Raw genomic sequence first — 144,179 nt, 5'->3', positions numbered from 1 at the left:
TAGAGAGAGAGGGGGGAGAGATAGAGAGACAGAGAGGAGAGAAACACAGAGAATGAGAGACACAGTGAGAGAATGTGACAAAAAGTGAGATAGACAGAGAGAGATAGAGAGAGAGGGGGGAGAGAAAGCGAGAGAGAGAGAGAGAGAGAGAGAGAGAGAGAGAGAGAGAGAGAGAGAGAGAGAGAGAGAGAGAGAGAGAGAGAGAGAGAGAGAGAGAGAGAGGGGGGGGCAGAGAGAGGGGGTCGGGAGAGGGGGCAGAGAGAGAGGGGGGAGACAGAGAGATAGAGAGAGAGGGGGGAGAGAGAGAGGGGGGAGAGATAGAGAGACAGAGAGAGGAGAGAGAGACACAGAGAAAGAGAGACACAGTGAGAGAATGTGACAAAACGTGAGCTAGACAGAGAGAGAGACAACACATGAACAGTTCCCTTTCACTCTCATTCATATTGTATTTATTCTTCTAGGTCAAAGAAGAGCACATTCTAAATTACAATAACAAGAAAGAGCTACATTTTAAAAGAAGCGTGACAATCTGATACAGGATGACAATAGCATACTGTAACCCTGTTGTCCCGGCTTCGATTCTGCATGAAGGAAACTACGGATGGCAGATTGTGCACCACTGCCCTGCTCATATTATACTAGCAGGTAGTAGGGATGGGTACCGTTCACATTTGAACCGATACGGTACCGGTACCGGTACCTAGTGTGAATCGATACCGGTACCCAACGGTACCTTTTTTCGGTACTTTAGTCTCTAAAAATGTAACCTCAGTTGTAAAAAATAAAATCCAAACTTCAAATAACCACACTTTCGACCGTTTTCGGCTTGCCATTGCCCCGACTGCTTTGTTGTTGAATCAAGTCAAATCCTAGGTAAGCGTATATTGTGCGTGTGAACGTTTATTTAAAAAAAAAATTGTATCTCACGTGAATCGATACTCTGTAGTACCGACGTGTTTCGGTAAGTACCTTTAAAAGTACCGAATTCGGTACCCATCCCTAGCAGGTAGGTCCAATAGGCGAAGCAAGACACTTAGCCAGCATTCACATAACTGGGGTTATATAATACATAACCTTTGTTCGCATTGGCGTGGCAATATTTAAGATAGCAAATGTTCTAATTATGTACTGTATATTTTCACACATTAATACCTACATGTGAGCTAAGCAAGACAATCTTCATGCTGTTTCATTCCAGATAAGTAATGTGATCTTGTAACTCTTCCGTGGATTATCATCGACGGGAAGGTGTAACGTCATAAATACATCATGCATCCAAGTGTAGCCAAACGTGAGCCTGCGGTCTCTCTCTCTCTCTCTCTCTCTCTCTCTCTCTCTCTCTCTCTCTCTCTCTCTCTCTCACTCTCAAAGTGGTATTGACTGTACTAAGCCGCAGTGATAACAAAAGAAAAACATGATTATTTTTGTCTGCGGTGATGAGATTCAGTCTGGAAACAAGTGGTGATAGAGGGGTTCAGTCATTACAACACAGCCCATAATCATGTTCTAATCTCAACTCAAGTAAGACTTCACTTTAACAATCTTAATTGTTTTACTGTATGGAATTGGAAGCAGAACTTTAAATGGCCGTGAAAACTGTAATTTTTAAATCCAAACACGGCTAAGTGATGGATGATGTACTGTGTAGCACAAGAGGAAAGCGCAGTTCAACTTCAGATTCAAATCCTGAAAGTACCACCGGGCGGCTACGTGGTGCAGTGGGCAAGGCGCTCACCACGAATACTGGAGACGCTGGGATCGCCTGTTCGAGCCCAGCGCTCCACATTGCTTTCAGTTTAGCTGGTCGTCCGTACTAATACACATTGGCAGTATTAGGGGGTGGGAAACTGATGGGTGGGGATCGGGCGTTGTGGACAGCGACTCCTACAGGTCGGTTGGTGCGCCTGCACAGTAGAATCAGGAAGCGATGGGGGGCGGCGCCCCTCCAAAGCGCAGACCCCTGACGCTGAAAGATCGAGCCGCGCAGGTGAAAAGATGCGACTGCTGTTACCTCGAGTATCGGAGGGGACTCGTGCTATGTATGACTTAGTCCACATTGCAGCCGGCTTGTGGGAGGCAAGAAACAGCGTTCGAGACAGGGGAGGGTCGAATTGGATGATACGAAATTGGGATGGGAGAAAAATAGAAAATGGGAGAAAAAGTGGATAAAAAAAAATCCTGAAAGTACCGTTGCTGCATATGAACATCATTCTAGCTCCGCTGAGAGCAGTGGTGGGATAATAATAATAATAATACAAATAATAATAGTAATAAACTTTATTTGTAATGTATAGCACCTTTCATACAAGAATTACAGCTTCAAGTGCTTCACAGCAGTAAAATAGATATACCGGTAAATGGAATGAGCATAGAATTGTCTAAATAAAAGCGATGCATAAAATGCAGACATAAGATTAGTGTGAAATAGACAATAATCACGTTTAGCATAAAATAGACAATGTGCATTCATATATTATCACAATTGACCTGTGCTACATGTCTATCAATCGATCGATAATGCTCTATGAATCAACAAGTTGTTCAAGTTCAAGTTAAGTTTCAAGTTAATACTGTATCCCTTGGCTGTATCTGGCTATCATCTTGTAAGAAGTACACAGTTCCTTTACCTAAGTAAAAGCAGAAATATCCAGCTAAAAAGTAGATTAACGTAAAAGTCCTTCATTCACAATCCTACTTGAGTAAAAGTAGAGAAGTATGTGATATTGAATGTAAAGAAGTAAAAGAAAGTACACATACTACATTGACCTCTAAAGGTTGTGGTAAAGTGCCAGGTTGTCCAGTTATGTTGACTCTGATTATGTCCTCTAGATAGAATTTGGCAGGCTTAACATTTGAAAGTAAATGTTTGATGTATTGCAAAAGATTTATCTTTTTTTTATCCACTTTTTCTCCTTATTTTCAATTTTTCTCCCATCCCAATTTCGTGATTCCAATTCTCCCCTCCCCTGTCTTGAACGTTGCTCGCATATGCCCCCAACTGGTCGGTTGTATGGAGGATAGAAGTCTTGCATCACATGTCCCCTCCGGTACACGAGGAGGCAGCCTGTCACATCTTTTCACCTGCCAGCGCGGACTCTCATTGGCAAGGTGTAACGTGTGGGAGGCTCACACTACCCCCGCCATTTCCTGTCTCTGCTGTGCAGGCGTCCCCCAACCAACCTGTAGGAGTCGCTGTCCACAACGTCCAGATTACCACCCATCGACTTCCACCCGCTGACTCTGCCAATTGAGCCAGTATGACGGGCGGCCCAAGCTGGAGGCAATGCCGACACCCGGATTCGAGACCGGAGTCTCATGCATTGGTGACGAGCGCAATTTCCGCTGCGCCACCCAGCCGCTTTCGTAAAAGAAATTATCTTCAAAGCAACTAGTAACTGATGGGTTTCGATGAATGTAGTGAAGTAAAAAAGTACAACGTGTACTTTTGAAAAGCACAAAGTTCCCTAAAATGAAAATACTCAAGTGAAATACAAGTACCTCGAAATTGTACTTAACCCTTTCACTACCACGCTACCAAATGGTTAACCCTTTCACTGCGACAATACAGTAGGTTAAAGGAACACGTCAACGTTATGGGAAAGTCTCCTCCAGAGTCAGTCTGTGCGTTCAGTAGAATTTGCGCACCTTTCTTTTTTTTTTTTTTTTTTTAACGTTTTAGTTTAGTTAGACATTAGAGTTGTCAGTTGTCCCCAAGAATATCTTTCCACTATGAATAGGCTGAAATGAGGCAAATTCTAATGAAATTGAAATATCAATTATAGAATATAAATATTATTACCACATCATAGCAGGTGTAAAATGTTTGAGATTAACACACTAATTGTGTGCTGTATTTGCTATTATGGGTATAGCGCTGATAGGAAACAGTCCCCAGGCACCGGGCTGTGCTCTGTTGTAACACCCTTTTATTTTCTTTGCTCTTACAGGCGACATTTTTCCCCAACATCACAAAAAAATGGACAAGAACCAATGATGCATTTTCAATTCACCTCATATGAATAATAATGTTTTTTTTTGTTTTGTTTTTTTACATTCAATTCAAGTTTTGAAATTCATACTTATTCAGCAGGTAGAAACATCACAGAGCGGTGATCATCAGAATGTTCATACGGTTGCCGTTGACAACACATACTGTAGCATAATACTGTACAAAGCAATGGGGCTCAGTGCCAGGACTGGCTACCCAGTGAGGCTATGTTGAGGCTATGTCCCTCATATGGCCCAGAATATGTCCGGCTAAATATAGACCACTTTTATGAGTTTAATTAATTATGACAATAAGTTACACAACTGAAGTCCATATATTGTGCTAAGATAATTTCAATTTCTCGATGTCCAGCTATATCAAGGCTAGATAATAGCCCCCTTCTATAGCCCAAACATGATTACTTATTTATTATCACCAAAACAACGTTAAATGTCGAGAGATGCACAATATAAAAATATGAAATAAAATGAATTGATTGGTTTAAAAGTGGGCTATAGTTAGCCGGACATATTCTCTGCTTATTAATGAGAGATAAAACGTGCCATGCCGATTCAATTAGGCTTGACGACGGCGCTGGTTTCAGATTTTAATTTTAATTTTACCTTTATTTTACCAGGTAGTCACTTGAGATCAAAGATCTCTTTTTCGAGCAAGACCTGGCCAAAATGGCAGCAAAAACAAAAAACAAACATACAAAAATACACAAAACACAGACAAAGACATAAAAGGCAAAGTGGGGCAAGGGGATACATTTGAGCTGCAGCAAATCAGATTGAATGGGATCGGGGGAGATTGGAGGGCAGGGTAAAAAGGTAGAAAGAGGATGGAAGGTGAGGCCCTGCAGGAGGTTGCTGGGGAGAGAAAGTCAGGTTAAAAACATAAAATATAACAGCACATTATGCAGTGAAGCAGCGACATTCTCCCATCTCATTCTTTAAAATGCCCTTAATTTGAACTTTAAAATCAGATATGGTAGTGAGGGCCTGCAGTTTCAAAGTTTTTTGAAGTCCATTCCAGGCAGAGGGAGCAGAGAACATGAAGGCCCTTTTCCCAAACTCTGTGCGGGTTCTGGTGAATGGGACTCTGACTTTATGAGGCCATAACATTTTTGGTGCGTGAGCTCTTACACTCAAATGAGGTTTTAATTCTGGTTCAGACCTTCTAGCAGTGCCAGAATATAAACCTCATTTGTGTGTAAAGAAGAGCTCACACAAACATGTGATGGCCTCGTAAAATCAGAGCCCCATTCATTGTCAATGGAGCAGCCCCCAGATTTTACATCCCAGTCACATCCCAGATTGGAAGCTTCTCTCTCTGGTCTCTAGCTTTAGGAGAGAGCGGTTCACAAACACTGACTGAACTGTCCTGGAGGCGTGTAGCTTTTCTCCAACGCGACCATGTTTCCGGGTTCCCGTTTTGCGCTCTGATTGGCCAGGTCATGTGACATGTGCGCCAATCGTGGGACGGCAAGTTCTGCGCCTATTTCCGGGTCGAACAGCCTGCAAACTACCTAATGCCTAGTTTATCACTGGTTAAGCTTAGGCGACTCTTTCGAAGTTGGTTAAGGTTAGAGTTTGGAATCAGGGCAGGCGTTCTATCGCCATGCTCTAAGACAAACTCTAACCTTAACCAACTTCGAAAGAGCGCCTAAGCTTAACCAGTGTAGAAACTTGCGGTCCCACGATTGGGCGTACATGTCACATGACCTGGCCAATCAGAGACGCGGAAACACGAACGCGTTGGAGAAAGGCTTCAAGCGTCCTGGAGCACAGCAGGAAGAACATTGTATACAGTACCTTACCTACTCATACTAGTTACGCTGCTGGCCAGTATGACATACATACTTACATACATACATACTGTACATATAGTGATTAGCACTATCACTCAGTAGTACTAATTTATATATCTTACACCCAGTTTAATCACCGGTACATTGTACTGTATATTGTACTTTACTGCTACATTTGCACACTGGTTGGATTCCAAACTTCTTTTCGTTGTACTGTACCTATGCTGCTGTATGATGATGATGATGATGATGATGATGATGATGATGATGATGATGATGACAATACATTTTAATCTAATCGGATCTAAACATTGATGAATTCTTAAAATGTGTGGTATTCCCCCTTTAATGTGGAAGAGGGGAAACTGCTAAAGGGGGAAATAAAACAATGATCAGGATCACTGTGACTTGATGTGATGGTGATGATGACCAGTTGATCCCTCCAGCCTCCACTCATCCCACTCGGCCTGCTCTCCCTCCACTCATCCCACTGGGCCTGCTCTCCCTCCACTCATCCCACTCGGCCTGCTCTCCCTCCACTCATCCCACTCGGCCTGCTCTCCCTCCACTCATCCCACTGGGCCTGCTCTCCCTCCACTCATCCCACTCGGCCTGCTCTCCCTCCACTCATCCCACTCGGCCTGCTCTCCCTCCACTCATCCCACTCTGCCTGCTCTCCCTCCACTCATCCCACTCGGCCTGCTCTCCCTCCACTCATCCCACTCGGCCTGCTCTCCCTCCACTCATCCCACTCTGCCTGCTCTCCCTCCACTCATCCCACTCGGCCCCTGCTCTCCCTCCACTCATCCCACTCGGCCCCTGCTCTCCCTCCACTCATCCCACTCGGCCTGCTCTCCCTCCACCGGACGTAGGGCACATTTGAGTTTTGAATGGAAAGGCGTGGAAATGAGATCCCATCTCGTTTTGTCGGAAGACGGTTGCTGCTCACTTCCTGCTCTGACTGCAGTAAAACGCGGAGACTCGAAGAATGTCCAACTTTCCTGTTGCCCGAGAGACCCCCCCCCCCCCCATTCACTAGCGTTTCCTCCCCCAAGTCAGGACACACCTGCAGGAGGCCCCGCCGGCGAATCAAGCGGCTCGGGGTCGAGGTCGGCTACTGTTGTCGGGGAGTGAATCATTTCCGGGGGTCTTACTACGCTCCAGACTTCACTACACCATTGTCCGGGATTAAACATGTAAAGGACATATTAGGTCATCGTAGTAAGAAAGGGAGGCAGGTTGCCTAGATGGCAAGGGGGCTGACCAGAAAACGGAAGGCCGCTGGTTCGATCCCCGCAACCGACGGGAGGGTGAATTCCAGCTGTGAGCTGGCGACTGGTACTAGATCTATACGGTGTCCACCATCTCTGCCTAAGTGCCCTTGAGCAAGGCACTGCACCAGGGGCACTGCACTGCAAGCAACCACCCTACACTCTGATCTCTCTGAAGACAATACACAGACAGTGTGTGTGTGTGTGTGTGTGTGTGTGTGCGTGCGTGCGTGCGTGCGTGCGTGCGTACGTGCGTGCGTGCGTGCGTGCGTGTGTGTGTAACTAGGAGGGATATGTGAAAAGACACATTTCTATTGTCTCACTCTCATGTACACCAACAACAATCAGGTAATCCTCAAGCTAAGTCCTCTTCTTCTGCCTCATTGGAAGGAGGACTCTGCGGTGAGGTGGTGTAACGTCTGTCTGCCCCGCAGCACAGCGCCACACCCTCAGAGTGAAAGGAGCGAGGCTGAGATTCAGCCCGGATCAGCACATATACATGGTGTCTCCTACTTGTTTTGGCAACAAAGCCAGAAAGGACAGAGGCTCAGACTTGGACAAATAAAGTAGAAAATAAATCCCTCTTCTTGGCCAACAGGAGATAACAGTGTTCAGACGGACTTTCTTCACTGCCAGTCAACTAACAAGCGCTGTCCTCCTGAGGGAGAGGCGGTCAGGGAAGGCTCTCGGTGAGCTTAAAGGTGCTGCAAGTGGTATCTTTTGCTTAAAATAAGTGGTCTAGACTACGTGTTAAAATATTAGCTCTACATTCCGACAGCCATCACTAGTATAGTGTTTGGTTAGAAACACGGGTCTCCCAGTCTCTCCGCTCTGCAGTAAACAGAAAATACATTTTCTGGTATCCCGTTTCCACTTTATCCAATCAGGAGAGAGAACTCCACACTGACAAAAATAAGAAATAAAAACTCGTTTTGGGCAAATTTGTCCTTGTAAGCCAATTTGGTTTGGTAAGATTTATTGAAATAAATATCTAGGGTTCTCACTCCTGATTGGATAAAGTGGGAACGGGATACCAGAACATTTTTTTTTATGTTTACTGCAGAGCGGAGGGACTGGGAGACCCGTGTTACTGACCAAACACTCTGTATCTGTGATGGCTGTCACAATGTAGAGTTATTTAATACTTATTTTACCTAAATAAATACCACTTACAGCTCCTTTAAAAAATATTTACTTGTTTTTGTTTTGTTTTTCCCTCGTGAATTCAGACGGTTCGTTGACCTAAGACTAGAGTAGCTTATGGCCCAGGAATTGAAATGTATGATTGCTGGTTCTCAACATGGGGTCAGGGGGACCCCCAGGGGTCTCTGCAAGAGGGTTCATGGGGGTTTCCAGAAAAATGTGGAATCATTTTAATTTCACTATTTCACTGTTCTGAATGATCATATATTATAGCTTACACTTTCTCCACTGATATCTCCTCAAATATAGTTGTGAAATTCTGGACTAAATCCCATCTAACAACAAAGTCTTCTCGGATTGGGGTTCCCTGAGACTCAATCTAATCAAATGGGGGTTTTCAGCCTAATGTGTGTCAATTTGAGGTTCCTGTTGTTGACACAAAAAAGGTTGAGCATCACTGCTATAGTACAATTCAGGATCGGGTCGTGTTAACCCTTTCACTGCCACACGACAGAAGGGTAACCCTTTACTGTCTATCACACAACCGACGGTCGCCGGCTGTTGTGTGGCAGTGAAAGGGTTAACCTTCTGTGTATTGTCGCAGTGAAAGGGTTAACCGTTTGGTAGTGTGGCAGTGAAAGGGTTACATCCACAATTGCTTTTTATGCCTAAAGTGGATGATTTTCTTTAATTGCCCCTATGATGACTCCCATTAATTTAGAACTTGTGGTGGCTATACGTTTTGCCTATTGTATAGTAATTACCAGACAGCCAGTACATTTACATTTACATTTAGTCATTTAGCTGACACTTTTATCCAAAGCGACTTACAAGTTCTGTACAACAAGTCAGCAGGAAGGGCACAACTAAGGGTCAGTAAGATTGTTCGTCAAACAGTGTCAAACATGAATGCTACAGTCTTGAGTGCATAGTAGTAGTAGAGACATATTAGCACAGTAGCAAAGTGCATAATAGTAAAAGACTGTATCAGGTAAGTTGTTTTTTCGTACTGTATGTTTAATCTGTGCCACAGACCAGTGGTTCCCAAACCTCTTCACGTCAAGAACCCCTGAATAGACATGAATGAGACCATGGATACCCAATATAGTACGATACGATTTTTGCTTTTCAATTCGTTTTATTTTTATTTTTTTATATTGTAGATGAGGAGATGCTTAGAGGAGAGAGTAAACCCTGGGCCCAGAATAGTCATTCATTCTGTCATTGTGTTCCTTGTGAATTAAATTATAGTGAAATATTATTATTGCTAGGGACCCCCTGGGACCCCTCCAACGACCCCTGGAGGTCCTCGGACCCCACTTTGAGAACCACTGCCAGCCATAGACCACTCTCAGGTCAAATAAAAAAAACATATGATGCAAAAAAAAGAGATGGTAACTATCATTTAAAACTAGGCTATGTTACCATGGTTATCAGTCTTGGTGGCATATTCTGACGTTTAAAAAGAGGCTACAATGAGAAACAAAAATTATACTAGTAAATACTGACTGGGCGACTTATTCTCAAAACACTATGAAACTGTTTCTAGCAGTGTGTATTATTGTGGACATTTTGGGTTTTTTAAACCGAAGCATTATAAGCTATAGGAAAGTAGGTTGCATGTAAAGCTGTCAGTTTAAGTATGAGTTTAATACATTGCTTGAAAGAGTGACTGCCAAAGCCGATGTTGCCTGACATAACTGGATTATTCTTCCCTGGAAGACACAATCATGTAGGTAGAACCTGCACTTGTTTCAAATCCCGTGGGGGGAAATAAAAATAACAAACAGGTGTTTCGACTTCAAATCCCTCCAGTGTCCGGTGTGCAAAGCAATCATGCGCTCCTCAACACAAATAATTTATTATTCCACCTTTTAGGTCACGGGCTATACTAGAATCACCTCACTGTTAAAGGGTGAGTCCGGTGTTCAACTTGTACAATAACAACAACAACAACACATAATCACAAAACAATAACCAGGACAATTCGAGAGAGAGAGAGAGAGAGAGAGAGAGAGAGAGAGAGAGAGAGAGAGAGAGAGAGAGAGAGAGAGAGAGAGAGAGAGAGAGAGAGAGAGAGAGAGAGAGAGAGAGCGAGAAAGGGATAAAATAAGAAAGTATAAAGAAAATGCTTGATCCTACCTGACAACCACCAAAGACAGGTAAATGACAGCAGGGTAAGTTTCCTGGAAGTAATGGTGTCCATCGTGGTTGTCTCTCTGTGCCGCTCGGTCTACTACTATATAATGTATACAGTCTGTTATATTATATATAATAATAATATTATAAGCAGCCGCGCTTGAAGTCTTTTGAAGTGCGCTCGGGTAGCTTCCTCCACAGCAGCAAAAAAGAACCTATCATGCTATTTGGGTTGATCGGAGCTCGTCGCGCGTAAAAGGGAACCGTTTCTCCAGGAGCGCAGAAATGCAAATAGAGGTCCTCCGCTCCGCCCGACTCTTCTTCTTCCGTTTAGGCTTGGATGCATTTGTAGTTTAATTGTCGGTGGTGGTGGTGGTGGTGGTGGCCACACGGCGAGACAAAAACTAATAAGTTGACATCCTGCGTCCAGAGAGAGAGAGAGAGAGAGAGAGAGAGAGAGAGAGAGAGAGAGAGAGAGAGAGAGAGAGAGAGAGAGCACTGCCACCTCAGAAAGCGACACCTGTCTGCTGATTCCCAGACGCGCCTCCTTGTGCGCGTCTGCAGGTGGGGATCGAGCGCATGTACAGTAGTGTATGATGAATGATGATGACGAGCCGCCTTGTTATTAAATAATGCAGTCTATAATGTGCTGATGATGATAGTGATTATTTAGGACTCAAAATGACATGCGAGGCAGGAACTCCATTATTTGCACCTCGCCAATTCCAAAATGCAACGTATCAAGGTTCCCCTTTCAAGTCTCAACAACAACTAATTAAGTTTCAAGTTCCAAAAATTAACAAAACACACAAAACGTCCTTATTTTTTTCTGCCCCCTCACACTTAATAATAAAAAAAAAAAAAACGCATGATGTTCTGGCACTGAACCTCTGGGATGGGTGCACAAAAAATGGCATGGGCTAAAAAGAAAAGGCAGAATGAACAAAAAAGTGTTTTCCAGGTCACGGCGTTAAGAGTTGGGTTGCCCCAGCAACGAGGCTGAAGGTAATTCAGGCGGACTGTTCAATTATGAGAGGTGAGCAAAGGTTCGTCCAGTGATTAAATCCAGGGGAACAGGGCCACGTCCCTGTGGATAACTGTTTGCCTGTTGTTTTCAAATTGCATTTTGCCTTCCAGCTGAAATCTACTGTTTTCAGACAAAGGCTTTGTGCACACAGACGTGTTTGTATTCATTGTGTTAATCTCACTCTCTTTGGTTTAGGAGAGTGACCGGTCCAATCCCCTTAGTAATTTTTCTTTGAGACAGTAGGGAGACAGAGTAGAGAAGGTTCTTTATTGAGACAGTAGGGAGGCTGAGATGGAGACAGAGTAGAGAAGGTTCTTTATTGAGACAGTGGAAAGGCTGAGATGGAGACAGAGTAGAGAAGGTTCTTTATTGAGACAGTAGGAAGGCTGAGCGAGACAGAGTAGGGGAGACACAGGCGAGAAGGCTGTTTATTGAGACAGTAGGAAGGTTGAGATGGAGACAGAGTAGAGAAGGTTCTTTATTGAGACAGTAGAAAGGCTGAGATGGAGACAGAGGAGAGAAGGTTCTTTATTGAGAGTAGGAAGGCTGAGATGGAGACAGAGGAGAGAAGGTTCTTTATTGAGACAGTAGGAAGGTTGAGATGGAGACAGAGTAGAGAAGGTTCTTTATTGAGACAGTAGGAAGGCTGAGCGAGACAGAGTAGGGGAGACACAGGCGAGAAGGTTATTTATTGAGACAGTAGGAAGGCTGAGAGGGAGACAGAGTAGAGGAGACACATGAGAGAAGGTTATTTATTGAGACAGTAGGAAGGCTGAGAGGGAGACAGAGTAGAGGAGACACAGGCGAGATGGTTCTTTATTGAGACAGTAAAAAGACTGAGAGGGGGACAGAGGAGATAATGTTATTTATTGAGACAGTAAGAAGGCTAATAGGGACACAGAATGTTCTTTGTTGAGACATTAGGAAGGTTGGGAGGGAGACAGAGTAGGTTCTTTATTGAGAGAGTAAGGCTGAGAGGGAGACAGAGTAGAGGAGAGACACAGGAGAGAAGGTTCTGGTGGGATGTCATTTTGACTTGTCACCATCACCAGAGATTGTCCCTACATGTCTTTAATCAATTGTGTGTACATAATATGTGTATAAATTATATGTTTTGGTAGATCTCAGCCTACCTTCCACTGATGACATTGATGTTGAAAAGGGGTGAAAAAATACTCCATGAAAGGTGAAAGTCTCTAGGCATATAGGCCAGGCATCCAATTGACCACTGGTGCAAGATACAAACTATGATATCTAAATGTATTTGGAACAACAAACGTCCAAGAATCAAAAGAACCACCACTCAACGTAGGAAACAGGATGGGGGTTTAGCAATCCCAGATTTTAAATTATACTTCTGGTCCTTCTCACTCAGACACCTGATTGCTGGTTTGATCCTGAAATTGCTGTGTCGTGGCGTACCTTAGAGGAAGCAGCAGTCTTACCGCAAAGATTACAAGATATAGTATACTCCAACACCCCTATATCAAAATGTCAATTACAATATGGTCCTATCGTCTCCCATGTGATTCAAACATGGCGCACCGTACAGAGGTCTTGTGCTGTCAAGTGCCCATGGCACCTCGACTCCAATATTTCATAACCAACAACTACTTGTTGGGCATAAACCCATTAACAACACTCAGTGGGAAAGGAAAAGAGTTCACACTCTGGGGGATGTATATGATAAAACCGGCCTTCGTGTGTTTCAGGACCTAAGAGAATTGTATGATCTCCCCGGCGTGTCCTTTTTCCTCTTGTAGGATAATAATAGTATTCAAATAGGAATAGAGTGAAATGACTTGCTCACTCAGAGGGTCCAGTTAACAAGATTTATTAACCAGATCAATCAAATCATTGCAACAATAGAGAATATGGCTGGAGATCTTACCCAAGCAGACCAGCTCCGTCAGTCAGGTAAAAAGATCCTGCTCCCCAGTTGGGGGAGCAGTTAAGTACCAGGTGAAACAATGGGGGGGGGGGGCGTAGTTTATACATAGGTTAAGAGGTATTGGCAATATATTCCACACTCTACAACTAAGGTCGGCACTTAAGGTGCATGGGGTTCCGTGGGCTCACACACTACATCCACACCCTTTTATTAAGCTTATCAGAGACAGAACAACATCAAGAGGGTTTGTCTCAGATTTCTATACACTCTTTTTTATTGATCTTTTTCCCCCTCCTTTTTCCTCCGATTTTCTCCCATCCCAATGTTAGTCGTTATGCCAATTCCCAATCCCCTTCCTGGTCGCTGCGCACTTATACCGCCCACAGTCGGTCTGGGAGAGTGGAGGCTATCACGACGTGCTTCCTCCGACACACGTCTAGCCAATGAACCGCTTCTTTTCACCTGGCAGCGCGGATTCTCACTGAGAGGGCGTAGCGTGTGGAAGGATCACACTATCCCACTCAGATCCTATCCGTGCTTAGCAGGCGCCCTGACCGAACTGTAGGAGTCGCTGTTTACAACGACCCGGACCCACCCCGCCAGCTTCTCCCACCCTCTAATACTGCCAATTGTATTAGTGTGAACGGCCAGCCAAGCTGGTGACAACGCCGGAGCTGTGAGCTGGATTCGAACAGGCGAATCCAGCGTCTCCGGGGTTGGTGACGAACACAATCTCCGTTACGCCACCTGACCGCCTGATTTCTATACACTCTTAATCAAATCCACATATAAAAACCTATCATTAGATATAGTCTGATTGATTGATTGATTGATTGATTGATTGATTGATTGATTGATTGATTGATTGAAAACTTTATTAACAGATTGCAGAATGGGTACAATACAGTACATCTCAATACATACAATTGTTAAGGGGATGCAGACCAGAGAAAGACTTTCGTCTTGTTTACATCAGGGTCCCCCATTGGCGAGGGGACATCCCAGAATTAGATTCTGAGTTTGACTGGGATGATATTTGGACTAATGTTACATTAGCTTCCTGCAACCCTAATCACCAGCAAATATATTTAAATTATATTCATAAGACATATCTCACACCTAGGAAACTGTGCGCTATGGGGTTGGTGGCTGACTCTCTGTGCACTTTGTGCGCTCTGGGGACCACTGGCACCTATATGCACATGTTTTGGAAATGCCCACCAGTAGCTCGTATTTGGAAATCCATAACAACTATACTTTCAAACATAATGTAACCTGACAATTCCACTTACGGCAGCAACACTACTCCTAAATTATATATCACTACTGCCGGCCTCCATACAGCAAAAAATAATCATACTGGCGGGCGTTACAGCAGCCAAGAAACTGATAGCCATGAGGTGGAAACTCACAATGATCAATTGGTCTCTGACACTTTTGGATGTCATTTATATGGAGATCTCTGCTCAGGGGTGTAGCTCCAGATTCTGGGCCCCATGAAAGAATGTATTTGTAGGCCCCCAGTGAATGCGAGCGCGCGTAAGCGCGAGGGGATTTTTTTTTGGCCATTTTTTATTGATGAAAACGCATAATATGGTTTTTACCTATACATTCGGATCAGCAGTTCAGCACCTGCACTGTTGGTGGGTGAGCCTAGTAAAGGATGTCGCATTGCGTTCATCTTCAATGAATGGACCAATGCAATAGTCTACCAAAGCCCCCCCTCTCTCTCTATATATCTCACACACACACACACACACACACACACACACACACACACACACACACACACACACACACACACACACACACACACACACACACACACACACACACACACACACTTCAGAAACAAACATAGTATCAATGAGAGCATCAATAATACACCTGAGTGATGTCTAGTAAAAAAAAAAAAAAAAATTTGGGGGCCCCCCCCAGTGCTGGGCCCTTGGAATCATCCTAAGCTACCCCCCCCCCCCCCCCCCAGCTACGCCCCTGTCTCTGCTGCCCGGGTAATCGGGGTTGGGCAGTTTGAACTATGAACTATGGGCCTCAGCGGCCGCGAAAATAAAGGCCATGATCTAGCGGCGAGGCGGGATTGAGGTGCTGGTCCTGAGGGGTTCTGGGGTCCTGGGGTCCTGGGGGAGTGGGGGAAGAAATATTGTTTTGTGAAATGTCTTTTGTAATGTCTGCGTTAATGTAATTTTATAGTTTTATAATCTGTTTTTATTATTTTCATTATTTGTATTGTCATTATTGTTGTTATGATTATTGTTGCTATGGTATTGTGAAGTCTTGTTTATTATAATAATTATTATTACTGTATTGTGTTTGTCTTGTTTTATGTATAAAAGGAAAACATTTATAAAAACATTAGATCAAAAGAATAAAAATGTGCACATCAACCAGGAGCACCTGGGAATTAATAACAAGCACACCGAGCCAACTGAATGCGGCAGTTCAATGTGTGCGGCTTGTAGTAGAGCGTGAGCGAAAGTAAAACGGCACAGCACCTGCGCGACTTTCAATCAAGTTTCAAGGAGTATTTTCCACCCCTTTCAACATCAACGGCAGTGTGCATTTAGTATGGTAGTCTGAGATTTATGAAAACCTGGAGTCAATTGAGGAGGACCCCCATTTTCAATGACATCGAGTTTACACGAGTTTACATGATGGCATCAACAAATCCAAACACAATGTAAAAAAACAACAACTAATAAACTGTTAAAAAATTAAGTTTTCCCACTGTTAGTACAATCAGGATGTTACTAATATCGCTGCTGTCGGGACAAAACCTCATAACTCCATTTTTTTTTATATAAATCAACTCTGTAGATCATCCTCCATATGTGTGCGTGGGTTTTACAAAGTTTAAACAATGGGAAAGCATTAAACCGATCATCTGTCTAAACCTCCTAACTCTATTCACCCTCAAATCTGTGTTCGTTTTTTTCATCTGCTGAAAAGTTGGGTTTTTGGAGTTATGAGGTTTTGTCCCGACAGCAGCGCTATGTTGTTTCATAGTATGTATCAGTGTATTCTTCTCTGCACTCAAAAATTGTTGTTCCATTACTATCTCACATTTCACTTATAAATATATATATATGTAACGGATGGTATCGTGAAGCGCAGTCAAGAAGGGCTGGGGGGAGTAGCGGTGCTATGGGTTAAACTCACTCTCACATCCTCAAAAAGACGCATAGACACGGTACAAAGAAGTGAATTCACCTCTTGGTATAGTGGTCTGTGTTGTTGCCCGCGGCGTGAGAGACCCGGGTTTGAATCTCCCTCGGGGCATCGAAGTTTGAGGTGACGTTGTCACAACCGTTACATATATATGTAACAGATGGTATCGTGAAGCACAGTCAAGAAGGGCTGGGGTGAGTAGCGGTGCTATGGGTTAAACTCACTCTCACTCTCACATCCTCAAAGACAGATAGACACGTTGCGAAGTAGGGAATTCACCTCTTGGTATAGCGGTCTGTGTTGTTGCCTGCGGCGTGGGAGACCGGGGTTCGACTCCCACTCGGGGCATCGAAGTGCCTTGGGTGGAGTGGAGTGAGTTTGAGAGGGTGAGTGTAACGGATGGTATCGTGAAGCGCAGTCAAGAAGGGCTGGGGTGAGTAGCGGTGCTATGGGTTAAACTCACTCTCACATCCTCAAAGACAGATAGACACGTTGCAAAGTAGTGGATTCACCTCTTGGTATAGCGGTCTGTGTTGTTGCCTGCGACGTGGGAGACCGGGGTTCGACTCCCACTCGGGGCATCGAAGTTTAAGGTGACGTTGTCACAACCGTTACATATATATTAAAAAAAAAGTTAGTTATAGTTATTTCCAGTTATATTTTCTATAGTATTTCTTTCCAGTTTAGCAGCAGGTGACACATAGAAGGGAATTGAGATCAGATAAATTCTTCACATGGCAGCTTCCTGCATGCGCTGGCATAACACTAACATACTTAACATGGAACATGGCTATGCAAGACTACATGGCGGTTAATTCACCATCAATACACAAGTGAGTCAAACCCCCCCCCCCCCCCCCCAACCACCTCCAATGTACAGTTCCCCCACCCACCCCACCTACCCAACCTCCTCCAATGTACAGTTGGAGGACCCTGATGTAAACAAGACGAAAGCCTTTCTCTGGTCTGTATCCCCTTAACAATTGTGTGTATTGAGCTGTATGTATTGTACCCATTCTGCAATCTGTTAATAAAATGTCCAATCAATCAATCAAGTCAATATATCTTCTCTGACAACAATGCAAAAGTTGTTTTATTTTCTGTTTTCACCAATGAAATATCTTTGTTTTAAATGCTCATTTGCAAGATCCAAATGTTCTTTTTGTCCTACATAGCCAATCATTGCAGTATTATAACAGTATTGGTGTATATGTAGTGTTTTGTGAGTGTAGGCTACTGTCTATCATATATCCATCTATTAATTATTGCAGTATTATATAGTATAATATAACAGTATTAGTGTATATAGTTTTTTGTGTAAGTGTCTCCTATCTATTGCATGGTTATTTACATGTACAACGTGTAGTTCTTTAGTCCTTGTACTAGAGCTACTACTAATGATCATTTAAGCAATCAATTCATCTAATGATTATTTTATTGATTCATCAGTGCATCTAAACTATCGATTTTCATCAAAAAAAACACAGACAATTGAATATTTACTTGTGTTTTATTTGTCCCATGAATGCACACACTTTAATGCGGTCATAAATGTCTAGATGTAGCAGTACTGTCTATCTGTATGTCATATTTATGTTATGATGAGTTGAAAATGGGGGACCCTGATGTAAACTAGACTAAAGTCTTTCTCTGGTCTGCATCCCCTTAACAATTGTGTATATTGAGCTGTACTGTACTGTACCCATTCTGCAATCTGTTAATAAAATGTTCAATCAATCAATCAAACCAGCCTGCCAACCTGACTGGTTCTTTTAATAAAACATCAACCAGGTCGCTGGAACACAACATTCACCGCTTGACTCACATCTCGTGTCAATGCGGTACATTTCTCCCATCCCGTTCCTCTATCAAGCAAGATAGAAACGCCATTAATCTCAAATTAATCGATGACATTTAATAGAAATTACCGTCACGGTTACCGATTTTTGAAGGTCAGAGGTCGATTTAAAAAACACTCATTTCTCACAAGTCATCTTTAGGTGATGGGAATCGCAACGTGCCAGCGGCCTAAATTACTTCTGCTGTGTGTCTTAGAGAATAAAACGGATAACATCAGTGACTCGCTAAGAAGGTCTCAAATGGGTTATTCTTTATTCTCCCAAACTCAGGGAAGATTACAAAGTAATTGCAATAGGGCTCATGCTCATCTTGTATTTTCAGGAACGGCTATCTACTGCCATCTCATGGCCAGACTGGGTCATGGCATATTTCCCTTCTAATATAATCTCTAATAGGTCCTGGCTTCTCCAACATACATGGTTGTGAGACTAAAGATATTTGATACAATATTTGACTTTGATATATTATATAAACAAAATGATGCAGCTAAGATCAATCATCATAGCTTTCTATTAAAAGTAGGAATGCACCGATATGAAATTTGTTTGGCCAATACCGATAACCCATATTAACATTTCTGTTATGGCCGGTAACCGATATTACCAATGTTGATATGATCTGTATAATAAATTAAACATGTTTTAATCGATAATAGAATTATGTACATACTGAAACAATATTAGCCCATAATCCTGTGCTGCATCATTGTCACATGCAAGTAACATTAGCCAAACAAACTCTGCATGGCCAAAAATAAAAAGAACACACACACACACACAACGGCAGCCAGACAGATAAATAATCATCAGTTGTTTACATCGGACCAGTTTTTCTCAGAAGACTGATGCACTCAATAAAAAATCACTATCACCAGCCCATATGTGTTTGCCGATATATATCTGCCCAGTTTTGCTCATCGGACCAATACTGAAGAAATCATCAGCCGATATGGTCAACGATATATCATGCATTTACATTTTGTCATTTAGCTGACGCTTTTAACCAAAGCGACTTACTTACAAGTTTTGTACAAGTCAGCAGGAAGAGTACAACTCCATCAGCTGAGTAACAATGTTCATCAAAGTGTTGAGTGCTACAATGTGATTGATTGATTGAAAACTTTATTAACAGATTGCAGAATGGGTACAATACAGTACGGCTCAATACACACAATTGTTAACAGGGATGCAGACCAGAGAAAGACTTTCGTCTTGTTTACATCAGGGTCCCCCATTTTCAATTCATCATAACATTTATGACATACACGACATACAGATAACCAGTACTGTTACATCCAGACATTTATGACATACAAGATATACAAATATACAGTATCTACTGTTTAAGAGACAGTTTCTAAAAGAGAGTATATACATTTGAGGGGGAAGAAACTGTACATTGGGTGGGGGGGTTGCACATTTACAGGGGCCAGTTTTGAATTGCAGCCTCCCGTAGGTGCTCTTTGAGAGCGGTTTTGAAGGTGGGTAGGTATTCACATTATTTTACAGCTGTGGGTAGGGCGTTCCACATTGTTGTTGCATAATTGCGAAACGTGTTTAGTCCCTTGTTTGAGCCGAATCTGGGTTTAACATGATTTGTGGAGTTCCCTCTGGTGTTGTGTGTGGTATTCACTGACCTTTGGGAAGTATTTTGACATGTACATGGGTACCTTAGTGGTGTAGTGTATCTTGTAGACCAGGCCCATTGCAAGTTGCTGTACTCTGTTGTCTACTCTAAGCCATCCTAGGTTGTCAAAGTGGGCAGGGGTGAGGTAGGTTCTAGTAGTAAGGTCAAGCAGTAGTTTGACCAGTTTGTAGTGATGTTTGTAATTTAGTTTTTAGCGCCTCTGAGGTGCTTTGGTACCATGAGGTGCAAGCATAGTCGTAGTACCCTTGAATGAGTGCTCCTGCTAGAGTCTTCAGGGTATTCTTGTTTACCAGAGAGGAGATCCGGTACAAGAATCTAGTTCGTTGGTTGACTTTTTTTATTACATTGGATGCCATTTTGTCACAGGAAAGATTTGCCTCTAGGATGGAACCCAGGTATGTAATTTCATCTTTACTTGTGACAATATTGTCACCCACTGCAACTGAGAAGCCGTCGGTCTTGCTGAGTTCGTTTTTTGAACCGAAGAGAATGGACTCTGTTTTACCCAGGTGTAATGATAGTTTGTTATCAGCGAGCCAGGTGCAGATTCTGCCGAGTTCCGAGCTGAGGGTTTTTTCAACCTGTAACTTGTTCCTGTCAGAGACCAGCAGGGCTGAGTCGTCTGCGAACAGGAACAAGTTGCAGTCACAAGCTGATGACATGTAATTTGCATAAATTAGGAACAGTAACGGTCCTAGTATGCTTCCTTGTGGAACACCACAGCTCACTGGGAGGGGGGGGGGGGGTAGGGTACCGTTTACCTCCACCATCTGTTCTCTCCCCTCCAGGTAGGATTGCATCCAGCTCACTGATAGACTCTTTTAGCTTGTCAATCAGAGTGGAGTGATTGACAGTGTCGAAGGCCTTTTGTAGGTCCAGCATGATGACCATGCCGCAGTATTTGCCCGCATCCACCTCGTTTGATGTGGTCGTTCAAATAGAGAAGGCATGTGTCAGTGCAGTGGAGAAACCTTAGAAGGGCCGTTCAAGGGGGGATCTCCCTTCTTAGATGTCAGTGATAGTAGTGTTGCAATAAAACAGGCGAAACAGTTGGTAAGCATGCACACATATGTGTAATGAAACACAGATAAGTGCATGCAATAGCAACTGAACATTTTGAAAGATTGAAAAATAGAGCTGATGGCAGATCTATTTGAGGCATGGGGGCGGCGCAGAGAGGGTCGCATCCTCCCGGTCATCATCACGGGACGTCCACCACTCTGGTCATCACCACGAGACATCCACTCAGAGAGATGGGACAGGCGTTAGACAGTTTGCGTGATTGTGATGGGCGGACATAGCAATATACATGTGGGAAGCATATATGTGAATAGAATAGATATATGTAGTAAGCATATTATGTGAATAGAATAGAAGTACTTAAAAGAAATAGATTGTAGGTTGAAGAAATAACAAAGATTTGCCTTGATCCTGATTTAAAGAATAATGAGACACTTACTTGGAGACTACTGAGTGCCTTTTTAAAGCTCTCCATTGACTTCCATTGATAAAACTGGACAGGAAATTGCACCTATTTGTACTTATAGTAACAGGTAGATGATGATTTGTATTTCCCCTCGGAGACTGGACAACACAACACTTAGAAGTCAACTACAAACCCCATATTGTGTATTCTGATGGGAGTCCACCGTTTACACCTAAACCCGAATACATCCCATTCAAATGTACTGAAGGCTGTCTGCTTTGTTAGCAGGAAAGACTAAACAATTTCACGAATGACCGCTTAAGTCAGACTCCAGGCAGAAATTGATCGCAAAGAATTTGCAGTTTTTGTGATCTCACGCACACAAAACACAGCGAGGCCAGTCACTGACTGAATATCTCACTTTACTTCACTACCTCACATGTGCAGTTGAATGTGAATTGAATGTCAATGTGAATTAAGATCTGGACTCTCTCAACGCTCTAAGGTTCTGTTCCAGACGGCATTGTAGTTCATTGAGCTAAATAGAAAGGCTCCACAGCTCCTTGATGCTGCTGGTGCAGAGAACAGTCAATGTGCAGTCTCTTGACTGAGCAGGAGACATTATTTATCACGGCTCCCTTTCCCTTCTGAAGCTGGCATCAGAATACTAATTCCTTTCAGGTTACCATTACCACGCCCCCTTTGGGGAAAGAAAATAAATAAACAAAAATGTATTATAAAAAAAAAATATATATTAACCTTCAGTTCGTACTCTTTTACTATTATGCACAGGGAATTTGCATTTATTTTAAATTTGTTGGACCTTATGGTGTTCTTGTTCTGTTCTTGACTTATTGTTATGTTTTCTTCTTGACTTGTTTAAAGAAGACATGTACGGCCCTTGGGGACATTAACGTGTGTTGTCGGGCCTTATAAATAAATTTGATTTTGATAAACAGGGATTAGATGTTTGTTTATAAACTACAACTTTAGAACAAAACAGGTATAAATCACACTGAAGACCATCAAGTCATTACTTCTTAGTTTTAAGTAACTTGTAGATTCATAATACGTTAATATTAAATGTCCAGGTAGGGAAATTAGGAAATAAGCCTGAAAATGGATCAAACGAACCTAACTTCTTTTAACAACGGTGAGAACGCTCAGTGGTGGCCAGTGTTGGAAAGTAATTACTTGAGTTAACATGATGCACTAACAAAACAAACCTTTCAAACAATGTAAGTTCTGCCGACAAATACAATGGCTGTCAATAAAAACTGTGTTTTCTCCCCAAAAAGGCGGGGGGGAAAAGCCAAAGTACTCGGATGCGCAGGTCTGATGTCAGACTACACCTCCCTATTCCAGGATACCACACACTACCTCCTGAGCCACTGTCGCCCCGCCCCAATGTATTCCGTTGATGCCCAGTTTGTGATCATTGTTTGATCCATGGAAGTCAATGAGAATCGGGAAAAGATAAAAGCACTTTCATTTGAAACATTTTCATGTTGTTCTATTGTTACACAGAATAGATATAGATAACAAACAATATTGTTTTCAGCTATGCAACATATTAAAGTTATGTTGTTTTATCAAGCTATTTTTTAAGCAGCCAACTTTTATGCATTCGCTCAGCGACTTCAATGTTATAGAAGTGAAAGTGACATCACACTGACAATTTCTTGCAGACAAGTGAAAACAAAAATTTTCTGGCAAGGTGTTTCAGTTATAAAGACGTTTATATTCACATCAAATGAAAACAAGAATTACAACCAAATATCTAAGGAACTAAATACTGAAAATGTTTTATTTATTTATCACATGTAATTAATTACAATTAAATTGGGAGATGTCATTATTGGAGATTTAATTACACCAAATTATGGAGTAATTTCTTTCTGGAGTAATATGGAGTAACACAAAGAAATGGAGTTGATTATGTATTATTCTCAAATCGATTCCAACCAAAATATTTTCAACTGGACCACGAACGAGACGTTTCTCTGGGCTCCTGAGGGGGGCTGTAGCTCTCGCTGCCTGGTGTGAGAGACCTGAGGGCTGTCAGCCTGAACTGTAGCTCTCCCTGCTCCAATTCAAGCCACGGTGGAAATCACACGACCACATGGTCACTGTGTGGCTGCTCTAACCTGTTAACATGGTCACTGTGTGGCTGCTCTAACCTGTTAACATGGTCACTGTGTGGCTGCTCTAACCTGTTAACATGGTCACTGTGTGGCTGCTCTAACCTGTTAACATGGTCACTGTGTAGCTGCTCTAACCTGTTAACATGGTCACTGTGTAGCTGCTCTAACCTGTTAACATGGTCACTGTGTGGCTGCTCTAACCTGTTAACATGGTCACTGTGTGGCTGCTCTAACCTGTTAACATGGTCACTGTGTAGCTGCTCTAACCTGTTAACATGGTCACTGTGTAGCTGCTCTAACCTGTTAACATGGTCACTGTGTAGCTGCTCTAACCTGTTAACATGGTCACTGTGTAGCTGCTCTAACCTGTTAACATGGTCACTGTGTGGCTGCTCTAACCTGTTAACATGGTCACTGTGTGGCTGCTCTAACCTGTTAACATGGTCACTGTGTGGCTGCTCTAACCTGTTAACATGGTCACTGTGTGGCTGCTCTAACCTGTTAACATGGTCACTGTGTAGCTGTTCTAACCTGTTAACATGGTCACTGTGTAGCTGCTCTAACCTGTTAACATGGTCACTGTGTGGCTGCTCTAACCTGTTAACATGGTCACTGTGTGGCTGCTCTAACCTGTTAACATGGTCACTGTGTGGCTGCTCTAACCTGTTAACATGGTCACTGTGTAGCTGTTCTAACCTGTTAACATGGTCACTGTGTAGCTGCTCTAACCTGTTAACATGGTCACTGTGTGGCTGCTCTAACCTGTTAACATGGTCACTGTGTGGCTGCTCTAACCTGTTAACATGGTCACTGTGTAGCTGCTCTAACCTGTTAACATGGTCACTGTGTGGCTGCTCTAACCTGTTAACATGGTCACTGTGTAGCTGTTAACATGGCCACTGTCTGGCTGCTCTAAACACGGGCTGCGTGTGGCTGCTCTAACCTGTTAACATGGGCTGTGTGGCTGTTCTAACCGGTTAACAAGGGCGCCGAAATGAAAAGCAAGACACCCCACAGTGCACTCGCACACTGCCGAGATAACCAGCGTGTTGACCAAGCTTTACATTAAAGCCAGGAGAGGCTAGAGTGTCGTGGTCCAAATGACGAGATGTTGGTTGGAATTCATCGTTACGATGCCTAGATAGTATAAAAATAGAGTCGAAGCTGAAAATAAGCAGAGTGGGTCCTGTAAAGACATCTGACCGAGGCCCCACACGGGAGGCCAGAGAACGTACAGCGTGTGAACGTCGTCCACATAGACGAGCAACAACCAACAAGTATCGGAGAACTACCACACTGGCCTCTCAGGTGTAGCGTGTCACACGAGGAGAACTACCACACTGGCCTCTCAGGTGTAGCGTGTCACACGAGGAGAACTACCACACTGGCCTCTCAGGTGTAGCGTGTCACACGCGAGATAAGACTGTTGAGAACTGAACATTCTAACCACCATGTAACAACGGCTACTGGATTCTAGAATCCCAAGTTAGAATACCACCAGGAAACGTTCCGAAAACCTTTACACCCGAAAGGGGCTGGAGAATTGCACCGACGCCGACGTCAGGACCGACGGCGAGCTGAAATACAGGCGCTTGGCCTTTAGTGAATAGGGTTCTTTAATCAAAGCGAGCACTAAATACCGTCGGAAAAGACGGGAACATTTCTCCAATACTAAAAATCTGTTCCCGTGTTTTAAGGACTTGGTTTTTGTGCCCTTTTCTTTTTCTAAACGCGTAGAAAAAAGGTGGGATCTCAGTCCGATGCACCACTCACTAAAACCCAATGGATCGGATGGGTTCTTGGGCATCAGTCGGCGCACTCGGAATCGGCGTCAGCGGTGGTACCGGTGTACGTCCCTACACCGCGCACTGTACACCTGTAACCACCAGGGGGCGGGGAGGGGAGAACCACCACGCCGCCAGATGCAGACCGCGCACCAGCGTGTCCCGCTCACTGATCTCCTGCAACCTTCGCTTTTTTCTTATTCTTCTTCTGTGGTGGTTTGCCGGCAGGCTGCGTCTTGGCCTTCTTGGCGGGACTGGGCTGTGATGTGGCCTCTCCTCCTCCGCCACCCGGTTGTTGTTGTTTCCTCTTCTTCTTGTTCTTCTTCTTCTTGGCCGCTCCCTCCTCGCCTCCCTCCGGTTTGAGCGGCATCAAGTTTGGGTTATGACCCTGGGCGACCGCCGCTTCCACATGCCCAGGGATCCCCTTCTTGGGACGGTTCTTCCTCTTCTTGGTCTCTGGCAGGAAGCCTTTCTCCTTCTTCTTGAGGACGTTTTGTTGCTCCGGTTCCTTGTCGGCCTTGTTTCTCTTCACCGTTTTGGGTTTACTGTTGAAAACGGGCAGAGAAACATACATGTTCACACGATGACACACAACATACATGTTCACACGATGACACACAACATACATGTTCACACGATGACACGCAACATACATGTTCACACGATGACACACAACATACATGTTCACATGATGCCACACAACAACATACATGTTCACACGATGACACGCAACATACATGTTCACATGATGTCACACAACATACATGTTCACATGATGCCACACGACAACATACATGTTCACACGATGACACACAACATACATGTTCACATGATGCCACACGACAACATACATGTTCACACGATGACACACAGCATACATGTTCACACGATGACACACAACATACATGTTCACATGATGCCACACAACATACATGTTCACATGATGCCACACGACAACATACATGTTCACACGATGACACACAACATACATGTTCACATGACACAACATACATGTTCACACGATGACAGGCAACATACATGTTCACACGATGACACGCAACATACATGTTCACACGATGACACACAACATACATGTTCACATGATGCCACACGACAACATACATGTTCACACGATGACACACAACATACATGTTCACACGATGACACACGACAACATACATGTTCACACGATGCCACACGACAACATACATGTTCACACGATGACACACAACATACATGTTCACACGATGACACACAACATACATGTTCACACGATGACACACAACATACATGTTCACACGATGACACGCAACATACATGTTCACACGATGACACGCAACATACATGTTCACATGATGACACACAACATACATGTTCACACGATGACACACAACATACATGTTCACACGATGACACACAACATACATGTTCACACGATGCCACACGACAACATACATGTTCACACGATGACACAACATGCATGTTCACACGATGACACACAACATACATGTTCACACGATGACACACAACATACATGTTCACACGATGACACACAACATACATGTTCACACGATGACACACAACATACATGTTCACACGATGACACACAAACCCATTGGAATATAATCCAAAGACTCCACATCTATTGAAGGACTCGACAGTAGAACAAATCAGGAATACAAATGAATAAAAACTAAACAAATTTAATGTATCCACAATTCTATTCACATCTAAATACATAACAAAGGACAATAAAATCCAGCATGTGGGCAACTCACATGACTCCAAAGAGTTTCATGACGGCCCAGTATCTGTCCTCCAGCTGCCCGGTCTTGTTGAGGCACAGTCCCGGCTGCAGGACCTTCTGAAGTGGCACCAGATCCATCGACAATTTCTACAAGACACAGCGAGAGTCAAGAAACTTAAGTCTGTGTTCCCATAATATGTGCATTAAAAACCTTGCTGCCTGTAATGTTCAGCCCAAAGTGCCATAGCTGGAGACAACGTCACAATGAGTGAGAACCGAACAAAACGCAACACAGTCTGAAAATATTTATTAAAATATATACTGCTGCTAGCACAATACAACACAGTCTGAAAACATTTATTAAAATATATATTGCTGCTAGCACAATACAAAACTGTCTGAAAAAATTTATTAAAATATATATTGCTGCTAGCACAATACAAAACTGTCTGAAAACATTTATTAAAATATATATTGCTGCTAGCACAATACAAAACTGTCTGAAAACATTTATTAAAATATATATTGCTGCTAGCACAATACAAAACACAGTCTGAAAACATTTATTAAAATATATATTGCTGCTAGCACAATACAAAACTGTCTGAAAACATTTATTAAAATATATATTGCTGCTAGCACAATACAAAACAGTCTGAAAACATGTATTAAAATATATACTGCTGCTAGCACAATACAAAACACAGTCTGAAAACATTTATTAAAATATATATTGCTGCTAGCACAATACAAAACACAGTCTGAAAACATTTATTAAAAAAATATATACAATATAGACAACAAAGTGTACAGTACTGCGATAACAGTACTTTTGACAATCTTAAAAACATTTATGATATGTGTTTATTGTTTTCACTTTCTCATCTCGTCTGTGGCTGTGTGAGTGTCCTTTCTCTTTGTCTCTCTTCCCTCATCTATAAGTTGAATAAAAGCCCTTGAGTACATCAGAGGAAAGTCTGTGCACACTGCACACTAAGGGCTAGATCCACAAAGAATGGATTGCACGGTGCTAATTGCACCCTTACTTACAATTCATTATGAATTGAAAATGGGGGACCCTGATGTAAACAAGACAAAAGTTTTTCTCTGGTCTGCATCACCTTAACAATTGTGTGTATTGAGCCGTACTGTATTGTACCCATTCTGCAATCTGTTAATACAATTTTCATTCAATCAATCAAGAATTTCATCTTGTTTACATCAGGGTCCTCCATTTTCAATTCATAATGAATTGTAAGTAGGGATGTCCGATATTATCGGCCGATATCGGCAGTAAAATGTGATATCGGAAAATATCTGTATCGGTTTAAAAAATAAAAAAAACAATAACAATATTGCATCCAGTGAAATGATTAGTTACCTGAAATTATTCAGTTTTTTTGGGTGGGAAACCCTGCATGTATCGGTTGATATCGGTATCGGAAATTAAGAGTTGGACAATATCGGAATATCGGTATCGGTAAAAAAGCCAATATCGAGCATCCCTAATTGTAAGTAAGGGTGCAATTAGCACCGTGCAATCCATTCTTTGTGGATCTAGCCCTAAGGGTGTATCTGAACTCAGGGTGTATCTGAACTCAGGGTGTATCTGAACTCAGGGTGTATCTGAACTCAGGGTGTATCTGAACTCAGGGTGTATCTGAACTCAGGGTGTATCTGAACTAAGGGTGTATCTGAACTAAGGGTGTATCTTAACTAAGGGTTTATCTGAACTCAGGGTGTATCTGAACTCAGGGTGTATCTGAACTCAGGGTTTATCTGAACTAAGGGTGTATCTGAACTCAGGGTTTATCTGAACTAAGGGTGTATCTGAACTCAGGGTGTATCTGAACTAAGGATGTATCTGAACTCAGGGTGTATCTGAACTAAGGGTTGTATCTGAACTAAGGGTTGTATCTGAACTCAGGGTGTATCTGAACTAAGGGTTTATCTGAACTCAGGGTGTATCTGAACTAAGGGTGTATCTGAACTAAGGGTGTATCTTAACTAAGGGTTTATCTGAACTCAGGGTGTATCTGAACTCAGGGTGTATCTGAACTCAGGGTGTATCTGAACTCAGGGTTTATCTGAACTAAGGGTGTATCTGAACTCAGGGTTTATCTGAACTAAGGGTGTATCTGAACTCAGGGTGTATCTGAACTAAGGATGTATCTGAACTCAGGGTGTATCTGAACTAAGGGTTGTATCTGAACTAAGGGTTGTATCTGAACTCAGGGTGTATCTGAACTAAGGGTTTATCTGAACTCAGGGTGTATCTGAACTCAGGGTGTATCTGAACTAAGGGTTTATCTGAACTAAGGTTGTATCTGAACTCAGGGTGTATCTCTGAACTAAGGGTGTATCTGAACTAAGGGTGTATCTGAACTCAGGGTGTATCTGAACTAAGGTTGTATCTGAACTCAGGGTGTATCTCTGAACTAAGGGTGTATCTGAACCTCCCACCCCAGGTACCTTCTGCTGGATGGTCTTCACCAGGAAATGACTGAGCTCCAGGGCTTTGAGCATCTTCTCCTGGACCACTTTGGACTCACTCTGGACCACTTTGGACTCACTCGGGACCACTTTGGACACTTTGGACTCACTCTGGACCATATTGGGCTCACTCAGGACCACTTTGGGCTCACTCGGGACCACTTTGGGCTCACTCGGAACCACCTGTTTCAGACTCTGGGATTAGAAACACACACTAGTATTAACCAACTGTGTACTGAACAAAACGCCTGCCTGCCGGACAGGGGAGAGAACACACACCATGGACACAAACAAGTCATTCGTTTGTACAAGGACTACCTGTTGTGTTGTATCATAGTGATTAACTAACGTTATCAACACCCGTCCTTGAATATGAATAGGCTGATATGAGGCACATTTTTATGACATTTGAATATCAACGATACAATTTATATATTACCACAAAGCAGGTGTAAAATGCTTACAATTAACAGGTTCTGTCTGTTATGTTACTATAATGAATAGCATCGTTAGGACATTTGGCATTGGGCCATGCTTTGTAACACCCATTTATTGGCTTGCATTACAGGCACATTTTTCCCAAATCATGAAAAAGAGACAAGAACCAGTGATTAATTTTACGTTTTACATTCAACAGGCAGTTTGCTATTCAAATTCATATATATTTTTCTAAATTTGAATATTGAATTTCATATATTATATTATATAAATCCCACCTAATCAACCCACTGTCCACATAAGCCATTATATAAAACCTACCCAATCAACCCACTGTCCACATAAGCCATTATATAAAACCTACCTAATCAACCCAACATCCACATTAAATAAAACCAACCTAATGGACCAGCATTTTATTTAGTGTTGGGAGTGTTTTGTGGTCAGTTAAATACTTACCAAGGCCAGCTGGCCCACAGCCTTGTGACACATCTCTGTCCATGCAGTACCAGGCATCAGACGCTGAACTTCCCTGCTCTGTAGACCCCTCAATACCAGCACACATGCCTGGCCCTGGAGCACACGGAGAGACACAAATACATACATGAGACAAATACACACACACACACACGAGACAAATAAACACACATGATGAGACAAATAGACACACATGAGACAAATACACACACATGAGACAAATAAACATATATGTAGGCTAGGGCTGACCCCTATTAGTCAATTACCGTAGTCGACTAATCGGTCGAAAGGAGCCGTAGTCGACCAGCCAACCTCTTAGTCGAATACAAAAAAATATATACCGTACTTTTCGGACTATAAGCCGCGGCTTTTTCCCAGATTTTTCGACCCTGCGGCTTATATAACGGTGCGGCTTATATGTGACTCGACGTGACCAAACCCGAAAATGTAAAAATCAAAATATTGCTTTTTTGACTGCATTGAAATGTTATTTATCTGTTCCCTTATTTGCTAAACTTAATACAACTTGTAAATTAGTTAATTCTTGTTATTTGTCCGACAGTATTGTGTCCCAATGCTAATTACATATGGTAATTAAACATTAAAACACCTGCGGCTTATAGTCCAGTGCGGCTTATATATGTACACATCATTCAATTTAGCTGCTGCGGCTTATAGTCAGGTGCGGCTTATAGTGCGAAAAGTACGGTATATATTTTTTTTGTATCATTCTTTCCAAAAGAAAAGAGGCCTAGAAGCGTGGCTAACGCTAATGGCACGCATACCAGAGGCTAACTGCCTAAGAAAACAGGCACAGAAAGAGGATTTCACCTCTAATGAACACACTAGACTAGACAAATATCAAGATGTATCCATCAGTGGACCAATTGCATGCTTTTGCAGAGGACAAGAAGCCTTCAGTCGACTCCCTCAGACATTAAGCACCCCCACAGCCCAAATGGAATGATAAACATTTTTTTTTTAATTAAATTACAAATATTATAATTTTTTTTTGTCGACTAACGGCAAATTTTGGCCAATCACAGTCGATCATCCAAATCCTTAGTCGGGGACAGCCCTAATGTAGGCAAGTAAACACATATGAGATGAATAAACACATATGTAGGCAAGCACACAGAAATAGATAGAAACACACACACAGCTTGATGTAGAGCTGGGCGATATGGTCTAAATATGATATCACAATATTTTCTGACCTTTCGGCGATACACGATACACATCACAATGTTTTTCTTTTTTTACCCAAACAATTCATTATGAGGCTTACCAAGACAGTATTTGAGTTTGCAAGCTAACATTAAAGACAAAATAAAATACCCATGCATTTAGCTTTTTTATATTATATATTAGATTTAGATTATTAGATTATATATTGCATATATTTAGCAATGAGATATTATATGATTTAGATATGAAATATGATTAATTGAAAATGGGGGACCCTGATGTAAACAAGACGAAAGTCTTTCTCTGGTCTGCATCCCCTTAACAATTGTATGTATTGAGCTGTACTGTACCCATTCTGCAATATGTTAATACAGTTTTAAATCAATCAATCAATCAATAGCATTTTAATGAAACTACTGTATATTTGTATGTCTCTAAATGTTTTGATGAATTGAAAATGGAGGACCCTTATGTAAAAAAGCCGAAAGTCTTTTTCTGGTCTTCATCCTCCAGTCAGTCCACTATTGTTGTATTGAGCTGTACTGTATTGTACCCATTCTGCAATCGTTAATAACGTTTTCATTCATTCAATCATTCAGCCGGCAACAGAATAATTTTGATTGACAGTCGAGTCTGCCAATTACGTCACACCCGCCCTGCTGTTCTTAGCACCAATCGGCAAGCGCTATGCGTTTTTTACTTTCCGCTCTGTCCGCCATTGATTTTGACGAGAGCTCAGCTCAACGACAACAACAACAGCTCCCCGCGGCCGACGAGTGATTACCAGCGCAGCATGACTAAACGATGCATAATGATTTTACTGCAACGAATGTTATAATAAAAGCCTTTCCATACATCTGTCTGATTGAAAACTTTATTAACAGACCGCAGAATGGGCACGCACAACTCAGCACGGGCTGAGATATGAACAGTAATGCTTGCTATCTATGTCGTCATCGGACGTTGCTATGTTTGGGTAAATACGCTGATGTTATTGAACGTGTAACTATATAACGTTAATGCCACAAAACGAATGCCTTTGTTAATAATAACTTAAGTAGTAACTTTGATGCAGTAGTGTGTGTGTGGGGGCGGCGTTGTTCAAAAGTTTGAACGGGTGTGGACCAGATTGAGGCGACACAATCCTCTTGGGCAAAACATCACGATATCCACGATACGTTAAAAAAGTGTATCGTTAATGAACTGTACCCGATATTTATATAATATCGTCATATCGCCCAGCCCTAGCTTGATGTACAGATGTGTTTAACTCAGTTAAAGAGCGATGACTAGACTAGACAGACCAGGGATTCTTGCATGTTTTTGGATGGTCATGTTAAAAACACAGCATGGTCAGGGTATAGTATGTATTATACTAAGGTGTATGTTTTACAATATCGTCATCAATGATATACATATATGTAATTTAATCCAATGTACATAGGAATTGCACATTGCACTGAATGAAGCATCACCATGGCAACTGTTACAGGAACATTTAACACAGATTTTTACTGGGATAACCAAATACTGTCAAATATTGTTTTACTTATGAGTGCATGCTTACCAACTGTTTAGCCTGTTTTATTGCAACACTAATATCACCGACATCTAACGGCCCTTCTAAGGTTTCTCTCCTCCACATTGCCTGTGGTGCATTTTTCCCTATTGCTAGGTTTTAGTGAGTTTTTCCTTACCTTAGCGTGGGGTATGTCTGGGAGTGTTGCATTCATTTATTTTATTTATTCTACATCTTTTGGACTTTATGGTGTTTTTGTTTTGTTCTTGATTTATTGTGATGTTTCTTCTTGACTTGTTTAAAGAAGACGTGTCCGGCCCATGGGGACATTAACGTGTGTTGTCGGGCCTTACAAATAAATTGTATTCGATTATTTCAAAGATATATATATATATTATCCATATAGCCCCTCCCTAATCATATCTATTTAAGAGTGGACTATGGTTACCTGTTGGTGGTCTATGACTAACCAGTCATATCTAGTTAAGAGTGTTCTCTAACTCAGGGGTTCCAAAACTTTTCAGGCCGGGACCCAGAAAATAAGGCGTCAGAGAGCCGCGGCCCAATGCACATCGTCAGGCTTTTTTTTTTCTTTTTTTTTTGCCAGGCGACCGATTTTTTAAGCCAAATATCACTTCAATCCTATTAAGTTAGTTCAAGTTAGTTATTCATTTATATGTGCTATTTATGAGAGGGCTAACTTGTTGCAAAATAATAATGATAATAATAATAGCCTCATTAAAATACTATTGTTGCTTCTGTTGTTTTCAGCGTTTTATGTGCATAATCTGTTATTTAGTTTGAAATGTTCGTTGAAATAAGTAGATTTTTCGTTTTTGTTTATTTATTAAGTTAATATAAAACCATATAGTCACATTTTAGAATACAATAGAATAGAATTTTAGAATACAACTAGAAACACTGTCCTGGCCTGCTTCTAAGTTCAGTGGCAAACACATTTTTTTTTCTTCTCTGGAAATCATCTCGCGGCCCTCCCGTGGCTGCTCGCGGCCCACCTTTGGGTCGCGACCCCGACTTTGGGAACCACTGCTCTAACTAACCAGTCATATGTAGTTAAGAGTGTTCTCTAACTAACCAGTCATTTAAGAGTGTTCTCTAACTAACCAGTCATATGTAGTTAAGAGTGTTCTCTAACTAACCAGTCATATCTAGTTAAGAGTGTTCTCTAACTAACCAGTCATATGCAGTTAAGAGTGTTCTCTAACTAACCAGTCATATCTAGTTAAGAGTGTTCTCTAACTAACCAGTCATATGTAGTTAAGAGTGTTCTCTAACTAACCAGTCATATCTAGTTAAGAGTGTTCTCTAACTAACCAGTCATATGTAGTTAAGACTAGAGTGTTCTCTAACTAACCAGTCATATCTAGTTAAGCGTGTTCTCTAACTAACCAGTCATATGTAGTTAAGAGTGTTCTCTAACTAACCAGTCATATGTAGTTAAGAGTGTTCTCTAACTAACCAGTCATATGTAGTTAAGACTAGAGTGTTCTCTAACTAACCAGTCATATCTAGTTAAGAGTGTTCTCTAACTAACCAGTCATATGTAGTTAAGAGTGTTCTCTAACTAACCAGTCATATGTAGTTAAGAGTGTTCTCTAACTCAGGGGTTCCCAAACTTTTCAGGCCGGGGCCCAGAAAATAAGGCGTCAGAGAGCCGCGGCCCAATGCACATCGTCTGTTTTTTTTTTTTTTTTTTTTTTGTCAGGTGACCGATTTTTTAAGCCAAATATCACTTCAATCCTATTAAGTTAGTTCAAGTTAGTTATTCATTTATATGTGCTATTTATGAGAGGGCTAACTTGTTGCAAAATAATAATGATAATAATAATAGCCTCATTAAAATACTATTGTTGCTTCGGTTGTTTTCAGCGTTTTATGTGCATAATCTGTTATTTAGTTTGAAATGTTCGTTGAAATAAGTAGATTTTTCGTTTTTGTTTATTTATTAAGTTAATATAAAACCATATAGTCACATTTTAGAATACAATAGAATAGAATTTTAGAATACAACTAGAAACACGGTCCTGGCCTGCTTCTAAGTTCAGTGGCCTGACAAAAAAAATTTAAATAAAAAAATAAAAAATATATATTTTTTTATTTTTTTTTAAATCATCTCGCGGCCCAAACGTGGCTGCTCGCGGCCCACCTTTGGGTCGCGACCCCGACTTTGGGAACCACTGCTCTAACTAACCAGTCATATGTAGTTAAGAGTGTTCAAGTTTCAAGTTTCTTTAATAGTTGTCATACAGAAGTACAGAATACTTTTATACAAAATGCTTCTTACTGTTACGCTCCAGAGACTGTGCAAGACAAGATAAGTATGAAATAAAATAACATAGTATAGTATGTAAATTAGAAGTAAAAAAATGAGGTCACAGTGTTCAGTATAGACATATGTACAATGTTCTCTAACTAACCAGTCATATGTAGTTAAGAGTGTTCTCTAACTAACCAGTCATATGTAGTTAAGAGTGTTCTGCGGTTAGGTTACCTGCTGGTGCTCTCTGACTCCAGCGGTGATGTTCTCCACTGCGGTCTCCAGCAGGTTAACACACAGCACCTGGAATGGAAAACACAAGGAAAGTGAAATATGACTGATATGCTATATGCTATAACACCATTATATACCAGGATGCACCGATATTCTTACTGGCGATGCCAATTCTTCCTAAACCTTTAGCATCGGCCAATACAGCAGTATTGATCACTTTTACTGAACAGCATTGACTTCAGACCAGATCAGTTTGAGATATAATGCATTTTCTCCCCCAAATCAAGTCACTTCGCTGTGATTTATGACATGTTAGATGTTACACGTGGTTCTTGGCATCAAGATATTAGTTTTGGGTTTCTAAGTAATTGATCCAAACTGCTGTATTGTGTTACAGCACTAACAACATGGAGCATGCCGTCCTTACAGGGAATCTGACGAAGAGGTCGTTGAACATCTGTCCGGTCAGCGGGCTCTTCCTCCTGCTCATGAAGAAGCTCAGAGCGCTTTTAAAGATGGCCGTCACCCGATCCACGTCCACATTCCCCATGAACTTCAACTGAAACATAACAGAGAGATCACATTATTCAACTGAAACATAACAGAGAGATGACATTATTCAACTGAAACATAACAGAGAGATGACATTATTAAACTGAAACATAACAGAAAGATTACATTATTCAACTGAAACATAACAGAGGTATCACATTATTCAACTGAAACATAACAGAGAGATGACATTATTAAACTGAAACATAACAGAGACCACATTATTCTACTGAAACATAACAGAGATCACATCATTCTACTGAAACATAACAGAGAGATCACATTATTCAACTGAAACATAACAGAGATCACATTATTCAACTGAAACATAACAGAGAGATCACATTATTCAACTGAAACATAACAGATGTCATTATTAAACTGAAACATAACAGAGATGACATTATTAAACTGAAACATAACAGAGACCACATTATTCTACTGAAACATAACAGAAATATCACATTATTCTACTGAAACATAACAGAGATCACATTATTCAACTGAAACATAACAGAGAGATGACATTATTAAACTGAAACATAACAGAGACCACATTATTCTACTGAAACATAACAGAAAGATCACATTATTCAACTGAAATATAACAGAAAGATCACATTATTCAACTGAAACATAACAGAGGTATCACATTATTCAACTGAAACATAACAGAGGTATCACATTATTAAACTGAAACATAACAGAAAGATCACATTATTCAACTGAAACATAACAGAAAGATCACATTATTAAACTGAAATATAACAGGTATCACATTATTCAACTGAAATATTACAGAGATATCACATTATTAAACTGAAACATAACGAGATAATATTCAACAGAGACTTAACATATATCACATTATTCAACTAAAACATAACAGAGAAATCACATTATTCAACTGAAACATAACAGAGATATCACACATTATTCACACGGTAGGGATCCACATTTCTAAGACATTTGCCACATCGTAGCACGGCGCGTCTATGTGGGGCTTTGTGTTTGTCTGGAAGGACATCAGGTCTGAGACTTGAGTAACTAAAATGGTTAATAAATTGTTTAACATCATCTAATTCCTAGGTACTGAATCATTATTACTGTGCCCCCTTTGAGTGACACGTTAGTGAAGGAAGGTATGAAGACTCACATCCACTGCAGCAGCCGTCTCTTGCGTCTTGCCGTCTTTGGTCTCCGCTGTGGGAACACGTCCCCTCAGGATCTTCACCAGATATAGACATGCACTGGAAGAGGACAGAGTGGTCACATTAACCTCATAGCGGGCACCGGGACGTATACGTCTCTGCGCGCACTTGCTCACAAGTCACAGCACTTTGCGAGCGTCTAGCGGCTCGGGCTGCATTTTCCGCCAAACATATAATATACCGTTCGAAAGATCCGTGCCTCAGTTCTCGAGTTACATGACGATCTGTCAGGCGAGCGTCTTTTTTTACGGGCAGCGTGTCATGATGACCATTGCCTGACATAACGTCATGTAACTCGAGAACCGAGGCACGGATTTGGTCGAGTGAGGTGGTGTTCGAACAGCAACAAATAGATCTTTCGAATGGTATATTATATGTTCACAAAGTGCTGTGACTTGCGTGCGTTCCGCGCACGGGCACATCGGCCCGTGCACGGTACCCCACCTGTTAAGAGGTTTTAAACCCCTGGACTCTTGTCTATCATTCTGCCTTCAGATTTATTACTGGTGATAGGTATGACACCCACCACTGTGTCCTTTATGAAAAGGTTGGATGGCCTTGTCTGGTTGAAAGGCGTAACTATCATTGCCATTTGTTTATTTCTAAAGACCTTCTTGGTAAGCTCAACACTGTTGCTGCCGATAACTGTGTCTTTGTTTTGTAAGCTTATCGTCACTGTAAATGAGGGTAACCTCAGTGGTCTCACAAGTTGAAATAAAGGTTTGAAATTAAATGGAAATGAAATAGTCCTAATCAATTCATGGACTATTAATCGACTAAGAACTTCTTGAGCGGAGGATAGCCCTGGATTATTTTAATACGTTAAGTTTAATAAGTTCTTCCATATTGCCCAGTCCTCATGCAGATTTTGCACTTCAGACTCTTGCAAGAAGAAGAAACAAACAAACAAACAAACAAATAAATAAATCTAACACTAACCTGAAGAAGTAGAGGGAGACCGAGGAGTCGGGCTGTTTCTGGGCTTTGGTCATCAGTTTCTCCAGCAGGTCGTGGAGCTCTGCCTGCCTGTCGTCTACAGTCCTACAGTACAGCTTCGCCCTGCACAGCTGGTTACTGGGAGAGGACAGACGTGGATGTTATGGTACATATAATTCATATATATATTAGTCAATGAATATTCTACATTAAAAAAATCAATAAAAATAAACATACACTCTGCCTAAATGCGCTGCATGACGGACAAGAGACACGCGTCGTCACTTTCATTTAGCAGAGTGAAAATGAAATGTAGGTCTAATCCTTGAGCTGAAAAATGTGCCAATAATTAATTGACAATCTTGACAGCCCTAAGGAATATTTGAACACATACATTACATTGTTGACGCTAGCTAGTGTTAGCGTAAAAAGAAAAGAATGGCAGTCGAGCTGTAGCTTACATAGCTTACATACAACTTCTGAGATTGTCTCGAGATTCCACAAGTTTGCCTTCTAGTGTATTTCCAAACTGGGCTTTTTAAACTGCCGAGTGCAAATCACTCTCTTCATGGCCGCGTCTGCCATCATGCCATGCAGTTGTTGTTGAATTTGTGTACCTTTTACACATATGTAACCACATACATATATACATATATTCAATATATGTATATGTGTAAAAGGCATGACTGTGCAGAAAGACTACCTTTGTAGAATAACAACATGAAATAAAATGGAAATGGAATTCCCCTTTGAACTTAAAAAGGTTTACTGTGACCACTGGAAGTGCAGTTATTTATGAATAAAGAATGTTATCTTTTCCAAACAAACTCCTGGGTGAGAACAAAAATGAAGTGAAACAGGATAGAACAGGATAGAACATGATATTGTACTTAAACCTAAATATTATGTGTAATGCCGTCTTTGGGATTTCATATCTGGTGCCTCGGGGGTTGAGGGTCTACTGTAGTGTATGGATTGGACGGAAATTTGTCATGTGAGAAAAACAATATCCTGGTTCAAAGTCACCCAAACAACTGCCCCTTTGAACTGCTGCGGTCAGGCAAGCGATACCGGAGTCTCATGGCCGGCACAGAGAGACTCAGAAGGAGCTTCTATCCCCAGGCCATCAGGATGCTCAATGACAATAACACTATGTAACAAACCATCAAATGCACTCACAGCACACACATCCACACGCACACACTCACTTTAAATAAACACTCACCGTAGCACCTACTTTACTCACTTTAACACACTTTATATTTATTGGTAAAGAGATTTGCACTACAATTCATACCTCATTGCACCTTACCTAAGTTGTACCTCATCCCATTTCTGCATTGTACTGTATACTGTATTGTACTGTAACTAACCGTTACTCTTTTTTACTCTGTATTGTATATTGTACATATGTATATTGACTGAACACTTTTTGCTTACGTACTTTTGACTTTCTTTTTATCTAAGTATTTTTTATCTAGCACACTCCCAGGGGCTCATAACATAAAAAAGTATTCTGTATTTTTTTTATGACAACTAATAAAGAAACTTGAACTTCAAAGGGCATTCCCAGAGGGGCTAGGAGCTAAGAGTTGGGGGGCTAAGAGAGCAAGGACAGAGGGGACTAAAACTATGTGAATGGGGGTCCAGCCGGCGTGTCCTTACCTGAAGATGTCTGCGGTCTTGCGGAGAAATTGCTGCTCCTGCTGGTCGCTGTCGGAGCTCATTCCCCTCTCTATGACCGTGAGAAGAGGCTCCACCATGCCCAGCACCAGGGGGCTACTGCCCTGCTTAGCCAGGAACACCTCCACCAGGTCCAACACCTGCGAGTTACAATAGTTAATAATAACACCTCTAGTCACGCAGCCTTCGGAATGGTGATTAATACAGGGGGGAGAAGACATCAGTGCTCCACTTAGTCGACTAGTATTAGTCAAAGCACTTTGTCGACCAATCCATTAGTTCGAATGGAAGCGCCAAATTTGGAAAAGAGATTGGAATGAGGACCATAATACTCAAACACATACTGTACAAATAACTTGGAATAAGCACAAAAAAGAACAGAAAATCCAACATCAAACCACCTTTTTAGAGCATAATTGAATCATGATCAATCCAACGATACCGCTATTTTTGCTCGAGCTTTAAAACTGAGCCAGCTAGGAGCTGTGGAAGTGATGTCGTATCGAAGTGATGTCGTATCGCTGCTTCCATGAAACTGACCCGGAGCAGAACTCAACAGCTAATTACGAGTCAAAATAAATAGAAAGTAACTAATAGAAACGCGCTGCCGCCCCAGCAGGGCACCTTGATCTAAATAGAAACTGTAATGCTGCAAAAAATACCAATGTGTTTCACACAAATGGCTTAATAACGGAATCTGAATCTGAACTAATAGAAAAGCGCTCCAGTAGGGCACCTTGATCTAAATAGAAACAAATAGAAAAGCGCTGCAGCAGGGCACCTTGATCTAAATAGAAACCAATAGAAAAGCGCTGCAGCAGGGCACCTTGATCTAAATAGAAACGAATAGAAAAGCGCTCCAGCAGGGCACCTTGATCTAAATAGAAACCAATAGAAAAGCGCTGCAGCAGGGTACCTTGATCTTGAAGTCTCGGACCAGTGCCTTCTCTTTCTGGAGCCGCGTCTTCTCGTCCTTCTTGGCCTGCGTCTTCTTCTGCTGCTCGGAGAACAGAGCCGCCAGGCCGCTGTCCAGCTTCATCATGGCCTCGTCGTCCAGGTCTTCGTCATCGCTGGGGTCCTCCTCCGTGGCCTGGGAGGGCGGGTCCAGGCAGAGTTATTTGTTATTTTCACACAAACAATAATAATATATATTTAATGTGTCACAAAAGTGATGTGACGTTCGTGGTGTGTGTAAGAGTGTGCCCCCTCAAACAAGCGCCATTAAGCCTAATTGAATCAATATCGAATCAGGACCTTGTGAATGGAAATCAAAATACCGATCCCCAGCCCTAGTTTTATTTTGACAGGTGGATGTACGCATGGTGTTTTTGATACTGCCAGATCCATAGTTGAGTAAATGATGAGGAAGTCTGAGGAAGCGCCTTGTGCTAAAAGCTCTTTTTGTGCAGATCTCTCGGTTCAACTCTGCAAGGTATTGTTTTGATCCAGTACCTATTGGACGTTGACCATAATCACACAGCGGCCGTTTTGTGCTTATGCCGTGCTCAGGTTGGGTTCCTTTCCACCCTGTTCCCACCAAAGGAACCCAACCTGAGCACAACATAATGTAAGAGCATGAGCATCATTCTTATCATTTCTGTCTTTCTAATAATTTCTGTGTCTTTATAATTTCTGTGTCTTTATCAAATCAGTGTCTTTATCATTTCTGTGTCTTTATAATTTCTGTGTCTTTATCAAATCAGTGTCTTTATCATTTCTGTGTCTTTATCAAATCAGTGTCTTTATCATTTCTGTGTCTTTATCAAATCAGTGTCTTTATCATTTCTGTGTCTTTATCAAATCAGTGTCTTTATCATTTCTGTGTCTTCATCATGTCTGTGTGTCTTTATCAAATCCGTGTCTTTATCATTTCTGTGTGTCTTTATCAAATCTGTGTCTTTATCATGTCTGTGTCTTTATAAAATCTGTGTGTCTTTATAAAATCTGTGTCTTTATCATTTCTGTGTCTTTATCAAATCTGTGTGTCTTTATCATATCTGTGTCTTTATCAAATCTGTGTCTTTATCAATTCTGTGTGTCTTTATCATTTCTGTGTCTTGATCAAATATGTGTGTCTTTATCATTTCTGTTAGTCTTTCTTATTAAAATTGTAAAATATTATGTATTAAAAGTGTTATTGTGATTTGTTGTACACATGTATTTGTACTACTGTCATTGCTGTTATATGTTTTAGATGGTTTATGATTCCAGGTAAAATCTCTTGTGTGCCCATCCTTATGCCCAGTCTGCCAGTGCTGTAACCCTATGGAGATGTTTACATTCTTTGCAGGGCTATAACTTTTTAAATATTATTGCTATATCGACATTACTATGGCCCATTCAACATCGGGTATCTATCGTTCCGGATGTGGGAACGTTATATTTTTTCATTCATACATTGTCGTGTTAATACCGTCGAGAATATAAGTATGTTTTTAAGGTTTTCTGCAGTAATTCCTAAAACGTGAGTTATAGGCCCTGACGCATATGATAGATTATCGATTGGCGTTTCTTTCCTATACACGCTATATTAAAAAATTCAAATGTATATGATCGGTATACATTATGCTTCATCATGCGTGAAGGAAAGGGCACCGAGCGCCACTTCCGGTTTGGCTTGGAGTGTAACTCGCCCGACATCCACCAGGCAGCGGTATTGAGGCGTTGCAATATCAGACAGGGTCCAACTGCAGTTCCGGAGGCTTAATCATTTTAGGCAACCAGCTTGTGTCTAGCCACGCCCCTGCGGCAGCGGCAGAGCGGAGCCGCTCTGCCGCGGCATTATGCAGCCGTAATCCGCCCTCTTTTAACATCGACGGTTAGCTCAACTGGTTCGCCGCCTTGCTGTGGATCCTGCGGTGCGTTGGTGACAAGTTCGAATCCCTTCAATTTTTTTTTAACGTGCATTCTTTCGCCGGTTAAGTTTAGGCATTGTTTCGGAGTTGGTTAAGGTTAGGGTTAAGTTTAGGCATTGTTTCGGAGTTGGTTATGGTTAGGGTTAAGTTTAGGCGCTGTTTCGGAGTTGGTTAAGGTTAGAGTTTGTCTTAGAGCATGGCAATATTCTTTCGGAGTTGGTTAGGGTTAAGTTTAGGCGCTGTTTCGGAGTTGGTTAAGGTTAGAGTTTGTCTTAGAGCATGGCAATATTCTTTCGGAGTTGGTTAAGGTTAGGGTTAAGTTTAGGCGCTGTTTCGGAGTTGGTTAAGGTTAGAGTTTGTCGCAGAGCATGGCAATAGAATGCAGCCTATTTCCGCACTGCCGCTGTCTCGCGCTGCCGCGGTCACATGGGCGTCGTGGCCAATCAGAGAAATGCTGAACACAAGTTGGTTGCCTAAAATGTTGACGCGTCCCGGAGGGAGGCTGGATGAATTATGAATGCAATGGCGAAAAAATTAAATATTGATCCCAAAAACGAGTTAACTCGTTTCTGGCGCACAACGCATGGCGGGCAATAACGAGTATACTCGTTTTTGGTGTCCAATGTGTTAAGGAACAACGGATGGAGCTTTTGTTTTGTAATACATTGTTCTAATAAATTCACTGTCCCTTCGCAAATAAACATCAAATCAAATCATTTGTGTGTCTTTATCATTTCTGTGTGTCTATCGTTTCTCAAACAAACCTACCAAGGCGTTTTCTTTCTGTAGGACCTTAGACAGTTCCAGGCGGAACTTCTCATCCACCACCTCGTCATCGTCGTCGTCCTTCTCCATTGGCTCCTCTTCATCCGAGTCATCGTCCGAGCTGTCAGACTCCTCCTCCTCCTGGGAGAGCCAATCACAGGTAAGATTGAGATTAGCATACGACCTTATGGCAAAGATATGTTGTGAGGCCTCAGGCAGGCAGGACCAACTGTTTTGTAAGTTCAAACACAAAACTAAGTAGAAATCAAATACCGGTATGTATACACACCTCTGTATTGTAGACACATAAGACATGTACTGTATAAATTATAAATAAGTAATTCTCGGCTTTAGAGGGTTAATTAATTGTTGTTGTTGATAAGCAACGTTTATTTCCAATGTTTCGAAAGTATTTCAGTTCATTAAAAGGCGAGAATCAAAACCCAAGAACTGACCTCCATCTCTTCATCTTGGTCATCCTCTGCTTTCTTCGTCTTCTTCTCCTTCTTCTTCTTGGGTTTGTCGTCCTTGTCATCTGTGACCACCATGGCACCATCCTCGTCATCCTGGTCTGGGTCCAGAACCTACAAAACACAGCATTCATCAGATACACTTCAGACGTACACGTTTGGTGTCCATAGCTTATATGTTGTATTATGTTATGTTTGTTGTATCGTCTAATGTCCGTCTGTGTGCCGTCTTTGTGTGGTGATCAATAAAGCAGTCTTATAATCGAGGCCATTTCATATCCTGGCCAATACTGTGGATTGGATTAAACACAAAACTATACGCATTTATCGTTAACCTAGATGTTGCTAAAACAAGCAACCCACTGATATTCCCACAGTAATGTATTTGAAGGATCCTAGTAGTGTGACTTGCGTCCAAGGATAGTATTAAAAGCGGTAGTAATGTGTCACTTACATCCAGGATGGTATTAAGGGCCTTAGCAGTGTGTCACTTACGTCCAGGATGGCAGTGAGGGCCCTGGCCGTGACGTGAGGGCAGATGCTGGCGAACACCGTCTTGCAGACGTGGCGGATGTGGCGGCTCGGCTGCGCCAGCAGAGACAGCAGGATGTCGACCACCACCTCGGCCCAGTGGGGCTCCTCTGCGTCCTCTGTAGCTGTGGAGAGGAGGGGAGGTCGGAGGAGAGAAAACATCTAGATATTTCATACAAGCGCCAGAGCAAAGCAAATATAAATAAGAAGAGAACGGAAGAACAATAGAGACTCCTCAACACAGTGTGTTCACAGAAGAAGAGTGGATCTGTATTTACTAGGGATGTCCGATATTATCGGCCGATATTGGCATTAAAATGTAATATCGGAAATGATCGGTATCCAACAAATAATTTATTTATTTATATATATACCCCGCATATATCGGTATCGGTTGATATCGGTATCGGAAATTAAGAGTTGGACAATATCGGTATATTGGATATAGGTAGAAAAGCCAATATTGAACATCCCTAGTATTTACTGTAATATTGATATTGAGAATGAGTTTCATTTGATGTTTTATTGTCCATTATATTATGAGTTGCGTCAAAAGTAAGGCTGAGACCACATAATTATCGATTTTTTTGCATGTGTTTTTATTTTTTAATACTATATACTATACTAAAATACTAGGTCTTGTGGCATGTTTTAATTAAAACATCCCCATTTCATGTCAATTCAGTTGAATTGCAACTCTGCACTGTGCATTCAATATGCAGTGCACTCCGCCATCACATCCAGAGACCACAGAAGGATCATTGTGGTAGTTTTCAATGGGGAAATCTGTAACACTAAAGATGGCGGCAACGACACAGAATTGCTGCAAAATAAACATAAATTTGTCGTTTAAATAATAATAAAAAAAATATATATATATAAACATACTAATAAAAATATCGATGTTTATCGATAATTTTGTCCCGATTTATCGATCCTTCCAAATGGCATATCGTCTCAGCCTTAGTCAAAAGTTACTCGACAGGTGTAAAAACCTTGAGTTAATGTGGTTGAGTGATGCAGAAAGACTAAAATGGATTCTTGATCACAGGGTATTTGCACTTGCAGAATATTTAGAGAAAGCTTGGGATAAACGTACGAAAAGATATACAGTATGTGATGTATTTATTTGGTGTAGCTTACAAACCTTGGGAAGTGAACATTATATTCAATTATTGTTTTTGGCGACAACGGATGGGTCGTCGCCGGACATGACACGAAAAAAAAAATGTCATTCATTGATTCATTCACACACACACACAGTAACAAGAGCTTAGAGAATAAAAAGAATAAACGCCATCTCCTTAAAAGTTTGTGTTTTATCTTTACCATCTTGTTTCTTCTTCTTCTTCTTGGACTTCTCCATGGCTTTGTCCAGACAGTTCTGGAGGTCGTTCATCTGGACCAACAGCTCCTCTGGGGCCTTCGTGTTCAACATACAAAGTTATTTACGTTTAGTCATTTGTCCCTCAGTGTCTTGTGGAGGGGAAGCATGTAAATACTCATTACCAGTGTTAATTTTATTAAAGGTCCCATGCATTATAAATGGCCTTTTCCAGTGTTTAGCATTGTTTCCTAGCAATTGGGGATTATATCAGTGTCGTTAATTATCATATTGACTCATCAGTCTAGTCTCGAGTTCACGAGATCTTCCCTCACTCAACTAAGCTGTTCTGATTTGACGGTATTGCTGACGTGAATAAGGTACTGATTTGCAGTAACGCCCCCTCTATGGTTGTAGTGCATAGTGTAACCCGACACTTCCTCAAACGGGTTTTGACAGAGAGGAAGAGAACGAGCGAGCGAGAGGGAGAGAGAGAGATAGAGAGAGAGAGAGAGAGAGATAGAGAGGGAGAGAGAGAGGGGGACCGTCGGGACCGTGCAGAAGTGTGTGTAAAAACGTGTGTGCGCCATCTCTCTCCCTTGTCGGAGCATTTACACACAAACTTGACTGCATGTGTGTCGGGGGCGCATCTCTCCTCTCTCTCTCTCCCTCGTCGGAGCATTTACACACAAACTTGACTGCATGTGTGTCAGGGACGCATCTCTCCTCTCTCTCTCCCTCGTCGGAGCATTTACACACAAACACACATGACAACAAGCACACGACTTGTTGCGTGGTGGCGATGTCTCGCAGATAATACAACTGCAAGTATAATTATATAATATATATATTTTATTAAAAAAAAAATATATATATATATATATATATATATATATTTTTTTTTTAAACCAAAAACGATCGGTATCCGATCGGTATTGGCCGATATGGCTCAAGACGATCTGTGATCGGTATCGGTGGCAAAAAACGTGATCGGGGCATCCCTAATTAGAAATATAAAACAATGCATTTAAAAAAAATTCAAAAAAAACGTACAGATGTTCAGATTTTTTTTTGTTTGCCACATGGAATCATCATGTCTTCCATAGACTCACAGGAATTGTGTAAAGTTGCCCAAATTGTGCAAGGAATAGCAATGCATGTCCCCTTTAATTAATAAATTTTACTTTCTTTATTAATATCATTGTTTATTTATTATTATTATTTTTGTATCTATTAACCTTTTTAGTTGAGTTTAGTTTATTTGACAATTATTACAATACATTTTTACAACAAGTCATGGGTTCTAAAATGATCATATGAAGTTAGTTACATTTAAATAACTTGAGTTGTAATAAGGAAACATACCTGGAAGAGGTGGATGCCGGTCAACAGGAACAGCTGCTGGAAAGCGTGCATCTCCGTCGTGGGGCCTTTCTTGGCTTTCTTCATCAGATTGGCCACCGACTCCATCATACTGGAGGGACATGTGTACACTTTGTGTTAACTTAAAGGTAGAGTCTGCAATGCCGTCAAACAGCAACCTCTAGGCTGCTTACATTGTTTTAGTTTTGGTCTGATGTGTGGGTTGGAGTTAAGTGGGGATAGGAAAGTGGTTGTAAGAGACAAGCCAGTGGACTTTATATAATTGTTCTTTTTTACACTTTTTCATATCGAAGTATTATTGTGTTTGATATTTACTAGGGCTGACCCCTATTAATCGATTAGTCGACTAATCGGTCGAAAGGAGCCGTAGTCGACTGGCCAACCTCTTAGTCGAATATAATTTTTAAAAATATATATATATATTATTTTTTTTTATCATTCTTTCCAAAAGAAAAGAGGCCTAGAAGCGTGGCTAACGCTAATGGCACGCATACCAGAGGCTAACTGCCTACGAAAACAGGCACAGAGGCACTGAAAGAGGATTTCACCCATCTAATGAACACACTAGACTAGACAAATATCAAGATATATCCATCAGTGGACCAATTGCATGCTTTTGCAGAGGACAAGAAGCCTTCAGTCGACTCCTTCAGACATTAAGCACCCTCCACAGCCCAAATGGAATGATGATATTTATTTATATAAAAAAAAAATTTTAAAGTCGACCAATAGTCGACTAACGGCAAATTTTGGCCAATCCTAGTCGACCATCCAAATCCTTAGTCGGGGACAGCCCTAATATTTACATGCATGTGGAAAATTGGGCGGGTTTCAGCTGTCCACAGTCAGGACAGGCAAAACCTGCCCAATTTTCCGTCACTGACAATATATACAATACCTGTTTATATCTCCTCACTGTTAGATTGGAATCTATTCAACTTGATCGAATGACTGGATGGTTCTTAGGGTTCCTCAAATTTGTTCCGAGCTAGGGAAGTCAGCCTTTTCCTTTGATGCCTCTAACTCATGGAATGTCCTTCAACTCTTGCTGAAATTGGAGGTTCTCCCTTCCCTTGGAATGTTTAAACGTATGATTTCAGACCATTGTGTGACTACTAGGGCTGTCTTAAATACTTCGAAGCTTCGAAGCTTCGTTCGATGGCACAAGCTTCGAACATTAAAAAAAAATCGAAGTTTAAAAAAAAATTGTAATTTTTTTTTCAAACATTTTTTTTTCAGTTTTTTTTTTTTAACTTCGATTTGTGTGTGTGTGTGTGCGTGCGTGCGTGCGTGCGTGCGTGCGTGCGTGTGTGTGTGTGAGAACTACCCATCCCAGTTAGGACAGCCGAATCCCGTCCAATCTTTCGCCGTCGACTAAAGACTCACTTCTTCAACCATTATCTGAAATGATTTATAAAAAAAAGAAAAAAAAAAATCTAACCGTGACTAACCTTACTGTCATGCACTTTTCCTAATAAACTAACCTACACTGTAACACGCAACACTTTGATAAACATTGTTACTCAGCTGATAAAGTTGTACCCTTCTTGCCGTCTTGTCGTACAGAACTTGTAAGTCGCTTTGGATAAAAGCGTCAGCTAAATGACTAAATGTAAATGTGTGTGTGTGTGTGTGTGTGTGTGTGTGTGTGTGTGTGTGTGTGTGTGTGTGCGCATGAGGCCATTGGGTGGGGCCGGGGGACAAATACACTGGAGGAAATTAACCCAGCTCAGCACTGCCCAAATTATATCATCACTATTGCCTGTTTGAAGGATATCATCCTCAAATACATATACACCTACATGCCTTGTAGAATTCCACACATAAGAAAGAAAGATACTGGGTTGAATAAACAAAATAGGAAATAAAATTTAGATAAGGTGCTACTGAGATGTTTTGGTGAGTTCTTTGTTTTTTTGTGGAAGTTGCCCTTCTTAAAAATGCATGAACATTCACTGATAATTGGTCTGTAGTGGAGTCTACAAGGTCTACATTGCCGGACCATGTAGAATCCGGACCTTGTAGACTGACATAATTCTGTGCATAGTTTAGTCTACACAGGCCATATTTCAAATAATCAAAATCTTACTTCATTCATCTTAAACATTCTTGATTTGGGGGATTGGTAGTTCCCATGAAATCTGAAGTTGTTCAAACGACAACAGCGATCCACCTTGAATTAAATCACACAGCCGAGTGAAACCTTGTTGGCTCAGTCACGAAAGGGGCTACTTAATTAATTAATCCAACCCACTTTATTTATAGAGCACATTTAAAAACAACAAAGTTTATGAAAGTGCTGTACAAGTCCCACAACATATGATACAAAAAAAATCGAAGCTTCGAATTAAAATCGAAGCTCGGCCCCGAAGCTTCGATTGCCAAAAAAAGCTTCGAAGGTCAGCCCTAGTGACTACCTGTAACTGTTTTAGTTGATCTTTTTAAATTATTTTGAAACGTTTTTTATTTTTTTACTCTGGTGTTTAAATTTCTGTGAATATTGTTTTTATTATGTACTGTACAATCGTCGTTTCTGTAAATGAGGGAAACCTCAAATGCTCACGATTTTAAATAAAGGTTGAAATGAAATATCTGAAATGGAAAAATGAATAAATACTAACCTTTTACTGTATTTTACTAGTATGCACTCTGCTACTAAGGCATCTACCTTGCCTATATTATTACCTACTATGCTAATATAGTCTATACTACTATGCACTCAAGTTCAACACTGTTTGATAAACAATATCACTGGCAGAGGTGTACCTTTCCTGCTGAAGTGCGCCTCCTAGTGTCAACGTACAGCACTGTGCAGTAATCACACGGTCATTAGTCTTTTGTTGAACGTGCTGGAAGGAGGTCACTATTATCCGTTTGGTGCAATACAACTTTTTGACCGTACATAAATAAGCATTAAGCATAAAGTTCTAAATAAATAACGATGTTGAAATTGAGAAGTTTGGACACATTTTTTACAACTGAAAGTATTGGGTTGGGTACCGATACCGAATTCCAGGAACTGGTACCAGTATCGGTCAAATGTGAACGGTACCAAACCCTAGTCATTAAAAGCAAAAAAATTTAAGTAGAGACTGAAGTGACATATTGAAGTTTGGAAATTAAGAATCTCCCACTACAGGGGTTACTATTGCTGGTCTCACCTCAGGCTCTGCCAGCAGAGGTCTGGAGAAATGTAACCCTAATATGCAACTTACTTTACAAAACCTGCAAATTTCCCCCAGACGTGTTATAAACGTTTGCAAAAGGGAAGAAAAGCACAACTAAATGTCAGCTGCACAGGTAACTCCCGTCACTTGACGTTAAACGATGAGAGTTCACGAGATACTTTGAAAACACTCTGGTATTTCTACCTGTCCCAGGTCTGTCTCTGCTCGGGGCTGAGGGGCTTAGTCTGCTGGGCGAACGCCGGCTGGTTGAGCAGGGCGTCTGCGTACTGCACCACACAGTAGATCCACAGGGTGCCGTCGGCCGTCACTCCGTGGACGTGCCTCTGGTTGGGGGCCGTTTCCTCGGCTGGGTCTCCCAGTACAGGCATCAGGTGCATGTGCTGCAGGAGCCTGGAGGAGGTGGGGGTTAGATCAGCATGTAACCCTGAAGCCTAGTAAGCCGAATACCTCCCTTGGCCTGAAGCCTAGTAAGCCCAATATCTCTTAGCCTGAAGCCTAGTAAGCCCAATACCTCCCTTGGCCTGGTCTAATTGTCACAACCCACGACTACAAGTGGTGTAAGGCTTTTATACAACTGGCACATTCATCCAACCTTATTGCTATACAATAAACACACATTAATTGAAGATTTATTGAAAAAACCATCCGCCAGAAAAAGTAGTTCCCACAAAAAAAAAAGAGAAGTTGCCTCCATGTGGAAGCAGCTCGGAAGTGCATCCAACTGTTCTCAGTAGGACATCCAACAAACTAAGACATCCAACTGTCTCTCAACTAAGACATCCAACTGTCTTTCAACTAGGCATCCAACAAACTAAGACATCCAACTGTCTTTCACCTAGACATCCAACAAACTAACACATCCAACTTTTCTTTAGTTTTTAACCTACTTTCTATAGAACTTCATTCTTAGATGCTTCTATAGAAAGTAGGTAAAACAAATTTTAAAAAGTTCTCTTTGCCCTATAAGTTTTTTTTTTTTTTTTTTTTTTAACCTACTTTCTATAGAAGCAGCTGGGAGGTGCGCTGTTTTAAGTGAGCGTGGGTTATTGAATTGATTGATTGATTGATTGCTAATTTTATTACTGTCCGCCTTGTTTCCAACTGGTTAAGTTTAGGCCCTCTTTCGAATTTGGTTAAGGTTAGAGTTTGGAATCAGGGCTGGTGGTCTATCGCCCTGCTCTAAAGACAAACTCTAACCTTAACCAACTTCGAAAGAGGGCCTAAACTTAACCAGTTGGAAACAAGGCTGCTTCTATAGAAAGTAGGTAAAAAAAATATATAATATTTTTTTTGCAATTAATCAATCAATCAATCAATTCACGCAATTTTTATTTTGTTCCACAATGACTCATGACCCATCAATTGCATCATCCAACATTGTTTAAGCAACTAAGACATTCGCCGTGACAGAATCGTTTTTCATTTAGTCTTTATGACCCTATCACCATCATCCTTTCGTAACATTTACTGTCCGCCATCTTGCTTGCATTTCTAAAACCACGAACGCGCATTGATAGTGATGCAGTTGTGGGCGGGTCCTGGGACCAAGAGCGTGGGTTATGAAAAATACCCACGTGTAAGTTGACCGTTTCAGCCAATCAGAATCGAAAAATTTGCATGCCGTTGTATAAATATGCTAAACTCACCCAAAGAAGGAGCTGACGAGGACAGCCCTGGTCTTGTCATCCAGTGGTTCGGACAGCGTTCCCTCCGTCTCTGGGATGTCAGGTGTGGTCTTCCTAGCGTTGAAGAATGCATGGAAGAACACAAACCTGGAACAGCAACAAGAAACAAACAACCAAACAATAAACAAATAAGCAGTCGGGAATAATCTACTGTATGGAGTCACTGCTTCCTTACAAACAAAGGCCAGTAATTAAGGCATATATCTATTGAGTGTTATTCATATCCAAGATGCAGTATTAATGTGGTTAACTAACAATAAATACACAAGTATAGCTGTGATGGGAAGGTTTCTAATTTGCGTCATATTATTGAGACACATTCAGGGGTGTAGTGTAGTACCAGCCTAAATTCAGTTTAAACAAGACAGTTATAAACTAGAGTTTTAGCGCCGACTAGGGATTTAAGATTCAAGAGGTTTATTTGTCACATACATACTAGGGCATACAGTGAAATGCGGGTGGTCATTAGGGATGGGTACCGAATTCGGTTCTTTTGAGGTACTGAACCGAAACACGTCGGTACTACCGAGTATCGATTCAAGTGAGATACCGGAGGGGAGGGGAAAAAAATTATAAAAAAAAATTACCCTTTTTTTTTTTTATGTCAACGTTCACACGCACAATATATGCTTACCTAGGATTTGACTTGATTCAACAACAAAGCAGTTGGAGCAATGGCAAGCCGGAAACGGTCGAAATTGTAGTTATTTGAAGTTAGGATTTTCTTTTTTTACGACTGAGGTAGGTAAATACATTTTTTTTTTAGACTAAAGTACAGAAAAAAGGTACCGTTGGGTACCGGTATCGATGTACCGGTACCGTATCGGTTCAGATGTGAAAGGTACCCATCCCTAGTGGTCATGCCTGCATCGATTGTAACTGACCACAGTTATAAACTAGATTACTGTGCTGACCTGGCTACATCCATGACCAGATCCTCCTCCCTCTTGACCTGCTGGTTCTCCATGATGGAGGTGAGTCGAGGGACGATCCACTTCCTCAGGCGGAACACGCACTGCTCCTTCCTGAGGAGACACCATCAACACTGGCATCACATCACATCACATAGCTCATTTGGTAGACACACTTTTATCCACAGCGCTGGATAATCCATTTGCTAGTCCCATGTGGTTTATGCTAGAGACCCATGTGGTTCATTAGTCCCATGTGGTATTGGGGCAAAGCCATCCAGTTTGCATTCAGTACAAACAATACACGACAAACACAAGTGGATACGGACCACTAGCCTATAGCTTAAAACCCCCGGGAGAGGTGTTTTTGGCCAACAGCTAGGCTAGCTGGTCCGTATCCGCGTCCACTCATTTGTGCTCAGCATGTTCCTCTTTAACACGCAACCCCTTGTTTGTTTGTTTGTTTGTTTGTTTACACATATAAAAACAATTACATATATAATACAATATAATCCACAAGGGATGTGTAGGAGAATTGCCTAAAAACCCTCAAGGGGCTTGCATGTGGCATTCACCAGGAAGCAAAATTACATTATATCAAGATAAAATATAAAATCCCCCCCCCCCCCCCAAACAAACAAACACACACAAGCAGGCCTACATAGACACCGAAGAAGGCACCCATACCATACGATTTCTGGTATAGAGAAAACAATTAATGACAGGAAGAATATATAATAAAACGAAAATACAACAACAAAATACAACAAGCCATCAGACCACAGTTTGTAAAGGAAGTCCATATGGGAAATATTGGTGCTCTAGGAGATGAGATTTCAGTGCTCTTTTGAATTTCAGAAAAGAAAATTCCAAAATATGTGGAGGCAAAGAGTTCCACAACTTTGACCCTCGGTAGAGCAAACAAAATTGAGATTGGGAAGTGCGGGAAAAGGGTGGTCTAAGCAAACAGGAACTACGTGTGGGGTAATTATGAATTTGGTGATTGTGGGAAAACATGTCATGAAAGAAAGGGGGAAGGGCTCTGTTTAAAGAACTATGCACAAATAAACCAGTCTGAAGATGATTCACTTGATAAACACTGAGTATACCTAACTTATGGAATAGAGGCTGAGAAGAATGACTTCGTTGAACACAGCTGATTATTTTTAGAGCTCGTTTCTGCAGACGGTATATGGGCTCAAGTTTGGTCTGATGAGTACTACTCCAAACTAAATTACAGTAATTGATATATGGGTAAACCATAGAGTAATATAACATTGTGGCAACCTCGGTGCTCAGCAAGTGACGTGTTTTTCCAAGAATACCAATACTCTTGGCCATTTTTGTAGTTATGGCTGTGATATGAGGTTTCCATGATAGGGATTCATCAAGCAGAACACCAAGGAATCGTGTAGAACACACCCTAGCTATGGGGATGTCATTGATCACTACTTTAGATGAGGAGTTAAAATCACAGATTTGAGACCAAAAAAAATTAAATTCGTTTTTTTAATGTTTAGTGATAATTTGTTGCATTTAAACCAAATTGATAGTTTGTTAAGTTCTTCATTTATGACCCTAATGATTAACACTCAGCCCCTGAATCTGTGTAACCCTAGGCGCCTCTATAACGCTCAGCCCCTGAATCTGTGTAACCCCATGTTCCTCTTTAACACTCAGCCCCTGAATCTGTGTAACCCCATGTTCCTCTTTAACACTCAGCCCCTGAATCTGTGTAACCCTATGCGCCTCTATAACGCTCAGCCCCTGAATCTGTGTAACCCCATGTTCCTCTTTAACACTCAGCCCCTGAATCTGTGTAACCCCATGTTCCTCTTTAACACTCAGCCCCTGAATCTGTGTAACCCTATGCGCCTCTATAACGCTCAGCCCCTGAATCTGTGTAACCCCATGCGCCTCTTTAACACTCAGCCCCTGAATCTGTGTAACCCCATGCGCCTCTATAACACTCAGCCCCTGAATCTGTGTAACCCCATGCGCCTCTATAACACTCAGACTCACTGGACGGCCTTCTCTTGGCTCCCTGTCTGCTTGCGGGTGCTGAACTCCAGGCACTTGTCCAGCTGTGGCGCGAGGAACATGGCCTTCAGCCAGTCCACGTATCGCTGCACGGCCGCGGGCTGAAGGTGCTGCACCACGCGCCAGTTGGAGGGCACCACCGGCCAGCCGTGGTTGGTCACCAGGGTGAAGCGCACCATCACCGCCAGCTGCTTGTCGGGGTCCTCGCAGCCCTGCAGGAAGGCCCCCACGTACGTCTCCATCTCCGGGGCGAACTTGAAGCGGTCGGGGAGCTGGGAGGGGGACGGGAAGGTGAGGTTTTTTGCGCGTTACGTCACTCGTTGTTATTGTATTACTTAGCAGCCGATATTGAGACATGTTATGATGTCGTCACAAAGATGAGTGCGTGTATTGGCAACAAAGGTGATTCTTAGTTTTTTGTCACAAATAATAATAATCTTTATTTGTATAGCACCTTTCATATTTCACCTTTCAAATTGACATAAATGGAGACGTAGGCATAGAATGAGCATAAAAACAGACCATGTTGGAACAGGTGTGTTACTGCGGGCTGTTGGAGGGAGACTAACCTGAGCAGAGAGCATGTGCTGTTGGAGGGAGACTAACCTGAGCAGAGAGCATGTGCTGTTGGAGGGAGACTAACCTGAGCAGAGAGCATGTGCTGTTGGAGGGAGACTAACCTGAGCAGAGAGCATGTGCTGTTGGAGGGAGACTAACCTGAGCAGAGAGCATGTGCTGTTGGAGGGAGACTAACCTGAGCAGAGAGCATGTGCTGTTGGAGGGAGACTAACCTGAGCAGAGAGCATGTGCTGTTGGAGGGAGACTAACCTGAGCAGAGAGCATGTGCTGTTGGAGGGAGACTAACCTGAGCAGAGAGCATGTGCTGTTGGAGGGAGACTAACCTGAGCAGAGAGCATGTGCTGTTGGAGGGAGACTAACCTGAGCAGAGAGCATGATGTGCTGTTGGAGGGAGACTAACCTGAGCAGAGAGCATGTGCTCCCCGTAGTGCTTCATCACCTCTCCAGTCAGAACAGCGTTCAGCTGCGCCAGAGACAGCAGGGGCAGGGAGCTACCCAGCAGGCGGTAGGCCAGGAAACTAGTAAAAACAGGACACACAGGAAACTAGTAACCAACAGGACACACAGGAAACTAGTAACCAACCTCAGGAAGCTAGTGAACAACAGGACAATACACACAGGAAACTAGTAAACAACCTCAGGAAGCTAGTGAACAACAGGACAATACACACAGGAAACTAGTAAACAACCTCAGGAAGCTAGTGAACAACAGGACACTCAGGAAACTAGTAAACAACCTCAGGAAAATAGTAAACAGGACAATACACACAGGAAACTAGTAAACAACCTCAGGAAACTAGTAAAAACAGGACACTCAGGAAACTAGTAGGGATGCACGATATTGATTTTTTGACACCGATACCGATAACTTTATGCTCCTCAAGCCGATACTTATTGTATTATAATATTTTTTTTTTTAGTATTTATAAGCTCTGACGTCATCGGTACTGCTATCGGTACTCGAGAAATTAGAGTTTTTTTTTGAGGAATTTAAACGTCGCAAACTAATCTTGTTGGCAGTTGTCTATATCTCTCCTGCCTCTGTGTCTCTGCCTGCGCGGGGAGCTCTGTGCTCTCTGCCTGCTGTGCTCTCTCCTCTCTTCTTCCCCCACACACACACACACACACACACACACACACACACACACACACACACACACACACACACACACACACACACACACACACACACACACACACACACACACACACACACACACACACACACACACACACACACACACACACACACACACACACACACACACACACACACACACACACACACACACACACACACACACACACACACACAGCGCTGCCGAGTAGACAGCTCTGCTCTCATAATGGCGGACAGAACGAAATGTTCAAAAGTCTGGGTCTATTTTACTAAAGTCGATGCTGACAACGCTCGTTGCCACAAGTGCAACAAGACATTTGCCAGTAATGTATAAGCGCTGGTACTTGTCAATGTGGCTGGCGGGGAGATAACGTTAGCTCCGAGTAGAGTAATGGCTGACAATCCGGAGGTAAATAAACGAACGAGAGCTTCTGATTGGTGGTAAGAAGAAGAGGTGGGTGCAAGCCGTGGGACGTAATTGGCAGATCGACTGTCTGTCTCCGAATGTAACGTGACTACGTCACAGCCAAGAAAGGGAGCGCTGGATTTGTGAAAAACTCCCTGTTCCTAAACCACACGCTATCAGTTTTACCACAGTACTGGCAAAACGGGAGGAGGCTATAATAAAAACAAGCGCCCTTCATCCAAATCCACCCACACCGGATTTCTTTTAACCAAAAAATGTATTATATGTTATCGGAGCTATCAATAACGTTATCGAGTTTATCGGGATGACGTCATAATTGCATAATGATTATTATCGTGCATCCCTAGAAACTAGTAAACAACAGGACACACAGGAAACTAGTAAAAACAGGACACAGGAAACTAGTAAACAACAGGACACACAGGAAACTAGTAAACAACAGGACACACAGGAAACTAGTAAAAACAGGACACACAGGAAACTAGTAAACAACAGGACACACAGGAAACTAGTAAAAACAGGACACACAGGAAACTAGTAAAAACAGGACACACAGGAAACTAGTAAAAACAGGACACACAGGAAACTAGTAAAAACAGGACACACGGGAAACTAGTAAAAACAGGACACACAGGAAACTAGTAAAAACAGGACACACAGGAAACTAGTAAAAACAAGACACACGGGAAACTAGTAAAAACAGGACACACGGGAAACTAGTAAAAACAGGACACACAGGAAACTAGTAAAAACAGGACACACAGGAAACTAGTAAAAACAAGACACACAGGAAACTAGTAAAAACAGGACACACAGGAAACTAGTAAAAACAAGACACAGGAAACTAGTAAAAACAGGACACACAGGAAACTAGTAAAAACAAGACACACAGGAAACTAGTAAAAACAGGACACTCAGGAAACTAGTAAAAACAGGACACACAGGAAACTAGTAAACAACCTCAGGAAACTAGTAAACAACAGGACACTCAGGAAATAGTAAAAACAGGACACAGGAAATAGTAAAAACAGGACACAGGAAACTAGTAAAAACAGGACACACAGGAAACTAGTAAACAACCTCATGAAACTAGTAAACAACCTCAGAAAACTACAGGACAATACACACAGGAAACTAGTAAACAACAGGACACACAGGAAACTAGTAAACAACCTCAGGAAACTAGTAAACTAGTAAGACTACTTACTGTGTGGGGCCAGGTAGGTCCTAGAGACTACTTACTGTGTGGGGCCAGGTAGGTACTAGTTTAGAGACGACTTACTGTGTGGGGCCAGGTAGGTCCTAGAGACTACTTACTGTGTGGGGCCAGGTAGGTCCTAGAGACTACTTACTGTGTGGGGCCAGGTAGGTCCTAGAGACTGCTTACTGTGTGGGGCCAGGTAGGTCCTAGAGACTACTTACTGTGTGGGGCCAGGTAGGTCCTCGAGACTGCTTACTGTGTGGGGCCAGGTAGGTCCTAGAGACTACTTACTGTGTGGGGCCAGGTAGGTACTAGTTTAGAGACTACTTACTGTGTGGGGCCAGGTAGGTCCTAGAGACTACTTACTGTGTGGGGCCAGGTAGGTCCTAGAGACTACTTACTGTGTGGGGCCAGGTAGGTCCTAGAGACTGCTTACTGTGTGGGGCCAGGTAGGTCCTAGTTTAGAGACTACTTACTGTGTGGGGCCAGGTAGGTACTAGTTTAGAGACTACTTACTGTGTGGGGCCAGGTAGGTCCTAGAGACTACTTACTGTGTGGGGCCAGGTAGGTACTAGAGACTGCTTACTGTGTGGGGCCAGGTAGGTACTAGTTTAGAGACTACTTACTGTGTGGGGCCAGGTAGGTCCTAGAGACTAGAGACTACTTACTGTGTGGGGCCAGGTAGGTCCTAGAGACTACTTACTGTGTGGGGCCAGGTAGGTCCTAGAGACTACTTACTGTGTGGGGCCAGGTAGGTCCTAGAGACTACTTACTGTGTGGGGCCAGGTAGGTCCTAGAGACTACTTACTGTGTGGGGCCAGGTAGGTCCTAGAGACTACTTACTGTGTGGGGCCAGGTAGGTCCTAGAGACTACTTACTGTGTGGGGCCAGGTAGGTCCTAGAGACTACTTACTGTGTGGGGCCAGGTAGGTACTAGAGACTACTTACTGTGTGGGGCCAGGTAGGTCCTAGAGACTACTTACTGTGTGGGGCCAGGTAGGTACTAGAGACTACTTACTGTGTGGGGCCAGGTAGGTCCTAGAGACTACTTACTGTGTGGGGCCAGGTAGGTCCTAGAGACTACTTACTGTGTGGGGCCAGGTAGGTCCTAGAGACTACTTACTGTGTGGGGCCAGGTAGGTACTAGAGACTACTTACTGTGTGGGGCCAGGTAGGTACTAGAGACTACTTACTGTGTGGGGCCAGGTAGGTCCTAGAGACTACTTACTGTGTGGGGCCAGGTTGATCTTTGAACATTCCTTTAATGATGGCCTCATTCCAGAAGAGGTCGAAGCTGTCCTCCTTCAGAGCCACCTTGAGCAGGTCCAGGGCCACTCCCGGTAAGACCTGGTCCTTCTTCACCGAGCGCGCCGCCGTCCTCAGCACCTCCGTCAGCCTATCGGAGAGGAGGGAATCACACTAGCGTGAGTGTTCCTGCTTAAAGTGCCAATATCGAAGATCTTCATTTAAATAATTGTCTGTTAAGACAAGTCACTATATGTTGCTGAATGAGGAAACACAAATGGTGAATGAGCCTGTGGCCCACTGGCGAAAGCCCTATGCAGCCGCAGGCCGCAGCGTTACCAAGTATTATGAACTGGGTATCTGTGGCGACATTCGCAGGAAGAATATAGTTACTGCATCAGAAGACATCATTCCCTTCCATGTGTTACTACTGGTGGTTACCCTGGTTACTACAGGTCACTCGGGTTATTACCGATTACCCAGGTTACAACTGGTTACCCTGGTTATTACTGGTTACCTTGATTACCCAGGCAGCGCAAACTGTCAACTGACTTCAAAGTGAACTCTGGGAGTTGAGTTTCAAAAACACACCTGCAACTACCGCTTATCACCACAGGTGGCGCCAAAGACAATGGAATGGAGATCTTGGAGCGTTGCCGCATGAGTTGCATAGTCGTATAGTAATACAATTCAAACTCGCTCACTGTGTACATAACCTTATTTCTACCTGTAGACATCAGTGACTTCTGTAGATACAGTACATGTATGAAAATGGGAGTTTAAAGGGGCTATATATAAAAAATGTATGTAGAGTAATCATTAAAAAAAAAGAGAGCTTTTAGAACGGTGCAGAATAAAAGTATTGCTTTTCCCCCCAGAAAATATTCATTAATGAATTTATCATTTACTAAAACTTTTGCAGGTCCAAAATTAATGTTGTTGTTTACATGCATGCATGTATCCCCTCCCTACTTCCCATTTCCCCCACGTGGAATGCACCCGATTGGCTAAATGACACGCTGGTGCTCTAGTGCAACATCTAGTGGCTGAATGTTATCACCTTTAACTTGTGTCCCCACCGCTTGTATTTTAATTAGGGCTGTCAAAATGTATGCTTTAACTCTGGAGATTAATTTAAATTCTTTAAAGCGTTTAAAAAAAATTATCTAGATTAATCTATGGAGTGAACATTTTTCAATATAATATAAGAAAGCGGTCTAGCTGAGTCAATGTTGATGGTTTTGTTGAACATTTGTATTTCACAGGAGAGAAACTGTATTCAAAGAAAGCTATTAAAATAGTATTTTAATCTAAATAAGCTTTCTTTGTGTTGATTTTACATTAATTCTATGATTTTACTCAAGTAAATATCTGTTACAAGCTTCGGTCTTAAGTAGAAAATTTGTATTTTTATCTAGATTAATTACAGAAAATTGTGAGATTAATTAGTACATTTCTTTTTCAATCTATTGACAGCACTAATTTTAATATTATATTTTTCTTTCCTTTGTGAATTCTCTTCCATCTATTCCTAGTTCTGTTGGCAACAACCCCACAGGGATAATGAAGTCTCACTTGGGGATGTTGTCGGCTGTGATGACGGTGGAGGTCCCCAGTAGTTTCTTGAGTTTCTTGGGCTTGAGGACGTGGGGGAAGCGCTCCATGGCCACCAGGAGGAGCTGCAGCTGTTCTGGGGTGGTGAAGGCCGAGGTCAGGTCACTCTGGAGGGTCCCCAGCAGCACCTCCTCAAACACCTCCGCTGACGTCTGGCAGAGCGCACGATAGAAGAAAACATTTTCATAGAAATAAATTTCTATTTTGCCACTCTCTACTGCCAACTGGTGGAACACAATAGTGATTCTACCTGTGCTGCTCTTGGCTGCTTGAAACCAGGGTATCTGCAGGTTTCAACAAGTTAAATTTAACACTTTTTTTTAAATCCACTTTTTCTCCTTGTTTTTCTATTTTTCTCCCATCCCAATTTCGCTGTTTCCAATTCTCCCCTCCCCTGTCTTGAACATTGCTCGCATATGCCCCCCACTAGTCGTTTGTAGGGAGGATAGAAGCCTTGCATCACGTGTCCCCTCCGGTACACGAGGAGGCAGCCTGTCACATCTTTTCACCTGCCAGCGCGGACTCTCATTGGCGAGGTGTAACGTGTGGGAGGCTCACACTACCCCCGCCATTTCCTGTCTCTGCTGTGCAGGCGCCCCAACCGACCTGTAGGAGTCGCTGTCCACAACGTCCAGATCACTACAGGGCTGTACGCTGCGATGATATCGTCGCAAATTGCCCCTTTAATTGGCCGTTGCGATTGGTAAATATTATCTGGGGGCGGGCTTGCGAGTAGTGCTTTCAAGCCTTGGATTCACATTTCACTCCTAAATTATCCAAGGCGTGTGATGACGCGATGACGTCACTCACGCGAGCTGAGCAGTGAGCACTCAGCAGGTATGATCAGCGGGAACAATCGACTGAGCACTCACTCTGATAGACTGGCTGACTGTCTGATTTAGCTATGAAGAAAAGTAAAGTTAGTATTGCTTCATATTTTCGACGCGTTGTTCGACCTCCTATAGTGAGCCGAACTGAACTGAACTCAGACACACGGAGAGAGATGTGGCATCTGCTTCTCCTCCAGCCCTCTCGCACCCGTGGCTGTTGTAAACACTGGGACCTCGGTGAGCCTGCCAGCCGGCTAGCTACTGATAGCTATCAACAAATGCTCCAGTAAGTCTAGTAGTGCATGATAGCTTGCGTTAGCTTACTGTTCAAAACGAAACGTCCCATTAACCTGTTCCACCCCACGGCCACGGTACCGACCCCTTTTTGACATTATTATCATATATTAGTATTTTTATGAGTGCTGCAATAATTTAACGTTTTTAAAATCAAACGTTTTCAAGTATTATTATCACTACTATGTCACAAATACATGTAGAATGTAAAACGTTAGGTTGGCAATAGTTTAGCAATAGGTTAAAAGTGAGTTTATATCATTTTAAGTTTTTATTTTTCACTCGCGTTTTTGACGCTGAAGCGTAAATGGAAATGTTGAACCATGGGAATTGTAGTTTTTTTGCGGCCATTTTGAAGAGCGCATCGCCAGCTATCTGCCAGCGTCGGAATTTCTCAAAACTACACTTCCCATGGTCCGCTATGGTCGTTCAAAGTTAGGCATTCTGAATTAATCATATCAATAATTGTTATGATTCGCGATAATAAGCTACAAAAGGTAAAGTTTTTGACAAATATTGAAACGCAGTCAGTTTCTCCACACTATTGTAATCATGTAGGAATAATTAGATCTGAAATTAGTTACAAAATGATTACACTGTGGGAGAAATAAAAAAGTACAGTCGATTACATTAAATATCTGTATATGTTATTATTAGTGCTGTCAGGCGATTAAAAAAATTTATCTAATTAATTACAGGATTTGTAATTAATTAATCTAATTAATCGCATTTTAATCGCATAACCATTTTATGCCTGATATTCTATATTATATAATCATATTTCAAATTGCATGTGTCCGGATGGCAGAATTCAGTACTGTATCTACAAAACCTTCTGTTTAATCATCTTCCATCTATTAATTTGCTTAGATTTTTCAGGTCTGGTCAATTTGAGCATGGTGTTATTCACAGTCAAAGATACAAAAAAATGTATTGATATTCTCATTTGGTTCATTACAATTTACTCAAAATAAAATTTTCATTCAATCAATCACCGCGCAGATTGATTGATTGAATGAAAATGTTATTAACAGATTGCAGAATGGGTACAATACAGTACGGCACACAATTGTTAAGGGGATGCAGACCAGGGAATCCATTCTTTGTGGATCTAGCCCACAGTATTTCTGACACTGGGAATACATTCCCTGAGATAGATCTCCCTAGAATCAGATACCAAGAACATGCAAATGGACCATATTAAAAAATAAAAAAAGTCTGTAAATGTGTATTCTACATTATTATGGAATGAATGAGATACAAAAAAAATATTATATAAAAAAAAAAAAAAAAAAAAAAAATTGTAATTAATTTTGGGTTAATTTTCATAACGCGATAATTTGCTGTGTAATTAATTAATCTAATTAACGCGATAAACTGACAGCCCTAGTTATTATACATGCCTGGTGATACTATATCCAAATTGAACTCGGCCATTTGAAAGATACTATATGTATATATATATATAAATGTGCGAATTGGCTATAATAAGGTAATGTATAAGCATATATTCTATATTCTATAATAATATTTCAAATTGCATTGGTCCGGATGGGAGAATTCAGTACTGTATATACAAAACCTTCAATTTTATCATCTTCCCTTTATTAATTTCCTTAGATCTTTTGTACACATGATCTCAAGAGGGTACTGAATTAGCTCAGTGGCAGTTTTTTAAGTTTGGTCATTATTATCATGGTTTTATTCACTGTCAAAGATGAAAAGAAAAATCATAATTCATATTTTCCTTTGTTTCATCAGAATTTAAGCAAGCCTAGTAATAGACACAATATTTCTGACACTGAGAATACATTCATTGAGGTCCATAGATGTTCCTAGATACCAAGAATATGCAAATAGCCCTTGTAGAAGTGGAGCAATATTCCATTTACCATAGGTATACATTTTATGCAGATTTCACCTGGGGTGGAACAGGTTTTAAACTAAATAGTTCAGATAGCTCCGTCCTGATATCAATGTCTTATAACACTGAGTCGATGCGTATTCGAGCTGAGGGCACGCTGAATATAGTCAATAGGGAGCAGCTGCAGCGCCGGAGAATCCTGGCCGTAGCTGGAGGCTACAGTATAGGGCCCAGCTGCAGCTCCGGAGAATCCTGGCCGTAGCTGGAGGCTACTCAGTACACACAGACAGTGGAGCTGGTTGCATATAGCGAGCATTTAGACTTGTTGCGTGGTGGCGATGTCTCGCAGATAATACAACTACAAGTATGATTATATAATATATATATTTTATTAAAAAAAAATTATATAAAAACAATCGATATAAATAATGGTAAAATTGTTATTTAAAAATGTGCCCCTAAAAAATATTTTTTGCCCCTAAATTTCTCATTTAGGGGCAAGTGTGCCCCTAGTGAAAAAGCTTAGCGTACAGCCCTGCACTACCCATCGACTTCCACCCCCTAACTCTGCCAATTGAGTTAGTATGACGACTGGCCCAAGCCGGAGGCAACGCCGACAGCCGGATTCGAACCCGGTGTATCTTGCGTTGGTGACGAGTGCATTGTCCGCTGCACCACCCAGCCGCCCAAATTTAACACTTTTTAATACTATTTAGAGCAAAATGTTATACCAATTTTATGACCATACTAGAAAAAAAATGCATAGCGATGGTTGCAAGTTCATGGTACCCCCTGCAAAAAATAACAACTTGAATACAAAAACATTTCATAATATCCAATATTATTTAATCTCCCAACAGCCGGGCTTCCCCTCAAATAAATGTAATACCTGTGAAAATAAAATCCAAGACTTTTTAATACCTTTTAAGGCTTTAGATTGAGAATTTAATAATTTTTAAAACTTTTGAATACCCCTCAAACACTGGTGTCTAGTTGTACATCGTTGGGGAAATCATCCGACACACAGGAAGTGATGCGTTTCACGTCACCAGTAGCAACAGCAGTTTGTTTGGAATTAACAGAAGACTAAATCACTAGCTAACGTGAATTTTCAAGATGGAACGCAAGTCAATACAGTGCAACAGCAATGATCACTTATCACCAATAGATGATGTCACCAAGATAATCAAACGGTTTCAACTCAGGGTTAGAAATTAACATTTTTTTTCAAGGGCTTTTTTTGCCCCCCTTAATTGATTTTCGGGGGCTTTTTTTTTTTATTTCGGGGGCACTGAATTTTTATGATAAACGGTAGGGGTGGGACGGTTCACAAAATGGACGGTTTGGTTCGTATCACGATTTTGGGGTCACGGTTTTCAGTTCGATATACGTTAATCTTTATTAAAAAAAATTTAACACTCAAATCTAAACATGCTTCTCATTTATTAAAAATAAAAGGTTTACAGTGTTTACAGCCTTAAATAATGTTTGGCACACAAAGACCGAACCGACTGAAAAATATAGGCTACATTTGTCAAAGTATTAACTTAGTGCAAACAAACAATATGCTCAGCCAGCACTAGACTTTCCTTTCTTTAATTAATATAAACACACAAAAACAATGTCAACCATGTTTAAATTCCCTGATTGTCAGTTCTTAATGGAAAGATTCGTTTTCTGCTTGAAATTATTATGTTTCTGTCTACATTTATTTAGACTAACATTATTTAAATATTGAGTGCATCTGTGGTGGATTACGCAATTCGGTGAGTTGGAACTATCTATGGGTTGGCGCCGGGTCCCCACGGACATTTTAGTGTCACGCACCTTCAGCAATGTTTTTTTTTTGATCCACTTTTTCTCCCATTTTCTGTATTTTCTCCCATCCCAATTTCGTATCATCCAATTCAACCCTCCCCTGTCACGAACGCTGTTTCTTGCCTCCCACAAGCCGGCTGCAATGTGGACTAAGTCATACATAGCACAAGTCCCCTCCGGTACTTGAGGTAACAGCAGTCGCATCTTTTCACCTGCGCAGCTCGACCTCTCAGTGTCGAGGAGTAACGCGTGGGAGGCTCACGCTGCCCCCGACACTTCCTGATTCTACTGCGCAGGCGCACCAACCGACTTGTAGGAGTCGCTTGTTCACAACGTTCGATCCCCACCCTTCAGTTTTCCCTCCCCGTAATACGGCCAATGTGTATTACTGCGGACGACCAGCCAAACTGAAAAACAATGTGGAGAGCTGGATTCGAACACGCGAATCCTAGCGTCTCCACACTGGTGGCGAGTGACTTGTCCACTACACCACCTAGCCGCCGCACCTTCAGCAATGTTATTATCAGCTCCGGTAACGTTAGGAGGTGATGGCATGCAGTGGGAAAGCGGCAATAGTCCCGGTTGGAGTTAATAAAACACAGTTGTATGTTAGCCTTCTTGGATGTTGAATAAACGCCTATCATTGTCTTTAAACACCCCGCCTCTCAGACTCCCATTTCCTCCTCTGCTACAGTAGCTACGGTGACATTTCATTGACTGTACAGTATTAGCTTGCGGGCTGCGTCGGGCTACCATAGTTAAAACGTGCGTTGTGTTTACGAACTGCTATGGCAAGATGTGTGTAGGCCTATGTAATGTTAATGGCTATGTTTTTAAAGTCGTAATGAAGATTGATTTATATTGTGCGTGCCATTTTTACACAAACTGACTAGCACCTGGCTGGCTACAGTGCTGCTGCTGCTGCCTGCAGCCAGTGCAGAACACCGGCTCCGCCAAATGATTTTTTTTTATTTGCGCGTCATCTGAACCGTACGATACAGACGCTCCATTACCGGATAAATATATATATAATTAGTAAACTGTCGGGGGCATTAAGTGCCCCCTTTAACTGATTTTCGAGGGCATTTTGTCCATTTTCAAGGGCATTATGCCCCAAGCCCCCGTTAATTTCGAACCCTGTTTCAACTAATACGAGTTGAAATGTAGTAGTGTAATAAGTGCGTCTCCAGCTCACCTCAGAGAGGATCTCCACCATGGTCTTGCTGGGCAGGTCTTTAAGATGCTCTCTGTGCTTCGTGAGGGTCTGCAACAGCTGGATACACCCCAGTAACACCTGAGGCTCCTGAGAGAGAGAGAAAGAGGAGACACATTTTATTTCCTTGTGGGGACATTGCATTGATTAATTTCCGAAGGTTTGCCGTCTGCTACTCTCTGCTGTTGACACTCTGCTATTGTCACCCGTCTGCTGCCAGCCTGCCACAAGGACATTTAATGTCAGTTCTGACCAGAGTTCTTTCTCACTTTCTGGTCAGACGTTAGCATGTCTGATTGTAAACTGAGCTCTGTGGAAGCAGAAATAAACTATGTTCTATATTTTCATATATACAAATTGAGTCGTCTGAATTCCTACAGCTTACGGTCATGGCTCATTTGAATATTCCACAACACATGTATGTAGTAATAAAGGATGGTAAGGACAGTGACCTCTCCACCTAAAGACCACACTGTTCCTCACCTTGGACAGCCGAGTGGACTGGGACATAGCAAGCACCCCGAAGTAGTTCCCAAACACAGCATTTCTGACTCTTTTCTAAAGAAAAAGGAGGAAAGGAAAAAAAGTCATTATACAAATAAGATCTTGTACAAATTAAACGGATGTAGTGAATAATCCGATTAAAGCCACACGGCTTATTTTTCACCATTACCTTTGCAACATTCTGCAGATTGTGTTTCTGGTTGAGTTCGTCTAGGATGGTGTGAAGAGAGATGTCCTCAAAGATGCTCAGAACCTGAGAAAACAACAGTCATTAAATGTTGTGTTTGAAATTCTACAATGTGGGGTTTGTTCCGATATCCATATGTTCAGTAGTAATTCTCATAGAGTAATCGAAGCTTCAGTAGTAATTCTCATTGAGTAAACAAAGCTTCAGTAGTAATTCTCATTGAGTAATCAAAGCTCCCTTGTTCCCGCGCGAAACGTTCAATGCAATGGGTAAATGAGAGCTTGTGGTAGATATGTTTTCTGAAAGTTCTCATGGTGTTCTTGACTCGAGAACTGTTTTTAAAAATTATTCTTTTTACAAGCTATTTCTAATGCTGACGTAGGCAATTTTTTGGAGTGGTTAAAAAAAGAAATATATATATGTGATGTGTCAGTGATATCATCGGGGACATTGAATCCTTGTGTTGTGTTAATTACAACTCAATGAAATCTGTAGATGTCTTATAGGGACTGCTACCTTCTAATTTCATGAGATGAAATGAACACAACACAAGAATTCAATGTCCCCTATATGACATCACTGGTGGCCATATTCAAACAAATTTACTCTCAATAACTGTCAAACTAAATGTGTGCTAAACTGTTTTTGGATGCGTGTGAGATTATTTGCTAAATAAATCAGCATTGTTTTTTTAGTGAAGTGCCCCTTACACAAAGTGCCATGCCAGTGAGCTGCCACTGGGGGCAGAGTGGCTAAGTGTGGGTGAATGAGTGAATGAATGAATGAGTTGGTGGCGGTCATAGAGGTGCTTCACATAATACAAATAATAATAATATTTAAATAATATTACTTTATTAGATCACCATCTTGAATATGTTTGTGTACTACTGAACCTTTGTAACACTCTGCAACCCCCCCCCTTATTTTTTTTGTATTATGTTGCTCTTGTCATGTTTGTATAGTCTTAGTTAGATATTGTGATTTAAAAAAAATTATAATAATAGAGGAAAAGTTAAAACATCAAGGAGGTAGTCCTTTAACTCACCTGCCCCAGTGCCAAGCTGAAGCCAGGCCTTGCCGCCTCTCTGGTGTGGGCCAGGCCTTCCACCAGCCTCTTCAGTGTGTACTTCAACTCATCTGGCTGCAGAGGACAGAGACCACCAAACCACGTCACATGTCAGCATGTCATTCTGCCAGCATGCAGCACAGGGATGCAACATTTGTTCATGATGTCTAGCTCCATGCCCTCTCCTCGGAGATGTTTAGCTCCATGCCCAGATGTTTAGCTCCATGCCCTCTCCTCGGAGATGTTTAGCTACATGCCCTCTCTACCAAGAGATGTCTAGCCCCATGCCCTCTCTACCAAGAGATGTTTAGCTCCATGCCCTCTCTACCAAGAGATGTCTAGCTCCATGCCCTCTCTACCAAGAGATGTTTAGCTCCATGCCCTCTCTACCAAGAGATGTCTAGCTCCATGCCCTCTCTACCAAGAGATGTTTAGCTCCATGCCCTCTCTACCAAGAGATGTCTAGCTCCATGCCCTCTCTACCAAGAGATGTCTAGCTCCATGCCCTCTCTACCAAGAGGTGTTTAGCTCCATGCCCTCTCTACCAAGAGATGTTTAGCTCCATGCCCTCTCCACCAAGAGATGTTTAGCTCCATGCCCTCTCTACCAAGAGATGTTTAGCTCCATGCCCTCTCTACCAAGAGATGTTTAGCTCCATGCCCTCTCTACCAAGAGATGTTTAGCTCCATGCCCTCTCTACCAAGAGATGTTTAGCTCCATGCCCTCTCTACCAAGAGATGTCTAGCTCCATGCCCCTCTACCAAGAGATGTCTAGCCCCATGCCCTCTCTACCAAGAGGTGTCTAGCTCCATGCCCTCTCTACCAAGAGGTGTCTAGCTCCATGCCCTCTCTACCAAGAGATGTCTAGCTCCATGCCCTCTCTACCAAGAGGTGTCTAGCTCCATGCCCTCTCTACCAAGAGATGTCTAGCTCCATGCCCTCTCTACCAAGAGATGTCTAGCTCCATGCCCTCTCTACCAAGAGATGTCTAGCTCCATGCCCTCTCTACCAAGAGATGACTAGCTCCATGCCCTCTCTACCAAGAGATGTTTAGCTCCATGCCCTCTCTACCAAGAGATGTTTAGCTCCATGCCCTCTCTACCAAGAGATGTTTAGCTCCATGCCCTCTCTACCAAGAGGTGTCTAGCTTCATGCCCTCTCTACCAGGAGATGTCTAGCTCCATGCCCTCTCTACCAAGAGATGTCTAGCTCCATGCCCTCTCTACCAAGAGATGACTAGCTCCATGCCCTCTCTACCAAGAGATGTTTAGCTCCATGCCCTCTCTACCAAGAGATGACTAGCTCCATGCCCTCTCTACCAAGAGATGTCTAGCTCCATGCCCTCTCTACCAAGAGATGTCTAGCTCCATGCCCTCTCTACCAAGAGATGTCTAGCCCCATGCCCTCTCTACCAAGAGATGTCTAGCTCCATGCCCTCTCTACCAGATGTCTAGCTCCATGCCCTCTCTACCAAGAGATGTCTAGCTCCATGCCCTCTCTACCAAGAGATGTCTAGCTCCATGCCCTCTCTACCAAGAGATGACTAGCTCCATGCCCTCTCTACCAAGAGATGTCTAGCCCCATGCCCTATCTACCAAGAGATGTCTAGCTCCATGCCCTCTCTACCAAGAGATGACTAGCTCCATGCCCTCTCTACCAAGAGATGTCTAGCTCCATGCCCTCTCTACCAAGAGATGTCTAGCTCCATGCCCTCTCTACCAAGAGATGACTAGCTCCATGCCCTCTCTACCAAGAGATGACTAGCTCCATGCCCTCTCTACCAAGAGATGTCTAGCTCCATGCCCTCTCTACCAAGAGATGTCTAGCTCCATGCCCTCTCTACCAAGAGATGACTAGCTCCATGCCCTCTCTACCAAGAGATGTTTAGCTCCATGCCCCCTCTACCAAGAGATGACTAGCTCCATGCCCTCTCTACCAAGAGATGTCTAGCTCCATGCCCTCTCTACCAAGAGATGTTTAGCTCCATGCCCTCTCCACCAAGAGATGTCTAGCTCCATGCCCTCTCTACCAAGAGATGTCTAGCTCCATGCCCTCTCTACCAAGAGATGTCTAGCTCCATGCCCTCTCTACCAAGAGATGTCTAGCTCCATGCCCTCTCTACCAAGAGATGTCTAGCTCCATGCCCTCTCTACCAAGAGGTGGGGGTGTAACAGTAGGTCACATGGATGTCTCTAAGATGTCACACCAGTCACAGTAACCAGAATGCAGAGCTAATGGATCCTTCCATCTAAGAGCTATGGATAGTTTTGAAGTGTTCCTTCGTGCCAACTAGCTCCGAAAAGCAGTGCAGAGAGAGCACTCTATAAATGTTGACGAATGGTATCGTTATCTGTACTGTGTCAAATGCTCATTTTCTTTTATATATGCATATAGTAGTATATATGCATTATGTGTCCCCCTATACACTTTACACATCACAACACAAAAGTCAATCGATTTATCTAAACATTCAACTCAACACGTGGGGGACGGGATCCCTGTGGACACACACTTTACCTTTTCACTGGTTTTCAGATACTGGATGAGATTCTCAATCGCCTTCAGACGGATCTCCTGTTCGGGGTTGGCGATGTCCCAGAAGAAGTCGAGAAACTCACGATTCTGTTGAAGGATACCCTTTGCGTCTGTGACTTTCGGGCGCACTACTGGTTGTTCCTTCTCTATCTCCCCCATCTCGACGTGCATTGCCCCCGTGTTTATTATTAATCAGAGGCTTTTCAAACGGCCATGCTGTCTGACAACAACCCAGGAAGCTTCCGGAGAGGAACACGTGGGCACGTGGGTTACTGTGTACTTCCGGGTTGTTGTTGTTCTTCTTCATGTGAGATTTTTAGACATGCTTCAGGCACTGCTGCCCCCCATAGGAACTAGGTAGAAAAGACACCTGACCTGAATCTAGGTCAGTGGTTCTCAACAAGGGGTCTGTGTGGAAGGAGGTTTCTATGGGGGTAGATTTATATTTTTGATAGAAATCTACCCCCATAGGTTTCAGGGAGTCCCCAGACAATTTGGGAATAATATTATTTACTAGAAGACACAATTGTCTTCACTAGAAGTTGAGCCCAATAAGAGAATATAAGAGTGACTACTCTAATTATAGTTATCTCTCTCCATACCTACAGTATAGACAGTTAAAGATAATATGAATGAATGAAAACTTTATTTAACAGATTGCAGAATGGGTACAATACAGTACGGCTCAATACACACAATTGTTAAGGGGATGCAGACCAGAGAAAGACGTTTGTCTTGTTTACATCAGGGTCCCCCATTTTCAATTCATAGTGATATAAGATAAGATATTCCTTTATTGAACAAGGTAATAGTAGAAAGACATACATATAGGCAATACAATTATACTAAAGATAAAAAAAAAATAAGCAGTGTAAACAATATAATGAACTCTGGTGCAGATGAGGGTCTGTATGCAGAATCAGTTCTATTTTACGTTACAATAAATATGGGCAATATAACACTTCTGAATATGAATATATACTATGTGTAAGTAAAGTATACCGTATACACAGGTGCAGTATACATAAAGTAGGTACCCTAACTGCCGTTATATACGTCATACGTTGTAGTCTGTGCAGTTTAGGTGGTAAGAGTCAGGTACGAGTTCTGCTGCCGTTAGCTCTCCGGCTGCTGCCAGAGGTCCCTGCTCACTGCAGTTGTTGATGGTCACTGGTACAAAGGACTGGCCGAGGTTAGCTCCTCATAGAGGGGGTGGGAGGGGTTCTCCAGGATAGCGACAATGTGTATTTTTTTTTTTTTTACGTTTTATTCATTAATAAAGTTCCATTTACACGAGGGAATACAAGGGGGGGACAAATATTTAATAAAGATAATGTTGATAGCGGCCAGAAAAGCAATAACAAGACTGTGGTACAAAGAAGACCCACCGACAATAGCACAATGGGTAGGAATAGTGGAGGAGATACAGGATATGGAGAGGATAACACACATGCTGAGGTTACAGGAAGAGAAATTTGGAGAAAGTGGGAGGATTACAAGGGGAACGAAAACGACATCACAGAGGAAGAACCAAATGCATCACAAGAGGGCGAAGGGTAAAGGAGGAAAGAGGTTCAAGGAGGGTCTCTGAACCACTTTTGACTTAGTTAGCATTTTCTGATTTTATTTTGTATTTTTTTGGGTATTACAATTGTATTATATTTTTTGTACTTTATTATTTATGTCTGTTTAACAATGTTGTATTATGGGTTCCATTTTTGTGTAAGTGTTGTTTGTCTATAAATGTTAATAAAAATTTAAGTTTAAAAAAAATAAAAAAGTTCCATTTAATTCTATGGCTACAACACAAAGTGCCCTGAGGTCTTAGACTGTGTTTTAGTTAGATGTGATTCTACAGCTCAGAATCCATTCCACCTCTGCCATCATCTGTCATGTGAGTCATACATGCCACCAAGACCAGTGTCTGGGAGTAGAGAACTACTACATGTAGTTCAATTACTAGTTTAACTACATTTCACAGTAGTTTGGCTGTAAATTAAATACGTAGTAGCTAGTCGTTTCCTTAACAGGTACCACTACTGTCACCGTTATTTGCGTTGCCTCGGCAATTTGCAGATTTTCTGTCAAATACCATGCCCAACTTTGACAGAATCCTGAATGTTGGTGACTTTAATATCCATGTTTGTTGTCACTCTAAGCCGCTTGTGAATGAATTTATGCATCTGGTTGAATATTTTTATCTTGCACAGTTTACTACTGGCACCACTCACAAGCTGGGCCACAAAGTCAACCAAGTTTTATTGTTTGGTTTTCCTTTTTGCAATATGGAAATAATTGAGGCCCGTCTGTTGGATCATAATGCTGTTGTTTTTGATTCACCTACTAAATCTCCTCTCCCTGTACGTTGCTCTCACTTCATTAACGCTTCAGCTCCCAATGTTTTCCGAAACACTCATAGCTACTCCTAATACTAGTACCACATACTATAGTCTACCCATACAACTCTGTATAACATAGCAAACATAACATGTTCAACATATACCATATATAATATATATACATTTATATCTACAACATATATCTGTCTGAATATACCGGCATATAATTATTTTATATACCTACGTATATACCTGCATACAGTATAACTCTGTATGATAGCATGTACATTAATGCTGTATACATATATATCTATCCACATCTGTCTGTACATAGGCTACATATATAATATTTTGTACATGTCTGTAGATACTATATGTATATCTGTACATATCCCTTACCTACTCTTATTAGTTTCGCTGCTGGCCTTTATGACGTGCAGTACTACCATAGTATTTGTACCTGTATCACTGTAGTGAAAGTGAAAGGGTTAACCTTCTGTATTGTCGCAGTGAAAGGGTTAAGGAAGGTGGAACAGCCTCAGCCTAAAGGTTTGCCTCGTCTGAAGACGCCCTCAGAGCCCAGAGGAGGGAGTGCAGAACAGCAGAGTGAAGGTTGAAGGGCGATAAACATCAAATTTCCTTTGAGATTCTGAGGGACAGTCGTGATAAATGTCAGGAAGCAGTGGCGAGAGCAAAATATCTTTCCAACCTCATCCTGATTGATTGATTGAAAAGTTTATTAACAGATTGCAGAATGGGTACAGTACAGTACAGCTCAATACATACAATTGTTAAGGGGATGCAGACCAGAGAAAGACTTTCGTCTTGTTTACATCAGGGTCCCCCATTTTCAATTAATCATAACATATATGACATACAGATAGACAGTACTGCTACATCTATGACATATCAGATTTGCAAATACAGTACTGTTTGTGATACAAAAGTGTCCAGAAAAAGAGTGTATATACATTTGACGTAGAAACTGTACATTGGAGGAGGTTGGGTGGGTGGGGGCTGTACATTGGAGGTGGGGGTCCTATTCACTACCACCGTCATGTCCCCCAGTACAGCTTGCCTTACTTAAGATGATTCTTTACCTGAAACTAATAAGATGCAGTTGATTTTTTAAATCCTTAAATTGCTCACCATTTGAACAATGTTGAAACAACGTCGGACTATTATGCCCAACACCCAAGATACGGCCAACCATTAGGCCTTCGTTGACCATATTCACACGGTGGTCATTTTTCTCTTATGTAATGCTCAGGGCAAAATGGCCACCATGTGAATCAATATGGTCAATGGTGGGTGGGTCATGTTGCAGCTCCTTCAAACTGTCTTGACCTACGTTTTTGCATCCATTATAAAAACTACTTTGGACTCAATTAACACACAAAAATGACTCCAGACCCATTTAATGAAATAATTTGTGCTTTAAAGTTACAAGACAATTACAAAATAAGTCTTTACAAATCGAATACTCTTTAAATTAAAACACGCCATCAAGAGATTCTTAGCCTACTACAATCTTATCACAAAGCCGTTACATTCACTTAGGCAGTTTCTTTGTGAAGCACATTCAGTCTCTCATGGCAATGCTAGCCTATTAAAAAAAAGAAACAGCAAGCAGACCGGAGTCTAGGCCAACTCGTCTTGTCACAACGGGACGTGAACCTTTCATTCAACGCAAATGTAAATTCTGACTTTCCCTGAAGCTTTGAAGAAGCTGTTAAGAGATTCTTGAGTTGTAGGCTATTCACTGCATTGAAATCCCCATCTTGTTTCAACGCTGAAACACCATTGAAACTACAAAGACTGGACTTAAAGGAACACTCCCAACATTTGAGTAATAGCCTATACTTATTTGCCATCTTTCCCAGAGTCAGAAAAGAAGATTGATATCAGTTTAATCTCTGTGCGTCAGTTTTGGAGTTGTTGGAAGTTGCATTTCTTTACTTTTGTTGGAGCTAAGCTAGTTGCTCCCTACTGCTTCCAGTCATTGTGCTAAGCTAGGCTAGCATGCATCTGGGCCTCGCTCTGGGACTACTGGGGAAATGGCAAATAAGTGTATATTCAAAAATGTAGGAGTGTTCCTTTAAAAACGACATGATTTTGGGACGTTGTGTTTGGACGTCATGGTCCAATGACCAATGGGACTTCACCAATGTTTGTTGAGAATATGAAGACACCTAGTTTTAAGAGACTGACTTCATTATCCTACAATTAGTAATAAGTTATGTCATATAACTCTGCTAATCTGTACAAATAATACATTTTCTATTGCAGATTCAGAATTGCACACAATTCGTAAGCAATAACTTACAAAAAGCAACTTAATGTCTATATTATATACATGACAAAATAATACAATCACTGAGATTATGTTAACGTTTCAGTGTACATGCTAATCTGACAAAAACAACCTATATCAACCAATCAAGTAAAATATGACCACAGAAAGTATTTCGATAAACAAGGTCTTCTTAAAAAAGATAAACAAGGTTCCCAAAGACCACGGCTCAAGTAGTTTAGACTCAGCCGTGTCTTTCGGTCCACCAGTACGGTAGAAAAGAAAAAATACTTGGTGAGATATTTAATACTGTACTCTTCAACTGCTTCCAAGTAAAGCAGGATGTTGGGGCAGGACTATGCTGAAAGGGAGATTGTTTTGGAAGCAATTGTAATTTTTTGTTTTGAAACAACATTGGTCTAAAAAAAGACTGACTGTGTCGATTTCTGGCACCTGCTGGCTGCAAGCGGTACTGTCCCGGTGTTTTCAATACATTTCCCATGAGCCTCGTTGTTTCTGTGTGCTTTCTTGTTTTAATTCTTGGTGTCTCGGTGGGCGAGGCGGCTGTGTATTTGTTTCCCCCGTGTTCTGTGCGCGAAGAAACTATGGCTTCTCGTTGGTTCCAGGCAGACTGTACTTCTGGTATCGCGAGTAGCCTGAGTAAGCTGGTTACATAAACCAGACCCTTTGGTTACATTCACACTGCAGACAAAAGTGGCCGTGAATCTTTTTTTTTTTGCTCATATGTGACTCAGATCCGTTCTTTTCACGACAGTGTGAACAGCACAGATCATTATGGAGGCCAGAGCAGCGAAGGTGAGCACTGTGTTGAGTTTGCTCTGTACAGGAAGAAATACACAGTCACTCTCAACATGATTGACACCTTTTTGGGCCAGTGTTTGTTGAGCATTAAAAAAGGTCCAATCTGTAATTTATTTGACCAAATGAATGTTGGTTGTACGCATATAATGCAGCAAAGAGTTTGACATGTAAAATGGAGAATAAGCCTTTTGCAACTTTCAGAACTCGTCAAAACTTTAAATATTTGTCAATCGTCAGCAAATATCTACAAAGATCCCAAATGTAAACAATACTTTTGCAGCATCAAAATACATTAAACGCTCGCGCTTTGTTGCCACATACAGACCAGTCTATTCCTTGCATCAACAGTTCTGTCAGTAAACCTGAGAACGACAAGATCTCTCCAACACCATGGTATGGCTTTGATACACCCCCCCCCCCCAATAAAACCAATAGAGGCCTTGCACGGAATGTTTCTGCAGTTGTTTTTCTTCCAACATGGCTGCCTGTAACCATTGCTAACCACTTTCAAAAAGAAAATACCTGGGTTGGTAGAGTGGGTTAACTGGAAAAGCGTGATATTACTATTCTACTGTGACTTGTTTACAAGATCAAGTAATAAAAACATTCAATTATTACATTTCTGTCGATATATTTCTCAGATATCAACACATAGCACTGTCTCTTCCAACATGGAGGACAAACGGGCCTTCTAAAACACCTCCACAGGCCTCTACAGGGGCGCTCGTCTTCTTGGTGATTGTCAGATTGCTTCACAGTAATTTATCCAAACTAGTGTGTTCTTCATACCGATGTGTAAATGTGTGTCTGGGATTAAAGTAAAACACCATCAATGTTAACCTCATGGCATCAGTGACACTGGATTCAAAGTGTCATCTGTAATAAAGTCAATTATGTCAAATTACCAAACGGAAGCAAAAGTGTGTACATTTGGGCGTTTTTCCGGGTGTTCCAGTGTGGGCTGGGGCTCATACCACGTGCGTTTAAAATCTGACCTATGACCTTTCGGTGCATGTTATCCCCCTCCCTTTCCTGTCACCCGTCACTTAATATGCTATCTTATAAAGCGTAAAAGCTTACAAAATAATAATGGGGGGGAAAAACTACGCAATGTGCTTTTGCAAATATTATCACTGAAAGCAACGAGGGCGGCTCTGGGGATGAAGAGAGGGAGGATGAGAGGCGATGAGAGAGAGGATGAGAGGGACGATGAGAGAGAGGATGAGAGACGATGACAGGGAGGATGAGAGACGATGAGAGGGATGATGAGAGGGACGATGAGATGCGATGAGAGAGAGGATGAGAGGGACGATGACAGGGAGGATGACAGGGAGGATGAGAGAGACGATGAGAGAGAGGATGAGAGACGATGAGAGACGATGAGAGAGACGATGAGAGGGATGATGAGAGAAGGAGGGATGATCGAGACGATGAGAGGATGAGAGACGATGAGAGGGAGGATGAGAGAGAGGATGAGATGGATGAGAGGGGTGATGAGAGGGGTGATGAGAGAGAGGATGATATGGATGAGAGGGGTGATGAGAGGGGTGATGAGAGGGATGAGGGGTGCCTGTCATCGCAGCGAGGTCATGGTCAGGACAGAGTGGCGATCGCTGCAGACCCTCTTCAGCGGAGGCGCTCCCGAGAAGTCGTCCTCTTCCTGTCGACAGAATAACTTCAGTCAACTCACGGGGCCGTGCACACAATGTTCTTTTTCTTCCAACATGGCTGCTCTTTAACCATCGGTAACCACTGTGAGAGTGATATATATATACTCTACCTGAGCTGTGATTCAGGGTGATGTAATGTCTACCTGAGCTGTGATTCAGGGTGATGTAATGTCTACCTGAGCTGTGATTCAGGGTGATGTAATGTCTACCTGAGCTGTGATTCAGGGTGATGTAATGTCTACCTGAGCTGTGATTCAGGGTGATGTAATGTCTACCTGAGCTGTGATTCAGGGTGATGTAATGTCTACCTGAGCTGTGATTCAGGGGGCGATGTAATGTTTACCTGAGCTGTGATTCAGGGTGATGTAATGTTTACCTGAGCTGTGATTCAGGGCGATGTAATGTTTACCTGAGCTGTGATTCAGGGTGATATATACTCTACCTGAGCTGTGATTCAGGGTGATGTAATGTCTACCCGAGCTGTGATTCAGGGTGATGTAATGTCTACCTGAGCTGTGATTCAGGGTGATGTAATGTCTACCTGAGCAGTGATTCAGGGTGATGTAATGTTTACCTGAGCTGTGATTCAGGGTGATGTAATGTCTACCTGAGCAGTGATTCAGGGTGATGTAATGTTTACCTGAGCTGTGATTCAGGGTGATGTAATATCTACCTGAGCAGTGATTCAGGGTGATGTAATGTTTACCTGAGCTGTGATTCAGGGTGATGTAATGTCTACCTGAGCTGTGATTCAGGGTGATGTAATGTCTACCTGAGCTGTGATTCAGGGTGATGTAATGTCTACCTGAGCTGTGATTCAGGGTGATGTAATGTCTACCTGAGCTGTGATTCAGGGTGATGTAATGTTTACCTGAGCTGTGATTCAGGGTGATGTAATATCTACCTGAGCTGTGATTCAGGGTGATGTAATATCTACCTGAGCTGTGATTCAGGGTGATGTAATGTTTACCTGAGCTGTGATTCAGGGTGATGTAATATCTACCTGAGCTGTGATTCAGGGTGATGTAATATCTACCTGAGCTGTGATTCAGGGTGATGTAATGTTTACCTGAGCTGTGATTCAGGGTGATGTAATGTTTACCTGAGCTGTGATTCAGGGTGATGTAATTTCTACCTGAGCTGTGATTCAGGGTGATGTAATGTTTACCTCAGTTTTGACGGGCAGCAGCTCCTCTTTGATGAGTGTCGGAGGTTCATCAGCTAATTCACAGGCTAACGATGGCTCTGAAAACATAAACATGGGGATTTTAATGTGATAAGACTTCATTTCACTTCTTGAAAACTTTTTTTTTCCACAGAATTATACCATGTCATTTTTTAACCAATCCATAATATTCTAAGATTAACAAATCGTAAAAATGCACACACATTGTACCCTTCCTGCTGACTTGTCGTACAGAACTTGTAAGTCGCTTTGGATACCATTTCAAAAAGGTAAATGTAAATGTTAACCTTCTGTAGTGTGGTAGTAAAAGCGTTGACCCTTTGTAGTGTGGTAGTGAAAGGGTTAACCTTCTGTAGTGTGGTAGTGAAAGCGTTTACCTCTGATTTGGCTGACCTATTTCATAGGAGAAATCATTGTTGGGCTGTTGCAAAGAAGTCTGGCTTGGAGGTTGATTGGCGACATTTTCGCCAACAGCGTAATCGCTGCACTGCTGCCCTTAAAAAAGGCCAAAAGTGATTATTATTGGTCTCCGACTACAGATTGTCTGGACGATCCCAAGAGATTTAGGCAAACTATTAAAACTCTCTCTGCCAACCCCTGATCCTCAGAGCTGCCTCCCACTGTTGTAGTGACTCTATCCCTGTGTCAGATAAACCTGAGATGCTTAACTGTTTTAATAGGTATTTTATCGCATCTGGTTCTTTGTTCGACACAGTGGATAAAGGGACATCGCACATCGCTTCTGGCTGCTGATGTTATAGCTGACCCTGTGGCATATGTTTTTAATCTTTCCATTCAACAAAATGTTGTCCCTAACGTGTGGAAAACTGCCTTTGTTCTCCCTTTGCTGAAAGGGGGTGATCCTAAATTGTTGTACAATTACAGACCCATTTCTAAATGAGCTTGTTTAGCTAAGCTCCTCGAAAAGCTTGTTAATGATCAGCTTAAGGATTACTTGGGTTTGCACAACATATTATCCCCCCATCAGTCTGGTTTTAGGTCGAAACACCGTACCATCACTGCTGCTACAAAAGTAGTGAATGATATTGTGGAGGCGATGGATACCAAGAACTACTGAGCTGCTCTTTTTATAGACTTGTCTAAGGCTTTTGATACCATCGATCACGGTGTCTTGCACCAGCGTTTATTGGACGTTGGTTTATCAGACCATGCAGTTGGCTGGTTTACTAATTATCTCTCAAATTGCAAGCAATGTGTTCAGTTCAATAGTCTCTCCTCTAGCTTTCAGAATATCACAAATGGCGTGCCTCAAGGCTCTGTCCTAGGTCCTACCCTATTTACTATTTATATCAATGATGTGTCTCGTGATATAAATGCTTCAGTACATCTTTATGCTGATGACACTTTTATATAGTTGCTCACACACAGTTATCTCCGCTTTTGAATGTCTGCAGTCTGCTTTCAATGCCATTCAGTCTAACCTGCTTCGTCTTAGACTGGTGTTGAACGCAGACAAAACCAAGGTCATCTTTTCAAACAAAAAGAAGGTCCCAACAGTTCTTCCTGGCATTTCATCGGACCAAGGGACTTCTATTGAAGTTGTGTCCACCTATAAATGCGTAGGCCTTTGAATTGATGACAACCTTTCTTTTAAGTCCCATATTGACCACCTTTTTAAGAAATCAAAGTTAAAGATAGGCTTCTTTTTTAGAAATAAGTCGTGTTTTTCTTTTAATGCCAGGAAACGACTTGTTGTTGCCACCTTCTTGCCCGTTTTAGATTACGCCATTACGGTGATGTTCTGTACAAGGATGCATCTCAGCACTCTCTTCACTTGGTAGACGCTGTCTACCATGGGGCGTTGAGATTCATTACGGGTTACCATGGGGCGTTGAGATTCATTACTGGTTACCATGGGGCGTTGAGCTTCATTACTGGTTACCATGGGGCGTTGAGATTCATTACTGGTTACCATGGGGCGTTGAGCTTCATTACTGGTTGTAAGCCCCTTTTATACAATGGCATGCACATTTCTTGATTCTGATTGGCTGAAACAGTGAAGTTACCGGTTGTTATTTCGTATAACACACTCCACGTGACCCCAGAACCCGCCGCCCACAACCGAATTACTTTTTTGTCCCCGAATGAATCCGCCGTTCATTCTTTTCCGAATGAAACCAAGATGGCGGACAATAATCTTTATGAATGGATGTATTGATTTCGTCATAACGACTCATTCAAAAAAGATACAGTCACCTGGAATATGTTAGTTGTTTACACAATGTTGGATTATGTAATTGGTTTGTCATAACCCATTGTAAAACAAAATATAAATGGCGGGGGGGGGGGGGGGGGGGTTCTGAGGGGAGTGGCCACTGGCTGAGTTCTCTGTCTCGGGTGCCGGAGAGGAGAAGACAACATGAGAGATGACACGCATCTAAATCCATTGCGGGGTGAAAATTTGCCGCAAAACATTTATATCTTTGGAACCGTGTGTGTTAAACTGTATCTGAATCGGGAGATGATCTTCTCTCGTCACAATTGAAATTGTATTTCTCCGTCGTGCAAAAGCTGGCTGGCAGTCTCATTGAATAATATAAGTCTGTAAACGTATACAGCAGGAGAAGCCGTAGAAGGAAAAAAGACATGCCGACATTGACGAAAACGAACTTATCATTGTACATTTTGATCTATGTACATGTATGATGTTACCCCGAATATGTAAAGCCGTGGGCACAGACACGATTTACACCAATCATTGTTTAAGAAGCACAGTGAAGTTACCGGTTGTTATTTCGTATAACACACTCCACGTGACCCCAGAACCTCAATGTAAATAAACCATAATCACCCTACAAAAACAGTACTGTATTTGTAAATCTGGTATGTCATAAATGTATAGATGTAGCAGTACTGTCTATCTGTATGTCATGTATGTATGTCTGTAAACTTGTGCATAACGGAGTGTGGCTCTATAGCAGAGTCATTTTATATGAAGTTTGTTGTTAGATGGCATGCTTTGTAGCAACCTCCCTCTGCTTCAAAAGGACACGAAGCGATTTCACTGGATGTCCTGGACACAATGGAAGTATGGGTATATTCGTAACGAATAATTAAAAAAAGATAGTTAACTGGAATATGTTAGTTTTTTACACAATGTTGGATTATGTAATTGGTTCGTCATGACCCATTGTTAAAACAATAATACATCACAGGATTTATATGAAGTTTGTTGTTAGATGGCATGCTTTGAAGCAACCTCCCTCTGCTTCTAGACACGGAGGCAACTTTTATTTTTTTGACCTACTTTTTCTGCGGATGGTTGTGAATAAATCTCCATTATGCTTCAATTACTGTGTGTTTATTCTATAGCAATAAGGTCGGGTGAATTCGGCCATTGTATAAAAGTATTAACACTCGCAGAGAAACGATAAAGTTTACTCTTAATTTTGATATGTACACTCTATCCTTTCCTGATGTTCTAATTAACAAAGCCCCAGATGGTATTTCATTACACACAGGTCTTCAAAAAGGAGACAGACCGCAACTCGTTCCTACATTATTCTAGCTATCATGCTCCTGCATTAAAGAATAGTCTCCCCTTCAGCCAAATCCTACGTTATAGGAGAATTTGTGACACGGACGACAGATTTATTGCCCAAGCAGAAGTCCTCCGTGGTAGTTTCCATGACAGAGGCTATAGTGATGCATTGACACTTAAAGCCCTGAATAAAACCAAACAGATCGACAGAACCTCGTTGTTTTCCCACAAAAAGAAAAATGAAAACTCGGACAAAGTATCTTTTGTTTCTACTTATAGTCCCATCACGAGAGACATACGTAGCATTGTCAATAAATATTGGCACATTCTTCAGTCCGATCCCCTTACTGGGGCAGCGTTTCAGCACTCGCCTAATTATTTTTATAAACGACAAGCGAACCTTTCTAATCTTTTAGTCAAAACTGATTTTCCCATAAGGAAACCCACACATTTTATGTCCAACATCCCTGAGGGTAATTTCCCCTGTCAGGCCTGTGTACAAGGCCAAGGCATGATTAAAGATAGATTCTATACACACCCAAAAACAGGCAAGCGTATACCTGTTAAAGGGCGTATTACTTGTAATTCCTCAAAAGATTTCTTATGTGGGTAAAACAACTAGAGCTTTTAAATCTAGAATCAGTGAACATAAATGTTCAGTCATCTGTAGCTCGACATTTTTCTAAATGCAAACATGCCATCAACGATCTGAAATATGGGACTCGAGTTAGTCAACAGGCCCTCTAGAGGGGGTGACAGGCATAAGCTGCTATTGCAACGTGAATGTTATTATATCCATTTGTTCAATTGCATTGAACCAAGGGGAATGAATGAAGATAACGTGTTAACCTGTTTCCTATAATAAGTGACTTTTACCATCATTATTTTTCATTATTATTATTATTATTATTATTATTGTCATTGTTTTTACGAATGAGGAAATGTTTTCCTTCTGTTTTTTCTTCTGTTTTTGCTGCTCTTAAGATAATTTTTGGTTTGCAAATATTGCAATGGGCTCATTTATTTAGCCCTATTAGCTATGGTGAAGATGTATTTTGTTTCTGGTAATATTTGTATTTTAATTTTTTTTTATCCACTTTTTTCTCCCATTTTCTATTTTTCTCCCATCCAATTCAACCCTCCCCTGTCTCGAACGCTGTTTCTTGCCTCCCACAAGCCGGCTGCAATGTGGACTAAGTCATACATAGCACGAGTCCCCTCCGATACTCGAGGTAACAGCAGTCGCATCTTTTCATCTGCGCGGCGCGATCTTTCAGCGTCAGGGGTCTGCGCTTTGGAGGGGCGCCGCCCCCATCGCTTCCTGATTCTACTGCGCAGGCGCACCATCCGACCTGTAGGAGTCGTTGTCCACAACACCCGATCCCCACCCATCAGTTTCCCACCCCCTAATACTGCCAATGTGTATTAGTACGGACGACCAGCTAAACTGAAAGCAATGTGGAGCGCTGGGCTCGAACAGGCGAACCCAGCGTCTCCAGTATTCGTGGTGAGCGCCACGTAGCCGCCTAATTTTTGTATTTTGGAATTGACTTCATATTATAATGAAAGTTGACCAGTAATCCCAGGGAATTGACTTCATATTATAATGTCCTTCCTAGGGTCAAAGTTGACCAGTAATCCCAGGCATACCTGTTTTTGATGTCACTTCCTGCCCACCTTGTATTGTACCACTTCCCGCATTTCATTGTATACTTGTATGCCGTGACAAATAAAACTCTTGACTTGACTTGTATATAGCCACCATTTTTCCAAACTAATATTGCTAGCCATTAACACTGAAGAAGGAACACTTGTTCTGAAACATGTCTGTATCCGGCTGCGATTAAAATGTTCTAAACCTGAGAGTGCTGGTCCAGCTTCCTGCTGTTTTCCTACATAAAAGTATTACACCACTTGAAGTCATGTGTTATACAAATTAGATCACGTCTATGGGGGTCTAACGACCCTCGGCTGCGCCTCGGGCCTAACAACCACCCATAGGCGTGATCTAATTTGTGTAACACACTCCGTCGCGTGATGTAATGGTTAAACACATCATTGTACCCTCTACTCACTTCTAGGTTGGACATCTCTACACTGGAGTAGGACTCTCCACTGGTACTGCTTCATGTATAAATCTCTCCTCCGTCTGTTCCCTTCTTACCCGTCGTCCCTCATGGTGCAGAAACAGAGTTGTTTTGGCCTGCAGTCACAGGATCTTTTAACTCTCTCTGTACCGTTTGCCCGCACAGAACTCGGAAAAACAGCCTTTTCCTATTCTGCCCCATCTACGTGGAACTTATTGCAAAAGGAACTGAGGTTCCCAAACCTAATTCCCATTGGGGATTTTAAACTTCTTTCACGGAATATTGAGAGGGCATCCATGGGGGCCTGTTCTTGTTCTTGCTCTTAATTAAATGTTTTGTTGAGTTACTTGTCTTGTATCTGTCTGGTACTTGTTTTATGCATTTGTTGTGTTTGTTTGGTGGATCAGGTCGCTCTTGTAAATGAGACTGTGTCTCAATGAGATTTTAACCTATAGTGTGGTAGTGAAAGGGTTAACCCTTTGTAGTGTGGTAGTGAAAGCGTTGACCCTTTGTAGTGTGCTAGTGAAAGCGTAAAGTATTTGAGTTAAAAACGACTTTTCCACCACTGCTATGAAGACAAGAAAGACGGCGTGTGGACAGACGGAAGACGAGGGACACGTCTCACCCTCCATGGCCTCCTGTCCCAGCATGGGAGGCTGCGACTGTACTGGGCTGACCGGCTCACTGGGCTGAGGGCTGGAACTGCTGCTGTAGGGCTTAGCCTGGTAGATGTCTGACACGGAACTCTGGTTACTGGTCTCATCTGAGGACAAACACGGAACAGGTACTGTGAGGAAAGCTTTGAATGCAATGGTTACTATACGGCTTTAAATACTACCACTTTTGCTACTAAATACAGAAGCATTCATTCAGTAACTGGTGGGTTCAAATAAATGGTTAACTGGTTGGTAGTGAAAGGGTTAACCTTCTCTAGTGTGGTAGTGAAAGGGTTAACCTTCTGTAGAGTGGTGGTGAAAGGGTTAACCTTCTGTCGTGTGGTAGTTAAAGGATTAACCCTTTGTAGTGTGGTAGTGAAAGGGTTGACCTTCTGTAGTGTGGTAGTGAAAGAAAAGCATACAATGGTTACTATACTGCTTTAAATACTACCACGTTTGCTACTAAATACAGTGGTACCACCATTACTACAAATAGCGACCTCTAGGCAAAAGAGCCCCACTTGGTATTCCACTTTGTTTACACCTTTTTGTTTTGGTCTGATGTGTGGGTTGGAGTTGAGTGCTACTTCTGGCCACACCTCAGGCTCTGCCAAGAGGGGTCTGGAGAATTTCACACTATAATAATAAGTTACTAAGTTATATCTCAGCTAACGTTAATCTAAGTCAGCGGTTCCCAAACTTTTTTGGCCGTGCACCCCCTGTCACCTCCCGACCTAGCTGACGCACCCCCCAATGGGTTTCTGTTAGAAAAAATTGTTGCTGGTCTCCGTGCACAGATTTTATTTTTTATTTTATCTCTTCCCACGGCGACTATGGATAGGGAATTTCTTTATTTAATTAAAATGTTCACGACAACATGGATGCATGTACTCTGCCAGCATGTTTAATATCCATAATACTAAAGGTTTGACTAAGATTTTTATGAAATTTTATTGTAAAAAAAATAAATAAAAAATTATTTGTATTTACCACCCTTAGCCTTTTCATGTCACGCACCACCTAGAGGGCGCTAGTTTGGGAACCACTGATCTAGGCCTTTCAGGCCGGGACCCAGAAAATAAGGCGTCAGAGAGCCGCGGCCCAATGCACATCGTCAGGCTTTTCTTTTTTTTGCCAAATATCACTTCAATCCTATTAAGTTAGTTCAAGTTAGTTATTCATTTATATGTGCTATTTATGAGAGGGCTAACTTGTTGCAAAATAATAATGATAAATAATAATAGCCTCATTAAAATACTATTGTTGCTTCGGTTGTTTTCAGCATTTTATGTGCATAATCTGTTATTTAGTTTGAAATGTTCGTTGAAATAAGTACATTTTTCATTTTTGTTTATTTATTAAGTTAATATAAAACCATATAGTCACATTTTAGAATACAATAGAATAGAATTTTAGAATACAACTAGAAACACTGTCCTGGCCTGCTTCTAAGTTCAGTGGCCTGAAATCTTTTATTTTTTTTGGAAATAATCTCGCGGCCCACCGACTTTGGGAACCACTGATCTAGGTAATAGTAGGGGTGTGTGTGTGTGTGTGTGTGGTGTGTGGTGTGTGGTGTGTGGTGTGTGTGTGGTGATGACCATGTGTGATACAGCCCTACCATGGAAGTCCAGCAGGGCAGACTGTGTGTTTTCTGATGGAGGGGCAGTGAAGTCGTTCAGCTGCTCCATGACCTTCTTCTCTTTCTGTTCAAGGCATAGCAGCAGGTCAAATCAACAGCCGGGTTAAAGGGGGAATGCCACCCATTTTAAGAATGACCATTATGTTCTTCCTGCTGTGCCCCAGGACAGCTCAGACGGTATTTGTGAACATGCAACACTCTCTCTCCTAAAGCTAGAAATCAGAGAGAGAGAGAGAGAGAGAGAGAGAGAACACACCAATCGGTGATGTCTCTGGGATGTTAGATCTGGGGCTGCTCCATAGACAATGAATGGGGCTCTGTACTTACAATGGCATATGGCCATACAATGTTTATGTGAGCTCTTAGATTAGATTCACATTTATTTTGTCATTATACAGCACAAGTACAGTCCAACGAAAAGAAGTTTGGCATCTGGTTGGATCCCAAACATCATTTCATTGTACTGTATTATCACAATACCGGTATATGTTTATCTAATCTAATAGCTCACATAAACATCTTGCACCCAAATTAGGTTTATATTCTAGCATTGGTAGGTCTGAACCAGAATTAAAACCTAACTTGGGTGCAAGAGCTCACACAAACAGTATATGACTTCACAAGGCCAGAGGCCCATTAGAAACATAATAGAAAACGAATAATGAATTACTGTGGTAACAACTAATGTGGATCCTAAATAAACTAAACTAAACTAAACCTCCTTGGTGTCCATCACAGGGCCACCATTAGTAACACAATAGAAAACGAATAATGAACGGTTACTTCACCTCCTTGGTTTGATTGATTGATTGAAAACTTTATGAACAGATTGCAGAATGGGTACAATACAATACAGTAGGGGCCGGCTCAATACAAACAATTGTTAAGAGGATGCAGACCAGAGAAAGACTTTCGACTTGTTTACGTCAGGGTCCCCCATCACAGGGACCCATTAGAAACACAATAGAAAACTAATAATGAATGGTTACGTCACCTCCTTGGTGTCCATCACAGGGACCCATTTGTAAATCCTCAACGATGTGTCTCCAACAGTCACCCATTTCTTCTCCCTGCATCAAAATCAAGTTGTCGTTAAGTTAAATTAACACATGTTGTTCATCCATTACTAGGGAGACAGACACTAGATATATTTGTATATACTGTACAGTCTTCATACTTGTTCATACTTCACTGCTCATTCTTTTTGCACATTACTGCTCAATTGCACAACCCTTTTTATTCTAATGTATGTTTATACTCGAACACATCGTGCACAGCCCTGGCCTATTTCTTTTAATTTTTTGTATCCACTTTTTCTCCTTATTTTTCTATTTTTCTCCCATCCCAATTTCGCCTCGCCAATTCTCCCTTCAATTCTCCCCTGCCCCGTCTCGAACGTTGCTAGACTATGCCTCCCACTGGTCGGCTGCAGTGAGGACCAAGCCTTGCATCACGTGTCCCCTCCGGTACACGAGGAGGCAGCTGTCGAATCTTTTCACCTGTACAGCGCGATCTCTCAGTGGCGAGGAGTAACGCGTGGGAGGGACACGCCGCCCCCGTTACTTCCTGCTTCCGCCGCACCGGCGTCACCAAACCGACCTGTAGGAGTCGCTGTCCACAACGTCCAATCCCCACCCACCGGCTTTCCCACCCTCTTAACACTTGCCAATTGTGTTAGTATGAACGACCGGCCAGCCGGTAGCAACGCCGAGAGCTGGGCCCGAACCCAGCGTCTCCTGCGTTAGTGGCGAGCGCCTTGCCCACTGCGCCAATCAGCCGCCCACAATAAAGACCTTTCTGATTCCGATACAACCTTTTCACTGTATTGTCACAGCAGAGCCGTCCCTAGTCTTTCGGGGACCCTAGGCAGACAAATAATTTGGGGACCCTTCCACTTTTTCTTACATCAGATCTCCACACGAATGAATGATTAGATTAATTGTATTGTCATTGCACAAGTACGAAGCTATAAGCTTAGTGATGCACCGATGTGAAAATTGTGGCCGATACCGATAACCGATATTAATATTGCTGTTCTGGCCGATACCGATATTTACCGATGTCGATATCTCTGTATAGAAAACACTTTTTATGATAATCAAATAGAGCTATTTTCCAAAATGCATAATTTTTTTTACTTTTGTAACTTATTTTCAGAAATGACTGATATTTTGAAACTATTTAAGGCCAAAACATGTAAAAAGAAGATTTTTTTTTTTTTTTAAATATCGGTCCTATCTTGATATCGGACCGATACCGATGTGTAAAAAAAACTGCCATATCGGCCGATATATCGTGCATCACTATGGGACTTAACTATGTACAGATACCGAGATGTCACACCATGTTACCTGTTACCTGTTTATTGCACAATGTTGTTTTTTATTGGATTCTATTATATGTTGTACCACTGTATTGCACATCGTTGCGGGCAAGACCACCCGCATTTCATTGTATACTTGTATGCCGTGACAATTAAAACTCTTGACTTGACTTGACTTCAGAATGACCAAAGCAGACATATGAAGGGGACGGAGGTTGTGTCTCCAGCTTAAAACTCCTGGGTTTCCACATCTCCGAGGACCTCTCTTTGACCCTCAACGCCTTGACCCTGGTCAAGAAAAGCTCTTCTTCCTTTCAAGTGTAATCTACTTACTACTATCTCTACTTATGTTGTACTTAGTACCGTCTACTCATGTAATCTACTTACTTGAAACCTACATTGTCCGCATGGTGGTTTAAACTGACGCCCGTGTCAAGCGAGCAGCAAAATAAAAGTCCTCAAGTCAAAGTCTATTGGATGCATTTTCATCAACAAGAAAGTATAAAAGTGCAATAAATACACAGATTATAGAGTGTAGAGTTGTTGTTGTTTCTTTTTTAGATAATTGATTGATTGAAAAGTTTATTAACAGATTGCAGAATGGGTACAGTACAGTTCAATACATACAATTGTTAAGGGGATGCAGACCAGAGAAAGACTTTCGTCTTGTTTACATCAGGGTCTCCCATTTTCAATTCATCATAACATATATGACATACATGACATACAGATAGACAGTACTGCTACATCTATACATTTATGACATATCAGATTTGCAAATACAGTACCGTTTGTAATACAAAAGTGTCCAGAAAAAGAGTATATACATTTGACGTAGAAACTGTACATTGGAGGAGGTTGGGTGGGGGCTGTACATTGGAGGTGGGGGGGGGGTAAACTGATAAAACATCAAAACTGATTTAAAGGCTTCCAAGAGTAAGTAACATTGGTCTTACTCAGCAAATGCAATTGCCTGTGAACTTATGTCGAACAACGGTTTGTATGACATAATTGACATTGATCTAGATTTTTCTACAGAGCTTTGGCCATGTTTACTGACCTCCTCATTCCTGAATAAGGAGCATTTATCAGGTATTTCAATGCATTTCTTTGTCTGGTCTGTCAAGGTTAAAAACGCAAAGTTCCTCTAACTCAAATAATTGGTATAATTTTAACAAAACAAAACAAAAACATTATTGTGCTTTACTTTGAAGGTAGAATTGCCTTCAAAGGAGAAGTGAAACTGCTACCAGTACTGCTGCCGTGATGGAGATAAAATGTACCACTTCCGTGATGATTTTGGTTCTAGTCAGTGAAGTCCCGCCTTTTATTGCTATTTATGTCCTTATACTGTTTTTTTTTTAAAGAATTTGCCCAATATATTTGTTTGAACATTTCTGTCCAATTTTCATTACTATACAAAGATGTACTGTTGTTTGGTTTAGAGTTCAGAGCAAAAACAGTGTCATGTTATACATCTTTTATTATCTGTACATTTGATAGAAAACCTTTATTTAAATAGTTTATAGATTAAATGCAACAATACATAGTATACTAACTATTCAGTGTGGTCTACAAACCCCAAAGCCTTAAAGATATGGTCAAATGAAAATGTTTTTCAATCTTGTTCCATTTTTTTTAACAGAATGCAGTTGATGCAACATTACCCGAACTGTTGTTAAAATGATGACTAAAGCCCAGAATCAAACCAATTCAGATTCCAATCTTCTTCCCTGAAGATATTACATAATATACACAGTTACACACGGGTTACTCTGATTGGCCCATCACTCAGTCACATTTAGCTGCTTTGGTCAATTCCCCAAAGGTTGTCACAGGAAACCATTTGGGCCTTTGAAACACCCATAGGTTCTTGAGGGAACCCATCGGATCTTAAAGGAACACTCCCAACATTTTGGGAAATTATCTTATTTGTCATCTACTCTGGAGTTAGACAAGAAGATGCATACCTTTTTCTTCTCTGTGCATGCAGTAGGAGTAGGAAGACGTTGGGAACTAGGCTAATGGAGGAACCTACTTCCAGTGACTGACGCTAAGGTAGGCTAAAGGTGCGTGTCTTCCTACTCCTACTGCATGCACAGAGAAGAAAAAGGTATGTATCTTAACACTCCAACATTTTGGGAACCCTGGAGTTAGACAAGAAGATGCATACCTTTTTCTTCTCTGTGCATGCAGTAGGAGTGGGAAGACGTTGGGAACCAGGCTAATGGAGGAACCTACTTCCAGTGACTGACGCTAAGGTAGGCTAAAGGTGCGTGTCTTCCTACTCCTACTGCATGCACAGAGAAGAAAAAAGGTATGCATCTTCTTGTCTAACTCCAGGGTAGATGGCAAATAAGCTAATTTCCCAAAATGTTGGAGTTTTCCTTTAAGGGAACAGAGGGGTTCAGAGAGGCTGTGCTCAGAGCAGGGGGTGCACCGAATAACAAATCAAATGATGCATCTGAAGCCGAAAGATTATACTGATGACATTATTAACAGTCCACAATAAGCAGTGTATATGCCTGAATTAAAACATCATTGTACTGCATCTTTAAAAACTCTTAATGTGTAAATTGTATATCTGAACTACTGAACCTTTTTCTTTCATTATCATTGATTTAGGCTACATTTAGTCTTGACATAATGCAAATAGTGTTTATGCAATGCCGATGCAGTAAATAAATAAATACAAAAGATGAATATAAAGATGAATTCATTCATTATAAAAAATTAAAAGTATGAAACCACTTCCTGGAAAGTAACCTAGCTAATAAGCTTACTCAATAAAACCCCTGGAGGAAGACACAGTAGACATCCGGTGATTTTAAGATGACTAAAAGGGTAGCCAACATGCCCACTAATTAAACCATCAAAAAGTTAAGAATATTGAACCTCCGTACTGAAAAGACTAGTATTACTGCGGGCGTTTTCAGACATACATGACAACTGTTTAGCAGGCTGTGACGTACAGGCACAGTGACGCGTAGGAGTGTGGCTAATCTCCTGTGCTCATTGGCTGCATCACCCGCCCATCACTGTCAAAAAGGCGAGCTACTTTCTGTAAGCTATGTGTGTGTGAGGTACTTTAAAGATATGTCCCACTCACCATCTCCTAACCCTTTCAATGGCCGCCATAACCTTCTTGAAGTCATCTTTTGCACGGCTTCGGGTCTCCGCTCGAACTGAACGCCCGGACATGTTTGTTTGGGTGAAATAGTTTTGGTTTTTTTTTGAGCTCGCGAGTCGTTGTTATCGTTTCCAACCGAGAGAGGCTTTTTGGACTTTAGCTGCTGCTGTTAAGAACTCCGAATCTCGCGAGCGTTCACTCACGTCCACTCACAGCACGCGCCCCTCCACTCGATCGACGTGTGTTTGCATACAGTTGCCACCCGGGGGCGCACTATAGCTACGTGACACATGGATACAGTCGTCAGCAGACAGGGGCGGCACGTCATAGCCGGTACTACCTAGAATCTTATTTGTCATCCCCCACGTGGTGGGTCTCGTGACGCTAACATGAAGTGAAGTTACATGTATATTTGCATGAATGAATGAATGAAAACTTTATTAACAGATTGCAGAATGGGTACAGTGCAGTACAGCTCAATACATACAATTGTTAAGGGGATGCAGACCAGAGAAATACTTTCGTCTTGTTTCCACCAGGGTCCCCCATTTCCAATTCATCGCATATCATATATGTCACAAATGTAACAGTACTATATACCTGTGTATGTCATGACTCATGTATGTGACTGTCCCTATGCCATAAATGGCATGATGTCACATAATATATGACATAATATATGTTGTGTATGTCATAAATGTCACTAGAATTGAAAATGGGGGACCCTGATGTAAACAAGTCTTTCTCTGGTCTGCATCCCCTTAACAATTGTGTGTATTGAGCTGTACTGTACTGTACCCATTCTGCAATCTGTTAAATAAAAATGTCATTCATCATCCCTTGAGAAATGTTCTATTTCTTTTTTCTCTCTCTCAATTTAATTATTAAATTAAAGTATTAAATTGAGAAAAAGGTCGGACGGAAAAGAACCGTTTTAAAACATGGCTTGAGCAGGTTGATTTATGTGTAGGCCTACTATGCGAGTGTTGATTGAAGTGAAAATGTGTGTTGGAAAATATAAATATTATATAGAAATCTATCCTTTCTACGGATGATGATTTATAATTTCCTTGACACCTCATGAACTGGAATCGAATACAGTACCTTCATTTACCATAGTGCTCGAGTATTAAATCCAAATAACATTTTAATTTCAAAATTCCATACTTTGTATAGACAAAGTAAACAGTGGAGATTCTTATGCAAACAACATTTCTCTGTTATTAGTGTAGAAGGGTGGATTATCCCTGCTTATGGGAGTAGTTATACACAGCCACCTGGTAGCGGGATACAGTAGATTTCAATCTATCTGAACCCCCGTCTTTGGGCCCGGAATGTCGTTCTGGAGGGCGGGCAGCAGGAGCGGATGGGGCCCAGGATTTACTAACCTGGGGGGTGGTACTCTGGTCTTCCTCGCCTTCCAGGGCGGTCAGCAGTAGCTCCCCACACACTCTCACTTCCCCCAGTACCTCCGTTAGCCCTCCCACACCCGGTGACTGTTAGTTCAATAAAGATATTGGGCTTCCCTCAAAGCAGTACCCTTCCTTGACCACCTGTAGAGACCCTTAGTAATATGCTGCGAATGGGGTGGAAGGGTTAAATAAATATACGACAGTCATATATATTTACACTGTCAACAAGGTTAGAATATGGGCTCATAAATAGACACTCACACCGTGCTCCCATCTACGTCTCCTTTATGTAAGTCTGGTCAATTAGCAAGTTACAATTTAGACTTTATGTGGTTCATATGGCATATATTCACATTAGGCACCGGGTGCTCTCACTTGCATTATAGGGGAACGCTATTCCCAACATAGGCACCTAGTGCTCAATACATTATTACAAAACCCCACTTGGATTAGGGGAAGACCCAGGCACATGTTAAGGAGTTCAATGGGAATTCAAGAACGTCACACAGTTATCACAATACAAAAGAAATAAGTTACATGTGGGCCCACATTACCAAATAAAAACCTACACTAAAGCCGGCTTATAATGGTTGGGGTACCCCTAGACACTGGTCGTTAGCGTTCGCTCGATTGGATACGGTTTTGGGCACACGAAGTACCGCTGTACTTAACCAAGATGGCGGATCCACTCTCACCACCCCTCGTCCGGGTGACAAGATGGCATCGGGCGATCCCGCAAGCACAGCCAGCGGGCTGGGGTAGGCAGCATGGGCAGTGGTGGAACTGGAGGAGCGTGCGGTGTTGTGGCGACCTCTGCTGGAGGAAGGGGTGTCCTCTGCTGCGTTGATGAGACGTCCACTGCGGGACTGCTGACTGGGCTGGCGTGCTCTAAACTGTTGGCTACCTTAAACACAGCTAAACTGTGGGTCTTAGTGAACCCTCCTGCTATCGTCTGTACTACTAACGCTGTATGCACCACCGGTCTTCAGCGACGCTCGCCTGGTGATATACTTGAATCACTATAGCCGTTAGCAGCATGCTAATACACCGCTCACACTTCTGGGATAACACGTCATCTATGGACGTTGGTTCTTCTTTCAGTATCGCTTACTCGCACACTTCACTATTGCTTGTACTTCTAGGATAACCCGTGTTATAGCAAGTACTCTTTATCACCCGTTGCTCTTCAACGGGACTCTTCAAACGGGGCTCATCCAGAGCACACGCCCGTTCACGACCGCTCACGTCCGAGTTCACTGTCAAAGAGGACTTCCTTCTGTTCCGCCCTCCAGGTAATCATCTCTCACTCGCTGCTCCTCTCTCCTCCGCTCCACCTGTCACCACTGCCCCCTGCTGGCGACCGCAACTGGTCCCACTATAGGACAACTCAAGGCAGGGAGAAAGATGCTTCAATGTCATGTTAATGGTCCATATCGAAGCCGGAGAAAGAGCACCTCGCATCATTAGTCCGGGCGAGATATCAAAAAGGAACACTGTTTATCACACTTTATACACACAGGGGAAGTAACAAGTTAGTCAGCACTTCTGAATACTTAGCAGAATATTCAGGATGCTACATTAGGACTTCATAATTTCACACACACTTGTACAATATCCATTTTTAAGAGCATCTTGCATAGAACTCCCAAATAAATGCCTCCCGAAATAACTTTGTAGCACCAAAAAGTTTATTCCGTTTTCATTGATGGTCCTGTACTTCCGTTTAGACACTTAAGGATAGGAGGCATATCTTGTCCAGCCTAGTGCGCCCAGCAATCACAGCGCTCCGGCATGTCACAATGCGGAAGAAAATGAGTACGCCATTTTGATGCAACACTGATCTCTGTGATGTTTACACGTTTATTAAAATGTTTATTAGCAACGCCGAGCTTTCAAACCATACCGTATTTTTGTGTGAAACCCTTGTGCAACTGCGAGTACCTTTGAAATTTCTCTGCGATACTTGTATAATGAACCGTTCGTCCAAAACCAGTCATGGTGAACATTGCTTGGGTTCCTATTGACGAGCAAGTGACTGTTTTAACGGCCAAAACTTGGCATGCATCACTGTCACGAAAGGGGCTAGGTCCATATATGTACTGTACTTAATTATTCTTTTGTAAACGATGAAAAAGAACTCCTGCACAACGTTTCGTTCTGTCCTTCATCTTGTAATTCAATACATATTTCAGCAGGAAGCTAGACGGCGTGCAGTTCTTTTCAAGTTCAGGGTATCTGCCGGTTTCAACAAGTTACATTTAACACTTAAGATGTTTTTAATACCGCTTATAGCTAAATATAATACCAAGTTCACGACCATACTAGCAACAAGCTCCAACAAAAAACAATGACTTGAATACAAAAACATTTTATATAATTTAATCTCCGACAGCTGAGCTGTCCCCAACCCCCCCATAATGTAATACCTGTGCAAATAAAATTGAAGACTTTTTAATACCTTTTAAAAGGAACAAGCCAACTTTTTGGGAAATTAGCTTATTTGCCATCTACCCTGGAGTTAGTCAAGCAGATACAATTTTCTTCTCTGTGCATGCATTAGGCTTAAGGAACAGCCACACCGTTAGCCTAGCTTAGCTTCATTCACTGGAAGTAGGTGTGCCAGTGTAGCCTAGTTCCCAACAGTGATGAAATACACTCCAAATACAACTCCAAAACGTTCCTGTAAACATGTTGTGACCGGTGTATTTACCACATGGAGAAATATATATTCTTTTTTACATTTTCGTTTTCTAAGCAGATATATACTCTGACGTTTTTTTTGAAAAACCACTGCTACCTTCACCTCAAAAACAACGGCTTTTGAGGTGATGATGGCAGCAGTGGTTGTGCAAAAAATAGTTCAGAGTATATATCTGCTTAGAAAACGAAAATGTCAAAAAAAATTATTTTATTTCTCCACGTGGTAAATACACAGGTCACAACATGTTTACAGGAACGTTTTGGAGTTGTATTTGGAGTGTATTTCGTGACTGTTGGGAACTAGGCTACACTGGCACACCTCCAGTGAATGATGCTAAGCTAGGCAAATGGTGCGGCTGTTCCCTAAGCCTAATGCATGCACAGAGAGGAAAAGGGTATGTATCTGCTTGTCTAACTCCAGGGTAGATGGCAAATAAGCTAATTTCCCAAAAAGTTGGCGTGTTCCTTTAAGGCTTTAAAGTATTAAATTCATAATTCTCAATTTAAGACTTTAATACCTTGCAGATACCCTGAATATAATAATATTTTTTGTGGAAAAACAACTGGAGGAAGGAAAGTGTGCACATCCCATTTCATAATTACAGGAAACAAAGTTGTTGCGACTTGTGACATATCCTCAAAGTTACAAATACAAAATCTATTTACTGGGAAATTAAATCAAGGAAATTAAAATGAAATCACCACTGCAAATTTAAAAAAATGCATGATTTCTTTATTAAAATTGCATGCAAATGCCGTTATTCCCTGACATCAGGCCATTGAGTGAAGTGGAGGTAGAGGGAGAAGAAATTAAATCTGGGTCCATATTCTGTGAAATGTAAGGCAGAGAATAGATGAGGACCAGTGATCTAGGGCCACGAAGACAAGTGTTCCCGGTGCCTCCCCCCCCCCCCCCCCGGATCAGCACTCCTACCCTGGGAACCTTGGTGAAGGTTGGCCCCCGGATGGCTCAAGTCAAGAGACGCACAGAGACAGAGAGAGCTAAGAGTTGGACAGACGGAGGGTTATTAAGAGTCTCTAGTCCTGAGGCGCTGCCAGCGCGGCGTCTAGTCCTGCGGAGCCGCCAGTGCGGCGTCCAGCGCGTCCTGAGCCTGTTGTATCTGCAGCTGAAGCCTCTGCTTCATGGCCTCGTTCTGGGCCTTCCTCAGCATGTCCTGCATGTCCCTGATGGCGGCGCGGTAGCCGGGCGCGTTGTGGAACACGCGGACGGCCCGGTCGCCGCTGCACACCAGGAAGCGCCCGTTGACGTCGAAGCGCAGGTCGGTGATCGCCACGCCGTGCACGCCGTGGAGCTCCTCCTCCAGCAGCCCGCTGCCGGCGCTGTACATGGCCACGTTGCAGCCCGTGCTGATGGCGACCACGCGGCCGTCGGGGGACATGGCCGCCAGGCTGCCCTCGGCCGACTCGCAGGGGACCGTCTTCAGCAGGTAGGGGTCCTGCTGCTTCTTGTACTCCACGTTCGTGTCCCACAGACGCCACGTCCCGTCTTTAGATACCGTCACCATTCTGGAGGGGTAAAATGGTAAATGGTGCATGTTACGGACGGTGTCCTTATGTGTATATATATGGGGGTTATGTATGTTATCTGTTGTGCGTGTGTGTATATAGGCATGTTTTGGTTGTTCTGTTTTTGTCTCCCTCCTGTGTAACATATCCCATTCTCAGGCGTCTCCCAGTTACAGCAGCAGAAGCAGCAGCAGCAGCTGAGGCTCATCAGACTAATTAACCTCCACATCCCTTCATATACCCCAATTGTGTGCAGTGTTGGTTAGCTCTTTTGGCTCAGTGTGGTGGTGGGTGTCTCTCTGTGTTTGGTGATAATTCTGTGTATGCCTGCATGGACCAAACCCTGTGTGGGGTATATATGCTGTTGGCCCTGTCTTGCCATTTACCACTGTATGTGGGGTATGTATATTTGAGCTAGGTAATGCTCTATTTGCTCTAATGTTTGGTGTGTGAGCTAGGTAATGCTCTAGTGATAATTCTGTGTGTGCCTGAGCTAGGTAATGCTCTAGTGATAATTCTGTGTGTGCCTGAGCTAGGTAATGCTCTAGTGATAATTCTGTGTGTGCCTGAGCTAGGTAATGCTCTAGTGATAATTCTGTGTGTGCCTGAGCTAGGTAATGCTCTAGTGATAATTCTGTGTGTGCCTGCGTGGACCAAACCCTGTGTGGGGTATATATATGCTGTTGGCCCTGTCTTGCCATTTACCACTGTATGTGGGGTATGTATATTTGAGCTAGGTAATGCTCTATTTGCTTTAATGTTTGGTGTGTGAGCTAGGTAATGCTCTAATTGCTCTCATTGTTTGGTGTGGGTGTTTCTTAGAGATGTCCAGGTAGAGATGTCCAGGTAGAGGTACATTTGGTAGAGCTGGCGAAAGCTCTGGTTCACTCTGTGTTTTGGTGTGTTCTTTGTTGTACATTTCTGTTAACCCATAACCTGTTTGTGTATTTGTTTATTCCTTGTGTCACCCAGCCTATGGTGATTGCTTTGCTTTGTATTTTTTTTTTTTTTGGTCTTTTTCCCGCTCCATTTTTCCTCCGATTTTCTCCCATCCCAATGTTAGTCGTATGCCAATTCCCAGTCCCTTCCTGATCGCTGCGCACTTACCCCCCACAGTCAGATCATCTGGGAGAGTGGAGGCTACCACGTGCTTCCTCCGACACACGTCCAGCCAATCACCGCTTCTTTTCACCTGGCAGCGCGGATTCTCATTGAGAGGGCGTAGCGTGTGGGAGGACCACACTATCCCCCTCACGTCCAATCCGCGCTTAGCAGGCGCCCCGACCGAACTGTAGGAGTCGCTGTTTACAACGACCCGGACCCACCCCGCCAGCTTCTCCCACCCTCTGATACAGCCAATTGTATCAGTGCAGACGGCCAGCCAAGCTGGTGACAACCCCGGAGCTGTGAGCTGGATTCGAACAGGCGAATCGAGCTCACAGCTCCGGGGCTGGTGACGAACGCAATCTCCGCTCGGCCACCTAACCGCCCTGCTTTGCTTTGTATTAACCTTTTGTTTCGCACACAGGGACATTGAGGGCAGGAAGATACCCTGGGTCTACATTTTGCATCACGTAGGTGACCAACTGTTAAAGACACCAGCTTTAGAGTGAGCACCACCACCTGTACTTTGGGGCGTTCGCGCCTGTAAGGGGGGGTGGGCTTTTGTTTGTTTTTGATATTTGATTTGGTGCTCACTGGTAGGTCCTCCGTGCTCTCTGTGTTGCCGAGTTTTGAATATTGTGAAATAAATATTATTATTTTGCAAATTGTCTCATGTGTTTTGTGTCACTGCACCCTCACCTATCCTGTCTGTGGCCTAGTGTTGTGTCTCCCTACGGGGGTACTTAACAGTGCATTTATATAACAGCTTTTATCCAAAGCGCTTTAAAATTTGTTCCTCACATTTGACCCGTTCACTCACACATTCACACACCGACGGCGGAGGCGACCACGCAAGGTGCCAACCTGCTCATCGGGAGCCGTTTGGGGTTAAGTGTTATGCTCAAGGACACTTCGACACGCTGCCCGGGAGATTCTAGCTACACTATGTATGCATATTTATATATTATTTATTGTTCTATGTCTGCCCATTGCGAACACAGGAGCTCTCTAACCCCTGTCCCTGTCTCTCTGGTACCGCCCCGTTGGGCCTGTCAAGGTGGTGTGATCTTCCCTGCGCCGTCCTTGATGTGGCCAACAGCGTCGACGGCAGCGGCTATTCTTCATCAAACCAGTTCTGACTACCACAGGCGCCATGGATCCACTGTACATCGCCCTCAGTTTTCCTATGCTTTTTCGTATATACTTAGATACTATTGTTATTGTTACCATGTATGTATATATGCCGGTATATAGGCCGGTTCTGCTGCCAGAGTTATCACTGTCTCAACTCGGGACATGAGAACTAGAGACTATCTTGGTTCCATCTTGATTCTTTGCACTAGAGACTCATAACATTGTGTTTGTACTTTTTATATTACTATTTTATATTTATATTACTTTATTTATTACTTTTTATAGTACATTATTATTATATTTTATATTACTATATTGTACTGTACTGTGAATCTATGCACCCCCCCCCCCCCCCCATGCTGCTCCGACACCTGAATTTCCCCTAGGGGATCAATAAAGGATTATCTTATCTTATCTTATATGCGTTTCATTACATGTATATATACACATTCATACAAATTATTTGCCTGTTCTATTCTCCATCCATCATCCATTGCAACACTATATCATCACCGACATCCAGTTGGGCGATCCCCTTTGAACCTCCCATCTGAGGTTTCTCTCCTCCACGCCGCCTGTGGTGCTCCCCCCCCCCCCCCCCCTATTGCTAGGTTATTAGTGAGTCGTTCCTTATCTTCATTGGGGAAAGTCCGGGAGTGTCGCATATTTGGATTTTATGGTGGTTTCTGTTTTTGATCTTTTGTGATGTTTTTTCTCGACTTGTACAAGAAGACTTGTACAGCCCATGGGGGCTATTCCGTGTGATCTCAGGCTATACACATTTGATTTGAAGACCCATCTCCTCTACACCGTCTTCCCTTAGCCCCATCCATCCTTGTGTGTCTGTTGCCCTCGTCTGTTTGTCTCACTGCACCGCCCCTTAGTTCTAGTTATATAAATCCAATTTATTATTATTATGAATGAATAAATAAATAAATAGACTACTAAAGAGGCTGGCCAGTAACCGAAAGGTTGTTGGTTCGATCCCCGCCACGAACAGGAGGGTGTATTCCAGCTGGTGACTGACGGGTGGCTGGTATTACATCTACGGTGCCCACCATCCTGCCTAAGTGCCCTTGAGCACTGAACCCCAAAACTAATCCAGGGGCGTGGCGCTGTGGGCGACCCTGCGCTCTAACCTCTCTGATGAAATGCATGCATGTGGGGGACTGTGTGTATGTGTAACTAGGAGGGATATGAGGACTGTGTGTGTGTGCAACTAGGAGGGATATGAGGAGTGTGTGTGTGTGTGTGTGTGTGTGTGTGTGTGTGTGTGTGTGTGTGTGTGTGTGTGTGTGTGTGTGTGTGAGACTAGGAGGGATATGAGGAGTGTGTATGGACTATGTGTAACTAGGAGGGATATGAGCACTGTGTGTATGTGTAACTAGGAGGGATATGAGCACTGTGTGTACGTGTAACTAGGATGGATATGAGCACTGTGTGTATGTGTAACTAGGAGGGATATGAGGACTGTGTGTATCTAGGAGGGATATGAGGACGGTGTGTTTCTAGGAGGGATATGAGGACGGTGTGTATGTGTAACTAGGAGGGATATGAGGACTGTGTGTATCTAGGAGGAATATGAGGACTGTGTGCATGTGTAACTAGGAGGGATATGAGGACTGTGTGTATCTAGGAGGGATATGAGGACGGTGTGTATGTGTAACTAGGAGGGATATGAGCACTGTGTGTATGTGTAACTAGGAGGGATATGAGGACTGTGTGTATGTGTAACTAGGAGGGATATGATGACTGTGTGTATGTGTAACTAGGAGGGATATGAGGACTGTGTGTATCTAGGAGGGATATGAGGACTGTGTGTATCTAGGAGGAATATGAGGACTGTGTGCATGTGTAACTAGGAGGGATATGAGGACGGTGTGTATCTAGGAGGGATATGAGGACTGTGTGCATGTGTAACTAGGAGGGATATGAGGACTGTGTGTATCTAGGAGGGATATGAGGACGGTGTGTATGTGTAACTAGGAGGGATATGAGCACTGTGTGTATGTGTAACTAGGAGGGATATGAGGACTGTGTGTATCTAGGAGGGATATGAGGACTGTGTGTATGTGTAACTAGGAGGGATATGAGGACTGTGTGTATGTGTAACTAGGAGGGATATGAGGACTGTGTGTATGTGTAACTAGGAGGGATATGAGGACGGTGTGTATGTGTAACTAGGAGGGATATGAGGACGGTGTGTATGTGTAACTAGGAGGGATATGAGAACGGTGTGTATGTGTAACTAGGAGGGATATGAGGACTGTGTGTATGTGAGGGATATGTGAAAATACAAATATTTTTAAATTGCGTTGTGTACATTGACAATAAAGTAATCGTTCTCTTCTAAATGAACAGTGACACTTCCACATGTCCCTACTATTTAGTTAGTATGACATATTTGATGCCCTTTCTGTAACCGTGAGATCTCTGTAGATAAGAACAGAGCCTGGCCCTGCTCAATGTGTTCAGGCTGAACAGTGTTCCACATTATTAACACGCTGATGGAGAGGCACAAAAAACACAGGTATTTGTTCATTTTTAAACACCCTTATTGGTAAGCTACCTTGTTATACTACATCATTATTGGAATGAAATACCTATGGAACCCATTCTAGTGACTGGCTGGTCCTTAAGGTCCCTTGAGTTTGCTCAGAACAGGGTCAATCTGAACTTTGCTATGATGCCTCTAATGGAATGAACTCCCCAACAGTCCTTAAAGCTTGAGATTCTCCCCCCCTGTTGCAGAGTTTAAAACCTTGATCTCCAACCTTTGTCAATCACGATGTACGTGTTTTAATTGATTGTTATCCTTACTTGATTGTATATGCCGTGTGATTTTTTTATTTTTATTTAGCTCAACTCTGTATGTGTATGCTTAATTCTGTATGTACCCTCGACGAGACTAAATGAGAGAAACCTCAGTTGCCTTTCGAGTTGAAATAAAGGTTTGAAATGAAACGAGGCGTCTCTCACCTGTGCGAGTCGTTGGAGAAGGCGAAGCAGTGAACTCCGGCCGTGTGTCCCTTCAGGTCGAAGGCTCGCGTCACCTCTTTAAACTCTCCCCCCTTCCCGAAGCACACCTCCCACACCTTCACGTCAGGAGTGAAGCCACAGGAGGCGACGAACCTGCGACAAGGAAAGGACGCTTCAGACATCTTTCACCGTTGGGACCCCAGGAAGACTAGCCTGTCGCTTGTTGTGTTGGCTAATGGGGATCCACAATAAACAATGAACTTGAATTTCCCTGTGTACCGTAATTCACTACCTAAAAATACACTATATTAATATATTATTAACTTGAGTATCTTCTATTATATCATTATATATATATATTTTTTTTTTATATATACTTTTGCCTTTCCATCTTTTTCTCCCATCCAATTTTCATTTTTTGTACCATTTGTTTTTTTGGCATTTTACTGCAGTGCAACCCGGGACGTCCGTGTTGCACTGCAGCGCCGCTACGTGGGCCCCCATCCCATCTCCAATTTAGTCGGTATGCCAATTCCCTTCCCTTCCCGCACATTGCCCTTCTGTCGGTCTGGGGAGGGTGTAGACTCTGTGTAGCCTCATGTGGAGTCTCCACTCCAGCCACTACTTTTCACCTGACAGCGAGGACTTTCACTGGGAGAGCGTAACGTACTAACGCGTGCAAAGGGTTGCACTATTTCCCCCAGATACCCTCCCTACTGAACAGGTGCCCTGACCAACCAGTAGGAGTCGCTGTTTGCAACGACCAGGACTCATACACCACCGGCTTCCCACCTGCCAACACTTTGTGGGGACGACTGACCGCTGGATTCGATCAAAGAGTCTCTGCGGTGGTAGGCGAGTGCTTAGACCTCTACACTACCGAGTCGCCCATTATAATATAATATATTGTTTATATAATTTAATCTTATTACCATTAGGGCTGTACCGAATGTCATTTTTTTTTTTTTTTTTTACATTCAAAGTTTCTATTGACGTTTTCAAATAAAGCTTTGAATGTCTGTCATCATATTTTATGACGTAATCATAAAATAATATATATATATATACTGTATATATCCTCAAACAAAATCCTCAATTTGAATAAAGTGATTCATCTGATTAAATTAGTATTTTTTTATTTTATTAAATCAACTTTCTTTAATGAATATAACTTGTCAGTTTCGTCAACATAAATAATCCAATAAGGGCACGGTTGGTACGAAAGTGATGGTGACGTCTTGATGGAGCGCCGAGCGCCAAGCGGATGGAGATAAACATCATTTATGATAAATGTTTATTTCAATTTTTATGACGAGTAATATACTATAATAGTATAATATTAGTGTAGCCTAGGGCTGTCCCCGAATAAGGATATGGATGGTCAACTATGATTGGCCAAAATTTGCCGTTAGTCGACTATTGGTCGACTAAAAAAATAATATATATATATACACACACACACACACACAGGTATATAATTTATTTAAATCTTTTTATATATATATATATATATTTTTTTTTTGTATCATTCCATTTGGGCTGTGGGGGGTGCTTAATGTCTGAAGGAGTCGACTGAAGGCTTCTTGTCCTCTGCAAAAGCATGCAATTAGTCCACTGATGGATACATCTTGATATTTGTCTAGTCTAGTGTGTTCATTAGATGGGTGAAATCCTCTTTCAGTGCCTGTTTTCGTAGGCAGTTAGCCTCTGGTATGCGTGCCATTAGCGTTAGCCACGCTTCTAGGCCTCTTTTCTTTTGGAAAGAATGATAAAAAAAAATATATATATATATATATATTATATATTTTTTTTATTATTTTTATTATTATATTCGACTAAGAGGTTGGCTGGTCGACTACGGCTCCTTTCGACCGATTAGTCGACTAATCGACTAATAGGGGTCAGCCCTAGTGTAGCCTAATCGTTATCTGCAACTGTGAAGAAGAACACCATTGGTTTAAACAGAATGAATAGACTGTCGAATGTTGATTTAGAATTTGAACGTCAACGTTATGAATGAAGCTAATCGGCACAGCCCTAATTACCATTATTATTATTATTTGCTTATATTATTATATACTGCCTATACCTCCCCTACCTCATCCCCCATGCTGCTGCTATGATGCCTGAATTCGGTACGCCCAAAACGAAGAGGTTTGCTTTCGAGTATGAAATGCTCCGACAGTGGCCCCATTAACTTTTCATAGGTTCTGTGGCAAATTAAAGAGGAGCTGGGTATCCAGTATGAAGCATGAATTGCAGTATGATGAAGTGCTTCCGACAGTGGCCCCATTAACTTTTCATAGGTTCTGTGGTAAATTAAAGAGGAGATGGGTATCCAGTATGAAACAAGAGTATCAATTGTGCTGAGAAGGATTATATTCAAGTGTATTGTCATTATACAGCACAAGTACAGTACAACCAGGACTCTACCTTTCAACATCATCGATGAGTAGGAAATAGTGCCCAGAATTCTGACCCTTTAAAAAGGTCTATTCTGAAGCTAAAGATTCATATTTATGAGAAACAATGATTGTGAAAAGTTAAAAGGTCAAAAGAAGTGGCTGGAGACTCCACATGTATCGGAGGAGGAGACATGTGGTAGTCTACACCAGGGCTTTTCAACTGGCGGCCCGCGGGCCAGATCCGGCCCGCGGGATGATTCTGACCGGCCCGCCAAAGATTACATGATAAGAAAAAGAAAAAGAAAAAAGAAATATTTTTTTAAATTTTTTTTTAACTTTTTTCTTTTCAAGTCAACGTTCACACGCACAATTGAGCCAAAAGTCACTCAATTAATGACAGATTTCCTTGATAAATTGAGGGAAAACTTTGCAAGTCGATTTGATGAATTTGACATGTCCAGAGAATTGATGCATTTTGTGAGCAACCCATTTGCCAATGTAGCTGCTATTTCCACAAAAGGACAAGAGTTCCTTGCATCACTTTACATTAATGAAGGTCTCCTGCTACTTGAAATAATTGAGCAAGCATCATCTGTTCTGAAGCAGGCACTTGAGAATGAATCCACCACAACATTTTGGATAAAGTGTATTCATGTCAACACATTCCCCAAAATAAAAACGCTGGCAATATCTGTGCTAACAATGTTTGGCTCAACATACACCTGTGAATCCAGTTTCTCTCACATGAATGCCATTAAAACAAGCAACCGTGCCTCCTTGACAAATGAGCATTTGCATCACTGTTTGCGGGTAGCCCTCTCTTCCTATGAACCCTCTTTCTCTGCCATTGCCCAGTCAAAGAAGTGCAATCGCTCTCATTAGATGTGTGTATGTAGGCTAGGCCTGTCTGCCCCCCACCCCCCTGATGTTTGAGAGTTAAGAGTGGACAATAAGTGCTAATAAGATGCTGTGATTTGCTGTTGTTGCACAGACATGAAACACTTTTTCATAAGCTCAGCTGCACTATAAATGTGTTTTTTTGTTCAAGTGTTGATGTTAGAATGTTCAGATGCACATCATGCACGTGTTTGTTTTTTATTTTATATTTATATTGAAATGTTGAAGAGGAGATGTTGCAGTTGTTGCAGTCATAAATGAAGCACTTTTTGCAGGAGATGTTGCAGATGTGGCACATAAATGAAGCACTTTTTTTGAAAAGTATACTACTTTTGCAATGTAGTTAAATAAAAGTTGTGAAAATGTGGTTGCGTGTTGTGTCAAGTGTACATATATTCATAGCACGGGGAGGCGCCGTGGCAGTCCGGCCCCTGGCCCCTTGGGTTTCTGACAATGTGGCCCCCTGAACAATTTAGTTGAATAGCCCTGGTCTACACCCTCCCCAGACCGACAGAGGAGACATGTGGTAGTCTACACCCTCCCCAGGCCGACAGAGGAGGCATGTGGTGGCATGTGGTAGTGTATACCCTCCCCAGACCGACAGAGGAGACATGTGGTAGTCTACACCCTCCCCAGACCGACAGAGGAGACATGTGGTAGTCTACACCCTCCCCAGGCCGACAGAGGAGGCATGTGGTAGTGTATACCCTCCCCAGACCGACAGAGGAGACATGTGGTAGTCTACACCCTCCCCAGACCGATAGAGGAGACATGTGGTAGTCTACACCCTCCCCAGGCCGACAGAGGAGGCATGTGGTGGCATGTGGTAGTGTATACCCTCCCCAGACCGACAGAGGAGACATGTGGTAGTCTACACCCTCCCCAGACCGACAGAGGAGACATGTGGTAGTCTACACCCTCCCCAGGCCGACAGAGGAGGCATGTGGTAGTGTATACCCTCCCCAGACCGACAGAGGAGACATGTGGTAGTCTACACCCTCCCCAGACCGATAGAGGAGACATGTGGTAGTCTACACCCTCCCCAGACCGACAGAGGAGGCATGTGGTAGTGTATAGCCTCCCCAGACCGACAGAGGAGACATGTGGTAGTCTACACCCTCCCCAGACCGACAGAGGAGACATGTGGTAGTCTACACCCTCCCCAGACCGACAGAGGAGACATGTGGTAGTCTACACCCTCCCCAGACCGACAGAGGAGGCATGTGGTAGTGTATAGCCTCCACAGACCGACAGAGGAGACATGTGGTAGTCTACACCCTCCCCAGACCGACAGAAGAGACATGCGGTAGTCTACACCCTCCCCAGACCAACAGAGGGTAGCGTAACTACCAGGACCGCGACACACAGAGAATTGGCATAATGACTTTCGGTTAGGGTACCTTGTTCAGTTAGCGTGCCTTGTGTATAGCGTTTACTTTTACTCTTACTCATATATATATATATTCAGATTCAAATTCTTTATTAAAAAGTATTGCCTATATTTATGTCTTTCTACTATTACAGTGGACATACCTGCATGCACCCCGCCCCATGATGCCGAATTTCCCCAAGGGGATCAATAAAGGAATATCTCATCTTATCTTACTTGTGGGGAGAGGTTGGACTGACCTGCCACACGGAGAGACGGCAGCGTAAGAGTTGGTCATCTGGTTGGTGTTGATGGAGGCCAGAACCTCCCCCTTCAGGTCCCAGATGAGGATGCTGGTGTCAGTGGAGGCGCTCATGATGAACTTGCCTGGAGAGACAGGAAACGTATGGATTAGACATCAAACATCAGGTGACCTTTGACACCCCCCCCCCCCCCCCCCCCCCCCAAAAAGGAAGAAGATAAGAGAAAATAGCTATGAGCAAAGGGAGACAGGCCCTATAAAATGCCAGAAATTGTCAAAAGTTTGGAATAATTTCAAGCTGAAAGAAAAAAAGGAAAACTCTGTACAGTGTGTCTATTGTGAAAATCAAACTAGCACCACAATAGCACTTCATCAACGCTTCAGGATATCAGCAGAAAGCATCCAGTCCACAGAGCGGAGCCGACACAAGGTCACGTTGTCATTAGCATTTAACATGAATCTATAATGTTATGATTGCTAGTTGAAATTATGGCTATTAAAGAATGTATGTTATTGTTAATTATGGCTACATCCTAAAGTGTGCGATTACATTTCATGAATGGATAGTTACGTGGCTGGATTATTTGGAAGAGAGAACGCCAAATGATGAATGGTTTCCTAATCCTGGCTGCCTACGTTATTGTAGAGAAAACGGGTCAGATTAGATATGACATGAATGCCAGTTGTCGGCCTTCCTGTAAAATCAGCTGTTCCAACCTTCACCCTGGGACAGATGTAATCTAATGTTACGTTGAAAAATGTAACAAGTCTGTCATGCATTTATGGCTGCATATCTCTACAGCAGTTACCAAAGTCTGTATCTTTGGCCTAATAATGTCAACAGTTGTTTGGAACAGTAGGAGTGGCAGCGAGTCAGCGACCAGGACTCATGCCCCACTGGTGAACAGAGTCAATCACACACAGAAGATAGTTTCAGCACAAGTCAAAGTGACCCTGAAATGATCTGATATGGCCATAGTTATTTAAGATTCTAACGACCATGCAGAGCAGCAGTTATCTTCAGCCTAATGCATTAATGCCATAATATAACCAACAACCTTGGGGAGGGGGGGTAATACTTTTATTCTGCAATCTGCACCTTTCTAAAAGCTCTGTAGATGTATTCTTTTTTATTATATAATTATTTTTCTTTTCTTTTCAAAAACATTAGCATTTTTGCCAGCTCAATTGTAATGCTAGAGCAAAAACACTGCCATATTCAATATCCAAAGATTAGCAATATTTGTCATGCTAAATCTAAGCTAACTCCATTTTTATTTAGGCTAATGTTAGCAAGTGCAAACCTAGTCATCAACCAGCTAACATTAGTGAACTTAAGTTTAGCAATTATGCGTCTAATTTGTTATTATTAACCTATTAAGCCCTAGCCATATTTTCAAAAAAATTCACCTAAAAGTACATTACAAGTACAAAGGGCAGATGATTTACATGTTTTTTTTGTAAATAGAGTACTGAATTTTGCCATCCGGACACACACAATATGAAATATGAATATAGATATAGAATATCAGACCTATAAATGACCTTATTATGACCAAGTCATACATCTATGGATCGGCCCAAATCTCCTCTTTCCATGAACCGATACCGGTACCTGTGAATCGATACCGGTACCCAATGGTACCTTTTTTCTGTACTTTAGTCTCTAAAAATGTAATCTACCTACCTCAGTTGTGAGAAAAAAAATCAAAACTTCAAATAACGACACTTTCGACCGTTTTTGGCTTGCCATTGCCCCGACTGCTTTGTTGTTGAATCATGTCAAATCCTAGGTAAACGTATATTGTGCGTGTGAACGTTGACGTGAAAAAATTAAAGTAAAAAAATAAAAAGATATATATATATATATATTTTTTTTTACAGTACCGAAATGTGGCACAGACGGATCTCACGTGAATGAATCGTTACTCGGTAGTACCGACGTGATTCGGTAGGTACCTTTAAAAGTACCTAATTCGGTACCCATCCCTACCAATGGCAGAATGAAATCTGGATTTAGTACCACCAGGTACAGGGCAGCAAAGATTGTGAATGAAATCTACTGTAAGTACAGTTACTTTTGTATAATGTCCATAGCGCCGCCATTTTTTTTTACCGGATTGCGACATGCTTTTTTCCTAGACGTTTACAGAAAGGTAAAGAAACAAATACGTTGTATTTCGGCTTCCTGTCCTCCCGTCTAAATCATCAGTTTTCCGATGCAATGCAGAGATTTAAGAAACACTTAAAATAATTTCTAAACAAACGTAGTGCTGAAAATATACACTTTGACTGCCGTTTTGATAGGGTTAGGGTCTTTACTCTTAGTTACATTTGAAAAAGAAACACAACATCAGTTAATATGAAGTGAAATAAATCGTAGCCCGGTACTGGGCCGATCGGGCTCAACCTCACGCCATAAATCCATCTCTACAGACTGTATGAATTAATGTTGCGTTTTTTTCTTCTTCAAATGTAGCTAAGAGTAAAGACCATAACCCTGTCAAAACAGCAGTCAGTCTATATTTTCACTATACAAGTTTTGGAAATGTATTCAGAAACTAGCGAATATCGACGGAAGGAAATGCACGCCGCCATTTTGTTTGTAGTCATATGAGGAGGGGAGACCCAGGGCTTTCAAATGGCATTGGAGTTTCGAAAAACGACACTACCCAGCTCAAGCCAGCTCCTGTCAATCAAATGACTTGTAGATTAACTCTTTATTTATCTTATTTTTCGGGATTATCTACCACAAACCTGAACATTATTGGCATAAATTAGAACAGAAGTTAGTTTGTCTACCTTTCTGTGAACGTCTAACAAAAAACGGCATTGCAATCTGATGAAAAATTGTGGAGAAATCTACATAATAAAAATGTAACTGTACTTACAGTAGATTTCATTCATGTTTCTTGCTGCACGCCTGGTGATACTAAATCCAGATTGAACTCTGCCATTGGAAAGAGGAGATTTGGCCGGATCCATAGATGTGCGATAGATGGATAGATAATAAGGTCATTTATAGGCCTGATATTCTATAATAATATTTCAAATTCCATGTGGCAGAATTCAGTACTGCATCTACAAAACCTTCTGTTTAATCATCTTCCCTTTATTAATTTGCTTAGATTTTTGTACACGTGATCTCAAATAGGTGCTGAACGAGCTCAGTGGCAGTTTTTCATGTCTGGTAATTTTTAGCTAATTTAAATTAAATAAATATAATTTATATTCTCCTTTGGTTCATTACAATTTACTCAAGCCTAGTAACAGACACAATATTTCTGACATATACATTCCCTGAGATCCATAGATGTCCCTAGATACCAAGAACATGCTAATGGGCCTTGTAGAAGTGGAGCAATCTTCCATTTACTTAGGTGTGGTTTTTTAGGTGGATTTTCTGAAAATAGGGCTAGGGCTCAAGAGGTTAAGGGGTTTAAAACAGTACAAACACAAATTATTGTATTTTAGCAAACATTATATCGTCCATCGACCGTCCTGCTCTCTAAATATGGGTATCGGCCATTGAAAACCCCACATCAGTCGACCACTACACTCCTCTTCAGGAACCGTACCCGTCTCGGCGATGCCGATGTTGAGGATGCTGGTCTTGTGTCTCTGAGGGAAGTCTTCAGGAGCAGCTTTGAACGTGAAGGAACCGTCTTCCTTCTTGATCATCTTGAAGATCCTAATGGTGTCTCCATTGGCCAACCAGGTAATAAAAGCCCTGTGTGGAAAGCAGGATTGTTTTATCAACCCTAGGCTCCGCTACCCCCATACTGTATGACTCGTCTGAACCCTGTTGCAGAAACTCTGGACTGATTTTCAGGACTCGTGACTCGACTTGGACACTGATGATTCGGACTTGGACTCGAGCATTGACTGCATTTGGACTTGGAAGGTGCAGACGAGGACTTTGACTTGTTATTTTTTGTAATAGGCCCCAATCAGTTGGCATAAGACATTGATGGCTAGGCTAGTGCATTTGTTTGGCTATTGTGTCACAAAGTACTATAAATAAACTCCCTTTGAAATGGTGACCGCTGTGTCATTTATGTTTAATGGTAGACTTTTATTTTTTTTTGTATGTCAGCTCTTTGACTGCCAGAGTGAAGTGGACTCAACCTTGATGACTCGGACTCGGGTAATGGGGACTCAACTCGGACTCGACTCTTCTTTGGTGTCTGAGGGCGCGTTCACACCTACCCTGTTTGGTCCACTTTAAGTGGACCATGGTCCCTTTAGATCAATAGTCCGTTTCGTTTGTACAGGTGTGAACACAAACCGAACTATTTTGAGGACCAAACAACCGAACCATGGTCCTCTTGAAAAGTTGGGACTCGGTTAGTTTCAAAGTGGACCATGGTGCGTTTGCTGTTGGTGTGAACGCGATCGAACTTTATATAGTACCTAATCTAGAGCAAATGAGTGACAGACGCCTAGTGGCAGCTGGCGCGCGACCCAACTTGACAGCGCCAAGTGACAGCTTGCGCGTGACCCAACTCAAATGAATGACAGGCACGCGGACAGTCTCTCTCTCTCTCCTCTCTAGACTCGCGCCGCGCGCGGACAGTCTCTCTCTTCCTCTCTCTCTCTCTCTCTCTACTCTCTAGTCGACTTGTGCCGTGCTCGTAATCTCTCTCATTGCACTGTCAGCAACTGTTTACGTTTGTGAGTGCTATAGTCCAATAGATGAACGACTTGGCGACTGTATGTCCTTTGTTTACAAATTAGATCCGCACCAAAAAGGGTAGTGTGAACGCAGACCAAAATCAAACAATGTATAATTTCTAGGGCTGACCTTCAAAGCTTTTTTTGGCAATCGAAGCTTCGGGGCCGAGCTTCGATTTTAATTCGAAGCTTTGACATTTTTTTTTATCTTATGTTGTGGGACTTGTACAGCACTTTGGTGAACTTTGTTGTTTTTAAATGTGCTCTATAAATAAAGTGGATTGGATTAATTAATTAAGTAGCCCCTTTCGTGACTGTGACGCAGCCAACAAGGTTTCACTCGGCTGCCCTGCCTGGGTGCAGTGGGGCTGCTCTGACAGCCAACGACATGACATTACATAATTATGTTGCAACCTTCGTCTATCAAGCAAACAATTATATAAATATTTATATGTAGTTGATAGAGACAAAGGCAGAATTCAACTTAATTAAGCACGTTTTATTAATACATATTTTTATATGGGTCGGGACACTTTAAAAAAGCAGCACAATGAACACAAATCTGTCCGACATAAGTCTTAAATAACAAACAGCATTGCTTCGCTTCTTCGTCGACATGTCTGCTGCACATGTCCTTGTTGGTTACTTTCGTTTCATTGGAATGGAGGCGGGAAGGTGCCGCTTACTTTCGTTTCATTGGAATGGAGGCACAAGATTTTGGAGGCATGTATTTAAAGTATTTAAGACAGCCCTTGGTCCACCAGAAAGTCCGGACTATCAGGTGTGAACACGCCCTGACTCGAACACTGGGGACTCGAGACTCGACCTGACACTGTCTCTCTCTCTCTCTAGGTTGAGATTGTTAAACTATTGCAAATATGAATGCAATGTTCGCTACTCATTTCTGGCAAAAAAGCCTCACGATTGATGAGATGGCACGCATCCTTTCATTCATAATGGTGGACACACAGTAGCACTGTAGCCAGTTTGTGCCCGTATGATTTGATCAGTGGGGATGAACTTGTGCAGCTCCAGCCTGCAGGTCCCTGTGCTGCTCAGCATCAAGCAGAGAGGAGAGACAGACATGGGCTACAGCGAGAGAGAGACAGACATGGGCTACAGCGAGAGAGAGGAGAGACAGACATGGGCTACAGCGAGAGGAGAGACAGACATGGGCTACAGCGAGAGAGAGGAGAGACAGACATGGGCTACAGCGAGAGGAGAGACAGACATGGGCTACAGCGAGAGAGAGGAGAGACAGACATGGGCTACAGCGAGAGAGAGGAGAGACAGACATGGGCTACAGCGAGAGAGAGGAGAGACAGACATGGGCTACAGCGAGAGGAGAGACAGACATGGGCTACAGCGAGAGGAGAGACAGACATGGGCTACAGCGAGAGAGAGGAGATACAGACATGGGCTACAGAGAGAGGAGAGGAGAGACAGACATGGGCTACAGCGAGAGAGAGGAGAGACAGACATGGGCTACAGCGAGAGAGAGGAGAGACAGACATGGGCTACAGCGAGAGGAGAGACAGACATGGGCTACAGCGAGAGGAGAGACAGACATGGGCTACAGCGAGAGAGAGGAGAGACAGACATGGGCTACAGCGAGAGGAGAGACAGACATGGGCTACAGCGAGAGGAGAGAGGAGAGACAGACATGAGCTACAGCGAGAGAGAGGAGAGACAGACATGGGCTACAGCGAGAGGAGAGACAGACATGGGCTACAGCGAGAGAGAGGAGAAACAGACGTGGGCTACAGCGAGAGGAGAGACAGACATGGGCTACAGCGAGAGAGAGGAGAGAGGAGAAACAGACATGGGCTACAGCGAGAGGAGAGACAGACATGGGCTACAGCGAGAGGAGAGACAGACATGGGCTACAGCGAGAGAGAGGAGAGACAGACACGGGCTACAGCGAGAGAGAGGAGAGACAGACACGGGCTACAGCGAGAGGAGAGACAGACATGGGCTACAGCGAGAGCAGAGACAGACATGGGCTACAGCGAGAGCAGAGAGGAGATACAGACATGGGCTACAGCGAGAGGAGAGACAGACATGGGCTACAGCGAGAGGAGAGAGGAGAGACAGACATGAGCTACAGCGAGAGGAGAGACAGACATGGGCTACAGCGAGAGAGAGGAGAAACAGACATGGGCTACAGCGAGAGCAGAGAGGAGAGACAGACATGGGCTACAGCGAGAGCAGAGACAGACATGGGCTACAGCGAGAGCAGAGAGGAGATACAGACATGGGCTACAGCGAGAGGAGAGACAGACATGGGCTACAGCGAGAGGAGAGACAGACATGGGCTACAGCGAGAGGAGAGACAGACATGGGCTACAGCGAGAGGAGAGACAGACATGGGCTACAGCGAGAGGAGAGACAGACATGGGCTACAGCGAGAGCAGAGAGGAGAGACAGACATGGGCTACAGCGAGAGAGAGGAGAGACAGACATGGGCTACAGCGAGAGGAGAGACAGACATGGGCTACAGCGAGAGGAGAGACAGACATGGGCTACAGCGAGAGAGAGGAGAGACAGACATGAGCTACAGCGAGAGGAGAGACAGACATGGGCTACAGCGAGAGGAGAGACAGACATGGGCTACAGAGAGAGGAGAGACAGACATGAGCTACAGCGAGAGGAGAGACAGACATGGGCTACAGCGAGAGGAGAGACAGACATGGGCTACAGCGAGAGGAGAGACAGACATGGGCTACAGCGAGAGAGAGGAGAGACAGACATGGATAGTTGATTTAACTTCATTAGCTGAAATCTAAAATCATTAAGTCTGCTACTGCTATACGCCATTCTCCCTTTCTGTGTGCATGTGTGTGTGCGCGCAAGCGCTCATCCCATCTCTGGTCTTTGGAAAAACCAGATGAGGTCAGAGGAGTTTGATAGTATTTACTGAGGATGGCCAATTAATGTTGATATTTAAACTTAAAAAATAATTATACAGAGAGAAGCTTCAGCAAGTACAAAACACTGCTGACCGACAAAAGAGAATCCCTCACCGAGGAAAACACAAAGCGCATAACCATCATGTATCGCAATGGTGATGTCAGCCAGAGATGGGGAGAAGCATGAACATTTAAAGGACATATTTTTTAAAGAAATTACATTTGACTGTTTTTTATTTTTTTTTAACAAATTATTATTTTATATTATTTAATTATTATTTTGTTAATGCACTGCACTGGCAGTTGAACTGCATTGAACTGAATTGGAAAAAAACAACAACTCATAACTGCACTGGCACTGTTTGCAGATGTACTGTTATTAAAGTTAGTTAAAAACATTGTTAAATCCAAAGGTAAAAATATTAAATCAGAGAAATCCAAAAACAGGAACATTTTAAACGGAGAAATCCAAAAACAGGAAAATATCAAAAGGGATTTCATGGGGCGTGTGTGTGCGTGTGTGCGTACCTGGAGTCGGGGCTGAAGCGGACCAGCGTGGCGTGGTCCAGCTCCACGTTGGCCCTCAGACACTTGTGCTCTCGGTCCAGGAAGTCCTTGGTGCTCCAGATCCGGATGGTGCGGTCGTCGGCGCAGGACGCCAGGTACTTCCCGTTGCTGCTGAAGTCCAGACACGTCACGTTACCGCTGTGGCTCTGGTTACATGACACAAATAGAACACGGGCACAGACACACGTCACATCTTGTACTAGGCAGGGGTGGGAGAGGGACACAGGCACAGACACATCTTGTACTAGGCAGGGGTGGGAGAGGGACACGGGCACAGACACACGTCACATCTTGTACTAGGCAGGGGTGGGAGAGGGACACAGGCACAGACACATCTTGTACTAGGCAGGGGTGGGAGAGGGACACGGGCACAGACACACGTCACATCTTGTACTAGGCAGGGGTGGGAGAGGGACACGGGCACAGACACGTCACATCTTGTACTAGGCAGGGGTGGGAGAGGGACACGGGCACAGACACACGTCACATCTTGTACTAGGCAGGGGTGGGAGAGGGACACGGGCACAGACACACGTCACATCTTGTACTAGGCAGGGGTGGGAGAGGGACACGGGCACAGACACACGTCACATCTTGTACTAGGCAGGGGTGGGAGAGGGACACGGGCACAGACACACGTCACATCTTGTACTAGGCAGGGGTGGGAGAGGGACACGGGCACAGACACACGTCACATCTTGTACTAGGCAGGGGTGGGAGAGGGACACGGGCACACGTCACATCTTGTACTAGGCAGGGGTGGGGGAGGGACACGGGCACAGACACACGTCACATCTTGTACTAGGCAGGGGTGGGAGAGGGACACGGGCACACGTCACATCTTGTACTAGGCAGGGGTGGGAGAGGGACACGGGCACAGACACACGTCACATCTTGTACTAGGCAGGGGTGGGAGAGGGACACAGGCACAGACACACGTCACATCTTGTACTAGGCAGGGGTGGAAGAGGGACACAGGCACACATCACATCTTGTACTAGGCAGGGGTGGGAGAGGGACACAGGCACACATCACATCTTGTACTAGGCAGGGGTGGAAGAGGGACACAGTTCCGTTACTTAACAGTGGGCTGTGGACGTCATCAATGGTGACAAAGTACAGCACTGATAGATGATATGAAAGCTAAGCTGTTTTGCCTACTGAGCAAAACACTCAGGCTACGTTTAGACGGAGAGAGTCTGAACAGAAACCGCAAAAGTCGTCTTGCGGTCTCACTTTTAATTTTGCGTTTAGACTAGCGTTTTGGGATGGAATTCTCCGTGCAGACGAGGCTGTAACGACTCCAGACGACTGAGCCCCGCTGTCACACGATTGGCGCATACGTCACATGACGTGCTGTGAAGACCCGCCCTACTCTGCCTCTGATTCGCAGACTGTGGGTGGGGGAATGTGATTGGACCAAAGCAGAGTCACTCACAGACAGTGGGTCCAGTCACGCCGCGGGACAGATTCTTGTGTATTTAAAAGTACTGCCAATGTAGCCTTCAGGTGATCGCCATGGATAGAATCAGACATGCTTTGTTTACGCTTCTAGGCTACTGGCGCATGCCTGTGATGTAAGCAGTACGCGCGACCAGAGCCTTGACAACCCTTTCGTCATAGTTTTATGCGGTTTGACAGTTTAGATGAGCGCAAAGGTTTATCGTTTCTAGGAATTCCACCCTGGAAGGTAGTCTCACTTTTTTGCGGTTTCACCCCGTAAAAACGCAGTTTCCGTATAAACGAAAGGCACATCCGAAAAAATATTTTTGCGGATTCACCTGCTAGCGTTTCCGTCTAAACGGGGCCTCAAACAGTCATTACAATATTCTACCAGACTCATTTCTGGTAAGACTCAATTGTTTCACAATTATTTAATTTTTTTTTTATCCACTTTTTCTCCCATTTTTCTATATTTTCTCCCATCCCAATTTCGTATCATCCAATTCAACCCTCCCCTGTCACGAACGCTGTTTCTTGCCTCCCACAAGCCGGCTGCAATGTGGACTAAGTCATACATAGCACGAGTCCCCTCCGATACTTGAGGTAACAGCAGTCGCATCTTTTCACCTGCGCAGCGCGATCTCTCAGTGGCGAGGAGTAACGCGTGGGAGGCTCACGCTGCCCCCGACACTTCCTGATTCTACTGCGCAGGCGCACCAACCAACCTGTAGGAGTCGCTGTCCACAACGCCCGATCACCACCCATCAGTTTCCCACCCCCTAATACGGCCAATGTGTATTAGTACGGACGACCAGCTAAACTGAAAGCAATGTGGAGAGCTGGGATCGAACCCAGCGTCTCCAGCATTCGAGGCGAGCGCCTTGCCCACTACGCCACGTAGCCGCCCTCAATTATTTAATTTTAAAGGAGACATGTCTTGCTATTCCTTTCACTATTTGGGCAACTTTACACAATTCCTGTGAGTCTATGGAACACATCTGTAAAGTTTTTTTCAAAAAGATTCATTGTTTTGTATTTCTAATCAAGTACTCTAAAGCAGCATTTTTCCACTTCAAGATTTCAAGCTGTTTTGGGCTGGGCTCCGCCCATAAGCGCTTTGAGTGACAGTCACCCACAGTCTGCACTCGCAGACAGAGAGAGATATAGAGATTGAGGGGGATACTAATTAACTACTAATCTATACTAATACTAATTAATCCCACAGGACAATGCATTGGTAACTTGTTTCAAAAGACAATATAATACCCCTGTGAATATTATTGCACGGATCGGAATACGGGCGCGCGTGTGGGATATGCGAGTGGAGAAGCTCCAGCCCCGGTGCGTGCGGTCGGGAGGTTGTGTGTAAATGCCTGTGTGTTTCCCCCGAGAGAAGCTCCTGTCCGTCTCACTCCCTCTCGCTCGTTCTCTGCCTCTCTCTGTCGGCACCCTCTTGAGGAAGTGTCGGTATTTCCACTCGCTCTGCTGTTGAGCGAATGGTTGCACTACAACTACAACCATAGAGGGGGCGTTACTGCAGATCAGTGCCTTATTCACGTCAGCAAAACAGTCAAATCAGAATAGCTTAGTTCACTGGGGGAGGATATTGTCTCAACTGAATTGGAGCAATCCGCCAAAATGAGAATTAGAGACACAGACCCCATTGATACAAACCCCCATTGCTAGGAAACAATGCTAAACACTGGAAAAGGCCATTTATAAGACAGTGGAGTCAAGAGTGGTTCATTTGGAAATGGTTTCAACAAGGTGGATTAAGCACAGGTTTTGAGTATCGTGAAAATATTGTATGGTGGGGCCTCTGGTGCTTCCCACCCCTAGTTGTTAACTCAATAGACGGCAACCACGTGTTTGGCGGACAACCGTTGAACGGCAACCACGTATATACGTTATTAGATCGTTTTTCCTTTTTTCCGATTTTAATATCCTATTCAATGTCAGGGACCCATATGTTGCCGGTAGAAGGCATACTGCAACGCCGAGGGTGCAGTACCGGCCAGATCCTCCCAGGCGTGTAGCTTACCTTCAGAGAGGCTGCCAGACAGTAGAGGTTCATCGTGTAGCTTACCTTCAGAGAGGCTGCCAGACAGTAGAGGTTCAGAGTGTAGCTTACCTTCAGAGAGGCTGCCAGACACTAGTAGAGGTTCAGAGTGTAGCTTACCTTCAGAGAGGCTGCCAGACAGTAGAGGTTCAGAGTATAGCTTACCTTCAGAGAGGCTGCCAGACACTAGTAGAGGTTCAGAGTGTAGCTTACCTTCAGAGAGGCTGCCAGACAGTAGAGGTTCAGAGTGTAGCTTACCTTCAGAGAGGCTGCCAGACAGTAGAGGTTCAGAGTGTAGCTTACCTTCAGAGAGGCTGCCAGACAGTAGAGGTTCAGAGTGTAGCTTACCTTCAGAGAGGCTGCCAGACAGTAGAGGTTCAGAGTGTAGCTTACCTTCAGAGAGGCTGCCAGACAGTAGAGGTTCAGAGTGTAGCTTACCTTCAGAGAGGCTGCCAGACAGTAGAGGTTCAGAGTGTAGCTTACCTTCAGAGAGGCTGCCAGACAGTAGAGGTTCAGAGTGTAGCTTACCTTCAGAGAGGCTGCCAGACAGTAGAGGTTCAGAGTGTAGCTTACCTTCAGAGAGGCTGCCAGACACTAGTAGAGGTTCAGAGTATAGCTTACCTTCAGAGAGGCTGCCAGTAGAGGGTGACTGAAGGTGTGCTGCTGAGGTTTTTCTTTGCGGGTTCGCTGCTTCTCCTGTTTCTGTTTCTTGGAGGCAGCAGTCTTCTGAGACGTCTCTTCAGCTGCAGGAGAACCACAGGCAGCAGGTTACACAACACAACAGGGAGTTCTTGTGTTTGACATACATGGGTCAGACGTGGCCATTAAACAGACATCGGGGGTCTGGCACCACGGAAAATATCGTTTTTTTTATAAACTTTTTTTTATTGACAATCTAATTTGAATGCAATAAAAAAATTTGGAATGAGGTAAGGAGACTGAAAACGTTATATTAGATAAATCAGATGTATATATATTTTTATTGCAGAATCTTTCCATTGGGGATATAATTTGCAGTTGAAAAAAAGGTAATAAATCACAATATATGGTAATATATCATTAGCTCCAGTCCAGATAATAAGCTCCGGACCTGGGGCGACAGGGCATTCGCTGCAGCTACCCCCACCCTCTGGAACTCCCTTCCCAACCATATCAGTCACGCAGACACTTTCATCGTTCAAAGACGCCCTCAAAATCCACCTTTTTACCCTTGCTTTCAACCCATGAACTTTTTGACCAACAACATGAACAACTAATTTTTTTTCTCTACTTAGAACTGTAATGTATTGTATTGTATCGTTTTGTTTTGTTTTGTTAACGCATCTTTGAGCATTTGGAAAAGCTTATTTAATGATAATGATAATACTGATACCCCTCCACTCTACATCTTCTGGCCACCATCAAAGAGAAGCCGGCTATTCTCTGTCCTCTCTCCACAATGGGAGGTGTAGTCTGACATCACTTTGGACCGCCCGCAAGGTCCACCCGTTTAGGGATTTATCATTTGGAAAATGGATTATCGGCTATGGTAACAATTCTGCCTCATGAACATTGGCAAGCTTTCCATTTTTGCACAAAATTAGTTCCCTTCTATCACTAAGATTATTGTTTAAGCATTTTTGGTTGAAATAAAATTTGACGTAATTATTTTACGACTAATTGCAAATATTTTCATGTTGAGCTATAGATTGTGGATGAATACGCACAGAAAGGTACACCATGCAAATGTTCATGCTTTACTTGTTTTAAACGAGACGATTTAGAAATGGGAAAATACATTGCGTCTGCTATAAGCTATTCTCCCTTTCTGTGTGCGTGTGCGTGAGTGTGTGTGTATGTGTGTTTTATGCATATTACTGTCCCATCTCTTGGGTGAGGTCAGGGAGTTTGATAGTATTTACTGAGGATGGCCAGATAATGTTGATATAAACATAACAAAAAAAGATTGGTTGTAGGAACGGTTTGGGAGGGGAGAGGGAGGTAGGGAGGGGTTTAGTTTGTGTGGTCGGTGTTACAACAATAAACGACTAAATGTTCTAAATAATTAACCATGTTGAAATTGAGAAGTTTGGACTACTGAAATTACATTTAGTTACTACAGAGGTAATAAGTACCAAAAAAAGGAAACGTTGGGTACCGTATCGATTCCCAGGTACCCGGGCCGTACCAGTATCGTTTCAAATGTGAACGGTACCAAACCCTACTCCTATATGCGGTTGAGCACTGTAGAGGTCGGGTATACCAGCTAGTCAGTACCATGGTAAGTTATTTACACAGTGGCCAGTACCATGGTACAACTGAAATTATCATCAAACTACCATTTTTGTAAGAGGTTTAGAGAGGTTTCATGGACATTTTATGCATTTTGTTTGTATGTGTTTATAGACGATGGCCTATCAATCTGCGAGTCAGTCAGTAGGCAAACCAGGCAGCCAGTCAGTAGGTAGGCCAGTCTGTCAGTCATTCAGTAAGTAAACCAGTCAATCAGTAGGTAAACCAGTCAGTTATGCAGTCAGTAAGTAAACCGGTCATCCAGTCAATCAGTAGGTAAACCCATCAGTAAGTCATTCATTTATTCAGTAAACCAGTCAGCCAGTCAGTAAGTAAACCAGTCATCCAGTCAGTCAGTCAGTCAGTCAGTAAACCAGTCAGACAGTCATTCATTCAGTAAACCAGTCATTCAGTAGGCAAACCAGTCAGTCACTAGGGAAACCAGCCAGTCAGTAGGTAGGCCAGTCATCCAGTCAGTAAACCAGTCAGTAAGTAAACCAGTCATCCAGTCAGTCAGTCAGTCAGTAAACCAGTCAGTAAGTAAAACAGTCAGTCAGTCAGTCAGTCAGTCAGTCAGTAAAACAGTCAGACAGTTATTCATTCAACAGTAAACCAGTCATTCATCAGCAAACCAGTCAGTCAGTCAGTGGGCTGGTCCCTCTCTGCTCCAGCAATGCTTTGATTGATTGATTGATTGATTGAAAACGTTATTAACAGATTGCAGAATGGGTACAATACAGTACAGCTCAATGCACCGTGGAGAGCCACCTGCCTTCATGTATGAACCCTGGTATGCTAGATAGATAATACGTCTTAAAGTCTGTAGATAGATAGTGATACGGTTCCATATGTTGTGTCAGGCTAACTTGGACCTTGTTACACCTTGTAACATGACCTAACTAAAGACCCTTTGACTGTGGATGTGTCTTCGTGTCATATTCACGAGTAGAGACGTTAAAGTTTAATGGGACTTGTCTTTTTACATTCATCACCAACGTTACACCCCAGCTAGCTAGCTAGCCGCTAGCTAACATTAGATGAGATGAGAGATGACGTTACTCACCGACTGAGTCTGTTGTCTGTTGTTGTTCAATTTGTTCACTAATCATCTCTTTTTGTCTCCCCACTGCGACGGCGACCAGCATGACCAGCGCTCCTATCAGGAGGGTCAAGGCGAAGAGAGCAGCTATCTCCATGTTTGTGCCACGTCGTTTTTTGCACCGCGACCAGAGAGTAACAACACCGGTAACTCTAGAAAACTAGCAACTAGAGCCTCTTCTTCTTCTCCGAGTTTATTGACGGTTTGAAATCCAAGTTTTAACGTTCATACCGCCACCTACTGCTTCCGAGGGTGTATAGGCCATTACCGCCTTATACAAATATTATACTGACACCTGGCGGTCAAATAGAAGAACTACGGGAAATAACCAAATAGAGCAAGTGCCATGCGCGTGATTTCTTTCCGTAGTCTATGTTTGCGAAGACGCTCTCTGATTGGCTAGCCGCGTACAGCGAAGACCCTCTCTGATTGGTTTAGCGCCGAAGGGTCTCTTCCGCCTTGTACATATATATTCTCTACTTCAAAGTGGTTGTGCTTTGGCCCTCTTTCGAAGTGGGTTATGCTTAGAGTTAGGGTTAGGGTTAGGGTTAAGGTTAAGGTTAATGTTAGGGTTAAGGTACAGTTTCTACGCCAAATGTATATACACTCTTTTTCTGGACACTTTTGTATCACAAACAGTACTGTATTTGCAAATCTGATATGTCATAAATGTATAGATGTAGCAGTACTGTCTATCTGTATGTCATGTATGTCATATATGTTATGATGAATTGAAAATGGGGGACCCTGATGTAAACAAGACGAAAGTCTTTCTCAGGTCTGCATCCTCTTAACAATTGTATGTATTGAGCTGTACTGTACTGTACCATTCTGCAATCTGTTAATAAACTTTTCAATCAATCAATCAATCAATCAATCAATTCAATCAATCAATCAATCAATCAATCAATCAAGCCATAGACATGCACCGAAAGTTAAAAAGACAGGAAGTTGACTTCGAGAATTAGGCATTTGTATGTTAACACAAGGTCAACGGTACAATTAAATGTGTTGGACACGAAAAAAAAGTCAGCTCAGCCATCCATAGACATATATCTATGAGCAGCTCAGTAGTAAGAGCACACTATAGTCCAGCATAATGTGAAAAACCGTGCACTTTACGATAAAATCATGACATTTGTTCAAGTTTAAAAAAAAATAAAACGTTTTTTCTGTATAATTCTGTATGAGCCCATGAGAATGTGCTTCATACAGTAAAAAAGTTAGAGGAATAAAGTCCCAACACTATACAAATATACAATATCCAAACTAAAGTACAACCTAAAGTACATGGATGTAGTGCAAATCTTTTTGTAATAAATAGATACAATATGGTGTAGTGTTAAAAGTGTAAAGGTTAAAGTGAGTGTTAAGGTGAGTGTTTGTTTAAAGTGAGTGTGTGCATGTGAATGAATGAATGAATGAATGAATGAATGAATGAATGAATGAATGAATGAATGAATGAATGAATGAATGAAAACTTTATTTAACAGATTGCAGAATGGGTACAATACAGTACGGCTCAATACATACAATTGTTAAGGGGATGCAGACCTGAGAAAGACGTTTGTCTTGTTTCCATCAGGGTCCCTGTGGACATGTGGATGTGTGTGGACATGTGGATGTGTGTGCAATGAATGTAGATGGATGGGTTAATGTTATAGAGTCATTGAGCATCCTGTTGGCCTGGGGATAAAAGCTCCTTTTGCGTACTGGCCATGAGACGGTAGCGCTTGCCTGACCGCAGCAATGCAAAGAGGCAGTTGTTTGGGTGGCTAGAGTCTTTGACTATTATCTTAACCTTGGCCCTGCAACGCCTGGTGTAAATGTCCTGGAGAGTGGAAAGCCCACCTCCAATTGTGTGTTCGGCTGATCGAGTCACCACCACAGTCTGCTGCGGTCTTGTGCAGTGCTATTCCCAAACCAGGACGTGATGTTACCAGTCAGGATGCTCTTGTGAGATTGTGGTCTGGAACACAGCCCAATTGCTGAATACACAGGAGAGAGATAGGAGCGTTTAAGGGTTTTAATGAAATGAGCAACACAGGAATTGGGGGGGGATAGAACGGGGTTGTGTTCTGTCTTGTGGCTGCCGTGGCGGCAGCGAGCGAGCAAGTGGTCCTTGTTCTTGTCTTGGGGGCTGCTGGGCTGCAGCGGGTGAGCAAGTGTTCCTCTTCGGGGACAGGAAACGTCCAGGCAGGGACGGCGGTCCTTGGGGCACAGGAGAGAACAGGTTAGAGCAAGGCAATACAAAGGGTAGATTCCAGCAGAGCTTTATAGGTAGAGACGTCGTACCTGGGTAGTGGTATTTAATACCACGACGACGACCTCTGGTCAGCGTCGAGGAGTAGATGTAGGCACCTCATCAGAGGGGGATAGGATGCAGCTGTGAGTGAGGTGCCTGGCAGCGTGCGAATCAGGGGGATGAAGTGCAGCTGTGCTAGGTGTCGTGAAGTGAAGTGATGCTGGTCGAATCAGGGTGAATGGAGGGGTGAATGGAGAAAGAGAGGATGAGGAGGAGTGCGTGGAGAACGTGAGGGAAAAAGGAGGGGGAGTGAAGTATGCCCGTGTAATGGAGGTACCGCAGTCTATCCACAGTCACGAGGTACAGTAAGTGAAGTGGCTGTGGACGTTAAGCGGTACTGCAAGTAAACTCACTCCCCAGAGGCATCCAGACCCAGTAGCAAGAAGTGAATTCACCTCTTGGTATAGTGGTCTGTGATGCCGCCCGCGACGCGGGAGATCGGGGGTTCAACTCCCACTCAGGGCGATCCCTTAACAGGGGTCGAATCGACTAAACACAACGCAAGTAAGATCACACCGGGCACACGTGGTGCCGCTAGACCCGGATGCCCTGGGTGGAGTGAGTTTAGGGGGGTGAATGTAACGGAGGTACCGCAGTCTATCCACAGTCACGAGGTACAGTAAGTGAAGTGGCTGTGGACGTTAAGCGGTACTGCAAGTAAACTCACTCCCCAGAGGCATCCAGACCCAGTAGCAAGAAGTGAATTCACCTCTTGGTATAGTGGTCTGTGATGCCGCCCGCGATGCGGGAGATCGGGGTTCAACTCCCACTCAGGGCGATCCCTTAACAGGGGTTGAATCGACTAAAAACAACGCAAGTAAGATCACACCGGCTACACCCGTGCTGTGATTATAACAGCTCTCCATTGTGCATGAGTATAGAAGTTCTTTAGGATCTGTCTATGTGTGTGGTCCATGTCAAGTCCTTGGATATGTGGACTCTGAGGTACTTGAAACTGTTCACGCTCTCGACTAGTCCCCCAGTAGTTGCTGAGGGAGCTGTAGTCCCTAGCCCCAGACCTACAGTAAAATCCACAATCAGTTCAATCAATTTGGCACACTGTTAGAATATGCCATAAGAAAGATTTTTGGCTATAGGGCCAGTGCATATTTGTTCCCTGGTAACCATGGCAAACCATTTTCCAAAATCTAGACAACCTAGGATCTTGATTCTGGTGTCTAATCCTGCATTTACAAGGATGATGAATCCAGTGGTAACAGTTATAACACGCTATCAACTACATACATCTGGCATTGAGATGGCATTGACAGAGTATGCAATATGCATGTCGTAAAACTGTGACATGCCACAGTACAATGCAGAACTTCACAAAAATATATATTTTAGTAGTAGTAGTAGTATTATAGATCTTCAATTAAATGCAATGTGTTATATCAATCACCAGAGAGCTAGTGAGACAGTACAGAGGCAGGGAACTCTTTAGCATAACAGCATATTTAATGAAAGCAATTATCAGGGGAATACACTAAAGTTAAAGCAGGAAGAAATGTGGGGAGTGTTTGGTGCGCTGGTTCTGTTTGTGGGATGATGTGTGTCTATACTATGTCTATTGACTGACAGGTAGTGTGTCTCGACTATGTGTTTGTGGGATGTGTGTCTAACTGTCTATACTATGTGTAATGACTGGCAGATAGTGTGTCTTGACTTTGTGTTTGTGGGATGTGTGTCTCTATACTATGTGTACTGACTGGCAGATAGTGTGTCTCGACTATGTGTATCTATTTCTATACTATGTGTACTGACTGGCAGGTAGTGTGTCTTGACTTTGTGTTTGTGGGATGTGTGTCTATACTATGTGTAATGACTGGTAGGTAGTGTGTCTTGACTTTGTGTTTGTGGGATGTGTGTCTATACTATATGTGTACTGACTGGCAGGTAGTGTGTCTTGACTTTGTGTTTGTGGGATGTGTGTCTATACTATGTGTAATGACTGGCAGGTAGTGTGTCTTGACTGCAGTATGTGTTTGTGGGATGTGTGTCTAGTGTACAGCTTGACATTAACACCTGACCACCTGCCAAATGCTGGTAGAATTCGGCTGTGGCCGGTAACTCTGTCATTCTACCGGCCACAGTGGCCGGTGACTTTTTTTCTATGAAAAAAAAATATTGTAGTCTACAAAAGGCATCGGCAATAATTAAGTCAATCCAAGTGATACTACATAATACTACAACTCCCACAACAATTCGGAAAAGTGCATTACCGGCCAGATCCTGGTAGTGGTGCTGTCTCGAGAATGGAGTACTCCTTGTTTTCAGACCAGATGTACATTTTTTTCATTTGTGGTAAATTCCCACAGACTTTCTACAATAATTTGAGGTTATTGTAGTACAATACAATGAGATTGATTATCTGGAAGGAGGAGAAAGAATTCATACTAATAGAATCGTTGGTCTCCTCATCTGACTTAGCAGATGAGGAATAAAACGTGTAAGCCAGACAAACCAGAACTGTATTTCAACTCAACTGATTTATTTGAGTCAGGGCCAAGGGTGAATAAAAGGTTGACTTTTACATACAAAAGATGATCAGAAAACATTAACAGCTGTCTGTTGTACAGAAATATCACAATCAGGTTTGCATCTCCAACCTCAATAATGTACATAAAACAGTCGGTAACATAATCTGAACATACATTGACCATGCTGCACACATTTATACATGAGTAAATCTGGTTTCAGATATTAAGGATTCACACTAAACTTTAAACAACAAATGGTGTTTTCCCATGATTTTACTCACATAAAATGCAAACAGCACAGCAGTCTCTCTGGTGGTGAAGCGGTGGAGGAGCCCCCAGACCCCCTTGGTTGGGTCCGGCCTGAGAGCTCTCGAATTATCATTTAGGGCCCTCCTATATACTATAATTTCTAGCCAATAATACATATGGCTGGTCCAATCCAGCGTCTTCTTGTGGGGGTTGATCTCTTGTGGGGGGTGTCCTTGTGGGCGCTGGAAGCCCCCCCCCCCTGGGGTTGTGGCGACGTTGATGGGACAGAGACAGAAGGGGCCCATCGGTGGCCCACGTCCGTGTGATCTTTTGCTGAGATGAAGGGGCCTGGCTTGTCTCACGAGGGGGGGTGTGACATGATCGCTTTGACCCTTTGGGCCTTATTTACCATACAGTACTAATCTGATCACCTAGTGGGGGTGACCTTTGTCTATTCAACTATCCCTGCCACCACTTCTGCTAAACAGTATACAAGGCTGTTTATGAAATTCAACTCAATATTACCACATTCCCCGTTTTGACGATTCTTATCGTCACATATGATATATTGACTTGATTTTCTATACATACTAGCCATAAAATTTAACATAATTACAAAAATCATAAATTTTGAATTTTTCACAATTTTTCTTCTCAATTTGTTCCATTCTTCTTTGGTACATCTCATCAATTTTTGCCTTCTTGTCTTCTTCTTTTCTTTCCCACATTTCCCCTGACTATGGCCCCCTCCCGGGGAATCCAAATGACCCATTCATCCAGAACCCCAATTAACCTACTCTGCCTTAAATGAAACAGTGTTTACCACTCTTTCATCCGGCTTTGTTCTTCTGGGCTCACAGCCAGAGGCCTATTTGTTGAAAACAATTAAAACAATTTAATCTAAACATTACACATTTCAAATAAAACACAATTTTTTAAAATTATGGTATCCGTTTACATGATCTGGGGAGACCCAGAAATTAGTATTCATTCTTTCATACATTTTGCTTCTCCTCTCCTGTTAATTCCTTTTCCAAGTCAGCCCAATCACATTTTGCATAATCAACTCAGTTGGTCTTCTCACCTCTCCCCCCTTTATGAACATTCCATGGACATAACAACACCTACCACCTCAGCGCACAGTCGACAGGGAGGGAGGAGCATCACGCAAGGAAAAAATTTTTTTTCCCACCATGTCGGCCATAACCTACACCTAATATCTTACCTATGTGTATGTGTTTAGTTTAGTACTCTTGCGTTGTGTCATAATCTATACCAGTTGTTACCGTTCAGTCACCTCCCGTCCAACATACCAATCAATCACACAGAGGCCCTTGTTCAACGCTTTGGTTGCACAGTCTCCGACCGTTTTCGCCCCCCCCCCTCCACCCCATGTCGGCCAGCCTCAGCTGAAGCCAATGTTTGTAGGCCTGGACCTTGTCATATTCTGTCCCATGACTGTATTTCCATGGATCTACAGACGAACGACTCCGTCAGTCTGGAGGTTTGTCTCAACCTCCGGCCTTTGTATCCGGGGCTATATTGAAGGAGGGGCCGCGTCTACAAGCGACCTCTTTCCACAGTCCAACAACCTCCCACAGGAACTGACTGAACGGGTACACACCATCGTGTCATAATCTAATGAAATGTATTCCTACACATTTTCCCCATGATCCCTCCACTTGTGATGGTCCATCCTCCCTCTCCGACTGAACTGCAAGGGAACAAAAACACAGAACAAATTTTCCTTATACAATATGTCAAATATTTCTCAAGAGACGCCAAATGGTTAATCATTATGCAAAACGTAATGGGACCACTTAACTGCCATCGATCTGTCCCAATGCATCTCACGCTCCAATAGTCCTCTCACCAGATCATGACAGAGAAACAACAAACAAAAGGCAAATAATCAAAAAAACATTCCAACAGATGTGAAAGCAAATCAAATGAAATTAACCAGCTCCAACCGCAGACCACCTTAATGGTTATTTAGAAAGAAAAGAAAAGAAATCAAAACTCTACATTTAAACCCTTTCATACCTAAAACAGTAAATCAATACATCTCATCACCCAACCGTACCATTCACACATGTCAGTGACTTTGACACCTCTTAAGCCAGCACATTCTCTCTCTACAGGCTCCATCCACACCCATTCAGGCCACACAACATAGATTAAAAATAGAAAAGAAATCTAAAAATGTAACTTCAATACCTCATCCCTACAAAACATTCAACAGAAATCAAATCAAATGAAAGTAATAAAGACAAACTCCTTCAGTAAAACAAATGATATGAAACAAATGATAATGGTATAACCCAAGTGGTTCGATACACTCCCTACTTAAACACATTTTGTTATTTTTAAGACTAGTTTCACCTTAAGTGAAAGCTAAGTTGTGTGTGTGTATGCATGTGTGATCAAATTGTGTGAATGTGTCTGTGTGTGTCTGTGTGTGTGTGTGTGTGTGTGTGTGTCTGCGTGTGTGTGTGTCTGTGCGTGTGTGTGTGTGTGTGTGTATGGGTAATGTAAGGCAGAACATGGGGCCCATCCCCCGCTCAAGCACCCACTGAAATCAAAAGACACTCAGCTCATCCTCACATTTCTAGGTAAACACTCATAAACAAAGCCATTCACGCTTGTTTCACTCATGCATCAAAACTCTCTCATTCAACACACACATTTAACTCATTAATCATCACTCAGGTCCACAGACAACGTTAGTTTCCCTTCCTTCCTGCTCTCAGCTGTCTCCAGGCTAAACACAATCTACCCTTATTTCTGCACTCCTACCCTCACTTCAAAGATGGACTGGACCCATCTTAAATTTAGAACCATCCCTGCCGTCCAGTGCACAGACAGTTTCAAATTATTCCCTTATCAACCAGTTAACTTTCATAAGTCATAACCCCAAATGAATGCCACTTTCTTGATTGTCTCACTCACTTAACCCAGCTGTGTTCTGTATTAGCAACTGTCTCCTGCATCTTCACCTCTGACCTCTCTCATCCTGTTGCATCTAATCTCTCTCATCCTGTCATAAAAGAACAGCTATTGTAAGCAGCTGTACATCCTGACCCCCCTTGGGCATATTGGCCCGCCTCAAAAGGATTCCTACCCCCCTGGGTAATATAACCTTCTCAACTTTTGCCTCTTTCATGACCCATGCATACAGTCTCCCCTGAGCACAAAGGCTTTTGACACAAAGACCCTATCTCCTCACTTCATGAAATAACCTTCATCTGTAAATCATTAAATGGTTAATCACACTTCTCATCTTCCCAGAGGCAAGCCGCCCCCAGGTTTTTGAATTAATCACACATTCCCAGGGGGAAGGCCAACCCCCTCCCCAGCGTATAAAATTATTAAGGATTAATAAAAACAATCATGTCGATCACTGTAAACACAACCATATCAAAATGTGTCATCTTCAGCAAGCCTCCATCAATAAATTATCCTACAAGTCGGAGGCTTGTGTCAACATTTTAACAGTGTATTAAAGATTTAATAATCTAAAACAAGCATCAACACATGTCTTAACCATATTAACAGTGTATTAACGATTTAACCAATTACACCAGCATCAACAGATTCCAACCTAGCAATGCAAAGAAAATATACCCCAACAAGCCTACATCACTAAATTATCATCCCCATGATCTAAAGACTTGCAGCAAACATTAATCTAAACATTATCCTATTTAAATCAATGGTGTCATTAAAGCTATAACAAGTATCAACATCTGACATTTCAACATCAATGCATTCTATACAAGCATCTTAATTCAAGCTACATAAAACACATCATTATTCCAAGCTTACAATTTGTACATGTTACACAAATTTAAAAAACTGGAAATACGCTATCAACTCTAATTATTATACATGTAAGCATCATTCATTTCAGCATAACATTTATAGTGGTTAGTCCTAAATGCTCCTTTCTTCATACACATGTGTGAAACTGGGGGACCCTGATGTAAACAAGACAAAAGTCTTCCTTTGGTCTGCATCCCCTTAACAATTGTGTGTATCTAGCTGTACTTATTTTTAATCAATCCCTATTCATTCCCCCCTGGATAAAAATATACCCGTTTGCATCAAAGACAATACTACAATCTACCCAGTATAGCCGGTTTGTGAACCCCAGATTTATCATAGGCAATGTATCCATTATTCCATTTCTCCTCAATAGGCTCACTGTATTGTTTGCAGCCTAAGTAACGCTTTGACCCTCAATGACCATCTCCCCTAACCTAACCACCATACATGTTACATCTCTTCCCCTGCTTACACAAAAATACAATGCACAATATACAACTATCGCTTTGACCCTTTTAACCTCCTTCCAGTTAAGAGTACCCTCCTCCCGTTCGGATGCACTCCTTCCCCTACTTAGATGCACCTCTCCCCGTAAGGTTTAGGCAGTCCGCTACGACGCAACAACCAGCTCCTTTCTTAGGACTGCCTTGTCCGACGTCGGCCCCTCTCCCCCAACAGAGATGCAGGTCTCCACTTCCGGCGGTAAGGTCTCCTCTCATGAACGGAAGCAGTCCCCTTATTTTACCTTCAGGTGCAGTTTAAGGCTGGGTCCCTTTCCAACCTTAGGAGAGACAATCCAGATTCCTCTGAATTGACACCCCTTACCCTTCTGCTTCCCAGTGGTTCTTTTCAAACCTGCTGATCACAGAAGCACAACTCGCCTACTAACCCTGTATCGGTTAGTAAGGTTACTGTGGCCTGACTGTACATTGAGCCAGGTGCATTCATGGTCTCTGCCATAACGCTCTCCCAACCGGCTGGCGACCCAGTCGATAGCGACCTCATAGTCCGTCATCAAGTCAGGACCCCAAGCGGCTGACTGTCCGTAGTACCTATCAGCCACTCAGTTTAGAAACCGACGGTCTTGTCCCCACCCCGCTTGCTCTGGGCATGGAAATATTGACAGTTTTCGCCAGCCTTGCCTGTTCACGGCAGGAGCTGTGCCCCCTCCGGTGCACCGCCCTGCTCCTAGGTGTGGACTGTCGCCCACGTACCACCCAGTGCCCACACCAACTTACGTGCGACGTTTCCTGGGCCGACTAGGCGGTGCCACAGTGGTATGTTATTTCATACCTCGTTACGCACGAGGGCCTTCAGTTTCTCCCCAGCACTATAGGTTTGTGTTTAACGTGCGCCCAGACTCTTGCGAGCCCACTGCCGCCTGTTGAAGGCTAGAGGTTCGGGGTGCCTAATCCCCTCCCTAACCAACCCAACCCCTGTGGCCCGCATAGGCCGAGACCGGCCTCCTGTGTCCGAATAAACATACCAACATAAAAAGCCCACGTTTGCATGTTCACTGCACAACAAGCGCGATCGTCATACCTCCGGACATCCTAACCTAAGACACCGCACCCCCTGACCCATGCATGCAGAAGCCATATTCACCGTGGGTCCCAACAGTGGCGTACACAACCAACCTTCATTCTGTTCCTCTCTCTCCTCCATTCAGACAACAAGCCCATCGTTAATCACTTCAAACGCAGCAACACCCCAGCTCTTTGCCCCGTGTCCCCAACACACAGCAAGGTCCAGATATGATACATATGACAAGACCCCACCGCACCTTTTCAGGGGGAGACACAAAGGGTAGGGAAGAACGGCACCATTTCTGTGGTAAATTCCCACAGACTTTCTACAATAATTTGAGGTTATTGTAGTACAATACAATGAGATTGATTATCTGGAAGGAGGAGAAAGAATTCATACTAATAGAATCGTTGGTCTCCTCATCTGACTTAGCAGATGAGGAATAAAACGTGTAAGCCAGACAAACCAGAACTGTATTTCAACTCAACTGATTTATTTGAGTCAGGGCCAAGGGTGAATAAAAGGTTGACTTTTACATACAAAAGATGATCAGAAAACATTAACAGCTGTCTGTTGTACAGAAATATCACAATCAGGTTTGCATCTCCAACCTCAATAATGTACATAAAACAGTCGGTAACATAATCTGAACATACATTGACCATGCTGCACACATTTATACATGAGTAAATCTGGTTTCAGATATTAAGGATTCACACTAAACTTTAAACAACAAATGGTGTTTTCCCATGATTTTACTCACATAAAATGCAAACAGCACAGCAGTCTCTCTGGTGGTGAAGCGGTGGAGGAGCCCCCAGACCCCCTTGGTCGGGTCCGGCCTGAGAGCTCTCGAATTATCATTTAGGGCCCTCCTATATACTATAATTTCTAGCCAATAATACATATGGCTGGTCCAATCCAGCGTCTTCTTGTGGGGGTTGATCTCTTGTGGGGGGTGTCCTTGTGGGCGCTGGCAGCCCCCCCCCCCTGGGGTTGTGGCGACGTTGATGGGACAGAGACAGAAGGGGCCCATCGGTGGCCCACGTCCGTGTGATCTTTTGCTGAGATGAAGGGGCCTGGCTTGTCTCACGAGGGGGGGTGTGACATGATCGCTTTGACCCTTTGGGCCTTATTTACCATACAGTACTAATCTGATCACCTAGTGGGGGTGACCTTTGTCTATTCAACTATCCCTGCCACCACTTCTGCTAAACAGTATACAAGGCTGTTTATGAAATTCAACTCAATATTACCACACATTCACGCCTACTTTTTCTGTTAGCGTGAAGCTATGCCTTCATCAGATCGCATGGAATACCTTTTGCAACGCCGAATTCAGTATGCAGTAAAGGAATATAGCATCAGCCAATGGACATATCGATCTACCAGATGGCGATCAATAACTGGGAAATCCTTTTTGGGATCCAACCGGCCGATGAATGAATGAAAACTTTATTTAACAGATTGCAGAATGGGTACAATACAGTACGGCTCAATACACACAATTGTTAAGGGGATGCAGACCAGAGAAAGACGTTTGTCTTGTTTACATCAGGGTCCCCCATTTTCAATTTATAGTGACATTTATGACATACACAACATACATGACATCATGACATCATGACACATCAGTGTATGATGCTACAATAACTAATGCCGTTATTGGTAATCAATAATCAGAAACAACGTCTCCCCCCCCTTCATGCATTCATGGTGGAACATGATACCGATCATATGCATTATGATTTTAAACCTATTCATCATCACGCTATAAAATGGGAACGTATTGATGAAAAAATGATTTAGTGTGGTGATTTTTGGCTGGTGAAAATGCTGAGTGTGACTTTGGAAAACCACTAGCCACAGTGGCTAGTGAGCCAAAAAGTTAATGTCAAGCCCTGCTAGTGTACTATGTGTACTGGCATCTATACATCTTGAGCTGGCTCAGTCTTGTTTTATCCAACTGAGAAATATGCCAAAGTGAGATCATTCTTGTCTTTTCAAACATGGGAGAGGATTATTGCTGCATTTTGCTTCCTTGTCCCTGGTCTATTATACTAATGCCTTGTTCTCGTGCCATAGCTATTCTCATGATGGCATTCAGAATACTGCTGCAAAGCTTGTGACTAAAGGCGTATTATGCTAGGGCGCGCAACACTTATGACAACTGTCGCTTGACATAAATAAAAGTCAGTTTGTCAGGGTGAATGTGTTGTTTTCGTCTAACGACTGGATTTCCTCATCCATCGCTTTGATCCACTCTTTTGAATCTGCTGACGCCATGGCTTCCTTAAATGTCTGTGGGACACCACACACTGCTCTGTAGCAGTAATCTATGGTGGTATGAATCCCGTCAATATCATTGACTTCAGTCAAGAAGTCTTTTAGGTGACTTGGTTTCTTCCTTTCTCTAGTTGGATATCTCCCACTCTCAGATTCACCATTTGTGTCAGACATAGTTACTGGACTATTTTGTACACTTTGTTCTTGAGCGCTCTCGTTACTCTCATAAACCTCCTGTGTGATCACGTTAGCTTTAGGCCGTATCACATTGTCATATAGTCATCATCACTCTGATTTGACTCGTTTGTCTGTGTCTGTCTCTCCACAGTTACTTTGTTTATGAACTTGACCAGCCTGTGCTTTTGCACTTTATCAGTATCTGGGTGATAGATTAAATATGATGGGCTGTTCTTATCATAACCCACAAAATATCCCTTGTCACACCTGGCATCAAGTTTTCCCTTGTTCTGTTTGTACGTATAGCATACAGATCCAAATGTCTAGGTTAGGTTCTTTACCTGTTAGCGCTTGGTACGGGGTTTGGTCTCTACGCGGGATCATCCCTATGTTCCCTGGGTCCTATGTTCCCCGGGTTCTATGTTCCCCGCTTTGATTGATTAATAGATTGAACATTTTATACATTTTTATTATTTTATTAATTATTAATGTCCGCCTTCCCAGTGAGCAAAAGACGTCTTTTCAACCAAGCGTTTTTGCATAGCTCTCGTATAACCGAGCCAAATCGTGTTTTTTTGTAGACGTATTTTAAACTATGCACTAAGTATATTATTTCAATGCATTAACATCTCCCAATATGAAAAATATGAACCACAGACGTCCTGTAAACGCACCTACAAATATATGAGCATGATATTTTCGAAGATTTTATGTGACGTCTATCCATCGCTCGCATTTAGCCCAGGATAATCTTGTCTAAGCTTAGACGTATTTTAAACTATGCACTAAGTATATTATTTCAATGCATTAACATCTCCAAATATGAAAAATATGAACCACAGACGTCCTGTAAACGCACCTACAAATATATGAGCATGATATTTTCGAAGATTTTATGTGACGTCTATCCATCGCTCGCATTTAGCCCAGGATAATCTTGTCTAAGCTTAGACGTATTTTAAACTATGCACTAAGTATATTATTTCAATGCATTCACATCTGAAAATATTATCAATATGGACAGAGGCATCCTGCAAACGCACCTACAAATATATGAGCACGATATTTTCGAAGATTTTATGTGATGTCTATCCATCGCTCGCATTTAGCCCAGGATAATCTTGTCTAAGCTTAGACGTATTTTAAACTATGCACTAAGTATATTATTTCAATGCATTCACATCTGAAAATATGTACAATATGCACAGAATCTCAGAATCTCAGTGACCCAGATGTCCTGAGGGGCGTGAGTTTAGCGAGGTGAGTGTAATGGGGAAGTCCGTGAGTCTGCTGTGCAGATGGTTTGCCATTTGATCAGCAGGTGGCGCTGATAGTGCACTGCTGGGAAACCTGACTGATCACAATCCTGCATGATTAAATAACATGTCTGACCGTTCTTCTGACTGTGTGTGTGTGTGTGTGTGTGGTGTGTGTGTGTGTGTGTCTATCCATAGCTCTCATTTAGCCCAGGAGAATCTTGTCTAAGCTTAGACGTCTACCAAACTTTCACTTTTCACCCCATTTTAGACATTGTTTAAACGTCTAAGCTTAGACGTTCAAAACACGTCTAAGCTTAGACGTCTACCAAACTTTCACTTTTCACCCCACTTTAGACTGATTTTAGACGTCTATGTCATGACGTTGAAACAACGTGTTCAAAACACGTCTGGAATAGACGTCTACCAAACTTTCACTTTTCACCTCATTCTAGACTGATTTTAGACGTCTATGTCATGACGTTGAAACAACGTCTAAGCTTAGACGTTCAAAACACGTCTAAGCTTAGACGTTCAAAACACGTCTAGAATAGACGTCTACCAAACTTTCACTTTTCACCCCATTCTAGACCGAATTTAGCCTAGACGTCTATGGGCCATTTAGACGTCTTTTAAACGTCTATTCAACGTAAAATTGCTCAGAGGGTTGTTTCGAACGGTTAAGCTTAGGCCCTCTTTCAAACTGGTTAAGGTTAGAGCGGCACGGTGGTGTAGTGGTTAACACTGTCGCCTCACAGCAAGAAGGTCCAGGGTTCGATTCCCGCTTTGGGACCAGGTTTCCATGATGCCAGGTACCCAGGTGGGATATCTCCCAGGCCTTTCTGTGTGGAGTTTGCATGTTCTCCCCGTGCTCGCAAGGGTTTCCCCCCCGATAAGATAAAACCCAATGGAAAAACATGCACAACAACAGATCGCTAACGCTGTGGCGTCCTTGACGAAGACGGACAGGAGCACTTGGATTGGTCCCCTGGCGCGGCTCACGTTGACGCCTGTCTGCTCCCGGCTGCCCTTGGGGGGGAAGGACGACGGGATGGGTTAATCGCAGAGACAAATCGCATCCGCGATCCTAAAGAGACAATGCATGCGTGTGTGTTCCGGTGTGTGTGCTAAACTAACCGCTGTGTGTACCACTAAAAACATTGAGTGTCGTTGCATGCCGAATAAAGACCTCTGCAACAGGTCCTGCATTATTATTATAGAGTTTGGAATCAGGGCTGGTGGTCTAAAATTTTCAATCAATCAATCAATCAAAGTGGGGAACATAGAACCCGGGGAACATAGGACCCGGGGAACATAGACATGCTCCCCTGTACGCCTATTAAAACACCTGTTGCTTACCACACCTGCCGTTTGAACTGCGTAGTTCCATAGTCGCTTTGGTAGCTGACTCTCAACTAACATACATCTACCCATCTCAAAAAGGGTTCGCCACCCCCTCTCGGCTGTTCCGTTCTGTTGGGGTGAATATGGGGCTGATGTTTCATGTCTTATCCTGTTTTTCACTAACAGTGTCTTAAAATCTCTACTTGTGAATTCGGTTCCGTTATCGGATCTTAAACACTTTACTTACACTTTATGGTGTGCTACTGGAGCACCCCGGATATTTCTAGTATTTTATTGTTTATTTTATTGCTGATGCAATATATACTTGACAAACCTTTGTTGATTTGAGGAAATCACACTTCAACTACAAAAGCGTTTTCTCACACTTTTCTCAGAATTCTCACACACTTCTCACACAAAAGAGAGAAGCAGTATAGATCGTCGTCAAACAGTCCTCCAAGAAACAAGAGTAAACAACTCTTAAGAGTAAACGAGACCAACAACTGTGACAGAGGGTTGATTAAGGAGGGTAAGTTCACTGGCTGCAAATGTTGTTTAATGAAAAAGGTGTTTGATGTGTGTGTGAAGAAATTACATGTTAAAGAACCAGTACAATGATGTTGATTCATTTGATTTCTTATAACTGTTATAACACATGCGGTTAGGTGGCGTAGCGGAGATTGCGTTCGTCAACAACCCCGGAGACGCTAGGATTCGCCTGTTCGAATCCAGCTCACAGCTCCGGGGTTGTCACCAGCTTGGCTGGCCGTTCACACTAATACAATTGGCAGTATTAGAGGGTGGGAGAAGCTGGCGGGGTGGGTCCGGGTCGTTGTAAACAGCGACTCCTACAGTTCGGTCGGGGCGCCTGCTAAGCGCGGATAGGACTTGAGTGGGATAGTGTGATCCTTCCACACGCTACGCCCTCTCAATGAGAATCCGCGCTGCCAGGTGAAAAGAAGCGGTTGATTGGCTGGACGTGTGTCGGAGGAAGCACGTGATAGCCTCCACTCTCCCAGACCGACTGTGGGGGGTAAGTGCGCAGCGACCAGGAAGAGGATTGGGAATTGGCATAACGACTAACATTGGGATGGGAGAAAATCGGAGGAAAATGGAGGGGGGAAAAGATATATAAAAAAAGAAAAAACTGTTATAACACAGGTCTCAGTATGTTGAGGGGGCGTAGCCCTCTGTTTATTGAAAGGAGATGTCCAAGTTAGTATCATAATAAACAAAGCTTTCAAATATATACAAATTAATGGGACCAGTGTGATCAGTTGCTATGGGAGATTAACATTGGCTAACTTGTGATAGCAGGTGATGAATACCGTAAAAAGAAAGCAGAGTCCTAAATAGAAGCCTGTCCCAAATAAAGGCGGGGTAAGTTCAGAGATTTAAGCTAATAAAAGCCTGGGCAATTCATTTAAGTTTTACGTTTTTTTTTAAGTAAATTGTCACAGTTGCTGTGGATGTTTTTGAACCAGCAAAAATTACTAAATTGTAGCAAACTAGTTTCATTACTTGTGTAACTGAGATATTTGAGCTTGTGAGCTCGGGCTCCGCAACAGCCGCGTCAACCAGCTAAAGGGTCCTACCCGTTAGCAGGTAATAATAATAATAATAATAAATTAAATTTGTACCGCACTTTATATTTGTGAAAATTTCGAAGTGCTACAGGAGATAAAGATAAAAAGTTAAATGAATAAAAACAATTAAAATTAATAAAACAACCAATGAAATGGAAGAACATAAAAATAAAAATAAATAATAATAATAAAAATGAATAGAAGTAAAAATAAAAGTAAAAGAATAATTCAGGCAAATGCCTTGTTAAAAAGAAATGTTTTTAGGCCCCTCAACGGACTGTGGTGCTCTCAGATGGTCGGGGAGGGCATTCCACAGCCGAGGAGCAGCTGAGCAGAAGGCCCGGTCACCCATGGTGCAGAGGTGTGTCATGTGTTTGGGTTGGAGTGTGTTTGAGTGTCCAGAGCGGAGGGAGCGGGTGGAGGTCGGGGGAGCGATGAGCTCTTTTAGATAGGAGGGGGCGTTGCTGTGGATGCACTGATGGGTGAGGAGGGAGACCCAATTGTATTCAAGCCTGGAGGAGACAGGGAGCCAGTGTATGGAATGGAGTATGGGTGTGATGTGATCATATTTCCGCACTCTCATCAGGATCCTAGCAGCACAGTTCTGGATGTTGTGATGGAAATAAAAGATCGTCTAAAACTCTTGGTGATGCACATGAACAAAGTTGGCTTTTCAGGATAGAGAGTCATTTCACAGTCAAAGATATTTATTATTATATTCTGCAGAATATATGGTTCACAAGTCACAAGCAGAGTATGTATAATACTCTGTCAGGAGTTGGACAATTATGATACATTTCAATGCTGCTTATATAGAAGGGAAAGGGGCAAACGATAGCATGACAGTATATTATCCAATCACTAGATGATAGTGTTTAACATCCAATCAGACACCTGCACGTTAAACAAGTTGTATTCCGTTCAAGCAGTGGGGTGATGTTACATAACGGGGAGACGGGGGGGGGGGGGTACAGGAGTCCACAGGAACGGGGGTTGGTGAGCTAGTGCAAACATTGTTTGTTTGTGTAAGCGAACCTTTGTACTTGTCTTGCTTATGTGGCTTGCATCAGATCACATTAGTTCATATCGGAAAGACGAGTCAAAACATTATGAAGGTATCTTGATGTCTGAATGATATAACAATAAAATACATAGATAATATGGCGTACAATATGGGTTTAACACAGCTTTACAGTGTGGTCTGGAAGCTCGGAGTTGCTAATAAACAGTTTAAATCATTGTTACTCCACGAGTGGTAATTACAGAGCGAGCCGTGTATTTCCGCCATTGGTGTCACAGCGCATGCACGGCTGCCTGGTGCGCAACGTCTCCCGTAGGTGTTCTTTGAGAGTGTTTTTGAAAGTGGGTAGTGATTCACATTCCTTTACAGCTTTGGGTAGGGCGTTCCACATTGATGTGGCATAATTGCGAAACGTGTTTAGTCCCTTGTTTGAGCCGAATCTGGGTTTAACATGATTTGTGGAGCTCCCTATGGTGTTGTGATCGTGGTATTCACTGACCTTTGGGAAGTATTTTGGGTACATGGGTACCTTGGTCGCGTAGTGTATCTTGTAGACCAGGCCCATTGCAAGTTGCTGTACTCTGTCGTCTACTCTAAGCCATCCTAGGTTGTCAAAGTGGGCCGGGGTTATTACAAATCAGGGAGAAGTGTGCAAAGAATTGTCTGAGGAAAGGAGGCAAACACCCCCTCTCCTCTCCTCTCCCGTCTGAACGAACTACCAAAGTACCGATCAGCATTTTGATCCAAACATTTGTACTGGTAGACTATTTGAAAAAAATTCGAATGTAAAGATCAGTTGAACTAGTAACGTTATTGAATCACCTACCTTGGCTTTCACAATACACAATTCACAATACACATGTCCCCTCCCACCCACCCACTCCCTCCTAATGTACAGTTTCCATCCCCCTCGTATCTATATATTTTCTGTTAAGATTTCTGTTTAACTACTGTATATTTGCATATCTTGTATGTCACAAATGTAACAGTACTGTATACCTGTATGTCAGAAATGTCATGATATATATCTGTATGTTGCGTCATTTATGTCATTTTAATCATCGGCCGACATGGTGAACTACCTCGTATTTTCACCATCTATGTTCTTCCTGTGCTCCAGGACAGTTCAGTCAGTATGTTCTTCCTGTGCTCCAGGACAGTTCAGTCAGTATGTTCTTCCTGTGCTCCAGGACAGTTCATTCAGTATGATCTTCCTGTGCCCCAGGACAGTTCAGTCAGTATGTTCTTCCTGTGCTCCAGGACAGTTCAGTCAGTATATTCTTCCTGTGTCTCAGGACAGTTCAGTCAGTATGTTCATCCTCAGTATGTACTGACATACTGACTGAACTGTCCTGGAGCACAGGAAGAACATACTGACTGAACTGTCCTGGGGCACAGGAAGAACATACTGACTGAACTGTCCTGGGGCACAGGAAGAACATACTGACTGAACTGTCCTGGGGCACAGGAAGAACATACTGACTGAACTGTCCTGGGGCACAGGAAGAACATACTGACTGAACTGTCCTGGGGCACAGGAAGAACATACTGACTGAACTGTCCTGGGGCACAGGAAGAACATGAATGAATGAATGAATGAAAACTTTATTTAACAGATTGCAGAATGGGTACAATACAGTACGGCTCAATACATACAATTGTTAAGGGGATGCAGACCTGAGAAAGACGTTTGTCTTGTTTGCATCAGGGTCCCCCATTTTCAATTCATATAGACATATATGACATACATGACATACAGATAGTCAGTACTGCTACATCTATACATTTATGACATACCAGATTTGCAAATACAGTACTGTTTGTGATACAGAAGGAGTCAAGAAAAGGGAGTATATACATTTGACGTAGAAACTGTACATTGGAGGAGGTTGGGTGGGGGGGGTTGGGTACATTGGGATATTGACAACCATACTGGGT

General features: G+C 42.6%; 3 protein-coding genes across 8 annotated transcripts; all 3 read right to left on the bottom strand.

Annotated features, from left to right (window-relative positions):
• Positions 1-24,103: 24,103 nt before the first annotated feature.
• Positions 24,104-71,954, bottom strand: mybbp1a (MYB binding protein (P160) 1a). Of its 4 annotated transcripts, none has more exons than XR_014620034.1 (28): positions 71,707-71,954; positions 69,169-69,264; positions 68,106-68,189; positions 67,916-67,990; positions 67,415-67,522; positions 61,375-61,565; positions 59,783-59,950; positions 56,207-56,324; positions 55,210-55,499; positions 53,191-53,301; positions 52,238-52,363; positions 50,775-50,981; positions 47,386-47,494; positions 46,026-46,119; positions 44,661-44,821; positions 44,151-44,279; positions 43,699-43,836; positions 40,992-41,165; positions 40,058-40,215; positions 38,396-38,530; positions 37,402-37,495; positions 36,121-36,252; positions 35,694-35,762; positions 30,457-30,570; positions 29,539-29,754; positions 27,098-27,213; positions 24,298-25,864; positions 24,104-24,198 (listed from the first exon to the last, which is right to left on the bottom strand). XR_014620034.1 is itself a non-coding variant. In XM_084320729.1 (27 exons), exons 1-27 carry the CDS (start codon positions 71,893-71,895, stop codon positions 25,486-25,488), a joined length of 3,981 nt encoding a protein of 1,326 aa, XP_084176855.1. In that variant the 5' UTR covers positions 71,896-71,954; the 3' UTR covers positions 24,212-25,485. The 4 variants fall into 4 exon arrangements, 1 of the variants encoding a protein (XP_084176855.1); XR_014620035.1 differs by having other exon boundaries at positions 24,130-24,188; XR_014620036.1 differs by lacking the exon at positions 24,104-24,198 and having other exon boundaries at positions 24,257-24,330; positions 24,397-25,864.
• Positions 71,955-75,479: 3,525 nt separating this feature from the next.
• On the bottom strand, positions 75,480-93,501 carry bcl7ba (BAF chromatin remodeling complex subunit BCL7B a). 3 transcript variants are annotated; one of them, XM_084319957.1, is made up of 6 exons: positions 93,354-93,501; positions 88,916-88,991; positions 87,901-87,985; positions 86,249-86,386; positions 80,017-80,093; positions 75,480-78,838 (listed from the first exon to the last, which is right to left on the bottom strand). In XM_084319957.1, exons 1-6 carry the CDS (start codon positions 93,443-93,445, stop codon positions 78,752-78,754), a joined length of 555 nt encoding a protein of 184 aa, XP_084176083.1. In that variant the 5' UTR covers positions 93,446-93,501; the 3' UTR covers positions 75,480-78,751. The 3 variants fall into 3 exon arrangements, with proteins under 3 accessions (XP_084176083.1, XP_084176084.1, XP_084176085.1); XM_084319958.1 differs by lacking the exon at positions 93,354-93,501 and adding an exon at positions 93,028-93,152; XM_084319959.1 differs by lacking the exons at positions 88,916-88,991; positions 93,354-93,501 and adding an exon at positions 88,640-88,655.
• Positions 93,502-97,849: 4,348 nt separating this feature from the next.
• Positions 97,850-124,326, bottom strand: tbl2 (transducin beta like 2). Its single transcript, XM_084319882.1, has 7 exons — positions 124,150-124,326; positions 121,437-121,558; positions 117,275-117,459; positions 112,742-112,893; positions 109,162-109,288; positions 104,231-104,383; positions 97,850-99,013 (listed from the first exon to the last, which is right to left on the bottom strand). Exons 1-7 carry the CDS (start codon positions 124,280-124,282, stop codon positions 98,554-98,556), a joined length of 1,332 nt encoding a protein of 443 aa, XP_084176008.1. The 5' UTR covers positions 124,283-124,326; the 3' UTR covers positions 97,850-98,553.
• Between the last annotated feature and the right edge of the window lie 19,853 nt (positions 124,327-144,179).

Source organism: Notolepis coatsorum, assembly GCF_963971535.1.
Source record: "Notolepis coatsorum genome assembly, chromosome: 8".
NCBI classification, from domain to species: domain Eukaryota; kingdom Metazoa; phylum Chordata; class Actinopteri; order Aulopiformes; family Paralepididae; genus Notolepis; species Notolepis coatsorum.
Note: the sequence above shows the minus strand (reverse complement) of the source record. Positions and strands in the feature narration are given on the sequence as shown.

Excerpts from the sequence above, each read along its gene's own strand:
- mybbp1a (XM_084320729.1), bottom strand. The coding sequence starts at position 71,895 with ATGCACGTCGAGATGGGGGAGATAGAGAAGGAACAACCAGTAGTGCGC. Across the intron at positions 38,531-40,057 it reads AAGACCGCAGACATCTTCAG|TAACCAGCTGTGCAGGGCGA; the intron begins GTAAGGACACGC and ends GTCCTCTCCCAG. Across the intron at positions 35,763-36,120 it reads ACCTCTTCGTCAGATTCCCT|GTGCTGTGTGTTAACCTGCT; the intron begins GTAAGGACGGCA and ends TTTCCATTCCAG.
- bcl7ba (XM_084319957.1), bottom strand. The coding sequence starts at position 93,445 with ATGTCCGGGCGTTCAGTTCGAGCGGAGACCCGAAGCCGTGCAAAAGAT. Across the intron at positions 88,992-93,353 it reads ATTGAAAGGGTTAGGAGATG|GGAGAAGAAATGGGTGACTG; the intron begins GTGAGTGGGACA and ends ATTTTGATGCAG. Across the intron at positions 80,094-86,248 it reads GGGACAGGAGGCCATGGAGG|AGCCATCGTTAGCCTGTGAA; the intron begins GTGAGACGTGTC and ends TTATGTTTTCAG.
- tbl2 (XM_084319882.1), bottom strand. The coding sequence starts at position 124,282 with ATGGAGATAGCTGCTCTCTTCGCCTTGACCCTCCTGATAGGAGCGCTG. Across the intron at positions 121,559-124,149 it reads ACAGACAACAGACTCAGTCG|CTGAAGAGACGTCTCAGAAG; the intron begins GTGAGTAACGTC and ends GTTCTCCTGCAG. Across the intron at positions 99,014-104,230 it reads TTCTCCAACGACTCGCACAG|AATGGTGACGGTATCTAAAG; the intron begins GTGAGAGACGCC and ends TTACCCCTCCAG.